Here is a 137,119-nt window from a genome sequence, read left to right as displayed (position 1 = left end):
CCAAAGAACAAGTTATCGATCAAAATAATCATGCCGATAATTTTATCTTAAACCCACTCATTTGAATAAGATATCAACGGTGGATGGTTGCTGGAACCGGTGGATTCAACTTGCAAGATGACTCTTCCGGTTTTCCCCGAAAAATAAAACAGCCAATGAAAATGTTTCTCTAGTCTAACAAGGCACCATAAGATTTGTCATACAGACTAAATATTATTCAATCATTTAGTGTCGCTTATTTATTGTGTTTTTGCCCCTTTTATGTGTTATAGTACTGCAAATAACTATATCATCTTCTTCACCTTGATAAGTAACATGACCAAAGAAACAATGAGGATGTAAAATATGCTATATATCGTCATCTGAAGCTAAAAAAAGTGAAAAGAGATTAACTAGTGGGTAGTTACAGGAAAGTGGGTCACATTATGGGTAGTTGGCTAAGAGAAAAGGAAGCGCGAACTAAGAACAAGATTTTAGTGGGGGTAGCTGACATCTTTATTCAATATAGCGCTACCGAAATGATATCGTATTTAATCATACTCCTAATATATCTTTAATGCAGACAATTTTCAGGGACCTATTTGTTGCAGTTCTGGAGTTTGCTACAAAGGGAAGATCAAAAGGAAGACTTTTTGAAGGCTTGCCAAGCTTTGTAGTTGGTGGCCATAGAAATGTTCGCCAAGAATGGGTGAGAGCTTAATTATAGAATATGTGGATAATACTTATATCTACTTTATGTATTTTTTACTTTACCTTCCGCTCATTTCAATCATTGTCGATGTAAAGAATAAAGGGTCCCCTGTCAGGAGGGCCTGTGCCGGTAGACACCAGGTGACAGTTGATATTTTTAAAACAATGGCTCCCCTGCGCGACTAGGCGGGGCTCGGGCGACCAGTCCCCTAGTCGCAGATAGAAACCCCGCGATCAGCCCTTGCTGATTGCGGGGCAAGTACTCATCTAACTAGTCTAATCGTATTTAATACCATCTACTCATGTGTTTTTCTTCCCCAGGCACCTTTTCGGCGGGCGAAGTCGTGGGCCGGTGCAGAGACGGTGTGACAAGTCCCGTATCATTTAATGTTATGGGATGGCCTGACAGGCAAACGTGAATGCCTGGTAGGCGAGTGTGACAAGCGTGACGACGTTGATCGAAGATTGCTAACAATCCCATCAAAGCGATCAAACATCACATCCAAAGACTCTCCGGGATCTTGCACAAACATTTGGTATTCTTGGTTGTATGTGCTTTGACGTCTGGCCTTAATCTGATTAGTACCTTCATGAAAGACACTCAGAGTATTCCAGATCTTTCGGACAATACAGAGGTGCTGGACCCTATCAAACTCATTCTGACTTAGGCTAGTGAACAAAATATTTTTGGCCTTGTAGTTGACCTCATATTGCTCGATTTGAACCCGAGTCGTGCAAGCATCAGGGATCTCGTAGTTAGAATCAACAACCTTCCATATTGCACTTCCTTAGCTTAGAAGATAAGCCTTCATGCGCACCTTTCAGTAAAAAAATCACGGCCATCAAACAGCGGAATCTTCCCATTTCTCTTCATTTCGCCTATGGAAGGTCAACAAGTGATCAAACCGGCTGTGATACCTATTGTAGGATCTAGAGTGATGACTAGAGGGGTGGTGAATAGGCGCCTCAACAAATTTCTTATGAAATTGATGGCCTTCTCCTATTCGATCACCCAACGCACCTACAAGAAAATCACAACATAACGCAACACAAATACGCAGCGGAAAAACTATACCTACCCAGAAAGTTCGGAGACTCCGGAGAAAGATCAAAAACCAAACTTGAAGATTCAACAAAAAGTGGGTCTTATGGTTGAAATTGAATACTAGGTTCCACAGCAAACCAATTCATGACTCATCCCCACACAAAGGTTGAATTTTAAGAAAAGATCACTCAAGGATCAAGAAATGAACATCGGGTGAAGAAGATCCTCAAGATGATGGTATAAAGATAAGGAAATTCAAGATCCTATCACATATGCATGTGTATGTGAATTTTATGCCTTTAGCATCAAGAAGAACAACCTTCCAAGGTGTTAAAATTTTAGCTCAAAAAGAAAAACAAAAATCAACACCGAAGAGGAAAAACTTACACACAAGGCAAGAGAACCAAGAGAGGAAAACTAGAAGGAGGGGAATTAAGCATATGTAACAAAATAAACTTCATTACTCAAAGAGATCAGCCATATTTTAAATGGAATACAAAGATTTTCCTCTCAGAACTCTCATCTATTATATAGGCTAAGCACTCATCCTCCTATCTTCTAAAACCTTATCACAATGCTCTCATATGGGTGGCATAAGGGGTTTAAATGGTTGGTTTATCCTCTCCCATAGCTCTACCTATTTTGGAAACTTGACCCCAAGTATTCTAGTTTTTCCTAAAATACCCCTATCTTGTAGTACACTTCTATCTACCACTAAGGGCATTTTGGTCCATCTTTTTCTCCATTCATCGGACGGTCTTGGCGCCTTCACGACTTGGCTTCTCTTCGACGCAAGATTTATGATGATGCCACGTACTCCTCCAGTCCTTTCATGGTTTTGAGGCCAAATCGTGAAACTCTAGCATGCTTCTTAAAGTGTGACTAGCCGCCACTTGTTTCCACCTGAAGCAAGTGCTCTGATGATGAAGCGTGTCCTCTGTCTTGTGATCTTGACCGCCAGTAAGTCTCTCCTGCTCCTAATACCTTGGGCCGCCTTGTCACTTGCACCGGCATCCTCTTCATTTGACTTTGTCAATACGTCGTCTTCATCCTCTATTTCATGTTTTGCTTGACCTTCGTATGTATAGCTAGGATCACTCTTGACTCTGCCCGACCCTCATTTATCGTCTGGCACCAAGCACCCGCTTAGACTCGATCACCCGTCGTCGATCGCCAAGTTGCATCTGTCACTTGCACACCTTGAAACAAGAAAACACATTTCTCTACATTCCAAAGTATCTCCAGGTTAGCACAAAATCAAAAACTTCAACTCAGAGCACATCCTACAGAAAACGTGAACACCAGATATTCCGGTCTATTCTGCTCCTAAACACCGGACCATCCAATGAGTGTAACACTATCTGTTCTAGGAAAATTTTGCTCTCTGTAAGAAAAGGTCTGGTAAAATTTTTCGGTGATCTCATATCCATACCGGCTAATCCACCGAACCACCCTTCTACAACCTCTCTGCAACAAAAGGTCTGACGCATTCTCCGGTGTTCACAAACTCAATACCGGACTATCCGGCGTACATAATTAAACTTGACGCAAAAAATCTTCTCTCTGTAGTACTCTGACGCTCTCTAAGTTCATCACCGGACCATCCGGTGTTTGCTTCCATTTCTACTTCAGCACTGAAAATACTCCGGTGCTTACTTCACCGTAACACCGAACTATCCGGTGTGGTAAAAAACCCACACACCGAATGTTCCGTGAGGTATAATTTTCTGAACTCTGAAATAGTTTACTCCAATTCAAACTTTAGTTAGTCATAAACAAGATCACATATAAATAAGTTCATGCCAACTAAAATAATTTCAAATCTAATATTATCAATGACTCATCGTATAAAAATCAAAACATATTTTAATTTGGATTCTCCAAAAAAAAAGGGGTAGTAGATGGTAGAAGTAGCCAGTAGGATAAAAAGGAGATCGAGGAAGGCACTACACTACAGCAGGTAGGGATGGATTTGCAATTTAAAGTCTAAGACAAGGCTTGATTGATTTAGATTTAGGTCACACCCACTGGTTGTTAGCTAGGAGATGAGATGGAGGGCATCCATCCATCCCTAACCACAACACCCACTCCCAACCTCATTGTGTGCACAGCAAGCCCGTTGCACCATCCTTCTTCCCAACCTTTGAGTTGAAGAGATGTTATCAAGTTAACCACCGTTAGCGAGACTACTTAATTAGCATGATCTCTGTCGTCCTGGTTCATTGGATACACCGTCCTGGTTCACGTGTGCTAGGGTCATAAAATACTCCTATATGGTTGCTACGACATGTGATCACAAGGTTTTAAAAGTGCTATCTCGTATCCTAACCGCAAGGTAAACCATCAGAGGTTTTCTTTGAGTACTATCGTATTGTTATTTTGATGTGTTGTATTATGCAGTGTTGTATTATCCTCGGCTCGACAATTCCTTGTTCTAATAGTTTAGTCGAGAAAATATAAATATATATATACATATAAAAGACACTATTGCGAAATATCTTGACTTTCGTGTTGGAGCAGTCCCATGAACTCTAGGAGGATGATTTATCTTGTGGAATATTCTACGCCCTTTACTGACATATGCAAAATTTACCCAAAAAATTCTGTGTTCACTGCAGCTGCCAGAAACAAACTAAATCTGCTGCTGGGGTGTCGCCATTGCTAATTGCTCCAATTCAAGCCCTTCAATTAATATTGCATCAATATTATGCACCCAGGCAGCTGAGACAGCTCTGCAATTTGGTGCAGAAAGAAATAAGGTTTGGTTGGTGGACCCGTGCCATCGCGTAAGTTCGTGGACCACATGAACCACCCAACCCAACGTAGAAGAGAATGGTTGTGCCGGTGCCCCACCACTAATCGTTTTTGGGTTCTCTCATTGGGGCGTTGATGTCACACGTGATAAATCCTCTTGCATCCATGTCTCTGTCCTCAAATGATTTCATGATCCTGCATATCTCGCCCATCACCTAGTTGGCATCAAAACAAAAAAAAAAAAAGCCAAATGCATGCACCAGCTAGCTAGTGAGTCTTCACACAGCTCTGCAAATTTGCAATGCAAGTATGCAATGGTGCAAGATAAAACAATAGGTAGGTTTTCATCTCAGTTTCCAAACAAAGCCTGAATTTTTACTGCAGAATTTCCTGTGCTATTTTAGTTGCCAGCACAAGACATATACTACTTAGATGCATAGGCTTTGTCGTAAAGAAACAACTCGGCAAGTAGCCGAAGCCTCCTGTCCTGCGGTGGTTACACCAGCAAATAACTCCAAGCTGCAAACAGTAGGAACGGGGTTAGTTAAAGCCAGTATAATCCTGCTCAGCTCAACAACAACTAATTAATAGGAGGAGGAAAAGCAATTTCTTTTGGAGGCACACATTATTCTATATTTGGTGCTGTTGTTAGTGGATGGTGCTTCTTTTTTATTTAGGCACAAGGAAGGAGCAAACGAGAGGAGAGAGAGTGACTAGCTGCAGGGGAGAAAGAGAGGGGAGCTCTCTAGCTCTCTGCCTGCTCTCTTTCTCCTTTTTCTTTCTGGAATTGTTATTTTAATCTTGGGTCTGATTTTGTCCCCATACTGGGAGGATTGATTATATTTCTCTCCCCTTCCCTCTCCTCCCCTCTCACCTTAGCCTCAAGAAGATTGGCTTTGTTGTGGAGGCAATCCCTGCCTGCCGGCCTTGTTGCCTGCTCTGCTCCCCATGAGAGGAGCACACCCTCAGGTCTTCCTTCCCATTTTTTTATTGCCTTGCCTTGTACCGTCTGCTCCTTCTTGCTGCAGGCTGCGGCAGCAAAGAATTGCTTGTTTGTTCCCTGCATGTATCTCTTGTTCTTTGCTTCGGTTCGCTGATGAATTTTTCTCTGAATTGTGGTGCTCATGTCGTCGTTCTTCGATTACTGGGCTGCTCTTGCTTTCTTGGACTACTAGAGTAGGGTGCTGCTGTTTGTTACCTCTGAATCTGGAGAATTTGAGCTCCTTCCGTTGTTTGTGGATTTTAGTTGGATACGGATGATGAGCTGGTCTTGTGCTAGTGTTGGATTTTCTTGTAGAAACGAAAGCTCAGGAGAAAAGATGGTCCTTTTTTACCCTGAGGTGACATGCGTTCACCAAAGTTCCTCCCTTTCTACTGCTGTACCGACTGCTGATGCTTGCGAACCTCTTTTATTCGATTCAGAACTCATGGCTGCCTCCTTTGAATTCTTCGTTTCTTACCTCCTCTTTTCGAACTGGCAATAAACTCATTTTTGGAATTTTGGCTTATAATTTGAGCTTGTTTATGAGGGGAGGGCGCTTTGGAATTGGATTTCTGACTGAATTCTCGAAGTATTTCCTTTCCTCCTTTGATGTTTGCATGGAAGCCAAGCTCTTAAAGCTCTGTTCCCTTTCGAATAGGATTTCTAACTGAATTCTGGAAGGTTTTTCTTTCCTCCTTTGGTTTGCATGAAGCCAAGCTCTTGAAGCTCTGTTGCTTTTACTCCTACCCTTTGGAACTACACACGAACTGTGGTACTTCTTGTGTTCGAGCTATTGCACTAGAAGAGCTTTGTGCTGGAAATCTTACGTCTTTTCATCAGAATTAAATTCTTCTTTTATTCTGCTGCAGCTTGTAGCTGCAAAGTTTCTGCCTTGGAGTTTTCTCCTGGTTTCACCTCTTTTATGTCGTAAAAATTAGTCTCTAGAACGATTTGTTTCGGTTGACTAGTAGGCTAAGCAGTTCTATCTCTTCTTGCAGATTGATAAAAAAAAAGCTTTGTTCGTATCGGTGACACACAGTGAAGCATCTTGAGAAGTCTCATTCTATTGATTGAACAAGGTACTACTGAAAAACGATCAGTACTCTCTTTTTTGAACGAAAACGATTAGTAATATCTCAAGAGTCATTTGTCCAAACTCCAACAAATTATTCGTGCAATTCCCCTTTTCGTAATACTGTAGTTTTCATGGAGACAGGGTTAAGTCCAACCACGTTTCAAAAAGATATTGGTGCAGTTATCTGATTTTGGTTTATTGTATGTGCGATTGTTTATCTTGGTACAACAAATGGAATTCACAAGCATATATTCTTGTGTATCATGCTAACGAAGGAGGTGCACAAAGCCGGATACTTTCTTGATCCAATCTGAAAGTGGAAGGACCACCTGTGCCCCCCAGCCTGCAATCGGCTTGTCACATTTTCAGTTCATATTATCCCACTTCTCGAGCAAACTTAGCAGAATATTTTATCTCTATCGGGCAGGGCTAAACCAAGCCAAAATTTAGCATGAGCTTCAATTCTAGCAACCTCTGGGTGCTTCTGCTATCCCTGCAGAAAAAAGTTAATTTATTATACCTTTTGCTTGCAAAGTGTCTGTTGGAGTCGTTTCACTAAACTGCTTTACAAACACTTGCAGTTCTACTTCATGACATTAGTGTGCCATTTGATATTGCAAAAAAGAAAAACCTTATCAATCTTAAATTTTATTGAAGCTTCTTATCTGACCCACGTCACTACACTCAATTGCAGGCAAGCTGTAAGTGAAAGGTTTTGGTCTTCTGCTGAAACTTGATTCATCGGGTCGATATCCAAGCTGGTTCTGCATACACATATCTCTTGATCAGTAAGTGGCCAAAACTGTATGATGGAGACTTATTACTTGAGCCCGGGTAGTCAAAGAGACTCGCAGAACATGTACATGAGAGACCCGGGCAATGCATCCTATCCTATGCCATCGGCTCTAGGGAACTTGCTTTATCTGAACAATCCTACGTCTGGACCATACACGGAGTTCAGTGGCATTCTGCAGTCTCAACAGAATTGTCCTGACCCTGGCCATCCTTCAGTGATGTCCCAAGACTCATCTGCAAGGGAGTCCAACATGCTTGGTTCCCACCAGGGGCTACGGTCTTTTGGTCCTGTCAAAGATATGAAAAACGAGATGTTGATGCATATGATGGATGGATCACAAAGTAGCACTGCTGATCTCATCCACGATAATGCCCACAATGGTGCTCAGCTTGAATTTGGTGTTCTGAACAACCACAGCTCATCAAACATTCCCTCAGTGCAAGGCCAAGGTTTATCTCTGAGCCTCAACACAGAAATTCTGACACCTTCTTTACCATACTGGTCTGTCAAACCAGATATGTTGTCGCCGCACTCTTACCATGACAGTCTCCGATTTGATGACATCCGAATGAAGAGTATGCAGTCTGAGGCCTCACGTGCAATCCGGAACTCAAGGTATCTGAAAGCAGCACAGGAACTGCTCGATGAGGTTGTGAATGTTTGGAAGAATATTAAGAGGAAAGCTCAGAAAGAACAAGGCGAAGCCGGAAAGATAGATGGCAAAGAGACCGAGGGAGGGCTGAAAAGTGAGGGTGTGTCCTCTAATCCGCAGGAATCTTCTGCCAATGCAGCACCTGAGCTTTCTACTGCTGAGAAGCAAGAGCTTCAGAACAAGATGGCAAAACTGATGACAATGTTGGATGAGGTGGGTGACTCTGTTCGTCTACTATCATGTAGTTTTCTTCTGAAATAAAACTCCAACACCAAGGCATTTTTACTAGGCAATTATTGTATCAGAAGTTATGTGTCTAAATATTAGGTCATTTATAACAAACATAGTGTGTCTTGTGTTAGTAAATTGATTCATAGCTTTAAATTTTGGACAGAACTTTTATGTTTTTTCAGTTAACCATTTAACATTGAGGAAATATATTTCAGGTGGACCGGAAATACAAGCACTATTACCACCAAATGCAAACCGTGGTTTCATCTTTTGATGTAGTATCTGGGCCTGGAGCTGCCAAACCTTACACTGCAGTTGCTCTTCAGACAATCTCACGACACTTCCGGTGCCTGAAGGATGCTATCAATGACCAGCTCAATGTCATCAGGAAGAAGCTTGGTGAGGAGGAAAATTCATCTGGAAAGGAGGGCAAATTAACTCGTCTCCGGTACATCGATCAACAGCTAAGGCAGCAGCGAGCTTTCCAACAGTACGGCGGCATGATTCCACAAAATGCTTGGAGGCCACAGAGGGGACTACCTGAAAACTCTGTTACGATTCTTCGTGCTTGGCTCTTTGAACATTTCCTTCACCCGTAAGTTAGTTCCTCGATTGCACTTTGTTCAGTAATCCTTTTGTTCTTTTTTCTTTGTGAGGATATAATCCTTTTTTCTTGTTCCTCATCATTCTTCACGACATTTCTGCAGGTACCCAAAAGATTCTGAAAAATTGATGCTAGCAAGGCAAACAGGCTTGACAAGGAGTCAGGTAGTGTTTATTGTTCAAATTCATATGTATGTATTATCTGATATGATTATGCAGATTGGTGTGCATCAAACGTGTGTGCAAATGCCACACACACACAAATACATACATATATATATATATATTCTCTTCTCTGAAGTTACTATCTTGAAACTGCTGCTACTTCTATGATTTTATTGATGCACTGGCACGGCCCAGACACCTCTTCCTTTTTTTACTAGCTTTCTGCCCCATATAAGCTATTTGTGTTTATTCAAGAGTTCTATCTTTTGACTACTTTATGCCTCTCCAGATTTCAAATTGGTTCATCAATGCCCGTGTCCGCCTTTGGAAACCGATGATTGAGGACATGTACAAAGAAGAGATTGGTGATATAGAGCAAGACTCCAACTCTTCTTCCGACAATGCGCCAAGAAGCAAGGGCAAAGTGGCATCTTCTGAAGACAAAGAGGACCTGAAAAGTTCTACACCTCGAGTATGTGAAACCAGCCAGCTGAACGAGTCGAGGGCCAGCATTGGGACTATGAACGTTGGTGGAGCACCTGTTGGGTTCCAGAATGAGGCCAACCCTGATGACAGTTTCATGAACCTGATGCTTAAGGACCAACGATCAAACGAAGCAGATGGTGGCCTCCTCCATAATGCCGTCGAGCATCACCAAGATGAGAATGCCCGGTTCATGGCCTACCACTTGGCAGAACTTGGTAGATACAGAAATGGCAACGTATCGCTGACGCTGGGCTTGCAGCGCTCCAGCAGCAGCCTCTCAGTTCCTAATGCCCAGCAGAGCTTCTCCGGTGTCAGAGACGATGACATCTACAATGCTACCGCTCCTCTTGGTGTCAGCATTGCATCTTCAGATTACGAATCGATGAATCAGATGGATCAACGTCAACGGTTTGAGCAATCACCTCTTCTGCATGATTTTGTGGCCTGAATGCTCATTCATCATAGCCATGGGCGAAAAAGGATTTGCAACACCTACTGGGTGAATAACATACCTAAAAGAGCATTGGGTTGTAGCCTGTAGTTTTCAATTTGACACAGATTGGAGATATAGCAGGAAATGTAATATAGTCTAGGTGGTGGGGGTGATAGGGTAAAGGATCTTGTAAAGATAAACACATTATACTATACGTGTAAAAGCTTGTGATTTGTAAACTAATTGTTACTTAGGGTCCTAATACACATTGGTATATGATGGGAATTTCCTGGTGTTCCTTTTACTGGTGATTCCCTTCCATTGATCAACACTATTGCACCAAGGAAAATGAAGGGCGGCTATATCCATTCAGAAAACATGGGGAAAAAACAAGCATATCGACACCTGTTTCTTACTCATCGAATGGGAAATTGGGAGTTAGCCATGCAGCATAGCATTTCAAGTTTCAAAACATTTCTGCGAATTTTATCACTTCAGCTAACCGCTACATCATGCACTGGCATGCTTCCATACACAGGCAGGATGTGAGAATGTTGTAGCTGCTGCTACTCGAACATAATGTCAAGATAGTACTACCTATGCTGCTTTAAATTCTCGCTAGCCTCCGTGAATTGCACACCACAAAAAAAAGGTTCCATAGTTTGAAATCTAGCAACCTAAGGTGTAAACCATAGAGGCAACCCACTGATGAGCGTTTGTGTCCATCCATCCATCTATGAGAAACCAAAAGGAGCTTCCAGTTTTGCGTCAGCTTCTTGCAGGCAGTAACTACTTCAGTTCCATCGCCTCCCTACAAGAACAAGTTGATTAGAACATGGAACAAAGGGAGTGGCTAAACTCAACCGAGTATTGAAACACAGTGGAGCATCAGCTACTACTTACCCTTAACAATATTAACCGACCTAGCACACTCGTATCATTGGAGAAAAATAAGAGGAAAAGATGGATCTCCTACCAAAATAATTTCTCCATCTCTTCACTTTCAGGGTCCAACTCCAAACCACGATAGAGCGTATCATAAGCACTTCCATATTCCTAAGGAAGACAAGTACATCGTCAACTTAAGTAACAGATATAAGGAACAGCGAATTTGTCACACTGTACTCTTCTGCTGTACCTTCAGAAGCATCAGAGCTGCTCCTTTGCGGTAGTAGGCCTTTGCCCTCTTCGGGCGCAGCTGTTTGCATTCCACCGCATCATCCAAAGCCTTTTCTCCATCACCCAGGCGAAGCCAGCAAAGACTCCTGTTTGAGAACAATGTAGCGTGCAGTGAACCAAACAGTGTCAAATTTTCTGTCATTGCCACATTTCAGAAGTTCCTCTCTGTGTTTTTTCTTTCTCTGTTTCTTTTTGGCGTTTGTTGGGTGTGCGTTGTAGTATCTCTGTTTTCAACTCTCTTAATACAATGACTAGTTTGATTGGCATCTCGTCACGTTTGTTTTTATTTTACTATATAGAACACGATAAAATAAGACTAAAAAATTAAGTTTACATATTTTATACATTTTAATATTTATTTATGAAATTATTAATGTTAAACATATTAAATTAATTATAGAGAAAACAATAGTACTTTTATGCATTGATATAGTTTTAGTATGTAGGTGAAAGTAATACTAACTAAAAAATTTGTTTCATATTTTTTTGAGTTTTAGATATTTTTCTTTGCATTTTAGATTTTTTTTCATCCGATTTATTAATGTAACTAATATTTATTTCAATATTTTTCTAGAATTTCTCAAAAAAGAAAATTACATATATATATGTATATGTATATCTATACATATATATATACACGTATATACACATATATATACACATGCCCACTGCTACAGTAACAGGGCCTGAGAGGGCGCCGATTCCACCACCGTTAGGATATAATATTGATATTGATATTATTAAGTTATATGCCTACTCATTTGCATTTTCATGTTTTCCATATATTCTACACTTCAAATCAACTCATCCATCTTTCTTCCCTTCCCCATCTCTTATTTTTTTCCCCATTCATATGTTCTATGGCCCCGTCAGTGCAGAGCTCGTGTTTGCCCATTCCTATGCTCCACGGCCGCACCACTGCAGAGCTCACGCCCTCTCGCCTACGCTCTGCGCCTGGCCTGGAGCCGCTGTCCGAAGCCATGAATCAACAATAGGGAGGGAAGGCAGGCGAGGCGCGCACAGAAGCTGGGGAGCAAGGCTTCGGAGGAGGCGCTGGCGGCGATGCAGATTGCTAGCTGACCCGTGCCCCAGGCGGCGCGTCGCCGGGAGAGGCGATGGGTGGCCCACGGCTGTCGAGGACCGAGGCGGCGCCCGCGTCTATTCCATTGCGAGGAAGGAAAGAAAAGTACACATGTAGAAGCTTCGATGGGGCGCGGCGGAGCTCACCGTGGCCGGGAGGTCGACGTCGGGGCTCCTGATGGTTGGTGCTGGGAGCGACGAAGGCAACTTCCATCGCTGACGTCTATTCGATTGCTGGGCTTCAGCGCGGGATGGTCTCGTTGGGGAACCGCGTCGAGCAAGCAGCGAAGGAGCTCCCACCGCCAACGCCTATTCGATTGCTGAGCTTCGGTGCGGGATGGACTCGTTGGGGAACCATGTCGAGCAAGCAGCGAAGAAGGAGCTTGCGGGCACTCTAAGGAAGCGAACAGAAGTTGGGAGCATGGAGATTTTTCCGCTGGTGCCTGGCGTTGGTTAACGGGCTCGCTCGATCTTTCTGGACACTGGCTGGACCGAGCGTTTGCTAGCGGTAGCACTGGCATCGGGCCCTCCTAGCAGCGGGTGGAGCTGGCAGCACAGGAACCAAACACGCTGAGAGCTCGCCGTTTCTTCCACGCTTAGTATATGTGAAGCTGGCAACACAGGAACTAAACACGCTGAGAGCTTGCCGTTTCTTCCACGCTTAGTATATAATATTGATATGTAGTTCTCCTACTTGTTTGAGAAAAAAATTTATTCCTTAGATAGAATGGCCGAAAATCAGAATTGTGGATAAAAGACTAGCAACTTACACGGATAACCACAATTATAAAGGAGGGATATGATCCATGGATGCGCCTCCAAATAAAGATGTTGTCTAAGAACGTACCTGTGTGTAGAGCACTGATGCATTTAGATAATCCTGCTTCTTAAATGCATCACGAGCTTGTGTTTTCAGGTCAGACTTTCTCTTTTTAACAAAATCATCATCCTAAACAACTCATAATAAATTGAGTCAGACATGGATCCAAGGATCCGATGCATGTAGCAAAGAGACAGCAATCTAGTAAGCGGTTAAGGTGAAGCGAAAGGATATGAGAAACAATTTTAATCAGTGCATCGCTTAAGAACCCCAGTTCTTACTTTGCTAGTCCAGACAGGCAAAATATGCAGTGTTTAAGAATGTTGCCTCTAAAGCATGTTCCGTAAGAAGACAAATTGGTCTACATGTTTCATGATCTGTCACGTCCGGTTTTTCAAAAGAACAACCAAATGTATTTCATATATATGTTTGGATCTATTTTATCATACATACGATGATATCATCAGTGATAAATAATTCTATATCGAACAAAATAACTTTATTACAATAAATACCAGAGTTTTTAAATAGCAGCAGAAGAACAAGAGGAAACTCCAACGAAGACTTCAAGGCACACTACAAGCAATCGACTAGGGGCAACGCGACCTAGGACGTTCTACTTTTATTGTAGTCTTCAGCTTCCTTGATCTTTGTGTAGCCTTTTTCAACTGAGCAGCATTTATTATTAGAAATAGCAAGTGTGAGTACATATCGTACTCCGCATGTGTAGAAAAGTATGAAATGAGGACTTAAGTCAAGAAAAGATTAGACACTGATTTACTGCACTAAGCAATCTTAACCTATAACTCCCAGAATCAGGCATCCTATTTACTAAGTGTGAAGACACAATTTAAACAAGAGGAACGGCTCATCGAATTTCATCCGACTACCAAACTCACCAGATATTCCATATCCGGCTACCATAGAGATTACCTAGTTACCCGACCATCCATACCAGAACCCTAATCCCAACTAATCAAGAAGAAGTCCAAGCCGCTCTTGACCATGAGCACGGCTGATCCATCAGTTTTATACTCTGCAGAGTTTGCGCACTTTACCCACGAGTCGTGATTCCCGTTTTGCTTCACACTTCCGGGGTGTAGAGCCAGTATCTCACTACAAGGCCTTTACAAAGCGGCTTCAAATCCATATGCACCCACTAAGGTTTCACCGTTAACAGGGATTTCATCCACTGCAGAGGTCTCCTCTTGTGCCACTCAACCATCCACTGGTGCATACAGAATAAGAAAAACATCTAATTAATTGGCTAGGTTGTACCCATATAAACCTCGTGGTTGCGCTGTTCAACTAGGTTACAGGCTTCAAGAACCGGTCCTTAGGACCTCACACAGGAACATACACATTCACATCGTGCGGCACAACACATGCGTCTTCATGCACCATCCACATACCAACCATCCTGTTATGATCCATATTCCATGTTGCTACAAAAGATTACCATACCTGATGCATGTTGCATAATCGTTAGTCAAGTTTAACTTCTAACCCAACCAGGACAACGACCAGCATATCTACCATTTTCTTTTCATGACTCATCAACAACGACAAAGATAATCAGACAAAAGTTAGTAAACCATACTCATAGATTTCCAATTTAGACAAGCATGCAATGAAGGATAAACAACTAACATAAATTCCTAAAAATAGGTGTAAGATGTTCAAGGACACTTGCCTTCTCCGAAGTGCTGCTCAGTGTTGTCAAAATCTTGATCTTGAATATTCTCGAACAGCTCCGGGACAGGATCGTCTACACGTGGAGAGAACAAAACACTAAGAGCAAGCACAAAATGAAGCTAACACAACAAACAAACACGAAGGTGGGCTTGATTACGATTTTTGGAAGATTTTGAGCGCAAGAATCGCCCAAATCGGAGTTATGACGCAAAAGCTACTGTTAAACAAATTTTTAAATAGCTGAAAACGATGAAAACTATTTTCTGGAATTAAACCTAATTTTTAGAAGGCTTAAAATATTTATTTAAATTATTCTAGAATTAAAAACTAATTTTATTTACAATAAAACACATTAAAAGCATTTATTTTACTAAAGAAAACATATTTAAAGAATTAATCTAGATTTTCTAAAACTATTTTCTAGCTAAAAACATTTATTCTTAATATTAAAACTATTTTTTTGAATTAAAACCGAATTAAAACCTATTAAAACATTTATTTACAACATAAACTATTTTCTGGAATTTTTCTATTAAAAGAAAATATATTTTCGGATTAAATTTATTTCATGAATTATTTTCTAAAGGAAATTCTGAGTTATTGCGTAAGCGCTAACGTCACTGCCGACCGGGTTGTTGACTCGGCTCTGATCGGCCGATTGGACTGCCATGTCGGATAAAATCGCCCACGTGGCGCACTGACTTGGCGGCTGACATGGCTCACATAATCCCAATCATCAAAGGGGACATATGGCGCGATCTAATTGGCCCGCGAAAGGGTACGACTGGATCTAATAGTGGTCGTCTACGCGAGATCAGACGGTTGAAGTCGGGCCTACCTCTTCTCCGGCGTGAGGGCGACGACGGCGAGCTCGAGCTGCGGCGGAGGACGGTTGAAGGTGACGGGAACGGCACGACGCAGCTCGAACATCGACGGTGAGCGGCGGAAAAGCATCGGGGATCGACGATGAACTCGTTTGATGGGTTGCAGCGCGTCAGGGAAGCTCGAGGAAGCTCGGCAACGGCGCTCAGGCTCGGCGAAGTTTCGATGGTCGTAGGAGCTCGACTGCAGCGATGAAACTCGATGAAGATCGGTCGGGGACGTCGACGTGCGGACGGCGAACGCGGGCGAAGGCTCAGGCAGCGTTGGGGAAGGCTGGAGTAGCTCAACGACGGTGATGGGGTGCGGCGGAGCTTCGGCGGCGGTGCAAGCGCTCTCGGGTGGAGGAAACTCGACAGGATGTGAGGCTTTGGGCGCGGTATGGTGAGAGGAGGCCCGGTGAGGGGCTTGATTTGGATTATTTAGACGCAGGTGGTGGTTGCCGGATTCGCGGATGCGGTTGAGGGCGCCGGCGATCTCGGGCGGCCATTGCGACGCTACGCCGAGCGCGAGAGCAGTTGCGGGACGGGCGTCACATGATCTGACTCAAGGAATCACCATTTGAACAAACAAGTTAGTCTTAGGCCGTATTTGTTTGAGCTTTTCTGAAAAGTTGTGCTTTTGGCTTGCCTGAAAAGCTATTTTGGAAATAGGCTGTTGGCTTCTACAATAAATTTTTGGCTTCTCAGCACATAGCTTATCAGAAAAGCACATCACAGCGAGCTTCTCAGCTTTAGTTCATTTTCCTCAGAAGCAGGCTTCTGATTTCTCCAAAAACCACTTCTCCAGAACCTCATTTATTCTGGCTTCTACCAGTAGCAAAAACAGAACCAAAAACAGCAAACAAACACGGCCTTAGGCCAACTCCAGCAAAGTCAGTATCCAGTGCTACAGTACTCCGCAAAGTACTGTAGCACTAGAAACTGCACTCCAGCAGATACCTCATCCAGTGCTACAGTGCCAAACTGTAGCAGTACTGTAGCACACTGTTCACAGAGGCTGCCATACGGCCTAGAAAGAGAAAAGGAGGAGTAGAAGATAGAAAATAGGGTAGCTGTTGAAGATGAAAAAATAAGGGATGCTGTAATAGTGATAGAAGATGCTGTAATAGTGTTTTTAGGATAAAAATTTAAGGTAACTGCTGAAGATGACCTTAGAAAGAAAGTTTAGAGTAGACAGCAATGCAGATGCATCATGCATGCAAAGACATGCTATGATAGGTCAGGGAAGAGAACAGCACGGATTCGTTATTTCTTACATTCTTACACTACGTTGTCACCAACATTGCACAGGGAGTGAGTACTGAATGCGAAACAGAACTGTTGAAGATGCACAGTATTGTTACATCGACATACCTCTAGTTGCATAACTTCCATTTATACATGACTAATTATTCCATAAACGCTCCAATCTGCCACTTGGAATGGCAGAAGTGACAGGAAATAGAACCTCAACGTCTTCCCATGTACCATACTCAGCAGCCAGCTCTATTGGCAGTCTGCCAAACTGTTGAGCAAACAAAGCAGTATTGAAAATTAAAAGAGAAGAAAACAAATTGGGGCTTCACCCATTAAATACTACCAAGTTTAGAAGAACTATGCTCTTCATAGCAACTAAACTTCGAATATCATCAAATTAATTGTCTAATGAAGTACTAGTCCACAATGCATACAGCACTTCTAAGTTCATCCAACATACAACCAATGCAAAATTTTATTAACTATCATCAGAACAAAACTAACTATCATCAGAGCAAAACTAACTATCGTCAGAACAAGCCAAGGAGGTCTATTGTGTCACAGCTAGCTAAATATACCTGGCATACTAAAAAAAAGACATGTGGCGGGACAGTGATAAGATTATGCAGAAAAAGGTAAACTCAGCAGTTAGACCACAACCTATTATTTTCTTTTAACATATAGACCTGTACCACCATGTTAGAAATTTTCAGATGCTACGTGGCATCATGTTTGTGTATTACATCATACAAGCACTGTATATGTGTGATTAGATAGTGCTGTCGAATCCATGAAGTCAAGCAGCTCGGTAGAGTGGTTCAACAAAAAGCGAAGTCTCACTTTGTCAGGAACATTTGTATTTGCACCAGCTTCCAGCAAGCACTTGATAGCTTCAGCTAAGCCTTTCTCTTCAGCTCTTCCCAAAGGATTTTCAGATCCAAAACCATTCACATCAGCTCCAGCCTACCAAATGTAATTAAAGAAGACAAAACAATCATATGCATTCTCGGAATAAACTGATGATTAACACAGACATGGTGAATGAAACCGGTAACAAAGCTGAAACAGGTCCACCGGGGATGGAGCCCCCTTCCCGGGCCACCGCTCATCCCGAGCTCGGCGTCCACCCAACTCCAGTCGCCGGTTTCCTCTAGCCCCGCGCCTACGAACTTTGCCCTCGCTCAGGTGAACTCCTCCCCACTCTCTCCCTTCGCCCAGCCTTTCCGCCCCAATGCCTCCGTTGTGGGCCGCTCAAAGGAGCAGCGATGGTTGCTTGACACCCCCCTCTCCACCTCCTCGGCCGAGTTGTTGCCGTTGTCTTCTGTCGTGCCGGTTTGCGGTGCCGCGAGGCTGACTTCAGCACAGAAAGGGAAGGGCATCCTCCCGAGTGATGTCTCGTGTCCCCCACTGCACCAGGTTCCTCCGTCGAGCTTCATGGCTGCAGCCAGGAGGGCCCCACCACCTTCGGTTGCCCGCTCTGGTCGCTCTCTGCCTCGGCTGACGACAGATCAATCCACACTCCCCCAAGAAGATGATGGTGGCTAGACCTTGGTTTCAGGTCGTCATTGTCCTCGGGTGCCTAAGCCTAGACCCCAGCTTTTTGTTGGTCGTCCTCGGGCACCGAGGCTGTTGCCGGCGACCCTCGACAGTCATTGCCTCAACTGCCTTTTGTGGAATCACCAAAGAGTGGACTGCCGTCTGCCTCCAAGATGTTTCTGCTGCAGGGGGTTTCGACATCACGAAAAAACTGCAAGCGGTCGCGGTCATCTCCCTCGAGCTCGGAGCTGTCAGGCCAATGCCGCCAAATTTTCCGCATCAACTTTACTTCCTCCACTCCGGTGGGCTCTGCAGCTGGTTCTGACACACCGCCTCTCTCCGTCGGGTCTACCAGAGAACACCCGCGGGAGGGCTCCACCCCAACTGGCTCCGCGGCCTTCGGACCCACCTCGACAAACACCACCCGGGCACTCATTAACTTTCCACCAACCTCTACCCAGGTGGTTGTTGTCCCCACTCCAATGCTGGAGCATTGTGTCGTTCCCTAGTTCAGCGCCTTCATCGCAGAGGAGCGCAATCTTCGTTGGGCACTCCTAGGTCTTTTCTATTTTTACCAAATAGCCCCTACCTTTTAAAAAAAAAACTCCTGTAACTTCAAACATTTATAACTTTTTCACACGAGCTCTATTTTAGGCGATTCTTGTGCTCACGCGATCATAGTAACGAGTATTTTCCGTTAGTAAGCTGTTTATAGTGTTTTGCTGCTGTTTGGTATGCTGTTCTTAGTATTTTCTTTGTATTATTTGTTAGTAGTTCCCGTGATTAGTTGATAGCATTCTAGAACGGTCCGAGGGCCTTCAAGATCAGGATTTCGACCATACTAAGCAGCATCCAGGCAAGTATCCTTGATCAAATTGACCCTATGGTAGGAAAGTATGCCTTTTAATTTTAGTTGCATGATTATCAATATGAATCCTATTGCTATGGTTTACTAGATACTTTCATGATTATCTTTGTCGCCTGTGTTGTAGTTCGGTGTCGAGGGTAGAAATGTTTAGTCGTGCTGTCGAGTCAGGTGGTTTAAATGTTAACATGTTTAATGGTCTACGTAACATGAACTGGTTTGGATAATCTTTGTAGCAACATGGAACATAGGGATTTTGAGAAGGAGATGGTATGATGATGGTGCAGGTATGCACATGTGCGATTATGCATTTTGGGCTGGTGGTATTACCTGTTTGGGATCCTAAGACTGGTTCTTGAAGCATGTAACATGGATGAACAACGCAATCATGAGGCCTATATGGGTACGACCTGGCTAATTAATTAGCCACCTCTCTGATTTTGTAGGTACTAGTGGACGGTTGAGTGGCACAAGAGGGGACCTCTGCAGTGATGAAATCACTGTTAGCGGTCAAATCTTAGTGAGTGCTTACAGGTTGACAGGAGCTTTGTAAAGACCTTGTAGTGATCTCCTGGCAGCACATCATAGGAAGTGTGCAAGTGCTTGATCAGCACGGCAACATGGAAATTGTCATCTGGTAATACGGGTGATGAAATCACAACTCGTGGGTAAAGTATACAAACTCTGCAGAGTATAAAACTAATCAATTAACCATGTCGGAGGGTGAACTCCTGTCGCAGGGATCCTGAGGGATCCCTTTTTTAGAGATTCAGCCGGGGGGGATGATCCTGAATATGTTCGCCGGAGAAATAAATGGGTATGAATGCGATGGCCGGTGGGGTGGAATGATCTAATGCGGAACGGAGTGAATGCGCTGGTGTTTAGACAGGTTCGGGCCGCACGGAGGCGTAACACCCTACTCCTGTATGGATACTATGAATGCCTTGAGAATGTCCCTCAAGGATGTTGCTGGTTACAAGAATGTCTGTCTATCTTAGAGCCTGAGGCTCCTTGTTCTTCGGTCTACGCGTATCTGTTGGCATTGGGTGCTCTCGATCTTCTCTTCTCTACTCAAAGCCTGTTCTGATATTCTTGAGCGCCGGAGAGCTTGTTCTGTCCGTGCTGTTCTTCTTCTTTTTGTCTGTGCTGCCGGCGGCTTTAAATATCCGCCGGCAGCAGCGTTCCAAGGCACCATAAATGGAAAGGGCGTCATCATCACCACTAGGCGAAGTGACCGGGGGTGGAAAATGCGTCCCACGCCCGGTCATCCATCACCATAAATGCACTGGCAACGGACGCCGTGGAGAGGGCCCATCGGGCAGCCGCAGAGCGGCACGATGTGCCCACCCTGTCTTGTTCCCCTGCCACAGCAGCGCGACAGACGGAACGCCTCGGCCCTTACGACGTTATCCCGAGACGGGCCGGATGGCACTGGATGGGACCCGTGCATTCAATGACCCCACGCCCTTCTGCCAAAATGTGGCAGGAACTGACACCGAGCGTGGCGGGAGCAATTGGAGGTGACAGGCCACGCGCGCTCTTTAAATGCGGCCTTGGGCCTTTGACTGGCTGACACCTCATCAATGGGCTCCTCGGGGGCCACTGTCAGGGGGCTCTCTGGGTCGTCGGGGAACCGAGTGCTCGGGGGCCACTATTCACCTCCCCGAGCCCTCTCTCCTGAGAATGCCCTTTCTTATCCTCAGGGAATCGAGTGCTCGGGGGTACTGTTCACCTCCTCGAGCATTCTCTCCCGGGCACGCTTGTACGGATCCTCGGGGGACCGAATGCTCGGGGGCTGCCGCACGCAGCCCCGAGCACTCTCTCCCTGAACTTTCTTCAGTGGGTCCTCGGGATACTTGGGCGCCCAGGAGGCCGCCGCTCGCGGCCCCGGGCACGTTTCTCCCGGTACTTAGCTTTCCTGACCGTCGGGGGACTCAGGTGCTCGGGGGCCACCGTATACCTTCCCGAGCACTTTTTTCCCGGCACTTAAACTTCGTGGATCATCGGGGAACTCAGGTACTCGGGGACCACTGACTGTGGCCCCGAGCATCCTCTCCCGGGACTTAATCTTTTTTATCTTGCGGAGGAGACTCCGCGGGATAGCGCCATGTGGTGGATTGCTGGTCTGGCCTCGGGATTCGGGGACCCCCGGTTCCTGATTCACCGACAAACCATGCTCACGATCAAGAGCGGGCTTAGACTTCTTCATGATTAGTGGAGATCTTGAATGATTGGTTTTGGGTAGTCAGGTGGTGGTATCCCGATGAGTTGGTAGCCGGATATAGAATATCTGGTGAGTCTGGTAATTGGATGGAATCCGATGAACGATTCCTTAAATGTTGGTGTTGTCACACATGGTAAATAAGATTGCTAAGTTCTTCTTGAGTCCTAGGTTAGAATGGCATAGATGCAGTAAACCTGAGTCAAGTCTTTCTTGTCTTAAATCCTCATGTCATTGTTTTACACACTTACGGAGTACGATATATACTCATACTTGCTATTTCCGATAATAAATGATGCTCAATTGAATAAGACTACAAGGAGAACAAGGAAGCTAAATACCGTTGATTGGAGATGGAGCGTTTCAGGTCGCGTTGCCCCTAGTCGATTGCCTGTGGTGTGCCCAAAAGATCTATACGAATCATCTTCTATTCTTCCGTCGTTGTCTTGTAGACTCTGATATTTCTTTCAATAAAGTTGTTTTATTCGATATAGAATTGTATATCACTTATAATATCACCGTATGTATGATGAAAACTGATCTTGGCATATATGTGGAATGCATCTGGTTATTCTTCTGAAAAACCAAGCGAGACAAGTGGTATCAAAGGTATATGTCGGAGGTAGGAATGTGACCTTAGTTAGAAAGGATGTTTTGTAGACTTCTTGATGATCTCGCTAGAGAAGACGAAGATCTAATCACAAGACAAACCCTAAGGCCACCTACGCTTCCTTCTACCCTCTCTAGTCCACCTAAATCTCGAGACGAGATTTCTTTTAGGGTAGGTTTGTGACGCCCGTTTTTCTCCTCCCCTCTGATCTCTCTGTCGTGTGGGCCCCGCCATCATCCCAACCTCTTGCCCCACTCCCGCTCGCCCACTCTGCTCAAAACCACCGCACAACTTAGCCCCCATCTCCTCAACCACCCATCCCTCTACAAAACCCTATCCTGACCCCCAACCATGCTTCTTTGCACCATACCACGCCCAAAGCCCCGATTCACGTCGTGGTTCCCTCACCTAAGAGCTCCTGAGCTGCCACCGAACTCTACCGAGCCTCTCTCGTCGTTGTGCAGCTCGAGCCTTCACCCGTGCCGTTCGAGTTCGCAACATCGTTTTCCGTTCGCATCTCAACATCCTCGACCAGACGTCGTCATCCACCGCACATAGCTCTAGCCGTCACTGAAGCCTCACCGTTGAAGCTCGACACCGTTAGGACACCCCGAGCCGCCCCGACCCCGTCCAAACATCAACAGACTCATGTTCAGCTAAAGCGCTCCCTTGTTCCCAAGGTAGACAATAATGAGAAATGGCGATCATCAGAGTTGTGGGTGTTAGTTACATCGTGTGACCATGCCCACATCGAGGAGTAACAACGAGAAGGGTAGTAATCCGGGAAGGGCACTAAATCCTGAAACAGGAATAGGGCACTAAATGCACACCAGAGAGATGAGTCAGAGCCTGCAATTAGCTGTAACTGGCTAGTGTCAGCCTTACAGTGAAGTAAACGCAAACGAAGCTGTGCTTTTTAGGAGGAAGCAAACAACTAGTCAGTACATACATTGGAAGCAAACAACGGAAATCCCCACTGATGTTCTTCACCCAGAAACATGGGTTTGAGATCCAACTCGCAGCACGAATTGAACAGATTCGGAGCACAACAACTAATAAAGCCCGCCTCAGCGACCAAAAGAAGAAAAAAAAAAGAGTGAAACAAAACTCCACCTTGTATAAACTACCCATCGGCCAAGTAGCACGAAGCTAAAGGGGCAAATCAAATGACCAGCCCCAAGGCAACCATAGGATAGATAACTGGAGGAGGAGGAGGGGGGGGGGAGGGAGGGAGGGGAGACAGAGATAGGAGTACCTCCTAGTCCTAGTGGGTGGAGTCGGCAGGAGGAGGAGGTTAGGATCTGACCTAAGAGCATCTCCTTCTATTCCATCCTTCATCTCCTCCTTCATCCATTTTCTTAAAAAAGAGTCTTCAACAGGCCCTCTATCCGGCACTCTATTTTGCCGGACAGGCCATTCACACGGTCACACATGCAATATGTGGCGTGCATTCTCCCCCGCCATCCTCCCGTAGAGAGACAGAGAGAAGCAGTAGCTTTTGCTTCAAAACTTTATTTCTTCTCTTCTCTTTCAAAAATTCAAAAAGCAATTTTATTGAGCTCCTAAAATCACACCAATTTTTGTACTAATAAAATAAATAACAAAGAACCCATTTTAATTGTTTTCCACTAAAAATCTCTTACAAATTTTAAATAAAAATTCTCAAATTTGAGTATTTTTGTACTTTCCTTGAATTTTTAGGGCATAAATTTAATTCCAAAAATAAAAAAATATGAATATTCATATAAACTAATACAAATTATTGTCAGTTATAGAATACTATTAAAAAATAGAAGAGAGAATATAGAAGATGAAATATAGATGTGAATATGTGATGTTGGAGTGATGAAGTAATATGGAGGAAGAATCTTTATAGATAATAATCTATATGAGGATATGGATGATGTATTATAGATGATATGTTGGAGTTGCTCCGAGGAGCAGAGAATGAGGAGGAAGCAGGCTTTGTGTAGCGCGCTGGGTTGAGTGAGGATGCAGGAAGGATGGCTGTGTGGACAAGGCAGGCAATTAATTAATTAATTAATACTCCTATCCTATCCTAGGTGTAATTAACTACGTATATGTGTATAATTACTTTGTCACTGGGCTTTTGGTCGATGGCAGCCCATGTTCACCTAAAGTAAATGGGCTCTTGGGCCTCTCAAAAATGGGCTTTTGGATTCCCTTGCGAGCCAAACGGGGGCATGTGACGTGTACAGGAGTTGTATGATAGAGATGGATTGTATTACGAGATGTGCGTGGGAGATGTGCAGTGAGTACTGTGGAGATGGCTCGTTGTGGCAGTCGACAGGACGTGGCTCGGGCAGCCCAGCGATCAGAGAAACGGCTCCCTTGCTTGGCCCGACTTGCATGGCCCAAAGTGCACCGAGGATTTGTTGTTATTTTCTCTGTGTTCTTCTTCAGTCACCTGTGATACTGTTCCTAATCCATCTTCTTTAAAAAAAATCTCTGCTACTAGTGTTCAATGCCTTTCTGAAAGCTACCTAGGAACTCTCGGGGATGTATATATAGTTGTTGTTCTGAAAGAAAAAGAAGAAGAAGAAGAGAAGACTGGTAAATACTATACTAATCCTTACTCTTGCAAGACATCTCATCTGGAGAACTTACAACCACTGTGACATGAATCGGTTAGTCAAGGACACTCTACAGACATCATGTTCCATGCATGTCAAAAGATATATAAATTATTCCATATGCTTGCTCTTGTTTGATCTAACACGTTCCCTCGTTTTATTCTGCAACCTAATATTCCAATGAGCTTCTCCAGGGTCTTTTCTGGTGCTGTTCCTTTCTCATCAAAAGCGAAGGTTGGTAGAACAGCACGATGGACCCTCGATCTCTCATGAAACGCTACCTGGGGCGTTGGATCTCTTCTGCCATAACCAAGACTAACTCTTTGCTGTCAATTCAGTAATAATCACTGACAAGCTAGTATACTATTAGTTACCCTAATATTAATCAGAGTTGCAGAGAATGAAGCAAACCAGATTGTATTCTATTCTAGAAAAGGGACGCCAATAAAGAAAGGAACTTGTTAAGGAAAAAGAGAGTATATATCATATCCCATTGGTTTCACAGCTGTTTCAGACTTTCAGTGAAGCTGCAGTAACCTTTATCCAAAAGGACTCTAGAACAACGAGGTGATCACCGGGAAAATTCTTGCATCCAGAAGGCTACTGCTCCTCTTTTTCCTTCATGCAAATCCAACAGTGACTTGGCAGTTGGCTAAAACGTACACAAACGAAAGAAAAAGAAGACCAAAGGACAAATGTTGGTCAAAGAACATTTGTTTTTGGGAAAAAGATATAAGATATTCAAAGAGCATTGCACGCATGCTTTGACAAATTCTGTTGTCCGGTGTGGCGTCTAGAACAGAGGAATTGTTTTGGTTTTGTAGGCAGTCACAACTCAGGAAGCTGTTTCAGAAAGGACAGAGCAACTGATGCAGTTAGTGGAGATAACCCAGATTCATTAAACAATAGTAGGAGCAGACTTTAGGGCTTGTAATTTTTTTTGTTTTGTTTCTGAAGATTCAACCGTGGTCTTCTTTAGGCCACCTGAAAATTATATTGCTTTCTTTCGTTCTTCAAAATGAATGGATCTGCTTTCTTTGGCTGTATAGAAAAAACCTCTCCTGTGATTAAGTTGCCAGTGGATGAATCCTGTGTTTATCAGTCGATTACAGAGGTAGCTGGGCAAGGTATTCGACGGGGAGTGTTTCATGTCGACAGACACAAACTTGTCATGACTCCGAAATCGCAACACGGATCTAGATGCGAAAAATGTATGATGGATGCCGATTGCATGCAAACCATGCTTCATGTCCCAAAAACAATGCCTAATAATAGATGAGTAGCACTGACATTTCTGAGACATATTTCTATTTCATTCATGGCCTCATCTACAAAACCATTGGGCGGGGCAAAAAAAATTACTAGTTCTAGAAACTCATCAATCAGAAATAAAAAGTCAAAAACTCAACCCAGAATAATAACATAATTCAGATTCTCTGGATAAAAGAAAAAACAGAATTAATAATAATAAGATGAGATGGCTCAAGAAAGATACCAACCTCCTCTAATGGCGATGGGCGGCTATATATATCCATCACCCTCTTGCCCAAATCCCTTTCCATCCTCCGCACCGTACAACGACAATCACCCCCTCGGCTCCTCTTCGTCGCGATCCGCAGCCCATGGCCGCCGCCTACTGGCTCGCCGAGCACCCGGCCATCGTCGGCTTCCGCTGGAGCCCCACCGACCTGTGGTTCTCCACCTGGGCCTTCCTCCTCGGCTTCCTCGCCTCCTACGTCGCGCTCTGCCTCGCCCTCGACGCCTTTCTCGGCGCCGTCCTGCGCCGACGGAAGGCGCTCCCGCTGGGCCCCGTGCCGCCCGCCCACGCGCTGCTCATGGCGGCCGTGTCGGCGGTCATCTTTGTGGGGACGCTGCTATCCGCCGTCGCCGAGATACGGGATACGCGCTGGTCGTGGCGCGGGCGCAGCCGCACCACGCCGTTCCGGTGGCTGCTCTGCTTCCCGCCCGGGACGCGCTCCTCGGGCCGCGTCTTCTTCTGGTCCTACGCCTACTACCTCTCCCGCTACCTCCACGCAGCGCGGGGCGTCTTCGCGGTGCTACGGCGCCGGCGCGGCGCGGCCGCGAGGGTGTTCGCGCACGCGGCCTCCATCGCCATGGCGTTCCTCTGGCTCGAGTTCTCGCAGTCGTTCCAGGTGCTCGCCATCCTCGCCTCCACGCTGGCGCACGCCGTCGCCTGCGGCTTCCGCTTCTGGGTCGGCGCGGGGCTCCCCGCCGCGCGCGCAGCCCGCGGCGCCCCCGTCGCGCTCGCCTGCCAGCTCGCGCTGCTCGGGTGCAACCTCGCGTGCCACGTCGGCGTCGTGTGGATGCACTTCGGCGTCGTCGCCGGCGGGTGCAGCGGCATCGGCGCGTGGGTGTTCAACACGCCTCTCAACGCCGCCCTGCTCTGGGTGTTCCTGCATTGCTACGGCAAGCGCGGCGTCTGCGACGATGACGGCGGCGCCACCGCCGCCCGCGCGCGGCACGACAGCACCGACAAGGAGCTATGACGACCGACGAGCGCCTGTGAGGTGATGACTTATGACCACCCCAAGAAAACAAAATCCTGTGATATTTTTGTACATAAGCCTGGCGATGGAATCGAATGAGGAGGAGATAAAACAATAAAGGGATTGGCAATCCTCTTTGCAAGAGAGAGAGAGAGAGAGAGATCAATTCCCTGTTTAGTTTTTTACTAGTCTGTTCTTGTGTTCATGGGATCACTCGAGTAGGTACAAAAAAAAAACCATTTTTTTCAACCAAACTGCTCCTGTGTCATGATCTGAGTTTATATTTCGTCTAACTGGCGCTGTCTGATTGATAAAAACGTTAGCTTTAGTTATGGATACCTTGCGTTGTGTAGCATCTCAGATTTTTAGCTGAAGCTGAAATGGTACTGACAGTTTCTTCCCTGAAACGCCAAAAAGGGTACTGATAATACAGGACGGTGTCTCAAGCATTTAGATGTGATCGGTTCCAAACTTGATTATTAGTCTACTAGTTGCACGTTTTTGACATGAACAACAGACTAGGACTGTCTACTCACATATTTCTGATCACCCACGAGCCTGCAAAAGCTAGGACTTTGCCATGACACGTACACGGCATGCATCTAAATGGATGTGCAGTTTTAGAGCCTTTCTTCTTCCTAAGAAAATTAAGGTGCACATATATAGAAGAAACAAACAAGCTGGCCCTGTTGTCAAGCATGAAAGAAACAAAAATCCAAGACACAGGTAAACAATGGGACGATACCAGAGCAGGAGTAGAACAGTAGAGTGCAGTGTAGAGAAACATAAGCTGAACGGATCTACTTATAGCTGTACAGGGATCAGTCCCTCGTCCGTGAGATCGCCGGTGGATAGCCGGAGAAGACGCGGAGGGGCTGGATCCAGCTGGAGTGGGGAGATCTTTGGAAATTACAGCTGGGTACTGTAGCAAGAGAGAAGGATCAAAAGTACCACTCCTGCATAGGTTAAACCTAAGTGCTGGTACGTGTCTTCCTTGGTTTTCTGTTTATAGCGAAAATGATCTTATTAAATTATAATTGTGATTTTAGTGATTAATAATAATATAGTTATTAGAACTAACATATTTGTTAAGAATATATGTTAGTAGGTTTTATAGAAGCAATACATCAAGAAGTCACCGTAGTCAGGATAAATTTTGATTGAATTAGAAAAATCTCAGGAGAATTGAGCTTACCGGATAGTCCGGTGTAGAAGAGTTTGCACTAACCGAAGCATTGTGCATAGAAGTTGATAGTCTTACCAGATAGTTCGATGCTTTATTTGTTGAACTCATCGGAGTATTTCTGATAAAAGGGAAGAAGGTTGAGGATCTCACCGGATAGTCTAGTGATTTGCATTGGGTAATACCGGAGTATTTCTTGCAGAGAAGAATACAAGTGCAAAAGACTGAAAATCAACCCACCGGAAGGTCCGGTGCTTGGTTTGTGCACACCGGAGTATGGCACCGGAGCATTTCTTACAAATACGACTGCAAGTGCTGAAGAATGAAAATCAACTCATCGGATAGTCCGGTGATCACAGAGATGAATGCACCAGAGCATTTTACACAGAGAAGAAGTGGCGCGATCTGGCTCAAGATAACTCACCGGAAGGTCCGGTGATGGATTTGAAAGCACATCAGAATGTCTAGTGTTCACAGCGACTTTGATTGGAATTTCAACGACTAGTTTCTGAGTTTGTACTCACCAGATAATCTGGTGTTAGTACTACTGTTTTCACCGGATTATCTGGTGTTAACAGCTTTTTGGAGCTATTGGGAAACAGCTAGTTAACGATTTTGAGGCTATAAATACTCTTTCACTTAGTCATTTGAATGTGTGGCATGCTACTGTAGTTTAAAGGAATCTCATACACACTTGAGAAAAAGACATCCAAGCCACTAAATTGCTTAAAGTGATTATCCAAGACGATTAAGTATAAAATTAGAGAGTATTTAGTGCTTATAGACCTAGAGTGAGTTGTAGCTGGGTGCTGCAACTTGAAGAATGGATCAAGAAATGATCTTAGCTTGTACCGAGAGGTATGCCAACATATTGGAGTCTTGGTTACTCGCCAACATCTTGAGCCTTAGTAGCTCAAGCTTGTTGACCCTCCAACTTAGTATAGAGCGACGGCAAAACACATATACGGGGATGCGGAGACTCTTACCTTGGTGGCTCAAGCTCCAAAGTGATCATAGTGGTAAGAGATCGGAAGAGAGGTTTATGGTGAGGTCTTGCCTTACTGGCTTAGTGGCTCATCCGGTTTGAGATCTTATCTTTATGACTTGGTGGTTCAATAGCCGTAACCGAGTAACGACCGAGAGTATATCTTTTGTGTAGCTCCAATATGGATTAGGAGAAGCATTCATACTATCTATATCACGGGATAAAAATCCTTTATTTCGAGTTTGTCTCTCTACCTTATTTACGTTTTCGTATTTACATACTTGTAATTTATCTTGCTAGAGTATGTTACAATCCTCTTAAGCGATAGAGTAGACACATTAGATAAATCTAGAGTATATTTAGATAAAAATTAAGATAAATTTATCTTGTAAAATTTTTAGAACCAAATAGTTTGTAAATATCCTAATTTAGCTCCTTTAAGAACATCACCGTTCCTCACCCTGGTTAAGCCAAAGCATTCTAGCTTTCCACATACACAAACAACTTTGGCACTCATTAGTCGTCACATGCATCGGCCGTAACAAACTTACTCCAAGTCACAGAGGAGTATTTACCGCTCCCTTGTCCTGTGTTGTGGATGCTCCTGCAACTGCAAGAGAGGAGGTGAGTAGGTCTCTGCCGGGTGCTGGGCATTATGGGCCATGACTCAGGCAAGCAGAGCAACATGTGAAGCTCAACAGACGGGAGCGGAGCAGAGTGGCTGTTGGAGACACGAGAGCAAGTAGGGTCTCTCTCTGTTGGATGAGCACTGCTGCTTGATCGATGTGTGCCTCCATTTCCAGTTCCAGCACCTGTTACTCGGCTTGATCGCCCTCTGAGCACTGTCTCTAAGCACACTGGGGGGCAGGCATTGGTATACTCTATGCAAGTTGAAGAATACGACGATCATGGAGCTGCAGCAAGAAACATGGCGGAGTGGGCATCTAACTAGCTCTCTTCCTGCGTGCCTGGATCTGCATGCATTGCTCTGCTCTGAGCGCGTCTACGTGTCTAGCTCTCCTCCTGGGAGTTTTGCAGGCTGCTGTATGCGTTTCATTTATGCTGAGGAAAGGGACAATGTTGAAACGCTAGATGGGAACGGGATCACGGACAGACTATTATGTTCCGCCTCAGCGTGTGCAGGCGTCTAGCTGAACCTGGTAAACTGGTCCAATATTGTTTTACAGAAAATGTAGTTTTCACTTTAGGAGCCTGCGCACCGATGCTAATGAGTTTTCAAAAATTCTCCAAAACACCTGGCCGAATTTGTTGCACTTTAGGCTCAGATTCAACAGGTTCACCTGAACCCAGACGTCCCTGGCTCCATTGTCTGGCATTGGACGGTGCATGCAGGGCTGTACTGGAGAATATGGAGGCCTGTGCAAAACTAAAACTCCCTACTGGAAATCAAGGTCATGTCAAGGTCATGTCATTGATATAGAAACTTCTATGGGTGGCTAGCTAAGTGGACCCTGTTTTTATAGTCTAACTGATCATTGATTCACGGCTTGATGGATGTGTGTCTCCATTTCCAGTTCCAGCACCTGTTACTCGGCTTGATCGCCCTCTGAGCACTGTCTCTCAGAAGCACACTGGAGGGCAGGCATTGGTATACTCTATACAAGTTGAAGAATACGACGATCATGGAGCTGCAGCAAGAAACATGGCGGAGTGGCATTGGTATAAGTAGCTCTCTTCCTGCGTGCCTGGATCTGCATGCATTGCTCTGCTCTGAGCGCGTCTACGTGTCTAGCTCTCCTCCTGGGAGTTCTGCAGGCTGCTGTATGCGTCTCATTTATGCTGAGGAAAGGGGCAATGTTGAAACGCAAGATGGGAACGGGATCACGGACAGACTATTATGTTCCGCCTCAGCGTGTGAAGGCGTCTAGCTGAACCTGGTAAACTGGTCCAATATTGTTTTACAGAAAATGCAGTTTTCACTTTAGGAGCCTGCGCACCGATACTAATGAGTTTTCAAAAATTCTCCAAAACACCTGGCCGAATTTGTTGCACTTTAGGCTCAGATTCAACAGGTTCACCTGAACCCAGACGTCCCTGGCTCCATTGTCTGGCATTGGACGGTGCATGCAAGGCTGTACAGGAGAATATGGAGGCCTGTGCAAAACTAAAACTCCCTACTGGAAATCAAGGTCATGTCATTGATATAAAAACTTGGATGCGTGGCTGGCTAAGTGAACTCTTACTTTTATAGCTTGGTCAACTATTAATTCACGTCTATGGTGAAGATTGGAACTATCACAGGAGATATCCCTGATCCCATCATTTACTACCTTGGGGGCTTACGGCTGCTTCCCGATTAAAACCGGGCATGTGTGGCTGTGTCTGGATATCAACACCTTAGCCTCTTATACATATCTTGTCTTAAACACCTTATTCTCTGAAGTACTGAGGAACCTCAACTGGTGTGGCATCCGAACCGCTTGAAATCTAAGGGGGTACGCATGGGGAACCTAAAAGTCTCTCGAGCCCAGCGGAAATTAATGTTTCTCTCTTTCTTTTTTAGGACGCTTAACCTCCCAAGTGACATGAAGTTCAGAGCCAAAATCTAAAAGCTAAACGGCGTCGATGACCACTCTTTAGGTGGACTATGTTCCTATGACACCTAAGTGGTGCGATCAGACTTGACCATGGTAATGAGTAAACTTTGGGGGTAGTGTTGGAGTATAAAGTAAGAGGGCATTCTAGCTAATGGGCCCCATGGGAGATGTGACGACTGCTGGGGAATATTTCCTGAACCCTGGCTCAACAAGCGATCAGCCCTTAGCTCACACAACCAACGCGAGGCTTGCACGACCAGCCTCCTTGTGATATAATATGGTTCCGCAACCACGTCTATACCTAACCATTTAATTGTATTTATTGATATCTACTCAAGTGTTTTTCTTCCCGAAGCACCTCCTCCAGCGAACAAAGTCGTGGCCGGCGTAGATGGGCAGTGCCCCGTCCCATAGCATTAATTGCTACAGAGTGGGGTGTTGCGGACCATCTTGCGTCACACGATGGATGAGACATGATTTGCAAAACGACCAGATAAGTGGATGGTTTTATAGGTAGACTTGTGAACCGCAGGGACAGGACGGCATGACAGACGATCTTGCAGCGCACGGCGATGGGACAGGCCAGGCGACCGAAGGAAGCAGGTACGACAGCGTGCCATGGATGGAATAGACGTGCAAGGCTCTCAAGGCAAGTTGTGTTCACCAGGTTTTCCATGATGATAATCCAAGAGTAGAATATCTAGCTAGATATGAATATGCTAAACATGGCTCACTTGTAAGTTCTCTTTTTCTCTAGTATATAAAGAGATGAGGACTCGGTTTATAGGGGGGAGGGGTAAGAGCCGGAAAAACTCATCTGTAATCAGTTCACAAACTATAATAATAAAATACATAAGACGTATGGTTGTTATCCTTCAGGAGACCTAAACTTTGATACCCCTTCATGTTCTCTAGTCCATCACAAGCACACGAACGCCATAAGTGTTGTTCACGCATTCACCGACCGGTACACCTTGGAATCATTATCAAGAATTAACCATCGACAACTGCTTTTGCTGAAAGCTGTTTATGACTTATGCCAAAAATTATTGGCTTTTACAAGAATTTTTACAATAAGTCAGTCAGTTTGTTTCAACTTATAGCTTCTAAGAAGCAGAAACTAGCAATAAGCTATGCTAAATATGACCTATATATTCATGTATAATCTATTTTGTGTAACATACCAAATAGAAGATGAGAATTAAGGTGGTAAGAGAGCGGGCTGCCCGCCAGCGTGAAGGATGGAGAGAGGAAGATGCGAAAAAACGACTCGCCAAATTTCCAAGGAACAGAGTGGGAACAGCTGAGTTAATGGTCTACAGTCCTAACTATCAATTACATAGATTAACTCAGTACTAATCAGGATTTACGGCAAGAAAACTGGGGGCCTGTGCAGCTGCCCAGCCTGAAGCGTGCTGATCGACGGCCCTAGCTGCATGGAGAGTACCCTGCCAAATCCGTCTACCTTGCACAATTTCGTGGCTCCTTAACACCCTTTAATGTAAACGTCGTTTGGAAGGCAAAAATGAAGAACAAGTGCAAATTCTTTACACGGATGACAATCCAAAACAAAAAAAAAAAACTCACTACCGACTCTTTTCTTCTCTTCTCCTATAATAAATGGCAGAGTTCCTGCTTTTATGGTTAAAAAAACTCACTACCGACAAGCTTGCGCTCTGACAACTATTCCAAAACGAACCAGAAACAGCCCTTCGCCTTTGTCTCACACAAGTTGTAACTTCCAATGTGTTGGCCATGAATCAATTAGCTATGCCATCATATTTAAGCCCATCAAATTTCTCCATCAAGGATTGGTGGCATCAAACTTCCAAGAGCACAGTAAAGACAAAAGACGAGAAGTGAATGACATCATCATATACACAATGTGAAATATTCAAAAGTAGCGCAAACCGAGTGTAGGTCCAAGGAATATCCATGTCGGACAATGAGGTGGCTAATTGAACAGTTGAGGATTTCTCTCAAAGGCGTAGAGCTTTATTTTTTAGCTCCGTAGTGTCTCCCTCCCCGTCGTTTGGGCTTTATTTATCCTTTCCTCCCTGTTGTACTACTAGGTTTCTTGCCTTGAGGGGCGGTAGTTTCTTCTTTCTCGAATCTCTCTTATTAATGAATGGGCAGAGTTCCTACATGTTTCGAAAAAAAATAATCTAGATGAAGAATACGATGCGACATTTAGGAAATTTAGGAGAATGGATGTGCACGCTCTTAGGGTGAGAATTTGGCTCTCATTGTTTTACTCTCTACCGTAAAAGCTTTAGTTAATTATCTCTCCTATTTAAAAAGTACATAATGAGTCTTATACCCACCTTAATCCCACATCCATCCCTGAATCACTCGCTCCCGACGTGTGGACCGTCTTCTCTGTGCGTGCATCCAACTATTTCTCCCCTCGCTCTTCCCACCCGATCCACAGCCTTTTTTGCGTGTACTCCTCCCTCCTCGTCGACCTCCTCGCGCTCTGCTCCTTCAGATCCCCTCGCCGCTCCAGCGCGCACCTTTGGGAGCCTATCGACGTACTCTGCCCGCTTGCCACCGACCTCTTCACGTTGCGCGCCTCCAGATCCCCCCTCGCCGCTGCGCGCTCACCTCTCGCCCCTCATCTCCTCCCTTCGCTCCGCTCTTGCCTCCACAACCACGGCCTCTGCACTCATCACCGTCGGTGACGGCCACATCTTCTCCAACAGCCTTCACATCGGGCGGGGGGTGGGGGATCTCCCGTGTGCGCCAGTCGCTATTTCTTGCCTCTTCGTGCGTTGGCTGCTTTGCACCATGATGCCAAGAACGACGCATGGGGCAATGGATGGAGGACCTCCTGGTCCGCGTCAAGAACGGCACGGTGGCTGAGCTCGGCCACATGGTGCAGGAGGTGGTCGACCTGGCCGAGGAGGGCGGGCTCGGGGAGGAGGACGACGAGGATAGGCTCTTGGTGTCGACGCTGCTCGCGTGGCTCACCGGCACGGGGATGCCAAGGCCAGGGTCCGTGTCATGGGCTGCGTTGGCCGTGGGCTCGTGGGCCGCGTTGGCCGCCAGAGCAAGGTGAGCTAGCGTTTGATGGGCTCTTTGTTGCCTATGCTTGCGCACTCTTTGTGTTCGATGGTATGCTCGCGCGAAATCAGTTTGGTATTATTTCGGATGGTAAAGCTCTGGCTACATTTGAAGGATTACCCTTTGCCAAGCTGCATTTTGTGTCACTTTGGATTTTATAATGGCATGCCATGTTGCAGCTCATAGGACGTTTATACCCAACCATTCAATGTATACTGCAGTTTGTGTTATCTATACCTACCTAGATCGTATTTGTTTCATTGTAATGATGTCGAGTATCAAAAGAACGTAAAAAAGTATTCACGAAAAAGTTATGATTAATTAAACTTATTAATTGATTATCGAAGTTAACATCATCTCGATGATCTTTATTGTGACACTTAAATATATTCTTTTTTTTCTCTTATCCTAATGTGATCAGATTTGCTCTATGGCTCTACAGGAGAGGTTGGCAAGCACTGAGGTACTTTCAAGCATTGTTGGTTCATTGTCGAGAGATATCGATGAGAGAAGGGAAGCAATTGCAGTGCTATTGGATTTGTCAGACATACCACAAGTTCGGTAGAGTATTGGCGGGATCAAAGGATGTATTGTATTGTTAGTCACATTGAGGAATACACATGAATCAGGCACCAATGATGATGCCGAGAAGTTGCTGCACATTTTATCATCCAACTCACAAAATGTTCTGCTGATGATAGAGGCTGGTTATTTTCGACCATTGATATGTTACCTGAAAGAAGGTATTATAATCTAGCGTATTATATTTTGACCTGACATTTTTTAGCATATGCGAATATAAGTTATGGTGGTATTCTTCATGTCTTGAAGGTTTTCTACGAACAAACATCTTATAGTAGGCGTTACATTATGATTTTTTTATCAAAGAAAGTGTGAAGTTCAGTCTGCATGTGCGATCTAAATTACTTTTCTATATTACTGAAAATGATGTATCAATCAACTTTGTGTTGTCAAATTGACTTTTATTTTATTACAATATATGTGTTTTGACCTGTCAGTTATTTTATTTCGTAATTTTTTTTTCCATTATAACGTATGAACATGTAACTAGTATATTTATCCAGGGTAAAAGCTTGGGAGGAAACTGCAAAATGGAAATCCCATCTTCCAAGTACAATGAAGTACGTATATGCTTACATGTTCATCGGCACTGTGATTGGTGCTCGGGGAAGAAAAGACTTTTCTTAACTAACAAGGAAGAAATGTACTAGTCCTATCATTGATTTCAGTTCAAACATACCTGTCGTTGATGGTGTCCATGTCGGCAGCGCGGGGGGGGGGGGGGGGGGGCTACCCCGACCGGTCAAGGGAGTGGGGCTCCTCCGGTGACTGACGCCCGTCCGCCGCTCGCAACGCCGGCGATGTGGACCCACCCACCCATGCGGCTCTGAGGCGGCGCCAGCCAGCCTGGACCGGACCAGACCAGACGCGCAAATGAAGTCATCATTTGGTGCGTCACTGCCATTGCATCGCGGTCCAAATGAAGACATCGGTTGGTGGAATTTTTTTAGCCTATTTTAAATTAATATTTTAATAATAGCACGTGAAAATTTAAAATTGTAGAGTAACTCTTTATCACACCAAAGATACTAACGTGACTCTTATTTTGATCACGCTAATCTTTTTGACGTGACTAAGGAGCCACGCTGGTGGCCGTCCCAAACCATACCACGCGTCGCCGATGTGGTAGGCCCGAATCGTGGTATAGGGATTGGTGCGACCGGCTGTCACGTCAACGCTTTTGGTGTGACTCAATTACATATAGAAGGCCGTCCCAACCTTTCTCCTTCGTACCTCTTCTTCCTCCTCCAACCGCGTGCGACAGAGGTGATGCTTCCCTCTCTAGCGCCGATGAATCCCCCATATCTCCACCAATCAAGCCCGATTTGAAGGTAATTTCGCGGGAACGTATCCTAGGAAGGTAGCTCATCCATTCCCTAAGATGGGGGGGGGGCTTACATTTGTAGTTCAAGGGTAGTTAAGGTTTACGATAATGTTGATGTTGTTCTATGAAATTTCTACATTTTGAGTTAGATCGGATGTCATATATCGTGCTATGTATGTATAGTTACGTATGTGTATCGTGAGGAATTTATTGCATGCAGTTATTTGAGTGTAGGAAATTGAATATATCTCAAGGATGTTGCTGATTACAAGAATATTTGTCTAACTAAGAGCTTGATGCTCCTTGTTCTTCGGCTGGAACTACGCTCTCGTCCTGTGCTTTGGGTTTTTGCTGTCCTTTTTGTTATCTTCTTGGGTTGTTTTTCGGTTGTTTTGTGGGATGTCTCTCTCTTTCTCTTCTGTGCTGCCGGCTCTTTTATGCACTCGCCGGCTGTGGCATACCCCGAACGGAAAGGAGGGGGGCACAAGTTCCAAGACGCCGCGACTGGGAAAGGCGTCATCATATCTTCTGGGTGAATTGACCGGGGGGTGGAAAACGCAGCGCACGCCCGGTCACCTGTCACCATAAACGCCCTGGCAACGGGCGCCGTCGAGAGGGCCCTCCGGGCAGCCGCAGAGCAACCCGGCGTGCCCGCCCTGTCTTGTTCCTCTGCCACAGCAGGGTGGCGAACGGAGCGCCTTGATCCTGGCGATGTTATCCCGAGACACACTGGATGATACGGGACGAGACCCGTGCAATTAATGGCCCCACGCCCGTATATGTGGATGTGCTCGAGGTGCTGGGCTAAAACGGATATTTTATTGACCAAGAATGCATTTTGTGGTAATGGCTTAATGTGTACGGAGGAGAAAGGAGATAGTGAGAAAGAGTTGATTAAGAAGGGGATGATATTTGATAGTCTTGATGCAGTGAACTTCTAGTTCAGAGACTACTCAGCGCGGCACCATAGGCTATACGACATGGTTCATTCTTATGCGAAGGAGAGGTATACTATAAAATATCAGAGAGGTTGTGGATGGAGTGTATGAGTCCGTCTTATTCCAAGCAACGGCCGATGATGTAAGGTCACAAATGTGAAACAATCTCACACTTGTGGGTCAGTAAAGCCCGAACAAGTGCACTCCCGGTGCACAGCGAGGTACCTTGGTTGACGCATCGCCCCCATTGTTTGGGCAGACCCGGATATGATTGTGGCCTTTGTAATTGAGTCTATAGATGGGTTTACCAATTACCGCGTGTTGTATGGCAAGGCATGGATGGTGAAGTAACATGTCATGGCATTACTATAGGGAGATTGGAAGGAGGCATACGCGAGGGTCCCTAGGATCTTACATGCAATTTCACATTTCAACTCCAGGACTAAGTGGTTCATTTTATCTAATGGTATGATAGGCAGCGATAGTGGTGTCATGAAGCCCTTCATGCAACGTATGTTATGGTGCTTTCCTCAATGCGTGGAGGTCTTCAAGCATTGTAGGCCCGTGATTAGCGTTGACGTTACTTTCTTGACGGGAAAGTACAAGGGTGCACTAGTGATTGATGTTGGCATCGATGCGAAGGATTGGTTGGTCCCCCTAGCATTTGCGCTGACAGAAGAAGAGAGAAACAGTAGTTGGTCTTGGTTCTTGTACCTAGTTCGCCGTCACGTAATTGGATCGAAGCGCCAAGTCTATATGATATCAGAACGGCACCAGGATCTCCTTAATGCAGCTAGAGAGCAAATGGAGAGTTGCACTTCTCTTGTGCACCGGTGGTGCAAGCGTCATTTTGCTGTGAACATTTGGAGAAGACAGAAGAGCATGGTTATGATTAAGCAAATAATCATCTTGATGATTAATTAGAATATTATTTGGATGATTTCTCATAAAATATATAATAATAGTACCACTATCCATAAAAAAACTTACATCTAATAATTACAGCTATCCTTAAAAACATTGGTCTAATAATATTGAATCCTAGATCTGATGCCTAACCTATATCCACAACTAGATCTGATAGCTAATCTAACTAATTTGTAAAACAAAATACTAAGATTATTATATTTACCTCTAACACTGAAGGATTCTAGCAGTGTTTCGCTGCTCTACTCTCCTTTCCATTCCCTCCCCTTCCTTCTCTCCTCTCTCTCTCCCTCTCTCTGCGTGCAATGGTGGGAAAGCAACAAATAAGCATAGTGATGTGTGGGGAGGCTGGACGTAACCTTCTATAGGGAAATCTGTCACCCGTTGAAAGGGCGATATGCTACTTGTCGCCTTTCCAGCAGGCGATAGTGGGTGGCATCTGACATAGATGTCATTGTGGCCTTGTCGGCTATTGAAAAGCCGCTGACACCTCCTATCACCTGACAAGAGTATAGTTTTGTAAATTTTTAAAACGGATACATATATTTGTTATTTTTTATTTAAAAACATAAAAAATCATGCTTACCCCACCCAACCTAAAGATGTAATGTTGGGCCTCTACCAACCTATCCCATTATAATAGCCCCCTCTCCTGCATGGGGAAGTCACCACTGAGCACACCTGAATTTCAGGCTTAGGCGCTCAACTCACCCTCTCTCTCTCTCTCTCTCTCTCTCTCTCTCTCTCTCTCTCTCTCAACTGACGGAAATCAGGATTTTGGCGGACGGGCTTCAGCCGAATGACAGAATTCAGAAACTGAACCTCAGCTGGGACTTTGTGTTTCTTTTTTTTTTGGTGCCTCTGATGTTGCGACTTTTCCATTGATTTGACAGCTATTTAAAGAGGATTACAAGCTAACTACCAGGCCTTGATGGCCAAACAAAATGCAGCACGAAGGATGATCGTGTGCCATCCAACACGGCTATTAGCTCGTATCATGCCGCCACTGACTAACTGAACTACCTGAACATGTGCTAAACTGAAGTGACAACCTAACTGGCGCACCCTCTAGCTAACAGAACGGGCCCAACTTCTGAACACCCAGGAATTTTTTTTAAGGAACTAATACTATCGGTATAGTCCAGAGATCCCTCAAGAAAATAATTGTAAAAAAAATATAATATAGAGAAAAATCTTTCTCTTCTTTATTTATCTGTGTTCTATAATGAGTGGTTTTGCCTTGTATATATATAGTACTAAAAACCTTTAAGAGATAAAATTAAATATTTTAAAAAATCAAGACGGATCCACATTCGGTTGTAAAACTTCAGGTTTTCTAACACTCATCAAAACTCCCCCAAAAAAACTTATCGCAAAGTGCATATATCTTATCAAAACTCTCTAAAAACCCAGTAAAAAAAGATAAGAGAAAGAGTACATAGCTCACGATATGATCACATAAATTGCCTCATTAAAAACTTTATCATGAGAAACTTCAGAAAAACTCATCTAAGGGAAAAAGAGTACAATCCAACCAAAATGCTTCATAAAATCTTCATAATTAACTTATGGAACTTATCTTCTTGACTAAGATTTAATTCCTTGTATCGGTATTATATGAAAATTCTCTCTCTAAAATATACAACTCTCTAAGCCTCATTGTCCAATGCCACGAACACATCTTTTAAAACTAGATGCAGGAAGAGACTTAGTGAATAATTCTATAAGAATTTCACATGATTTAGTATGCATTACCTTTATTTCATTCATTTTATGCAATTCATGAGTATAAAAGAACTTAGAGTTGATATGCTTCGTTAAGTTGCTTTTCACATATCCCGATTGTACTTACGCAATATATGCAACATTATCTTCATAGATAATAGTTGGGGTATTAGTAGTGTTCAAAACACATAACTTCTGGATATGATTGATCACTCTTCTAAGCCATGTGCATTCTCGTGCGACTTTATATAAAGCTATTATTTTCGAGTGGTTCGTCAAAGTAGATACAAGACTTTGTTTTGATGATTTTTAGGATATTACAGTTCCACCGTATAGAAAAATATAGCCAGTCTATGATTTCGCTGTATGCAGGTCTAACAGATGCCCAGCATGTGCGTATCCAACCAGACTTAGCTCCTGATTCTTTCTACAAAACAGACTCAGATCTTTGCTACTTTGCAAGTAACGTAGAATATACTACACGCCCTTCTAATACCTTTTAGTGAGCTCTGCATTGTATCATACAAGTATGTTTACTGCAAATGCTATGCCTGACCTAGTACTATTAGCTAAATATATCAATGCACCTATTGCACTTAAGTATGTGAATTATGGTCCTAACACTTCTTCTCCCTATTCTCTAGGTCTATAGGGATTTTGATATGCTTGCAATGACCTTCCAACCATATGGGTTTTAGCATAAAATGATTTTTCAAAACTAAATTGCTCTAACACATTTTGAGTGTAGTTTGACTGATATAAAAAAATCCATCTGCCACATGCTGCAGCTGCAGGCCACATGCCACGTATTCTACAATAAGAGATTATGCCTTATATATATATAGGCAAAAACTAAAAAATAAAATCGAATCTTTTAGACCACATCCAATTGCTAATACAGTATTTTTCAACAGACTCCTTGCACATGCTGAAGCGGACGGGGTCTGCTGACTGTGGCGAGCAATGACTGCCACAAGCGCTGCGCCAAGGCCAAGGAGGACCCCGCCCGCTTCCGCATGTCGCAGCCGTACGTCCTCGCCGATCGACGTTGGCGCTCACCGCGGCGAGGAGAGACGACGTACATGCGTGGGATCCATGTCAGTCCATGAATACAAGGGAGCTTTGCGGGCTACCTATGGTGCTAATTGCATGCATAATCACAGGAGCCCGTGCAGCGCTGACTGAGCCACATTCTTTGGCTTTCTGGGATCAAATTAAAACTCTCATCTCCTAGCTACGACAAGATCAACATAGTTTTACACGACCATTATCGTCATAACAGTGTTAAATGCTTTTCCTTTAATCTCATTGCACCAAAAAATGTTGTTCCTGTGGGTGTAAGTACTATCGAGCCCGAAAAGGACGCGATCCATTCCATCCTCTGCAGCTATCGGCCACCGGAGGTGCAGAGCAGAGGTGATCGATCGATCCATCAGCCGTATCCGAGCATCTTTGGCGCGAGGCTGAGCAGCGGCTGCAACGTGCTGGGCGCCAACTTCCTGGCGAACAGGAAGCACACCTCCGCCGGCTGGCCGTTGTAGAGGCACGGCCGCCGCTCCGTCGTCGTCAGCCTCCTCAGGAACGCCTCGTCCACGTCCGCGCGGCCGAACGTGGCCGGGTGCGCGCCGCCGCGGGACCAGTCCACCCACGTGGCCACGTCACGCTCCTGTTCGCGATCCGCCCCGGGGCCACCACGGAGAGCACCGTCGGCAGGTAGTGCTCGTCTGGGTAGCACGGCGGGCGGCAGTGCTCCCGGAACCTCGGGTAGTACCAGCCGTCGGCGACGACGTCTACGGCGAGGGCACGGTCGAGCTCGAACCACTGCGCGCCCTTGCGCGACTGATTGGGCAGCACCTCCGGGGCCAGGCCAAGGCGGTAGCGGCCGCGGCTTTGAAATGGTCGTCGTTTTCAACCGCTTTCTTTTTCCTTGATAGGGAAGCCTTGGCTTTGAAATGGTCGTCGTTCTCAACCGCTTTCTTTTTCCTCTATGCCGCATAATTTTTCAGAACTTTTCATGATATTTTTATAGCATTTTGAATTTAGAAGGATGACATAAGCTTAGATTTGTAATTTTTCAGAATTTTTCCGATTGGATATGGACAGTGTTGGTGTGTGCGTGCGCGCTCAACCCAACCCAAGCTACCTGACGGCCTTCATCGCCTTTCTTTGACTGCAAAATGGAGCTAGCCGCGTCGTGTGTTGGGCTAGTCCACACCACTGGAGCCGCGTTTCCTTCATTCTTCTTTCTGACTCACTGCAGACTGCTTCACTACTTCTCCATTCGTTCATGACCTCCTTGGTTCCAAATGCGTCGTTACATTTTACCACCTTTTTCTTTATTCTCTCTCTTTTGAGCAGACGAAAGTAGTACCAGAGAACATGGGAAGGGGGAGGCGAAAGAGGCACTATGGGTGCGTTTGGTCGCCCCTGGCAGGCCGTATTTAGCGCGCCAAGCTCACTCGAGATATAGGTTGTGTTCATGCAATGCCATTTAATTTGTTTTGTTGTTTGTATATGTGTAGTCTTGATGAGAAGATATAGTATTTGGTTGCCTACATAAATACATGTTGCATGATGTTAATGCGGGAAAACAAGTGTTAACATATGGTTTATTTTGCGTACCTATACTCTAATACCTCTTAGTTTATCTTAGGAATAAGTCAATTTCCGTCCCCTTAACTCGTGTGTTTGTCTAATTTCTATCCAAACTTCAAAACCGTCTAATTTTTACCCAAATGTCAAAGCCGGATAAATTTACACCCCAAGCCCGTTAGAAGTGGTATTCAATGACATAACGGTGGTTTTTGCTCCAAGTTAGTAGCATTTTATGCCAACTGGACCATGATGTGGCGCATTGTTGCCAATTTAGGCTTGGGCTTTGGATATCACTAACAACCATCGTGTCATGATAATTATTCTCCATATTCTCATCAGTTGCACTTTAAGGGATCTTTTTATAGGGGGATTTTCTTCTTTTTGGTGTGAAAAAATATTTTTATAAGTTATTAATTTTTAATTGTTGTTCAGTTGAAAGTTTAGACTAATCTCTTTTTGCACGGTGTACTTCTTTGCCTATTCTTATCGCCACATCGTGGTCCAGTCGGCAGAAAATGCCAACTTACAACAAAACCTGTCACCACATCATCCGAATACCACTTCTAACAGGCTCAGGGTGTAAATTGAACCGGTTTTGATAGTTGGGGTACAAACTAGATGGTTTTGGAGTTAGGGGTAGAAATTAGACAAATGCAAGAGTAGGGTTGGGGGGTAAAATCAGACTCATTCCTTTATCATATTAACATTTAATACACCTCGAAATACACCGGTACCACTTAATACACAATAACCATCAATTAATGACATCGCTAGCTAGACGCCAACACACATGGAGCCTATATCTGCAAAAACAAACATTTCTGTGTTCCCATTAAGCCTGTTCAGGACAGCGGAGGCAACCAGTTGAAGGCATATTATCCTGAGCTACTTACTACCACACGAAGTATCTAAAACTGGCTGAGTTGACATGAATAGGATCAGTGGTTGCTCCGACGTCTCATTCGCAGGCATCGATTCATGGAAATGTTTACCAACCATGTGTGAGGGAGCTGCATGCATGCGATCTGTTAAATAAACATGTGGAACATGCATGGTGCCAATATAGAACGTTCGTGGCGGGCGGATCAGTGAGAGCAACTACTTACTACCACTACGTACAAGAAATTGCAATGCCATGTGTAGCATGTGTGGGAAAGCGAACGTGATAAGAATAAGATGAGATTTCAGGAAGAAAAAGAAAGAGAACATAGCATGCATGCGGAGTTGTATAGAAGGCGGAGGCAGAGCATCATCCCTGCTGGCAGGGGTGACGCCACGTTGAGGGTGCCTGGTGCACAGGCACCACCCTCTCATCCAAAAACACCACTAAACATATCTATGATGAACAGTATATGAACAGTAATTTTTGAATAGTAAACGTGCCGGCATCAGGGTAGTTTTGGATCGGGCTTCGCCCCTGCCTGCTGGTTAGGTTAGGCGCCACCATTGACCTCCCGCCTCTTCCTCTTCTCCAGTCCGCACGCACGTATATATAATCTCCACCCCGGCCTCATCCTCAGCTCTGCTGCTCCTCCATCTCCTCTGCTCCTTGCTCTGCTTCTCGCTCGCTAGGTAGCTTAATTAGCTGCTTCTTGGCAGAAAGATCAATCAATAATGGACGTGCACGCCGACATGAGGCGCCCGGCGGCCCACGAGGCGGCGCTCCGGGCCGTGCAGAAGCCGCCCGCCAAGCCATGGCGCGGCACGACTGCCGCGGTGCCACCTCCGCCGCCCAAGGTGTACCGCGTCGAGCCGAGGGAGTTCCGGGACCTCGTGCAGAGGCTCACCGGCGCGCCTCCCGCGGCAAGAGACGCCAGGCAGCAGCAGATGGCGGTGCAGCCGGTGGCCGTGCGCGCCGGGGCCGCCGGCGAGGAGCAGCAGCTCTACGCGCCGTGGTTCTCGTTCCCGCTGGCGGGGCTCGACGCCCACAACGGCAACGGCGGCGGCTTCATGTAGATGTACTCCTCGTAGTCATAGATTAAGGAAAGCATCAAATTAAGCTTTTTTTTATTTCTTCTATTTCCCGTGCGCTAATTTGGGGGGGAGTTGTTTTATGGGAATCATCATGGACACAAATGCAATATGGATGGTGTGCTTTGTTTCTTAATAAAGTTGTCATATACACACATCAGTGTAAAGACGTCGTGTGAGGATCTTGATATCTTTTCTCTACTTTCCAGGCTGCAATGGTAGTCTTAATTTGGGATCTTCACAAATATAGTTGCAAGTCCATGACTGGATCTCCTGCTTGCATAGTTGCATGCATTGGCGTGTGACAGAAGAGAGTGAGCGTGACCTGATATCATGCATGGTTGGTCAGGTCAAACAATGCGAGTACGATGACGCGATGGACATTGTTGATGAATCAACAAAGCTTTAATCTCGGTCCGGTACGCACGCACGCACGCGCATCACGGGGAGGTCGCATCCACACGACGATGATCAAACATGTTGACGGATATGATCGATCAGGCAGGCAGCCGCGTGGTCAGTCAGAGTCAGACTTGCTGACCGCTCCTTCAATGCTTTCTTCTGGAGAAGATGAGATGAGATGTTGCGTTCAGCATTCCAGCCCAGCCCATCTGATACGTTCCGTTCCTACTAGGTTAGGTAAGGTAGCTTAACAATCTTTACTTGGGAACCGGCTCTTAAGCAAAGTCAGATAATGAATAGTACCATGAGTGATTTTGCTCCTGCTATTATCCGTTAGATTGAAAATGGATTTGTCCAAATTTAGTGCTACAGTGTTACTACAGTACTTGTGTACAGTAAAGCCTAAATAGTATTCTTGTGAACAGAACTTGTGCTACAGTATTCGCTTTAAACCGCTGTTCATACTCTCACAAATTCTTGTCCACGATATTGTTCGTCTCTGCCTTTGCTTAGCAACATCAGACGAGCCGGTTCTCTTTATTTATACCAGCAGGCAGGCTAGGAGAGGAGAGTGAGTCCATGCATTCAGAAAGGGAAACCCTTCTAGACATGTTCAACCCTTCTAGCAACATATTAACTAAACTAATCATTAAAAACATCCCTATTTTGCAACGACCCCCTGAGCCCATACGGCCTCGAAACCCTGCAGTCACGCGCTCTAATATGGTCCGTTGAGTACGTGAGCAGGTCTAGTGGAACAACTGTCCAGGAAAGTCAGTCAATGGGCGCTGGCGTCACGTAGTCCTCCTGGCTCTGCTATGTGGCTATGTCCGATGCGCCGCCTAATTGGAAAGGCCTGATCATGTCAGGGTCGAAGATGTACTCATACCCATGCATGATAGAACTATCTCTAATGACCTGCTTCAGGTACTCCACCTGTATATCTTCGAGATCATGAATCTCTGCGTGTGGTTGATCAAGTAAAACATGTTATGAACAATGAAGAATGAGAAATTATTGGTTGTACTACCTAAGGTAGCAGCGCGAGCTGAGGATGGATCAACATATGTGGTAGAAGGCCTGTAGGAGCTGACGTTGTAGTAGTAAGTTTGGCAACGAGTTGGGTCGTGGCCGGGTGGAGCAAGAACACACCCGACCTGAAACCCAAAATTTGAAATCTGACCAAGACCTGAAAAGCAAACTGGGTGCAAAAATACCCCTACCTCGGCCCCGGTCCCGACAGGGACCCGAGACTCTCATTATCCTCAAATAATCAAATTTGGCTACTGAACACACACAACAAACCTTACATGATTCCAAACTAGTAATATGTTGCTACTCAGCTACTGTATATATATATTGTCAGTATATTAAGTAAAGAGGTATCCTGACTAAACAGGTTCTATAGGAGACCTAACAACTAGAGTCGCATACTCCTCAAAATATGATCGATGGCGTACTCCCCAAAATATGATCTTCAGCTGTGAAACATAAAAAAACGGGTGAACTGAGCTTGTGGCTGGTGACTTCAACTTGTAAGCCACCTTGCCCACTTTGGCTTCTACTTCATAAGGACCAAAATAACGAAATGAAAGCTTGCAGTTTGTTCTTGTTGTTCACAAATGCCTACACATAAGGTTGCAGCTTCGAATATACTTTATCGCCCACTTCAAAAGAACTCTCTAACCTGTGTTTATCGGTCTGGTCCTTCATGGGTTGTTGAGCTCTTAGTAGCTGTTGTGGGAAGTACTGTAGCCATTCATCCAGGTCAGGTACAACACAGGTAACAGTACCCTGAATTTCAAAGTGCCTGGGCTCATGCCCATACAAGACTTCAAATGGGTTTTGCTCAGTGCCGAATGATAACTGAGCACTGGTAACAGGTGCTGTTCACCACCAAAGTGCAAGGTTTGGTGGTTGTAGCGGGTGCTGCAGATATTTGGGCGATCTGGAAAATCAGAAATGATGCGTGTTTTCGAAATAGGTTACCTGTAGATCCTTCGGTGGTGGTTCTTTCTATTTGTTCATGGATCGAATATTTGGCTTTAATTCGTTGCAGAGAAAAGGAGGGCGAAGATTGCTAAATGAAAGGGCCAGGAGAACCAAGCAAGTACATGGATGGGCACCAATGTAGAGAGGGTTGTGTCATGGATCAGCTAGTTATGTTTTAGTGTTTCTTTGATGAGTCGGTGATGTTTTGGGTAGGAGTTGTTTAGCTGAATTTGTGTTGCAATCTTATTGATCGCAGTCTGCATGGGGTACACAGATGACACAGGCATACACGGGAAGGTCACACGCACTTGCAAAGCTTCAACCAATACATTAGACAACCATTTACAGTGCTTGCTTACACCGATTTCCGCAGATTTAAGCAAAAGCACACACAAAATGCACACTTATTTAATCACTAGTACTTAGTTATATTGTCTCCCATACATGCATGCTAGAAATATAACATGGAGTATAGCTAGCTCGCCTCGTACATAAATAGAAGAGTCGCTAGCACACGGTCGGGTGCTGGTGATCAGCAGTAGGCGGTGCACTTGTCCTTGCAGTCGACGGTGCACGACCCCCCGCCGCCGCCCGCGCCGTAGCCGTTGCCGGCGCGGCTGTAGGACCAGAAGCACTTCTTGGGGCATGCCACCTTCTTGCCGCAGCAGGGTCCTTTCTCCTGGCACACCACCGTCGGCACCTCCACGCCGCCGTGCGCGTACCCGCCGGCCGGGCCGCCGTACCCCGCCCCCCACCCGCCGCCGTACAAGCCGCCGGGCGGGATGCCCGGGATGAAACCGTAACCACCGTAAGGCGCTGGCTTTCCGGGCGCCGGCCCCGGGAGAAGGTTGGCGCCGTCGAGGTCGCGCGCGGCGAAGGCGAAGGCGACGTCTGCGCAGAGGAGGAAAAGGAGGGACAAGGTGCGGATGCAGTGCTGGTGCGCGGCCATGGCTCTGGGTAGATGTGGTGTGCGCGCGCTAATGCCTTTGGAGTGGCGATCGGCCTCTATATATGCATACGCGCGCGGCGTGAGTGCGATCGCGAGACACGGTGGTTAGGCAGAGCTGCTGTCGTCTGTGAGCACGCAGCACTCACCCACTGTCACCAAAGCTGGAGTAGCATGCTATGGATGTCATGCATCTACGGGTCCAGCCATGCATGCAGGTGATCTTGTCACCAAACTAATCAACGAAGTAGCCATATGATGGACGGATCAGTTGCTAGTACCGGTCGCCTTTCACTCATAATAATGCCTTGGATCAGTCCTCGGTCTCTGTCTGGGATTGAGGACCATAGGCACAAAAGATGGGCGAATTTGGGATGTGAATGCAGCAGAGAGCAAAGCTTGTGCTTTTCACACGGGATGGGGACAAAGTTGTAGGCATCTGATGAGCCTGCTGCTGAAAGAAACGAAGCTTAGTGGTGCGACTGCAACGGAACCACACCCATCTGCATCAGGTGCAGCCAGAGTCCCCTGGCATGCAATTGTAGTGGCTGTGGCGCCCATGCATCATCACCAATGGCATCTCCCTCGATCCATGCATCTTCTTTTTCTTTGGTTCTTTATTCTCCGGGCCGGCCGGTAGGAGACTTATGTGCGTGCCAACTTTTGCCGATTCGATGGAACGCAGTGGTCAGACCAAGCTCCATCGGTGTTCTCACCTGCATTTGCCACTGCAGTGGAGGGTGGAGGAGGCTCTGCGTTTTGGCATTTTGGATGGATGACAATTCAGGCATATGTTGAGTTGCCGACAGGGGTACGTGGCACTGCCATAGAGAATAGAGGGGATGTTTTTTTAATGTCTGATTTTTCCTTCATTACATTAGATGTAGATCGAGCGGTTAGAATGTCATCCTCAATCTCCCGTGCGCTAGACTCGACGCTGATACTTATTTTGTTTCTCGTGCCATCCACCTTCTCCTGTCTTTAACGACATTCTACCACTAGATTCATATATATCATTATCATCGTGCTAATTATTTTATTTTCGCGCTCCTCCAACGTCAATCCTACCCACCGCCCACCTGCCACCCACGACATCGGCGTCACCACCGTCGCCTTGCCGCACCGTCACGCACCGCTGGTCCGGCCGCCGCCAGCATCCTTCTAAATCTAGCATCCGGAACCATCCATCAGGCGCCTAAAACGTGAGAAGTTTGCAGAATATATTACAGATTACAGACCAGGCAGAGGCTAAAAAAAACGAATCAGACATGTCTTTTCTCCACACATTGCTGAGTGGCACTGCCGATCGCATTGCATGTGGAGCTGCAATTTCCTTTTCTCCCCACATTGCATGCTGAGTGCCTCTACCGTCTTGGATTTAGGCCCCGTTTGGTTGCAAGAAACGTTTCAGATTCTCTGGTGATTCTCTAGAATCCCTGCCAAACGCACCAAAACGTGAAATGTTTCACCTTGAATCACCTGAAATGTTTCTCATTTTTAACACTATGAGGAGAATCACCCAAAATGGTGTTTCACCTGTTTTGAGAATCACTCAGGCCATTTTTCTTCAAGAATCCGAATCCAGAATCCCTGCCAAACGTTTTCAGAAAATTGAGGGTGATTCACCAGAGAAACGTTTCCAGGGAGAATATGAAACCGAAACATTTCTAGGAGAATCTGGAGCCCTGCCAAACGAGCTCTTAGTCCTGCCCCGAGAAATGCAAGACCACGTGCACCCGTGACGACAGTGGTCACTGCAAACTTGGCCGCACAAAAAGTGTGGTGATACGATCGATGACTAGCTGAGCCGGTGAACAAGATTCGACCGTTAGATTGTTGTATGTTTAGTTGTTTGCAGGTGCACAATCTAGCTGAGAAGGGGTTATATTTGGTTGTTGGTATAAGTATATGTTATATAAAATTAAAATAAAAAAATAAGTATTAAATGATGTTTATTTTATATAAATACACTCTATCATACTTAATTTATCATATTAAATTTTAATCCAATTTAAAATGCATTAATATAAGTTAATACTTACTAATTATATACTAATCGTGTCATTAGCGCAGCCTAGCTGAAAAGAAACATAGATAAAATCCGTTTTCTAAAGATCAGACTACAACAATGATTTTGTATGAAATGAGCCTAACCAAACAAGCCATCCAAACAAGTAAACATCATGTTCCTGCACACGATAAATCTGGCCGGCCCCCATCCAGCTACCAAACACGCCATCAGATTGTGGACTTGGGTGGATGGATGTGCAATGGAGTATAGCTAGCAGCACAGAAGATGATTGAAAAAAAATAAAAGCAGGTGAAAAATACTGTTTTCTGGAGAGGAAAAAAAAACATGTATCTGTCTGGGCTCGATCGGCCCAGGCCTAGTTCATTTGAGACTACCTCTATCTGGCTGGGCTCTAGCATTCTTCAGGCCAGGCCTTAGATTTTTGGGCTCTCGTATACATGAGGCCCCATAAAAGGCCGGATTTAAGCTGGAAGGGAGCAGTAAGAATGGCTTTCCAGCTTAATCCAATCTACAGTAAAACTGTACTGGACGTTGCTAATTCACGCGCACGAGCAGTCTAACTCACGCCCCTTCCGACGGCTCCCTCCTTTTCTTTTTCCCTCTAAGTCTTTCTATTTTTAAAAAATTGTTCTATCAACTTTTGAAAAAAAAAGCTTAGGTCAAACTTTTGAGAAAACATTTAGTTCAAACTTTTGAGAAAAAATTTAGTTCAAATTTTTTTTAGAAAAAATTAATGATAGTATCATGCACGTGTATTTATTATGTGCGCGCACAAGACGACGGACATCCCACCATCGCTTGTGCTACTATTTTATCAACTCTTGCGTGTATATAAACTCTATTTTAACTCCATTTTCATACCATAATAATTCAAACTTATTATGTTTCAAATGCACACAATTCAACAACATTTCAAATCCATAATTTTTCAAATTCAAACTTAATTTTCCCAGAAATTGAACCAAATTACGCCATATATCATCCCAAATAGTTCATCATTATACCACATAGTCGTCTAAAAGAGAAAAAAAAAATTATGCCTTGCAGCCATTGCACTAAATAGGTTATGGGCATCCTCCATGGACTAGTCCCCGCCGGTGTTGGGGATGGTGGCAGCCGCCGGCGGGTTGCACGGAGGAGGTGAAGCAGGCTGGGATGCCGAGGGAGTCGCCGCCGCCTTCCACCTGGTGTCGGGCTGCGCAAGGAGATGTGGAGGTCAGCTGGAGGCAACGGTCGGCATTGCAGTAGGGGCGGGGGACTCCAGGAGGTGCTGCTCCATGTTGTCAACAGGCTACAGCTCCTCTGTCGTGGCTGGGAGCACGTGCCGACCTTGGTGGCATCGGGACTGCCCCGACGACGCGGGAGGCACGGGGACGATGACAGGAGGTGGCGGGGGAGCTGTGGGGGTGGAGACGGGCTCCATCCAAGCTAGGGTGGCGGCAGACGGCCAGGCGGCAGGTGGAGAGGTGGAGGTTGGGGCGGAGACGGGTCAAAATATTCACTCGCTAAAATTTTCGGTTTACTGGAGAACGGGGGTCTCCCTTTCTTTTAGGGAAGGGTCTAGTTTTTTGGTGGTCATAAAAAAATAAAGGGATTAGAGGGTTTTAGGTAGTCTAATGGAGAGGAGAAAACCTCAATAATAACAGTTTTTTTTAATTTGAGAGGCTATTGGTAGTATGATAAAAGATGCTCTTAGCGAAGGCAAATACTGTTCTTTGTTCATCCTCTCCACGGGAGGTAGTAGTAACATTCCAAAGGGCAAAGTAGGAAAAGAAAACAAAGATGCAACGGCTTTAACCGTAGTTGGCGCCAAAAAAGAATCTAAGCAATGCGCGCAGTGACGTGGCGTCCGCATGATTCGTTTCCCATTTCCTTTTTCAAGCCGCGGCGTTGCGAATTTAAGTGATCCCGACTCCACTCATCACTCAACTCGGCAAGCAAGAGAGAGCCGCGCCCCTAATGCCAACCCTCATCGCCTCCACCTCCTCCTCGCCGCGGTGCGCCCACTTCGCCTGCCGCCGCGGCACGCGCACGCGCCGGCTGCCGGGTCCGGCACTGGCTGATGCCCACCACGGACAAGGCTGCGGGAGGCCGCTGGGCCGCGCGGCCGGGTTCGTGGGCGGCGGCATCGCGGCCGCGTTCTTCGCGTCCCTTGAGCGTTGCTCCTGCGTCGAAGTCCGCACGATGGAAGACGACCTCCTCGACGACGCCGAAGCCGAAGCGGCGACCCTGATGCTCGGCCCCGCCGGTGGAGGAGGCAGTAAGAAGAGCGCGCCCGGTGGGAGGAGGGCGGCCGGGAAGGGCAAGCGCGCTGGATTCGGGTGCTGCGAGAATAGTGCTAGCAGTGTTAGTGTGTAAAGTATTGTACTCCATCGATCCATCGAAGCTGTTGAGAATTCTGACGGAAGGTCGATCCATGTACCAAAGAATTGTTTCGGTCCATCTGTTGGTCAATTAAGAAGATCTCTCGCTGATGTATGCTTGCTTGCTTCCTTGTTGCGATGAAATTACATATCAGTTTGAATGATCTGGCTAGTGTTCCTTTAATTAAGTTTGTATGATCTTTACTTGTCCGCACCTACTAAATTTCAGCACCTCAAAACGTCGAAGATTTTAGTCTCCGTCGCTGCCGCTTCGTACGCCATGGTCGACGAGGTTTAGGGTTTAGGGAGGGGATTCCGGTGTGCTTCCCAGGTTTAGAGGTATGTTCGAGGAAACAGGTCAACCCGGTGGTAGTGGCGGGTAGTGGAGGATAGCTGGTGGGTAGTACCAGCGATTGGGAGGTAAGGATATGGCCCGGCGACAGGCGGTGAGTGTAAATCCAGTGGCAGGAGAGCGCTAGAGATAGAGGAGGCCGCGGGCGGGGGAGGGTGAGTGACAGGAAAAAAAAGAAGAAGATAATATTGAGATTTTGCAGCTGACCCTCTTCGACTGAGAAAATGCCTGATTTCAGACAACTGAAGAACAGCAGTACTCTTACTTGTCAGGGTCAGGATGCTCTGTCGTTCCTCCACTCAAAAGTAGCATGACTTATTGATGTCCACTTGTAGTAGCTAGACGAAGGGACTAGTTACTTGAAGGTGCATGTTGTTGTTGCTGTACACAAGTCCTGTCCTCAGCTTTCAAGTGATCTCAAGAACATTCGCCACGGCGACATTATGTGTTTATTCCATCTTTCGCCTTCTTTCTTTTTCCTTGGTGCACGGTTCGATTCGCAGCGCATTAACAATTAAAGCACATCAGCATATATAAAAATCAATCGATGTGGAGACCTTAATCATCTCTTTGAAATAAGAGAAACTTTACAGTACACCATGATACTAGATGATGGAGAGTATCATTGTTGTGATCCAACCGTTCATTTTAGTAGGTATTATTGTAATTATCTTGATACCTTTAGGGGTAATTACGTCATTGACTGACCGGACTTCGGACCTTCGCCACCCATCATCGACCGACCGACGGAGGGTGGAAACCCTAATAAATGAAATGAACAGAATAAGTGAAAGCTTATCCGAAGAATAAACTAACATTTTGATCTCCCTAATTAAACATATAATTTACAAGTTTATCATAGTTTTTTTTTCCAATCCTACCCTTATGATAACCATGATACTTTTTAATGATACCCATGATACTGATGGGCGATAGAGTATCATTAGGTCAATCTAAACCACTGGATAAGAAAAATAGACGACATACACTCATTTAGGTGTACTGTAAAAATCCTCTGAAATAAAGCCTCCTTTATCTTAAAAAAAACAAAGCACCGTTCTTCCGATCTTCATACAAATTAAAATTTGGTCTTAGCATACAAATTAAAAGGCCGACAACTGCAAGCGGAAATGGTAAGTAAAACGATAAAGGGGAAATGGCGCCGTGAAAACGGAGTGCTCGACTTGGATAGAGTCAGAGCTAGCAACCACAACGGTGAATTTAGGAGATGGACGGAAAGCAAAGTGTTCTGGCACTCAAATTGGCTAAATGGGAAGGCACCAAGGATCTAGCACCCAACCTGTACAAGCTAGCGTGGAGGAAGTTCATGATGATTTATCGGAGAACAAATGGATGTCATCCAAGTAGCGTATGACAATAGCTAGCTGATCAGGTAGCGGAATTCGTAAATCTTTGGGAATTGCTGCAGCATGTACAACTGACTAATCAACCGGATGAATTAATTTGGAGATGGACGTCTAATGGCATTTACACTGCGAAGTCCGCTTACCCGGCGCAATTCGATGGATCTTTCAACATCTTTGATGCAACGGCTATTTGGAGGGCTCATGCTGAAGGAAAACATAAGTTCTTCGGATGGCTTCTCCTCAAGAGCAAAATTCTAACTGACGACAAGCTCCAAGCAACGCACTGGCCATGTAATGCACCTCTTAGGATCGAGTTTTGATTTGTTTAATCTTGTAGCTCTTCTTTGTTTTCAGTTTTGTTTCCTTCTTTGGCCCCAAAGGCTTTCTCTACGTTTCTGCATCTCTCTGAAATGAATGGAGCAGTGCTGCTCATGTGTTAAAAAAAAGGGCACGCAGTTTCACCTAAAGTGCATCACATGGAGAGCTTAGTTCTCAACTATCCTTGATGCTTTTACCCCGTCACTTGCCCATTTCTTCCTCTCAAAAAATAAATAAAATAAAAATCACTTGCCCATTTGCAGTAAGGGCTCCGGCCCCGTGCATGTGTCTTTCGATCTGTAGGTAATTTTCACTGTTTGCTTTTTCTTCCTTTTTCATGATTTGGGTTACCTTTGCACTTTGTGAACAACCAACGGTAACCCGCCTACATGCATGATCCCCCGCCCTGGCCTCGCCTCGCCTTCACACATTTTACTTTAATTTTGCAAGAAAACTTAAGCAGCATCCAATAATAAATCATCTGTAATCACAGTTCTCCATTAGCATGCATCAGAGTCTACTTAAGCTTGCCTATCAGCTTGTTCATGAAGGACTACAATTAATCACATAAAGTACATGCTTAGTTATATATCATCTACTACTACTACTCAATTTTAAAAAAAATGCAAGGAGCTACTTAAAGATGGTAGCGGCACCTAAAGCTGGGGCTGCAACTGTTGCAAGATTGAGATTTTAGATTTCCCAAGATAGATTCCCCAAGAAAGGCTGCTTTAATTTATCCCCCAAATCCTGAGGCACCCCATGTGGACGCCCAGCTCTCTAGATTCCGTCTCTCATCGTGCACCCATGATCCATTGATCCAGTCCAATGCATGCTGCAGATACAGACACGAGGATGCAGGCTTTGCAACTACGCAGAATGCACCCACACATACATGCATGCATGACATCTGTCCGGCAGCGAACGCTTAACTAACATAACTCCCTCCTTTAATCTCTAACCACTGCAGCTAACGGATTAAACTACCACTCTTTCGTCTCTCGTGCCGCCCACTTGCTGAAGCAGAAAGGAGGTGGGCAGCTTTAGTACCCAATAGACAACAGATCTAGCTAGTGTAGTGAACAGTGATGCATGTAGTGTTGCTTTTAGTTTTAGGACTGCGTTTAGTTTAGTAGAGTAGATTGGGGCTTGTTTCCAATGCAGTGCAGGCAAGGCCTTTTCCTTCTGTCTGAAGGCTTTCTTCCGCTTCATGCGTCCAACCAACTTTAGGTACTGTATATTCAGTACGTACGGTGTTATATGAAATTCTGCAAGCAAATGCTCATGTCCGCACAGTTAGCAGTTGCTTTTCAATCTTATCTGATTTTATCAAGCAATTCATGTATACATGAATGTCATATATGTTTGGTGTTGTTTTTTCGAAATGAACCGGCAGAGAGTTGTCCGTTATATTAAAAAGGAGAAGCAAAGTTTACAAAACTAATAGAACAAATGAACAAAAAAGTCGGAAATGCCAGTTGGATAAGGTGGAAAGACTTATTCTCCAGAAATGAGGTGCCCTAAGTGTCGCGCTCCTGTAGATGCCTAAATGTTTGCCTCCTCTCTGATCCTCTGGGCTAAGGTAAGTATAAATTGCTTGATGTTTCTGAAAATCCACCCGTCGCACTCTTTCTAAAGTTCTAGCAGTACAGGATAATAAGGGATTTTAATCCCTTTTTAGGGATGATTGAGCTGGGTAAAAGAGATCTCCACTATTGGGATATGGTGGTTGAGTGCATCCACCATGAAGAATGCAAAGCTGGTTGAGTGATCCGATCTCAGTGACAGTCCAAACCCTTCTAGAGAATCTGCACTCCACGAATAAATGGTAATGACTTTTCGTGATGCGTCTGCAAAGCAGGCAGAGTGGATTGTGAGGCTATCCTCTAAGAGAAAGCATGTCAGTAGTCCAAAGTCTGCTTTGAAGAGCTAGCCAAGCAAAAAAAAAAAAATCATTTTGGAGGGGCTCAGACCTTCCAGATGATTTCCTAAAACTCGGTGTCAAAGGCACCATAAAAATGTGTGTTTTTTTTAAGTGGAAGCAGCCAAATATTCGCCTAAAGATGTGAGCTTCCAGGTTATGTCATCGCAGACGCTTGGATGTAGCTCAACCCGCTGGACTGCAGTCCAAAGTTCCACCATCTTCGCGATAAAAGCGAGTAGTGACTCCCACCGTGGACTCATGCCTGGTATCCAAACATTATTAGTAATGGCCTCCTGAAGAGTACAACTTTTGGCCTTTGATTTCCAGAACACCAAAGGAGCTAAATCCTTTGGGTGTTGTCCTTGAAGCCAAGCCGATCGCCAGAAAGAAATACGCTCACTACTCCCAATAGTGATGGTGGTACATGCTGCAAAGAGGAGCTCATCTGTATCATTACAAGGGATTTCTGACCCCCACCCCCGACAAAGGTTGGGACTTTCATTGTTGCCAAAGCCATCTGACTCGAAGGCTTTTGGCAAAGCTCTCTATGTTAAGAATGCCTAGACTGCCTAGGCCCATCGGTCTGCGGACCTACTTCCAATTGACTTTACATGTGCCACCCGTCATCTCTTCTGTGCCCGCCCAGAGGAAGCGCATTCTAATATTCTCTAGTTCCTTAAGGATTTGCTTTGGAGGATTTTTGACGGAAAGGAAGAAGATCGGTTGAGAGGAGAGAACTGACCTGACAAGGGTCAGTCCCCCACTCGGCGCCATAAGGTTCGCTTTCCATCCAGTGAGAGAGGCATGCGTCTTATCAAGAATTGGCTAGAAATGTACCCGGTTCAATCGTTGTATTGTTAGGGGAAGCTGAAGGTATTTTATGGGTAAGGCAACCATTTTTGTAGGAAGCACAACGAGGATATCACGCAAGGAGAGAGCTTCGCATCTTATTGGTACAATCGAAGACTTGTGAAAAATTGTTTGTAAACACAAAGCTTCACAAAACATCTTAGGATTTCCACCAGAGTCCGAGCATCCTCAAGCTTTGGAGTTATAAACATCGCAACATCATCAGCATAGAGGGAGACATGTGCCATAGGGGTTTAATTTCTAAAGCGTCTTAGTAGCCCTTTGTCGACCACCATATTAATGAGGCGCTAAAGAGGGTCGATGGCTAGAACAAAGAGCAATGGAGATGGTGGATCTCCCTGCCTTAGCCCCTTTCCATTCAGAATGGGCGCATTCGAGATTTCATTGAGGAAGACCCTAGAAGAGGTTGTGCTAAAGAGGCAGGCGATACAATCACACTAGTGAGTTGGGAAACCCATGTGGTGGAGAAGGGTGAGTAAGAATTCCCAACAAACCGAATCAAAAGCTTTCACAATGTCCAGCTTTAAGAGCAAAGTGGGTGTGTATTACGATGGAAACGACATGCCGTATTTCTAACCGCCATAAAGTTCTCGTGGATGCTACAACACTTTTATAAAAGCACTTTGGCATCCGAAGACAAGGGAGTCCATGTGGGGGCTAACCGCAGCGCAAGAATTTTGGAGATTATCTTTGCTACGGAATGGATGAGACTAATCGGGCGATAATCAGAGATTTTTTTAGTCTCTGGCAGAAGGACAATGTTAGTCGAGTTTAGGAGATTGAACCCCGTGGCATGCAGCTGATAGAAGGCTTGTGCCACAACAACAAAGTTTTCTCTAATAATTCCCCAACATTTTTTTGAAGAAGATTTCGATGAAACCGTCTGGCCCCCATACCTTATCAGAGGGCATGGCGAGGATGACTTGATGGATCTCCTCCACGGTAAAAGGGACGGCCAGATGCTACGAGTTGGCAGAGGTCTGGCTAAACCGCTCCCAAATAAGGTCCATAGACCGAGGCATAGGCTGATTCAGCATCGCAACAAAGTGATCTTGCATGATAGTTGCCTTGTCATCATGGCCGGTGACTCACCCTTATGTCGACTGGAGTGTTTGGATGTGCTAACACCTTTATTGTTTGATCTTCTGTAGTTTCTCATCTCTTTCATTTTGAGCAAGGGGAGTGTATAATTGTAAAAACTATGTTCTTCTCTAATAAATGACATAGCTCCTACCCTATTTTCGAAAGAAAAAACATGCATGGCATATTTTTTTCCAACTACGTTGATATTATTGAACGAAAAGTAGTACAAGAAGTTTTTGGTACATGAGTACATCCCAGCATACTGGGGCGAGATTATTACATGGAGGTAGAGCTAGCACGATGTAACAATAGTCGCGCCAAAGCCACATACTCTGGCGAGCGTTCTTGTATCTGTGGCTCCAGAGATCAATATCGCTGACGGTAGCTTTGATGGTATCATCCCCGTGAATTGAAGATGAGGTTGTTCCTTGAAATCCAGACGCGCCAGAGCAGGATGTCCGACGGCAAATGTGGAGGGAAACCAGCATCCCAGGGAGAGTAGTTCAACAGGGAGACGTTGGTATATATAAATACAAAAAAATTATGGTGGTTTCAAAGGAATTTGAGCCATCTATTTTTTTTAATTAGATGGTTTAGATTGGTTAGAATACTAACTATTATTTAGAGGTAGTATGAGTAGTATATGAGAGGAGTATATGTAGAGTATAAGGGTATTTTTAGGAAAAAAGAAATAGCATAGTAGTTATATCATGTAAATTCATAGGTTTAATATTTAGACTGGCCTGAATGCTGATTATTTAGTTGAATGATTATTTAGGGATTAGGTATAAAAAAAAGATTGCAGTGCCCTTTAATAGTATGATAGGCAAATATTAACACTATTATCGTAATTACAGAAATATTCAATCATATGAACGGTCAGATTAAATTTATGCTACCTCCTATCTATAGATAGTATGAATATGTAAAAGAGCTCTATAAATATCTCTGTGTCTTTGAACGGATGGAAATAAGATTACTTACTTGCATTCCATGCCTTGCGACAACGGAACATTCCATTTTTATGAGAGTATATATTTCTCTCTAGTTAGTTCGCTATGGATGGTGACATGATGATATATGCTGTTCTAGTGGCTGAGCACATTCCTAATCAGATATTTATTCTACTGTTGCCTGACCTAGCAGAATATATACTGCGTCTTTAAATATATATGTAACCAAGCTAAAGTGGTCGATCGATCTACACGCTAGCTATGCTGCAATTAGCTTAAAAATCTAGAAAGGTTGCAAGGCATGCAGCTCTCGCTCCATGTTATGCACAAAGTATCTTGCCAGGTTACATGCCTACTGCATAAAACCCGTCTGCCTATAAAATTGACAAGACTATACTACCAAACTAGATAAACTAGATTAATTGTTTGATCTAAAAAACTAGATTAATTGTAAATAATCTTTGATTTCGTGCATGCAAAAATATCCTTCACAATTTTTATATCTACCTTATAATACAACTTTATGAAGAATTTCGAATGTTCTGCGTGATATCTCGCAACATACCCCTGTCTTTTTAAGTCTATCACAGCTCAACCAATCTTATTCATTTGATCAACTACCACCAACATGTTTTTGATGGTATGGATTTTGGAAAACAATAAGTTCTTTGCCTCAGTTAAATAGGGGTTAAAAAAACTACATATCGTTACAAGAATAGATCATTAAAATTGGGCTCATACCTCCACTCTTAAATAACATATAACCCTTGATTGTAAGAGATTGCAATTGAGCACATGATATAACGGCTTAATCTGATTTGTCCATGTCATATAAAGAGAAAAGCAAAATATATATTAGCTAGGGCCTATTCAATCAATAAGATCTCGCGGGCCAAGGCCAAAATAGGAAGGATCAAGCTCAATAGATCTTCCTTAGTGACTAAGGCTTAGAGGCTTCTCAGTTAGGTTCGTCTGGTCACTTCTTCTTCTTCTACTACCTTGGACATGCATGCATCGACCAACCCCCAAGCCACCCATGCCCAAATCTTTCCAAAGTTGTGCTTTATTTTGCCCAACAAATGATGCGCTTGCATGCGTCTCTTCTCCTACAGAGAGTGCCTACTACGATTTTATTTATTCCTGATGTAACTTATCAACTTTTTCTGCAAGGTTTTGTTGGATCCAAAGTGAGCTTTGCGGATAACAACGTAATGTAGAAAAAAGCATAACGATATCGTTAAAAAATAACAACACGATTTCTTTTGGATTTTATTTGCATTGGAAACACGATCTCTGTTCGAAACACGACGGTTTGATCGGATGGCTCAAAACATCTGAAAGCCTCTCTCTTTTTTACAGCTAGCTTATATTTCATGTCCTGACCAGTTTATATTCAGTTTGACAAAAGTTTAACCTCCCAATTCGGCTGATAAACAATCCAGTGATTACATTAAACATGTATATTGATGCCGCAAATTAAAGTTACATGGCAGGACAATCAACCTGCCCATGCAAAACTTTTTTTTTTCTAAAGAAGAAAGTTGCCACGTCAGGTTAGCACTGAGGAGTGGGGCCCACTGACCATTGAATCGCCTATAAATAGGGGCCTTCCTACACTTGTTCCCTCCCTTTTCCCTCTCTTACCACTCGACCCCCTCTAATAAGCTGCTAATTACCATTCTGCCCCTGGGCAATTAGCAGCAGCAGCAGCAGCCATGGCCCTCCCGCTCCTCTCCGACCCCGCCCTCGAGGCCTTCCTCTCCGACATCGGGTTCGGCCTCGTACCCGAACACATGCCGCCGCCGCCCGATACTCCGCTTCAGGACACGACGACGACGCCGCCGGAGGAGGAGACGTCGGCCTCGGCCTCGGCCGCTGCCGACGAGGAGCGGCGGCTCCGGCGCAAGATCTCGAACCGGGAGTCCGCGCGACGCTCCCGCGCGCGCAAGCAGCGGCACCTCGAGGAGCTCCGCGCGCGCGCGGCACGCCTCAGCGCGGGCAACCAGGAGCTCGCCGCGCGCCTTCGTGGCCTCCAGGCGCGCGCCGCGCTCGTCCGGCTCACCAACGCCCGGCTGCGCGCCGAGGCCACCGCCCTGGGCCGCCGCCTCGCGGCCGCGCGGCGCGCCATAGCGCTACGGCAGCTCTACGCCGCCGCCGGCTTTGAGCTGCAGACGCTCGCCTCGTTGATCGTGTAGGCACGTGGGGGCATGCAATGCCATGCATGCACGTGCGGGTCTTTTTTGACCGGGTCAACTGGAACGAACTGAAAGGACTTTAATCATCATAAGCAGCAGGATACTCTTGTAGATATAGTAGCAAGCAAGCAATTCTTGATGAAAAATGAACTGCGAGAAATTGGCACATGTGGAACTATGCACGATTTATATATATGCACAGCGAAACTCTTCTAAGAATGCCTATATATATACTCCATTCATGCGCCTCGTTTCAACCGATTTCTTTGCGATGAGATTTGGCTACTCGCATCGATATTTATGCTAACATGAACGACCTGTTCGTCTCGATCAATTTCTGGTTTGATATGTTGGTGAACTATATGCATGGTTACTAGGCTCTTCTCGCATTTTGCGCGCAGTGCCAAATTCTGTGGGGGGGGGGGGGGTATAAATTTGGTACTTGTCACGCTCAAGTTGAGTTCGCGGTCATCGACGTCGGCCGAGAAATTGCATATATGCTTGAAAAAGAGAGAACGAAAGTGATATGCTATGGTGCATATATTCTGCAATGTCTCGTGCTTTGTTTTAGTTTCCGGGGTCGTTCATGTCATTTTCAAGCTAGGTAGAACGGCGACGCCCATGGCGGCTTTGTTATTTGCTAGTAGCAGCTGGTGGCGCGTCGCCGTCGCCACGTTGAAAAGACGGCGGCACAGGTGATGTGTTTTACGTCTCTTAATTGTAGCTTGCGTTCGCTATTAGCTTGTACTCTCTCCGGTCATAAATACTTGTCATTTTGATTAAAATTCGATCAAACTATTAAAATTTTGATCATCAATATTTTCATAATATTTAATTGAGTAAATTTAAAAAATATACAACTATTTTGACATATATTGTAGAAAACTATAACTTTTTATGCAAATTTTAAAAATCTATAACTATTTTAACATATATTAAAAAAAACTACAACTTTCTCATTATGGACCCACATGTCATCCTATATGTTATGTAATATGAGGATTAACTATGGACTCACCTGTTGACAGAGGATGATAGATAGGTCTACGGTGAGAAAGTTGTAGTTTTTTATAATATGTGTCAAAATAGTTATATTTTTTTCAAATAGACACTAAAAATTGTAGTTTTTGTAACATGTATCAAAATAGTTATATATTTTTGAAATTTACTCTATTTAGTTTGAAAACATAAAAATCGTAGATGTAGATTTATCTTGAAAAATACTTTCATACTATTATATTTTATTAGATATTATAACTATATTCTAATAAAAAAATAATGATCAAAGTTGCACATTGAAGATCATAAAAAATAAAAAAACAATAAGTATTTATGATCAGATGGAGTATGATCTTGACACTGTGTGACACACAGTGAGGCTGACATGGGTGGCCCACATGCAACGTATGATGATGTTGGATTTGGAATGGTACATGCATCTGCTACAATAACCACAAAGTTTTTGTCCCAAATAAGTTAAAGTAGATTAGAGATGAAACCTACTAGATTCAACTAAAAAGATGATGATAAAATAATAATAAATAAATATACTAGTAATAATAAAAAATTAAAAGCAATAACATAAAAGTAGATTGATGCGTAAGTTATATTTCTGGCACATTGATTGTTAATGTGGGGGAATGGTACCGAGTGGACCTTTGTTCGTTGACTTCGACCATAATAATCAAATTCAGAAAACCGAAACAGCAAGGCTACCGTAAAGGTATGTGTAATTGTATTTATGTTTTGCAGAGTTAGACTTGAGAAGACATAGCGAGGCGCAAGGGACGAAGCATGGAGGCAAGGCACGAACGCTGAAGAAGCCCGAAGGGTGTAACGAAGGCTTGAGGCCAAAGGGAGGTGATATGAGGACCTTCGGTGATAGAGTGAAGGCTCATTTAAAAAGAGGCTCACAGGTTAGCTGGAACCTGATGAGAAAATGACCAGAGGGAGATCGTCATTAGCCTCAACAGAGGGTCCAGTGCGGGTCCCCTTAGGACACATGTCAGGATTGGGTTGTTTAGAGCAATGTAAGTAGATAATGACTGCAATAACTCTAAGATATTTTCTAGCGTTAGAAGGAATATTCCCTATAGATAAGAGATAAAAATGTAATGATGACGAGAGTGATTGAGACGTGACTAAAAATATCTCCACCTATCTAATATAATAAAAAAAACAATTATTACACGGACCGTTCCGACATTATTTACTGTGTTACATCACAATCACACCAGCTAACTTCCATGCGCTTCTGGCACATGCATCTACTTTTGGAAATTATACATATTGTAAGACGTCTGCACATTCGCAGTAGATGTTGAGATCTAAGTGCTTCAGCAATAGCCGTAAAAAGTAGTTTCAGGTGCATCTTCAGATGCCATTCTTGTTGTTTTCTTCTTGTGATCAACCTCTTGGATGGTAATGCTGTCGATTATATATTGTGATGATGCATGCATGATATATGAAGTAGATAATTAAGTGGAGATAACACTAAGTAATAATGTAGGAAGTTATTATTCTTGCGCATGTGTCTATACAAACAAAACAGCTTTGCTAAATTTTTTACAGTTTGGGTGACAAGCCCATCTATCAAAGCTAGCCCACTCAGGCCTTCCAGCCCAATCAGTGTTTCTATTTTCACAGGCTGGTCACGCAATGGCAACAGTTGCCGTTGCGCTTCCTTGTTTCGCACAAGCTCATGGTCACACTTACCATCACAAAAGTGCAGTAAATTTATTCTCCACAGAAAAGCACTAGCTTATAGTTACTGCATCGACAATCTTGCACAGTTATTGCTCTGAAGAGCTTACGTAGGAAATGTGCAGATGCATTGTGTGTTGAAACTGAAAGAAAAGAGGGCAAGAAGCAAGATGGCGTCATTCGCTATGCATGGTGGCAACCTCAACCTGGCTGCAGCAGAAAAAGTAGATCGATGTGGATACAATTCACAAGCAAGCTGCTGGTTGCGGTGGTTGCAACACTGCAAGCATGCAATGCTGGTTGGTTTCTTGCTTTCAGTGGGAAGATTGACAGAAAAGATGGAGAGACTAGCTGGAGGGGACAAAAGATCCTGCTGCAGCAAACCAGCTACTAGTACAGCAGGATTGTCCAGCTCGGCAGTCCATTCAAATCTGTAACGAGTTCCATATGCATTCTCACCAAAATTTGAAATTTGTAGCCATGGCTATTTGCTCTTCCTAGTCCTACCACACTATGTATATAGCTAGAAAATCACAAACCCAGAAATACCTCCATTTGTCGTCAGCTACAGTGTAACAACAGCAACCTGTATGGTCAAATGCATACACGAATATCGTAGGAACGGAATGTCAGTCGTCAGACCAGACATTCAGTGTGCAAAAGTTTCAGAGGGAAAATTTGAATCTGTGAACGCCAACATTAAAAAATGTAGCCTACAGATGGATCGAGCCGCGAACAAATAGCAGTAATAACAAGCACCTACATCTGCATGCTGTTCAGTGTTCGTCCTCTTCTTTTCCTAGCTGTGTTGTGTCCTTGAGACCCTGCATGGCTCGTTGTTGTAAGCAGTAAGTTTTCAGCTGGTGGTGGTAGCGGCAGACCGGCAGTAATGCATAACAGAAAGGCGACCGATGGAGGGACATGCAATGCACGGACTCATACACAATTCTGCAACTGCTGCTCCTACACACAGACACAGCAGCTAACAGCTCCTCTCCTCATGCATGCATGTATGGCCTGCCCCGATGATCTGAGCAGGGGAAAAAGAAAAGTTGCCCGGGGCCTACTAAAAGGGAGGAGGTGCCAGCCATGGAGCCCATCTGTTGCAGGCCTTTTGCATCCTTGCTAGCTGCAGTTGCAGTGTGTCCCCTCCCCTCTCTTGCAGTTGCAGAGCAGGCTGGGTTACATAGACAATCAAAGAAGGAGGTGCATGACTAGTAGTGAATAGTAGTCACTCGTGCTGAAGAATTCTGATACGATGTGGGTTTTGAATCTCTCTCTGCCTCTCTGGGGAAAGGAAGGCAGGCAGGGAACCAAGAACAAGCTAGCTAGGGTACTACTACTAACTGATAACCTGAGCAGCTGCATGCTGCTGACCTTGCAGTCTGTGATCGATCGACACTGAATCAGCTGCGGGCATTTTCATTTGTTTCAGCATGGAGCCTTGCGCTTGTCTCTTCCCTACGCTAGCACTGTGGCGTACCCGCCGTTTCTGCATGAGGCCTGGTTAGTGCTTGTTTAATTGCACACAGAAATCACTCTTCCAAGTAGCATCTTGCTCACTGTGGACTGTGGAGCATACAACATCGGCGTCAGATCAAAGTCCAAATCTTTTTTGTTTTTCCTTTTTCTTTCCTACTGCAAATGCAAATGCAAATGCATGCGCCACATGACTCTCCACCACCATCTATCTAGCTTTCCACTATCCACTAACTACCTTACACACACACACAGAGGAGCATTGTTCTGTACCTGTAGTAGCACCAGTCAGCACAGCAGACACCCTTATGCTTTGCTCTGCTTTGCGTGTAGGTGTAGAAGAAGTAAGAGAAGGAGGAGGAGGAGACAGAAGAGACATGTCCACCTTTATATGTGCATCGGTCGCCATCAAAATCGACGGACTGAGAGAGATGATCCAGAGCCTACTCTACTCCATGACTTTGACTACATCAGAGGGAGCATGATCGAGTGCCCTCCTCGACTACACACACTTGCAGCTTTCAACAGCACACGCCCCTGTCTCTCTTTAGCCTCAGCTTCCCCGGATCGAGCAAGAATTAATTCATCAATGGCCAGCAACTGCGACGGCAGGAGGCTCTCCGAGCTGCTCCAGGAGCAGCAGGAGCCCTTCCTACTCCTCCACGGCGAGGCACTGCTGTGCTGTTCGGTGGCCGAGGCCTGCGGGCGGCGGCTGCGTGGGCTGTGCGACCGCGGCTCGGTCAGGCAGCGCCAAGGCGGAAGCCATGGCGGTGCTACGTCTACGTTGGGCAAGGCCGTGAGGAGGAAGCTGCCGCTGCGGTGGCATCTCGCCGGCTGCTTCTCCTGCGGCGTCCGCCAGAGATTCCGCCGCCTGCCGCGCGATGTCTTTACGGAATTCGACGATGACGGCGGCCGCGAGGAGGACCAGGACGGCGGGAGGCAGCTCAGCCCGGTGTCCGTCTTGCAGCTGCACTCCGACGAGGAATCGCCAACGCTTAGCAACTGTAGGCATTGATCCTCCTTGCGCCAAATCTTGTCATTAATTCACTCTCTAATCTGTCCCTGCATTTTTTATTTTTTTCTTGGCGCTGGTCTCCGGTAACTTTCTTAACCCCACTCTGTTTCTTGGTACAGGGGAGGAGGACGAGAAGCCGTCGACCTCAGGGAGCTCGCCGCCATCCGACCACGACTCCCCATGCTTCACCTTCCACAGCAACCGCGGCAAGATTTGCGCAGCTGAGGTAGAAGAAAAGGAGCAGAGAATCGTCTCCGCCTGGGAGAGGATCGCAGCGGACATCTCCCGGATTCCGAGGCTGGTGGAGCTCGACTTGGCCGGGTCAGTGCGGGAGTGGAGGCGGCACGCCGGAGAAGAGGAGGCCAGGCGGGTAGGGGAGAGCGTCGAGGCCATGATCTTCGAGGAGGTCAGATGGGAGGCCATGCGTGACATGCTCTGCTTTGCGTGAATTTTCAGTCGAAGCATGATTTCCCGCTGTAAATTGGGATTGGGCACAACGTCTTGTTGTTGATGATTTCTCACAAGGAAAATGAAAATCATATCGTGGTCTACTTGATGATGGAGAGTTAAATTCGATGATTTTCCACTCAATTCAACATAGTTTCGAAATGTACCAGCAATGCCCTGGGCCCAATTCATCAGTGAAAGTTTTTTTCTTTTTGCGAGTACAAGGATGACGCATTCATCAATGAAATATTAGTGACAAATCCTGAAAGAATCGACACTCATTTTCTTTTTCTTTTTTGCTTGTGATACACTAGTAGTGCGAAAAAGGAAAGGATAACTCAGCTGTAGAATGCTACCGATCCTCCAACTACAGTTCATACTGCTGCTGCAGTGTTCCATTTTACTGTGCAGCATTTCTTGGACGATTCTCTGCATTGAGTCCTCCACTGCAGAGGATCCATCTCCTCGTGGAGTGGAGCAACAGGATCCCGATCCGTAGTTGAACTACCTTTACTATGGAGTCAAAGATGTAACCAAGAAGCTAGTGTGTTAAACTAATGCCACCACCAACCCATCTCCTCATGGAGCAAAAAGGTAGATCACGTGATGGAGTAGGGACTAACCTAGCACAAATGGTAGCATCCTTGGATGTTTTATCTTTCAGGGTGATGCTTGATAACCCTGTCACACACTTTACAATTACAACTGCATGTTTCTTCTCTTCTGATACAGTTGCTGCTCCCCATTTCAGAGGCACAGCTGACTAATATATGTATTTTGTTATTCTTTTATGTAAAAAGGAAGAAAAAAAAGATGCAAATTGTCAGATGCTGTAGCTGACCACTTGAGGTTCGATCTGATCTCGTAATCTTCCAGCTAATTATGGTCCAAACAGATAGCCATTATGCATGAGCATGATTCCACCATCTAAAACTGACCTGGATCGCTCAGTCTTTCAGTACAGTTTAAGATTACTCTGTTTATTTCTGCAAGGAAATGAAGAGGAAGTGGTCCACTTGGATTCATCTGTGAGTATAGATTTGGAGCAGATGATCCATGCTCCGACATGCAAAAGTCTGAAGCGGCAGTTGGAATCAGACAAGGCAATTTTATTGACATTGGGCGATCAATTCAAATGTGCATTTGCGTGAAATTTTACTAGTGCTTGTTCAGTTAATAATTCACCAGAATTCATTTTATACTACTTCAAATACAAACTAAGTATCATCTAAGAGCTTTTTACGGTCCTTAGAGAGAGGGCCCATGTTAGACAGTGTTAATCAGAGAAAGCATCTGTTGCTTCCAAAACATCCGAATCCACTTGCTTGAGATATCCTAGCCAATTATTAGTGAACTGTACCAATTATTAGCCACAGGCATAACACTCTCTCCTCTACACGTGCAAAGACGTGCGTATTAATTCTTCGTTGTTCATCCCTTGTATTTGAAATGAACTAGTCGCGCGTGCATGTTTAGTGATAGGGAAAAAAGATCATTCTCCATATGTCCATGTGGGGAGTGCAGTATAGCTCAAAAACATACTTGATTCTGAAAGTTTCTAGAACTATGGAGTGTCACAAAGCTTAAACTGATGATGAACTAGAATGGTGACCCGTGTAAATTGCGCCGTCTATAGTTGATATAGCTTTGACGTAACTAAAATCATCTCAATAGCCTTGATATAATACATAATGATATATGGCTTTGTTGGTATCCCTTGCCACGATAACTTATCTCACTCCACGATCTCGTACCACACAAAAAAATAACCCATATTTTGATTTCTGAATTTTCCTAATGAATTCAATCAAACGTAGCTCCTTGCCAACTTGTTAGCGTGGTGCGCGCCTGAAACCTGGTTTTCATGTCGTGCCTCTTCATCAGTGTCCCTTGTCGCTACCAGAGGTCACGGCCGTGTAGGTCGTGCCTTGCCTTGTAGCCTACGTCATGCCACGAGATCCGTTGTGTAGTAACAAATTTATTATCTGGTTTATAAATTTCCTTAATGAATCCAGTCAAACAAAGCTAAATTTAATTATGCAACATAAATTACCATTGCTCCATAATTAAAATGTATTCCCCTTATCATGTAAATACGACCAATCTCAAGTAGGAAAGCAATGTTGATTCAGACCTACCATCATGTGCTTCTCGAGCACTGCAACGCCGAAAAAAGATGACATGAACATGAGCTTAAAAAGGTGTCTTCTCACTTTACCCATGATTCAAATATATCACATCACCGTAATATTAAAAACATGACTAAGTAAGTACCTTAAATTCCTCAGCTCAACTGCTCGGCCTGCTATAGTTGCTGCAGCTCTGACGGTCGCGCTCGGCATGCTCAGCTGCTTGCTCCCTTCTATCTCTGGTGCAGCACGACAACACCCAACACCTTTGGTTCGTCCAGGTTCTGCCGCTCAACTGCTGCCCGCTGGCGCACAGATTGCCTTTGTTTAGGCATGCTTGGCACCGAACACCTTCTATCTCTCAAGGAAGCCCCTCATGTCCTAGGACCATCTCAACCTCTTCGTCAACGCCTGTCGATAGCCTTCGTCTGGTTCGTGTGTTGAGGAAGAGCGTTGTAGGGCTTCGCCCGCAGGGGACTTACGTGACTCCCGATCCGGTTCTGTTCTCCTCGATTATTCTTGTGTATAGATATTGATAGAGCGTGTCAACAAATCAATTTGGTAACATAGATGGATTGCAATCGCACTTCCGTATTGAAAGTGTGGTAGTATCTAAGTCGGATTCCAATCTATTTTCCCCCATCTCTTTCACATATCTTCTACGAAATCTAGACTGTTATAATAAGGACCCATGATAATTAATGCCATAGATTATTCTCCTTTTTTAACAATTAACGTGGTAATTTTTAGGCTTTGAGAGCAAAGGAGGTAGCTTCTTTTAACTTTGCTTTACTAATATAATAGATAGAAGGTAACGGTTGTATTTGAGACGCAGGAAAGTGAATTGAACATATTTTTTCTTTTGGTGTTTGTTTATGGAAGGAGCTGAGAGTCTGAATCACAACGAAATAGTTGCTCCTCTTAGCTACTTGTGGCCATGGGTATCAAGCGAAACAGGTACCTGTTAGGTATTGGGTCACCCTGCCACGCAAATTGAGCACACAAGAGGCCCAAGCAACCACTTTAACCCTGGATTGCAAGTTTCAGACGAGAGAGAAGTAATGTAACGCTGGCAATGTATTGCGATGCAAGTATGCAGCCCTGTATTCCCAGGATAACAACATTTCCAAATCTGATGCAACTAATCTTACCTGAAACTTCCCTGTCAGGGAAAGAAAAATAAATAAATAAATCCATACAAGAAACCTTGACCGTCCAATGTATGTACCGTTTTCGAATTATTTTCTCTGACGCGTATAGTTTCTTTCAAGTACGGGGCATCGGTTGGGTTGGGCTGGCTTGCAATCCAAAAACTGCGCCTTATGTGGCATTCTCCCTCTTCATGCCATTCAACTGATCAGAGAAAAAGGAATTTTATTGTTGAGAAACAACATGCTTATTATTCATTTGGAACTAATGCCTTGTCAGTTCCATCTCATGAGCTACTTTCCGTGCCATAGTAAGTAGCAGCGGTAACACCAAAATCCTCTGAATTCTCACAGCTACTTGTAACAGGTTGGGACTTGGGAGACGAATAACGAATTGGAACAGAGTCTAGTTCAGAGTTGCGGACAGCAGGGGACACTTTCGGAGAACTCAATGATCAGTTCCGAGTTCTGAAGGTCTGCCTGAAAGTACAGCAACATCTGAATCTGTTGGACATATGTAACTCTGCTTATACTTCGCAATCTTGGACAGAAACCATAACTTACATGGATCTTTTCATCACAGTGATACATGCACAAACCTGCAGTTCTTCAACAGCTGCGTCACTTCTGACTGACTGAATCACCTTTGAAGAGGCTTCTTCTGTTAGTAATCAGCATTGCAGGAGCACTGAATAAACAAACAATTTGGAGAACCAACATGTGCTCGGGAAATAATCAGAATACAACAGACAACGATCAATGGTTACAGTCTCAGCCAATCTCTGCCTTTATCAAGTTGGCACTCACAGTCATAGCACACAGATGCATTTCCTGTCAGAAGCTAAGGCAATCCATCTACCTAAATGAAAAGGAGGTGAGGGATCGACATCGTGGACAGAGAAACATGCAACTCACACATAATCTGAACCTAAAAAGAAGATGAGATTGCAAATCGATCTCTTTTCACAAACGATGCTTCCTTCACCAAACATAAAACACACATTTTTTTCGTTCGTATGTCTTCACTCTCTAATTGATTCTAGTAACCAAACTTAGAGCAACGAAACAGCACTAGCAACAAACATACAAGAGATGAAAAGAGAAGATGGAGTGGTCGATTAATCATCTCTAGGATCCACCTCCGGCCGTTTAGCCACCTTCACCATGCTCTGCTCCACAGCTCCACCGGAGCCCTTGCAGGAGAGCCCGAGCCCGACCCACGTGAACCGCCTCCGGCCCTTGGGCTCCGGCCGGGAGCCGGCACCGCCGTCCGTCCCGCCTCTCCTGCCACTGCTCTTAGTGCAAGCCAGGTACGCGGCGAGGAACGGGTCATCCTCCGGCCGGACGGCGCGGGCCCTCGAGAAGCTCCTCGCCCCCTGCATCGGCATGGTCCTTGGCCGGCCCGGCGGCGGTGGCACGGAGAGCCAGCGCGCCGGGGCCTTCGCCTTCCTCGGGCTCTCTGGCAGCGTGTCAGGGGCTTCCACGGGCGTCGTGATTGGCTCCCCTGAGAAGACCACGGTGGCCGGCATCAGCGTGGCTTCCTCCTGGCCCATGGCAAGGTACTTGTTGCTCCCTTGCACACACGCAAAGACACCGACTGACTAATCAACCTGTCCTTCCTTCCGATATGGATTGGCTTCGCTTTCTTGCTGTGTTACTTGGCGTGACAAGAGGAAGAGGAAGAGGCTGTTGGTTTCCAAGTTGGGGAGAACCTGCCTCGAGATGAGGTTAGCAGTCACTACTAGCATTGGAATTTAGTGGTCATGGATGCATGCCAAACGTATGAGCAAATAGCATCTATGCTTGGCAGTTACGGTTTAGGAGTCAATTAGGACATGGAAGACCAATGGATGGGTGGGTGTGTGTGTGTTTCTTCGTTCTCCCCTAGGTGCTGCATGTTATATAGAGTGAACAGTGATGGAAGGCGAATGGAAATAATGGAAACTGCGTTGGCCTTCACCTGAATTGTTTTCTACTCATGTACGTACGATCGAGTGTATAAATTAAGCGTAGGAGACTAGAAGAAATACAAGAGTAGGGCAAGGAATTAATAATGGTTGGGATTAAGTGCAGAGGATTACATGTTCGTTAGGGTAGATGGGGTTGGCTAGCTTCAAGCCTTCAACACATCTCTCTCTTTCTTTTCTAATTAGTATTGATTTGATTCTTCTTCATCTTTTGAGCTCTGCCTTGGATTGGCTGATTGCAACAAAAGACGTGTGCCAACTGCAGCTAAGTACAACGTACTCTGGCGGCAGCACTTGATAGATTAGCATACCTGGAAAACAGTATGTACAATAGGTCAGTAGCATAAACATGTGATCGTGCACACTTCAATCCATGGAAAAATAATTTCCAAAGTAATATTATACTGTAACCATGCTGCTGGCTTTATTGTATTTGGATTGGATAGGTGCAAATGGCAGGTTATAGTCCCAAAAGCCCTCTTGTGACCCTGCTACGTAACAATACAAGAGTCAAAGCACGAACCATGACTTCTATGCATGCAAATAGATAAAACCAATTTTGAGTGTGAAATGTGGAGGAGGCGCGATTATTGGGCATCCACAAGGCGAAGTCATATTTCTTTCGTGCAACTTCATAAACATACGAAAGAAAGCATCTACAATCCCAATTCATTACCGACTGTTACAGTCACGAGCGTGGCTTGTAGTATTATCCAAACATTTTATAAACCTTTTGAACAAGAATACATACACTTGTGACGAAAGAATTTTAAGCGTTGAATAATTTCTCACGTTTTGTGGATTGGGTTGCTAGTTTTTTCTGCATAAACAGCTTAGTTTTTTTTTTCTGGACGACCACATATACAGTAGTACAAAATATTCATACAGCCAGTAACTATCAAGGAGTTGGGAAATCCTTCTCATGTATGTGAGAGGACATGAGAAATGCCAAAACCAGCAATGTTGATCGCCACTGGCATCCAAGAGGATCATCACCAGACAGACACAAAGATACGAAACAGCTACTGTTTACAAACTGTATAGCTTTGTCTTCAATTCTTTAACCATTTTGGAGTATTAATCATGTAAAAAACAATGTTAGTTGGGAGGGATTTTGCCACCATAAATCTTAATTTCAATAATTTGATCATGATGTGAATGGTTCTAATTCATGGGTATTAGTCCTAAATTAGTCACGCATGACTATTCCAACGATGTGATTAGATGGCCTGCTGTTCCACAAATTCTAGTCTGTGAGGATGGTTGGAATGTTGACTGGCCTTGTTCAACAAAACAGGCAACGCAAATGATGAAACTTCCGTGCCAGTTTCTGATTCGCACAGGTTTGTACAAGCTTATCAGAAAATGACTGGAATGATGAAACTTCTGCTCTCTTTTCTGTACCTTCATCTGATAACAATCTGTTGTGTGGAGAAGATTGCTGTTGAGAATACAGGCTACCTGTAACGAATAAAATTTGAGCAACCTACGGAGGAAAGCAATATAGTCACAAAGGCTAAAGAAAGGAATTTGTTCAAAACTAGCACTTTCATATAGTAGGCGGGCATTCCTTTAGATTGCAACAAGCATACCAGCCAGTCAAGTCAACTACATTCCTGACCAAATTTTCGAAAAATATAATGTGTGCACATCAGGGCAGCTATGGTATAGCAGCATTCAGATCCTGGTGTCATAACCATTAACCAGCAGACGATATAACAATATTTCTCTCATGGATTCAAACCATACAAATACCATAGCAAAATTTGCCAGATCTCCTTGAGGCTCCAAAACCGTGCTCAGCTCCTACAGCAAGTCACAAGAAAGATGTAGACCTAATCATTTTTCTTTGATGATTTCTTGTGAGGCTTTTTCTGGGGCTTAAGCTTATTAGATTTCGAAGACATGTCTTTGTCTTTCCTTCTTTGCTTTTCCTTCTTCACCTTGTACATTGTAATTGCCTGGTTACAAAATTATTGGCAGCAGCTGTTAGCTCACTCAATCAAACAACAGGGAGGAACTACAGAATTTAATGTAAGACACTGAATCCTGGAGCTTGCCTTGCCGACATCAATCTGCTCCTCAGAGCTTTTGGCAAGTAGAGAGTTTAGGATTTTGTCATTTTGCTGTTTCTCCAAGTTGCCCATTCCTTTCCCTTCAACAACAGGGAGGAACTGCAGAAACAGCACAATTTAGTTAGTGCACAATATCAGTCTACAAAGGCAGGGACTCAAAGAAAGCAAAGGTGTTCAGATATAAAAACCTTTCTATGTTTGCCAGGGTGCTTTGGAGGTTTCTCGCCAGGCAACTTTTCGTCAAACTTCCCACCACTTGCTGTTGCTGATGAAGCCATGCCAGCAACATCCTCAAGATCCTCTTTTCGAGATTTTTTTGGAAGATCAGCTTTAGTTCCTGTGATGGGCAAAGCTGTTGCAGCAAGTTGTATATGACTGCAGATAAAAAGAAATTGGGGAGCTGTTAGATGAAAAGCTTGACCTTATAATATACTGTTCTGAATAGTTCTACAAGGCTCCTTTTTAATGCAAAAAGTAATTCAAAACAGATTGTTACTAGGAAGGATAACCACCTTGGTAGAGCACCAACTTTTGCAGCTCTCTTTAAGTTCTCTAGTCTGTTCTTTTCTTGCTTTTCAACTCGCTTCTTCTTATCATCCCTTCTTTGAGCAAAAGGATCAACACCAGGCTCTGCAACAAACAAATCATCGATCACGTTCTCGAAGAAACAAACGAATCATCATTTATAAGGGAATCAGGTTGACAAACCATGTTTAGGACACATGCATTTCTGAATGAGTATCATTGATAACGAGGATTTGTCAGATCTAGACAGTTTTAAACTACAAAAGTAATTACTTATATAGGACAAATGAAGGTAAGCATTGAATATTTAAAATGCTGGACTAAGTCAGGGTACATAAGCTAGCTTCAAAAGAAAAATTCAGCGTAAACAAGCAGAAGCAAGTTGCAAGTAGGTTGTTAAACAATTACTATGTAGCATATGATGCTGCAATAGGCTACTAGATGAGGGGAAAGGCAATAGTCTTGCTGCAGGGCACAGGTTTGTTGGCAAAAGTTCAAGACGACAAATTACTAACCATCTGTTGCTTTGGCTTCAATGATTGGAATGTCTTTGTCATCGTTAACACGGTCGTAGCCATAAGTCCGCTTCCAGGATTGAGTTTGCTCATCCCATTCACGCTTGTTCTTCTTGCGCTTTGTAATCCCTGAAAGTAGCATCCATATATTCATCCAACCAGAAGAGAGAAATGGACTTCCAACAAAAACTCATTTAAAAACACATCAACAGTAGAAGCAATAATAAATGATCACCTTTCATCTTTGCAAACTGCTCCCATTTTGTAGGAGGATTTGGCTTTGGTAGCTGTTGACAAGAAAAATAAATTAACGTAGTGAAACACCTCAACTATGCATTCACTATGTAGCATATGATACATCAACATAAGAACCATTCGTTCAGCTTGGTTTCTACTCCCATTGACCATACAAACTCGAACAAAAATAATGCACCTTAGCTACTAGCTAGAGTTGCATGTCAAATTTGAGTTTCACTCTACTCGCATGTTTGACAAAACACCCGATGTTAAGCACGAAACTGAATGTCAGTATGAGCATATGCATCCTCGAATCCCAGTCCAATCTAATCTCATAGGCACAGCAAGTTAGGACGTTTCACTTTCTTTCGCACGCGCAAAGCTAAAAATACTAGTACAGTTTTATACGATTGTATGGCAGATCAACAGCAAAGGATCTCTTCTCACATGCTTCTCGCGGGGGAGGCGTGTGGTGGGCGGCGGGAGGCGGACGATGGGGCCGTCGCGGTCCTCGTTGGGCGGCAGCGCGAAGAGGGCGTCAGCCACCGCCTGCGCCAGCTCCGTCGCCTTCCGCAGGCACTCCTCCCTCAGCTCCTCCCTGTGTCCCTCCACAAGCCCGGTTTTTTTTTTTTTTAGTTTTGGTCAGGAAACAACTCAGAGCAAGAAGGCGCCGGAAATTACTGAGACAGGGGCGCACCTGGAGGAGGGGGTAGCGGCGAGGTGGTGCGACGGGTCGTATGCCATGAGATTGCCGAGGTCGAGCTCGCAGCTGGCGGCGTCTCCGTCCGTCATGGCTGCGCCGGTGCGTGGTGGCGGCGGCGAGGGACTAGGGCTTACTCGCTACACGCTCGCTCTCGCCGACTCAAGTCGTTCTGGGCTCCCTGGATTAGGGTATTTCAGGATGTTGGGCCTTTAACGGGCTGGATCGGGCTTTTGGGCTTCCGCCTGGAAATCCGAGCTAGTGCGGACCACAACAACATTTTACCTTTACCTTTAGCATTTACCTTTAAAGCTCCTCAAGGTAGAGGATTCCGGAGCTTTTTTATTTTTATATTTTTTTAACATAAAAATTTATTTAAATGTATTCTGAATAAAAAGATTTGCAAAAACAGGCGCTACCGCCCTCTTATGGGGCAATTAGGCCCTTACCGCCCTCTCATAGGACAGGGCGGATAGGCCTTACAGCCCTACCGCGGTGAACAGTACTCCAAATTTCAATTTCTCTCATATCTTATCTGTCTAAAATAGTGATATTTTGTTGCTTAAAAAATCCTAAAACTTTTTGTACGTGTTCCATAATCCATGTGCAAACTATTTTAATTGAATTTACACAAAAATCATGTGTATAAATTAAACTAAAATTCTTCAAAAAGGCTACTTTTATAACTTCTAATAATTGTTAGTGCCTCAAATAAATTTCTAAAAATCTGGTAAAATTTATTAATATTCTTCTTATGTGATGTGATAATTTCTACCACTTATTTTTTTTAAATAGCTTTTTAGACAAACTAAAAGCACGATTTTTTAAAAACAAAAATAAAAATCCAAACAACCAGACCTTTAGATCAGATCAAATTGGTAAGCCCAAAGACATGCCAACGTTGGGTTCAACATTGTATCCTTGTATCTGGCTGTCATGCTGCACAAGATAACAGTTGCATCATCACTTGGACAAATAGTTATGATCCAGAAGGTTCCAGCCTAGGTGAACGAGTACGACTGCGGTAATTTGACGCCCGCGGTGCTTCTCAGCAATGACCAGAAGGATTTGGCAATAGTGCAGTTCACGAGCGCATGGAAGGAGGTTTCATCAGTTGCCTCACAAACGTCACAAATGCCCGTTTGTCTCAATATGTCGCCTAAATAAATTAGCCCTGTGTGGCGTGTAATCAAGCAACACACGCCACCAAATATACTCTTATCTTTGGAGATATCTTTATTTTCCATAAAGTTTTCCACAAGGTATGCTCTTCTTTCTCGTAGCCATAAAATCATCCTGCAGGAAGTACTTCCCCTTCAACACACGCGTACATAAGGACTCATGTTTTGTAACCAGTCTCCATCCATGCTTCCCAAGAATGGTGACATAAAAACTTTTTGATATCCCCAAAACCGATTCCTCCACGGGTTTTTACGCTTATTTTTTAATCTGTTGCAGAAAATATATGTAAAAAGTTCTCGTATTTTCTTTCTTTTTAATTGAAAACTGTGGGGGAGGTTCCCACAATGATTTAATATTTTTATAAAACAGGAGCAAAGCCCTCAATAAGTCTTACAAGAACCAAGAAAAAAGTTCTTGTATTCTGTTTGAGAAATCAGATTATGTTTTCATAAATTTTGTTAGGGTAAAATTCATCGGTGGTCCATAAATTTGCGCTGAGTTTTCATCTACATCCACAAACTCTCAAAATACACAGTCAAACACTTAAACCTGTTCTAGTGTGTCATCCAAGTCCAAAATCCCTTTGACCGCTTCAAGCGTCGACATGGCGTGCCGGGTGGAGCTGACGTGGACTGGCCCCACAATGCCATGGCTGGCCTTGCTGGCGTGCATAGGAGCACGCGGCAATGCATCTCACTGCGCGGCAAACGGCGACAAGGTTCGGCTGGCCGAGGACACCATAAGAACCAACACACGACAAAAAACCCATATAAGCAAAGCTCGGTCAGCGGCGAGTGCAGGGAGACGGTGGACCTCGACAAGGGGGGAGACTGCGCCGGCATCGCGCCAAGGTGGATCCAACACGTGCGAGAGAGAAAGGAGGATTCGGGGAAGCTCATCACCACATGTCTTATTCGCCAGGAGGAGCTCGGATGCGGCGGCTCGACGGCGGGGTGGCAGGGATACACACCGGTGCCGAGGAAGAAAGGGGCAGCACACTTGATTTGGTCAGAGGCGACAGGATCTGCGTGGGAGTTGGTTCGGGAAGCTCAATTGTTCTTCTCCGTGCTCCTCAAGGGTCGGCTGTGGGGGGAGGGGGATCGAGCTCGGTGGTGTGGGATTTGGTGGTGGCGCAATAGCTCGTCGACCTCATAGGCGCCACTGAGCTCTGACCTCGTAGCGTGGCAGCTACCCTCCTTAGGACACTGCGGTGATGAGTCGTACACACTCCACCCCGTGGCAACTCCGGCTCCGCCGCTGCCACCACTTGCTCGAGCGAGCGCTGCCACTGAGCAACACCAACTCCCCGCCGTGCCACGCCCGACCGTCCTTCATTGCCATTGCCACCTATGAGGTGAGAGGAGCCATGCCAGAAGCTTGTCCACCACCTCCTTGAGCCGAAGCCCAACCAAAGCTCCCACGCGCGGTCCTCCTTCCCCTTTCTCGCCGGTCGCCACCGCGTGCTCGTCGATCTCTACGACAAACTCTGGGCCACAAGCCGCCTCTGCCCGACCTGACCCCACGGTGAGCTTCGCCGCGGTCCAATGAAGCTCGTCACCCCCTTCCCTTCCCCGCTCTCTCTCTGCAGCATGCTACCGCCGCCCACCATAGTCGTCATCGGCCATGCTTGCTGCCGTGAATGCTACCGCGGACGCCTCAAATGCAACCGCCACAATGCGCTGAAGCTTGTGGTACCTCGCTGCCGTGCATGGTCGCTGCCGCTGAAGTACTGGCGAGTCTTCGCAAGAAAGGAAAAGAAATGGAAAAACCCTACCGGCGAGAGCATCTCAGAAGGATTGCAGGACGAGCAGAATGTGTTGCAGAGCATATACACATTTCTATGCCGATGTTTATCGCTTTACTGTGCTTCTGAATTAATTTCCGATGTCTGAGGCAATGCAAGTCAAGAAATTGTGCTAGTCCAAAACAGCACCGTCCATTTGGCTACTTGCTCCTTTGGTTACTGAACAGTGAACACTGATCCGACCGAGCAACAGTGGCAGAATCAAAACCATATCTGCCAACCTGTGAGCATAACCAATTTTGGATCAGATCATCAGCTCAACACTGTCGATCATTGCATAAGCATCTTCAAGAGACAGCAGGTTCTCGATCGCCGGCGCGGATGATCGCAGAAGCAAAGGAAAAGAAAAACACCGGCCGGCGCTCCCACGAAGAAGCTGACAGGTACATCCGGATCCCAAACGCAAGCACGACATTTACATCTACACCCAGACAGACCCAGGTGATGAACACTGCTACGTATGCTTGTCCCATCCAAGCAAACGGAGCCAAGAGTACTCGATCGCATATCCTCCTTGCATATTCCTGGCGACGGACACCCCAAACACAACGTGCATTGTTGGGCAATTCTCGTGCGTATATATATCGATCGACGCTTAATCGCAACACACACTGCCCTAAGAGCGCGCTCGCGGCATAATTTGCATGTATGCAATTGCAGTCCATGGCGAACGACACTAGTAAAGTCGTTGTCGGCGATGGCGCGAGCGCCGAGGACGGCGAGGGCAAGCCGGTGGTGCTCATCACCGGCTGCGCCAAGGGCGGCATCGGCTATGAGTACTGCCAGGCCTTCTCCGCCCTTGGCTGCCGCGTCGTCGCCACCGACATCCCCGACCGCGTACCCGACCTCGAGGGCGATGCTTTTGAAACGCTCCCGCTCGACGTCACCTCCGAGGAGAGCGTCGCGGACGCCGTGGCCCGCGTGATGGCCGAGCACGGGCGCATCGACGTGCTGGTCAACAACGCCGGGATGGGGTGCACGGGCCCGCTGGCCGAGCTGCGCGCCGAGGCCGTGCGGCGCGCCATGGACGTGAACTTCCTGGGCCAGGTTCGGATGGTGCGAGCCGTGGCGCCGCACATGGCGGCGCGGCGCTCCGGGCGCGTGGTGAACGTGGGCAGCGTGGTGGGGAACGTGGCCACGCCCTGGGCGGCGCCGTACTGCGCGTCGAAGGCGGCGGTGCACGCGGCGACGGACGCGCTGCGCGTTGAGCTGCGGCCGTTCGGCGTGCACGTGGTGAAGGTGGTGCCGGGGGCGGTGAGGTCGGGGCTCGGGCGCGCAAACACGGCGCACCTGGCAGGGCAGGAGTGGCGGCTGTACCGGGACTTCACGGCGGCGATCGAGGAGCGGGCGCGGGCGTCGCAATCAGGGAGGGCGACGGACGCGAGCGCGTTCGCGAGGCACGTGGCGCGGCGGGTGCTGAGCGCGCGGCCGCCGCGGGAGATCGTGTACGGGAACATGACGCTGCTGTTCGCCGCGCTGGCCGCGTCGCCCATCTGGGTGCGCGACGCCTTCTTCACCAAGCGATTCGGACTCGACAAGAAGATAGATACGCCAGCGGGAGTGGGACCAAAAAAATAGTTCAAATATATACTGAGCAAACAAGGGAGTTAATTTGCACGAGATGAAATGCTCCGGAATTTCTTTTACTGTTTATTTCCAATGCACAATGAAACTATGAACGATGTACTCCTCTATGGAGAAGCCCTGACCCTGAGAGATAAGTACTCTAAATGTGGCGATCGACCATGCAGTGCAAAGCTGAAGCTGAAGCGTTTGAGAGCGATTTGCAGGAAAGAATAATTCAGCAGCAGAAGGTGTTTCAAAATATGGGAGCAGATCGATGGCGACGTTGAACGGCTCCATAGTTTTACACCGTCTGAATGTCAGCTCGCGCGCTGCCTTTTTTTTCTTTTCCCGCCGTGCCGACATGCGATAGATGCCGTGGCCATGAGACGTCGTCTATCATACTTAGTAGGGATTGGGCATTGCCGAAATCTATGAATTTATTTACGAATGATCGATCCGTATGTCTGTATGTATCTCCGAATTTCTAGTAGTACCTGGATGGCTATTGCACGTGTGACGTGTCCACTGGTTTTGATTTCTCGATCCCCGTTGAATGCAAACGTCACGAGCGAAGGAATCGATAATTCATACTACTAAAATGGTCACTGTCAAGGTCGGCTTGGTCGGTGTGACACGCATTGCCCCTGATGTCCATGGATGATTAGGTACATCTGCCCAGGGAAGGCAAAGAAGCCTTCAACTGCTACTTTATTTCATCATCACTCGTTTAATTCCCTTAATTCCTTTGCCAGCAGGATAGTACAGTAAGTTGGCAAATGATGTCTATCACGAAAATCGTCTCCTGTTGTGCTACATTTATAGTAAAGTATTATGCGGGAATTACTTTTATCCACTAATAAAATTGATTATCATTATGATTCTCTTCGTAATATTGCTACAGATAATTAATTCTAAATAATACGGTATCATCCACTCTAGTATTCAGTACTCGTTGTTCTCCTCTTCCTCTGAAATTACAAGTACTCGTCGTTCTCCCCTTTCTTTGAAATTACATGATCACATTATAAATTTCATATATACAAATATCTATTTTATTATACTATATTATTTTACTCCTTCCAATTACTATATTTTAAATCGAAATATGTGTACAGTTCCTAGTTGAGGACGGTGGCTAGATTAGATAGATGTGTGCGGATTGGCAACTTAATTAGCCACACTTGAAACACGCTGTAATCAATTCCATGGGCTTTGCTTTTGCGGGCGGGTCCCACAGGCCAACCAGCGCCCACCACCGCCATCAAATCTCTCTCTACTAGGAAAAACCACTCACGCTCTCCAATCTCCGTGAATCCCTCGCCATTGCTGCACTCCTCTTGAGGTGGGTTGCTTCGCTCGCCTGCTTCCCCTCCCCGGCTCGCGCTCCAGATTGATTGCTCCCTTGCTCTTCTTCTTCTACTACTTCTGATTTCTGATTTCTGGACGCTTAATGATGCAGGGTTTTGCTTGCGGAATCGGGGCGCCCTTCGGCTTTGAGGTAACTGGTTTCTTATGCTTAGTCTTCTCCTTTGGTTTGGGAGATTCACTTGGTTCGCCGAATCTGTGCCCTCCCGTGGATTCGACTGGAGTAGCAGACCTTTCCTTGCGACGCTGGTTGTGCCGTGTTTGTTCGCGGATTGTCTAAGTTCGCAACTTTATTTTTCACTGCACTTCGACGGAGGCAGGCTGCGGTTTCTGTATTTTGAGAAGTCGGGTTTTTTAAGGTTCTATGTTTGGTATTGGGTGGAAGCAATCATTTTTTTTATTGCGTGCGAGTCCACTGTTATTGATGCTCGCACGCAAGCTGATTCCCATTTTTTTCTTGAAAAAAAGAAGCAAGCTTGTTCCAACGATGGATTCGAATTGAATAAATCACTTAAGTAAAATAGCGGTCTTGGTCTCTTGGGTTCATCCAGTGAACGATGTTGACGGTTCTCTCGCATCATCCTTGATACCACAACAAATCATAATACAAACAAGCCTAATTTGGGTACATGATGAGCTTGATGTAACTGGTGAACTTATCCAGTGCAAATCTGCTCCCGATGAGGATCTGTTTCTGTTCCCCAAACAAGAGACTGGCAGTGATTATGTTATGCAGTTTGTTCGATTAATCTAGGTAGCTTTCTAGTGCTTACATGTGTGGACTAAATGTGCCGTAGTAATCACTTCCTGCAGGCACGGAGGGTACCAAGGATGATGTTTGTGCTCGTGTTTAGATGACATAAAGTGTGTTGTGCACGCGACACACTGGATAGGAAGCGATGAAAATCAGGGCACTTCTGACCTCTGCGGGCATCAACATTGGCCTCTGCGTGCTTTTTCTGTCGCTCTACTCTGTTCTGAGAAAGCAACCAGCAAATGTCAGGGTTTACTTTGGGCGGAGGATTGCTGAGGAGCATGATCGGCTCCGAGAGGCTTTTATTTTGGAGAGGTTTGTTCCATCTACTGGCTGGATAGTGAAAGCCCTGCAGTGTACCGAGGAAGAGATCTTGGCTGCTGCTGGGTTGGATGCTGTTGTTTTCAATAGAATTCTAGTATTCAGGTACACAGAACTTTATTTTGACCTCCATATGTTCTTTGTACTGAAATCTGCATACTAGCACATTTTTTTAACCTCAACAACTAAACTGGCAGACTAATACATTTATTGTTTTTCAACAGCATACGCATCTTCTCCCTTGCTGCCCTTCTATGTGTTTTCGGAATTCTTCCACTGAATTATTTTGGACAGGATATACAACATGTTCGAATTCCTTCAGAATCATTGGATAGATTTACAATCGGGAATGTGGCAGTGAGATCAAGATGGTAAGATGAGCAAAGTCTTTTCATTTATTATGAAGTGGTTTCGCCAATGGCTGGAATGTTGTATTTATGTGTTACATGCTGTGTTAATCATTAGTATTTTTGTAGTATTTTCTGCCTTCGGCTCTAATCTGGGTTGATTAATCTACCGTGCATATTCACTTCTTAGAACTTGAGAAATGAGCATAATATAGTAGAACAAAACACGTGTTTCCATGTTCAGTTTATATGGTGGTTTCCTTGTTGCAGGCTCTGGGTCCATTGTGTAGCCCTGTACATAATTTCTGGAGTAGCTTGCATCCTTCTGTACATTGTAAGTTATAGGCCCATATGAATTGCTGGAATGTTCTATTTCCTCATAGTCTGGAACATATTTGATGTTTTTTCTCTCTCTCTCTCTCCCTATTTCAGGAGTACAAGCACATTGCCAGGTTGAGGCTCCTTCATCTTACACGTGCAACACCAAATCCAAGCCATTTTACTATACTTGTTCGTGGAATACCAAAGGCAACTAAACAACCGTGCAGTAATGTTGTTACTGAGTTCTTCACAAAGTATCATGCATCAAGTTACCTATTCCATCAAGTTGTTTACAAGGTTGGGAAAGTTCAGAAGATAATGGTAAGCAATACTTAAATACATTGTTCATACTAAAATTACCGAATATTTCTCCTTCCCTAATGTAGAACATTTAACTATTTTTTGGGGGAAATGCAACAATGCTGGACCTGTAGATTTGATTTTGTCACAGATGAATAATTACTAGGGCAGATAATGTAAATCCCATTCATGGTATTGCTTATTGTCATATTCCTTCTGACGTGTTTTCTTTTGTCCTTTTACATGAATGGGTGAACTAATTTCCAATTCATTGAGTTGACTGTATTTATCTTTGTTATGCATATGTATATTTCACTTTCTGCGTTTGGTGTAACTTTATTCATTAACTCTGATAGACTGGTGCAAAGAAGGCATATAAGAAGTTCAAACATTTCAAGGACAACACGGTCGATCAGGGATGCAGAGCGATTACCTACAGATGTTGTCTTTGTGGAGCCTCTTCTAATTCTTTCAAGTTGTTGACCACTGAATGTGAGCAGAAGAGGGGGAAAGCTGACAACGATTCCAACTTGGACTTACAGGATGAGGTTAAGCTTGTATGCATTTGTTATATATTTTTATAATTTATCAATAACTCAGATTAGATTAGTGACACTATTGTGGAATTATATGCAGGAATGCACAGCTGCTTTTGTATTTTTCAAAACTCGATATGCCGCACTCGTCGCATCAGAAATACTTGAAACATCTAACCCTATGCAATGGGTTACTAATCTAGCTCCAGAACCAGATGATGTGTATTGGTCCAATCTTTGGCTTCCCTATAAGCAGCTTTGGATTCGTCGTATAGCTACACTCCTAGGTTCTATTGTTTTTATGTTCTTATTTCTGATACCGGTGACATTTATACAAGGACTATCACAGCTAGAGCAGCTGCAGCAGAAGCTTCCTTTCCTAAATGGAATATTGAAGAAGTAAGTACCTTGGGAAGCTTACCTCTTGATAGTACAAAGGTCATCATGATATTTACTGACTTATAGGCTGTAGTATCCATCATATCTCATGTAGATTTGAAATAATATGGCCAAATGTGACGACGTTATTGAGCAGGGGAAGTCCCCCACCCTCACATGGTTGCATAAAATATGTATTCTCAACTTAGTTTATTTAAATGCCTAGAGCAACATATTTTGATGTATTTTGTGATCTTGTGTCATTAAGTTGCTATTCAGCATAGCAAAATGGGCTTTTTGTTTGTTTCCATGCCGCACCTATTGACTATTCTTCATGTGCAGAAATTACATAAGCCAGCTAGTGACTGGATATCTTCCCAGTGTCATACTGCAAATTTTTCTGTACACCGTTGCACCAATTATGATGCTATTTTCTACATTGGAGGGACCTACATCTCACAGTGAGAGGAAGAAGAGTGCCTGCTGTAAAGTGCTGTACTTCACAGTTTGGAACGTGTTCTTTGTTAATGTCTTATCTGGTACTGTCATAAGCCAATTGAATATGTTGTCAAGCCCGAAGGACATCCCTGTCCAGCTTGCTAGAGCTATACCTGGGCAGGTAAATCACATCTAAATTCTTTTTTGTCTTCATGTTGTAGAAAGAACAAAATTTATGTACGAAAAGTTTCTTGCATGTAGAAAGATTCGATATTTGTCTAGAACTTTTAACATTTTGCTTCTTTTTTCTGTATATTTAATTTCATTTCAGGCTACCTTCTTCATCACCTATGTCCTGACTTCAGGATGGGCCAGTTTATCTTCTGAAGTTATGCAACTCTTTGGTCTGATATGGAACTTTATAAGGAAATATATTCTGAGAATGAGAGAAGATACAGAATTCGTTCCCTCATTTCCCTATCACACAGAAGTACCAAAAGTTATGTTGTTTGGACTATTGGGATTCACATGCTCAGTACTGGCACCTCTGATCTTACCTTTTCTGTTGGTGTACTTTTTCCTTGGTTATGTGGTATACCGCAATCAGGTGAGAAGCTGGAGATTGTATTCTGCTTGGAGCCCATTTACGTAAATTTATCCATGAATATGAATGTTTTCATCTTTTGTGTTGAGATTATAGGTGAACATGTTGTCTATCTTGCAGCTTATACTGTTTTATGCTGTTAAAATTCGAAAAATGAAGTGCATATGCTTATCAATAAATATTTGGTAAAATAATGTTTATTATATTATTAAGATTCAACACTATTCCTTCCACATGCTAATGTTCTTCTATTTGTGTTCTTTTCAGTTGCTCAATGTTTACCGCACAAGGTATGACACAGGTGGTTTGTATTGGCCAATTGCACACAACACAGTCATATTCTCTCTTGTGCTCACCCAGATCATCTGCCTCGGTGTATTTGGCCTTAAAGAATCACCAGTAGCTGCGGGCTTTACCATACCTCTTATCATCCTTACTTTTCTATTCAATCAGTACTGCAGAAACCGGCTTCTCCCATTATTCAGGACTTTTCCAGCACAGGTAATAGTTCCTTAATATCCTGCAGAGATATACCTAGGTGTCTTGGAAAATAATCGACGTCTTGAGTTTATCATGATGGTGAGTTGCTCTTTGGAGATACTGAATTACTGATTGCTGCATTCTGATTATACAGGATTTAATTGACATGGACAGGGAGGATGAACGGTCAGGAAGAATATATGAAATTCACCACTTACTTCATTCTGCTTATTGCCAGTTCCCTGACACTGAAGATGTACCATTGGAAAAAATTCAGACTGACGGTAGGGATGAGGAGCAAGGTTCTAGCTCGGGTGAGTCGAATGACAAAGGAACCTGTGAGAATCCCAGAAGGGATCTATCTCACCCAACATTGAAGGGACTCCCTGTTAGCCGTCTGCAGCATGCTGTGAGATCGATTACTTTCCTTATCAGATTACAGAAAAGAGGTTTATCAGAACAGAAAAGTGGATAATTAATTAACCGCTAACCTCTTCACCTGTCCGCTCATGTAAATATACAGCGACATACATAATACAACATTCACTGAGAAAAATGGGTTTGTGTAGAAATCTGAGAGAGCATCGTCACAGAGTGCTGAGGTGCAATTTTGGTGTTTTTATTTGTTTGATGTATGAGTTAGTGGCTCTGCAATTTTGGTGAATATTTGTTTTTGTCTCGGTGGTGTTTCCTTCCTCTTTGTTTAGTTGAAATTGCAGTCTTTTCACTGTTTCTCCCTTGAAATGGAATAATCATCCTGTTGCTGCCAGTGCATAGGACAAGGGCCTGTGCCATTCTGGGGAATTTGCCAAGACACTTTTTGCTGTCTCCCTCAAAGCATGCTTTTAAGAGATTGAATTTGTAGCACAATATTTGCAAAATGGATTTATGCATGCTGTATGGTTGGTGTTTTTGTTGCTATGGCCTTCTCTTCCACATGCTGCCGTCCGATTTTTCTTGGGCAGCTAGCTCCCCCTGTACTCGAACTGAGGTGCTGTGCGTCTGAACTCTGAAGAACACCAGCACGTTCCGAATGGGTAGCTCTACTGTTGTAGCCATGAAAATCTACTCCGGTTTGTTGACTTCCAAACTTGACAGAGCGGCCGGACAAATCGCTGATGTCAGTGATGACATATTTCCTCTGTGACATGTGTTTCACTTCCTGAAGTTCCAAGGGGCTACCAAAGTCACTGATGGCAACCCTTCATGATCTTGCAAGTTCTGACATATGTCTCTGACATTATTTATAATCATGAGCAAATTGCAGGCTTGTAAGTTAAGCTAGTGAAGCGGACACGAGACTCTCTTCTTGCGAACCTGATGAGTGTGACTTGGGGGGGGAGGCTACTGAACGCAAAGTTTGATGGATTCGAAGGACATTGAACACCTAGATATATACTGTATGGGGGCTAATCTTTTCCACACTTTCTATTGCTCGGACGATTGAAATCGATGAGCATTTGGGGGCTCGGTGCTTCCCGGGCTCGAAGGGATGTCTAGGGCTGGCGGTGGTGGCGGCAGGGACGCCGCGGGCCACGGAGGTCCTCCGGAGTTGGGTGGCGTCGGGGTGGGAGAGGCACGGCGATTGCCCGGCGGGGCGGCAAGCAGCGATCCGGCGCTAGGGACACTGTCGAACACGAGAGGAGGGCGGCGGAGCAATCAAGCTTCTGCAGTGCGTCGGCCGGGAGGAAGCCAGAGGAAGAAGACGAAGGTTGGAAGAAGAAGGTACGACGCCCATCAGATCTTGATCGTACGGTGGAAAACTGTCGACCGAAGCTAATGCCATCTTCATGTGATTGAAATATAGCATCACCCGATCTTTTCATGATCGAAGCAACAGTGAATCGTCATGTACTTCTTTCTTGTCACTCATCGCAAATGTAGAGCCGGAACAACCACGGAACAGAATGAGTGATTAGTTAAGCTAGTAGCTTGCTGGATAATGCACAGGACATATGAACAAAACCAAGTGGAGACCAAAGTAGCATATATGTGTACATCCCATTTTCTTCATCCCATTTTCTTTATCTTTCTTTTTGAATGGATGATCCATGCACGCACGGTTATTTATTCACATCACCAGTATGGGAGCCCAAAATGCAGCCATTGCTCAATTTCGCCTAGTTGACAATGATGCCAACCCAGGGCCTCCGTGTCCGCGGTGCTCTGGGACAGATGAGAGTGCTCGCCACCGCTCGTGCCGATGGACCGGAAGATCTCGTCAAGCTCTGTCGCCGGCGCCGTTTCGTACGAGTAGCTCGTGGCAGCAGACTCGCCGGTAGAGAAAGCACCATGGTTCACGACGGCTTTCGTGCTGGCGATCACCACGCCTTTGCCGCCTCCGCAGTGCATATCATCGCCACCGACGTACCCGGCAGCACTGTCTGGCTGGCCGCCGGTCCAAGGCGGCAGAGGTGGCACTAGCGGCGCCGCATCAACATTTACACCATTTGCAGCTTGACCGTGGTATTGACGGCCGTGCGGTTGCTTGCCGCCGAAGAGCTTCTTCTTGAGGCGCGTGTTCCAGTAGTTCTTGACGCCGTTGTCGGTCCTCCCCGGCAGGTGCGCGGCGATGAGGGACCACCTGCTGCCGACGGCGGCGTAGAGCGCGCAGATGACGTGGTCCTCCTCCGGGGAGAAGCCGCCGTGACTGAGGCCCGGGCGGAGGTAGTTGAGCCACCGCAGGCGGCAGCTCTTGCCACACCGCCGCAGGCCGGCCTTCCGCGGCAGCTTCATCCAGCTTCCGCCGGCGCCACCGTGCTGCTCGATGTAGGACTGGAGCCGCGCGTCCTCCTCCGCCGACCACGGCCCGCGCTTCACCGTCGCCTTGTCGCAGCACGGCGATCGCCCCATTGCCGCGCGCTCGCGTGCAGGTAGCTCTAGCTAGCAAACTGAAAGGGAGCTGCGAGGGTGGCGATGGATATATAGGCTAGACAGTGGATACGCACGTTCGTACGTACGTCGTGCTCTTCAGTCTTCTTGAGGTTGGACGTACAGCGGCATCGCTTCATGTATATATGCCGACTAATCATGCATGCAGCTTCGTAGCTGACTGATCATACTGTACTGAATAAATAAGGCTAATGCTATTCTTCGGTGGCTGAAATTATCGTTTGCTTCAGTCGACAACTCTTAACCGTCGGATGTAAAATTGACGGTCTATCTAATTTTTCTGTTCATTTTTAACTTCATGCTAGAGCGATATCTCTAAGCTCTTCCTTCTCTTCCCCCCTCCAACCTCCTTCGATCATCTCCAGAGACATTCCACCGTCACCATCCCTCTCTCGCTAATATTTTATTTTCATGCTCCCTTATCGCTCACTACCGACCCGACCGTCGTCCCTATCACTCTCTAAATTCAGCGTTTAATCCAACCACACTTAAAAATTTCTTTCTTAATCCGACTATTATTTATTCACACTCTAGTGAAATATTAGAAACATGGATAAATAATGCTAAGTAAAACCCGGGGCACACAGATTTGAGTCGTAGGTTCCTCGTCGATCGAAGGCACTGCTTAGGTGTTACTAGTCAACTGGCCGGCTAGAATTCGAACATATCCAATCTTCCCTGATTGATTCCGTGGCCATCATCAACTGTGCTGTGCGTGCCTTGAGCTGAAGAAAAATGAGCAGATGCCATAATCTGTTGCTGCGATTGACCCCGTGCAGACTGATTTGTTGTTTTGACTAAAATGATTAAGCACTGAAACATCATTTCACGGTGACTTTTCGATGCATGCACACGCTACTATAGTAGTATATATCTCTATCAGTTTATACGGAAGTACTCAAGTGTTAAGAAAAAGGACCAGCATGTCTCTTTACAAAAGTACTACTTGGGGAAGACCGGGGGAGTGAGAAACTTGGAGAAGATTCCAGACGTCTCATTTCCGGCATTGGACTCTGCAGGCCATGAACAGAAAATCAACTGTATCAGGGGATTCTGTTTCATGGACTCAGCAGGGCCATGAACAGGAAATCAACTGTACCAGGGATACTGTTTTCACATGTGTGTTAGAGCTCTTTAATCTCGTGATTCTACATTGAAAGTGATTTTATGGTGAAAATAAATTTTATGATGAAAGTGATTCTGTTTGTGAAATTGTTTGGTATGTTAGTATTAAAAGTAATTTCTAAGAGAAGATTATGTTGAAATTGAGAGGAATCAGTCGGAAATCGGTGAAAGCTAGATTTTTCAGCTCTCACATCGCTATACAAAATATGAGAGTGATTCTCTCTGATTCTGGTATAGAATTGATTCACTGGCAGGATGTTTGGCAACACTCGTGTCGATTCTAGCATGTAATAAGCTCCTAAGCACTACCAAACGGTCCCTAAATACATGTTTCCCTCGATCTCGATCAAAAAATAATTCTAGATCAGATTAAAACTGAAACCGGCTATGGTTTACACATTAGGGGCATGTTGGCTTGTGCCCCCATCAACCCTATCAAACTTTGGTCATAAGCAAAATAGGGCATGACTAAAAATTTAATAACGTAGTGGTGTTTGAATTGTAATCATACTAATATTAAAAAAGTTCCTTAATTGTGTTTTACATGTAGGCCTCACATGACAATAACTTTTTTAGCGTCTAAATATATTTAATATAGATGCCTAACCAAACAACTGCTAAATGCATTGGAATTATTAATTTTTTGGTAGGGCTAGCACTGGCTCAAAACCAAACATGCCTGGTCAATCGATTAGCTAGCCGCCATAACGAAAAATAGAAAACCGGCTATAGTTTTGACTGCAAGCAAGCAGCAATCCAGCTGGGGACTGAAATTTGATTTGACGCGAACCTGACTGACGTGATCATGCAGTAGTCTAACTAGTATAAGCAAATCACATCAGATGGACGAATTCTGCACCTTGAGGTTAGATTCGATCGAGCGACCATTAACAGTGTTACGGCCATCAGCTTTCAAAGTTTTCTTGCGTTAGGCGAGTGAAGAAGCTTGCATTTCAAGGAATGACAATTATAGATAAAGAAGAAGAAGAACCGAAGAAGAGATTATGCACTACTATAGTTATAAGGTCATCTGTAGCAATTTCGGTTTTCAGTATTACAGTACCTCATAAAACACTATAGCACTCGAATTTGCTCTCCAGCAGATACGGTATCCAGCGCTACAGTGTTGAGGAGAGAGAATCGAGTACTCCAAATTTGCTAAAATATTGTAGCAACTGCAATACTGTTTATAGAGGTTGACTGTGGATCCGGAGGGAGGAGAAAAGTAATAGAAGGTAGAAAATATGGTAGCTGCTGGAGATAGAAAAAATAAAGAGTACTGTAATAATGTAAGAGGATGTTGTAATAGTGTTATAGGAGATAAATTAGTAGAGTATCTGCTAAAGATGATCTAAACGTTGCAACCCGAGTGGTAGAGCCTCCTATCTAGGAGGCCACCCACACCCGAGACTCAACCTGAGTGCTCACCGTGGGTATGACCAGCTAGCATTTGTTATCTCTAAAGCTGACCAACTGGCGTGACTAATAAGTCGGCACATGATCTAGGTATAGTATGGTTAGCGGGGTTGTGTCTAGGTCGATAACTCGTCACGGCCTGCCCAGCTATGCCTCACCCCGCCCCGCCGCCTTGCTCCGTCGCTCGGCTGACCCGCCGCCACGCCGTTGCTCCTTCACGTCGCCACCACGCCTGCCGCCTGGTACGGCATGACATGCCGCATCCGTGACGAGTGAAGAAGCTTTTTTTTTCAAGGAATGACAATTATAGATAAAGAAGAAGAATCGAAGAAGAGATTATGCACTACACTAGTTGTAAGCGTTGCAATCCGAGTGGTAGAGCCTCCTATCTAAGGAGGCCACCCACACCCGGGACTCAACCTGAGTGCTCACAGTGATTGTGGCTGCTAGCATTTGTTATTCCTAAAGCTAGCCAACTAGCCGTGCCTAATAAGTCAGCACATGACCTAGGCATAACATATCTAGCGGAATTGTATTTGGATCGACAACTCATCATGGCCCGCTCGGCTATGCCCCACCCTATTTGGCTGCCTAGCCCTACCGTCTTGCTCCATTACTTGGTTGACCCACACCTGCACCGTTGCCCCTCCATGCCGCCCGCATCCGTGCCTGAGCTGGCCCAGCTCGACATGATCTCTCACGGCCTGTGTCTAGGCATGTCCGTACTGAACCGGTCCGTCAGAACTAGTTGACCAGATCTGGTTACCTCTACCTAAAAAAAGAAAGCCTGCGGAACTTCTCCATGTGGTCGAGAAAAAAAACCTGCAAACGGGCAACAGGCTTCTCCACTACAAACAACATGAATGGGTCATATTGTTGTGCAAATGGGGCCCATACAATAGGAGCTAAGTACATATATGTGCCTCATATTTCTTTATGTGGGCCGACCAACACATTTGGGCCCAGAACAAGAAGAACTCTACTTTGTTCCAGCGCGGCGAGAGATTCCATCCGTTGACTTCGCTCACACCTGACGTCAAAAATAGCAAGGTCACCTCGCTGCCACCAATCCATGCATGCGCGCCAAGAATAGCACCCATCGCTCGCTACAAGAACACATCGACCGATGCTAATGCGTAGCGATCGACGAGTGCTCGACAAGATGTGCCGCCACGCCATGGTGAGGATCCACGCCGCCGTGCTCTGCCTCCTGCTGCTCTTCTCCGGCCGCCCCGCCGCGGCGAGCAAAACCTTCGGCAGCGACTCCACCGCGCCCAAGGACGAGTCGTTGACACCGACGCCAGAGTCGCCGTCGGAGTCTGCCCCGGCGATCGGGCAATCCGAGACCCCGGCGGCGTCGGGTGAGGGTTCCTCTTCAACCGACCTAGCGAACGGCACACCGTCCTCGGCTGAGTCTCCAGATGAACCGACGGATGGGCTGAACGAGAAGGCCATCAACGACATTGTGAAAGAGCACAACGTGTTCCGCGCCAAGGAGCACGTACCACCGCTCCAGTAATAACTTTTTAAATTTGAATCCATGCATGCATGTATCCATCGAGGCAACGATATGATGATGGATCGATCTGGAGATGGATCATATATAATATATTGATGAACTGATGGATCAACCAACCATGCAACTATGGAGGTGGAACGCGACGCTGGCCAAGTTCTCGCAGCAGTACGCGGAGCAGCTGAAGGGAGAGTGCAAGATGGTGCACTCGACGTCGCCGTACGGGGAGAACCTCATGCTCGGCACGGGCGCCGTCACGTGGAAGACCACGGTGGACATGTGGAGCGCAGAGAAAGAGAGCTACCACTACGGCTCCAACACCTGCGACCCCGGCAAGATGTGCGGCCACTACACCGCCGTCGTCTGGAAGGGCACCACCGCCGTCGGATGCGGCCGCGTCAAGTGCAACAACGGCGACACCATGATCGTCTGCAGCTACTGGCCGCCAGGGAACTACGACGGCGTCAGGCCCTTCTAAATTCTACCTAATTCATCCGATCCAATTGAAGTATTTTGATTTGAGTACCAATTGCAATATTATTTTTTTCAATTGTAAGGGGATTTTTGAGTATTTATCTAAAGGAAGGAACAAACGAGGATAAGAGAAAATTGCTTCTAATTTGTTTTGTCCAAGTGAGATATATGACATAATATTCTTCCTTTTTCATATGAAAGGGCTTTTTTTTAATTCTATTTATCTCTTCCACTCCATTTAGATCTAAGAAAGAACCTAATACAATGAAATTCCACTAGTATAAAAAAGAGAAATAGATACAAACACAAGGTCTCAAACCTTGTTATAGAATTTTTGCTTCAAAGAAAAGAATATCATATAGAGTCAGCGAATGAAGCGGATTCATTAACAACTCAATATACAGATCCAAAATGAAAAAAAGAAAGCATTGCCTTCTTTCCTATATCTTGTATTTATCGTACTTTTACCATGGGGAGTCTCTTTCTCTTTTAACAAATGTCTGGAACTTTGGATTAAGAATTGGTGGAATACCAGACAATCCGAAACTCTCTTAACAGATATTCAAGAGAAAAGGATTCTAGAAGGATTCAATAGAATTAGAAGAACTTTTTCTCTTGGACGAAATGATAAAAGAGAAACCGAAAACATATGTACAAAAGCCTCCTATAGGAAAACACAAGGAAATAATACAATTGGCCAAAATAGATAATGAGGATCATCTCCATATCATTTTGCATTTCTCGACAAATATAATCTGTTTGTCTATTCTAAGTGGTTCTTTTTTTTCTAGGTAAAGAGAAACTTGTCATTTTGAATTCTTGGGTTCAGAAATTCTTCTATAACTAAATGACTCAATAAAAGCTTTTTTTTATTCTTTTAGTTACTGATTTTTTTTGTTGGATTTCACTCCACCCGTGGTTGGGAACTACTAATTCATTGGGTCTACAACGATCTTGGATGGGCTCCTAAAGAGCTAATTTTCACTATTTTTGTTTATAGTTTTCCTATGATTCTAAACACGTGTTTGAAATTTTAGGTCTTTTTTTATTTAACTTTAAATATGAATATATGTGAGCATGCCAGTATACACATAGTATACGAGAGAAACAGGAGACAAATGTAATAGAAACATTGAGCTTTATTCATTCATTATTGAACTCATAAAGTACAAGTTTCATCGATTACAATTTGCTCCACACACATACGCACACGCTATCTGATTAGAGCTTTCGGCGACTGCTTCGTCCTGGTTCCTGTGGCCTTGTGAAGCCTCTGGTTAATTACGTCCGTCTCCCCAGCAACCTCCAATTAAGCTGCACTGGCGATCGTCGTATTCATGTCGTCTTTGAGTCTGCAAAGCTGTAGTCACAAGCAACGTAAACAAAGCAAAGTTATCACTTTAGGAATAAAGCAGGGAAGACGGGATAGCAGTTTAGCATGAGCTTTATGGACTGTTTATGTATCCCGGATCATCATCGGCTAAAGAGCCTCAGAATAGTGTGTAATTGAGGCGAGCTAGGAGCACGACACGACCCATAGCTACAACCGGTGCGGCAACACAGCCGCGACCAGAAGCCCAACGCTGTGCTTAGCTCACTAAACCCCCTTGGGCCTCGGACTCATCCTCATCGGCTGTCTCCGAAGGCAACAAGGCAACGAGCCACAAAGGCTATAAGCCACAAAGGCATGGTAATGGTAACAGAGCCATAAAGGCGGGCAACAGGACCACCATCTAACTTCCAATGACAAAGCTACCAAGCTGCTCATTAACAGGCAGCAGAGCCCAAAGGGTAGTTTCTCTGTTATAAAAAACATCAACACTGAGCAAAGATACCATAGGTCAACCTATCAATAGACAATAGAGGGCACATATCACATGCCCATCTGAGACAAAATAGCCGCATGAACAGGCAGTACGATGGTCAACAAGGTGACCATTAACAATAACTAGCCTCATAACAATCAAATAGGCGAAAGGAGCAACTCTATCAGGTCGCCACCACATCACAGAAGCCATAAGTAACAAGAACAGAGAGCCACCATCAATACTAGAGAGGCAACAACAAGGTCATCAGACCATCGAGCATCAACACAATGATATCATGGGCAATCCACATCAATCAAAGCCACATAAACGTATCATTGTCTAATAATAGAATATGAGAAATAGTGCTCAAAACATTAGAGATAATCTGATAATAGAAGGGCATAAGCCCTAGGGGAGCAGCAGGAACAACCAGCCACAAGCCAATGCTATCATAAGGACTTTGGTAGCAAGCTCAACAGTAAAGGGGCAGCTAATTATGCAGGATATCACCGATGGCCTCAACGATAGAACTATAGCAGCCATTAACATAGCAGACTTGCCCATCAGACAATCACAAGACCACATACCACTTTGACCAATAGCACAGGGCAGCCAAATAAGCAATAGCACAACAGTGTTGGAGCAGGAAGGGTGGCAACTACTGGATAAGTAACAGGGCCCCTCAACCATCAACAAGAGAGGCATGCATCCCGACTATGCCGTAATCAACAAAAGCTAACAGCAGAAGGACAAGCAATCCACTCACACAGCAGTTGAAAGAAGAAGCTCATCTGCACACTAGCAGCATCCAAGCCACCAAACCAAGTCTACCAGTAAAAAGACAATGTCAGGCCAAGCATCATAGGTGACCAAACCATCAGTAGGCACTACGTCGGCCAGACAAACATGATGCATGACGGGGACAACCCCCAAGGGCACCAGCATAGCGATATGCCCACACCAGCACGGCGTCAAGGCGCCAAACACATTCCCAGCGGCAGGACACTAAACATGCACACGCGACAACACCGGCCGAGCTCCAACACAGAGCCGACAGCCACAGCAGCAGAAGCGTACGCTTCAACGGCGCGTAGCACAAAGACAGAGAAGAACACGACGACCAAACTCGAGCCCAAGCACAATGGCGCACAACACAAGGACAGAAACACGACGACCGAGCTCAACGTTAAGCACAGCGGCACACGCAGACAAAGAGCAAGGGCGGCCGGCCAACACCCCACCGGAACAACAACAGCACTCCATATGCCGAACATCACATACGACGACACGATGGCGGCGTACCTCGACCGGAACATGACACGGCATAGTACGCTCGTACAGAGGCGGCAGCACGCATGCTAACTCACAAATATGCCCAGATGGAAGAAACAACGACAAGTGCACATGTTAAATCAGATGACCGCAACACGCACGTCGGCGGCACAACCCACCCAGCCGTTCGGCGGCACGGCTCACCCGACCGGCGGTGGGGCGTCCAGCAAGAGACACACACATCCGCACAAGCATGAACTCGGTGGCCAACATATCTCACAGCCACGACGCAAGCGCCGGCCAGAGCACCTGTATGATCACGATGCAAGCGCCAGCCGGAATAAACCAACTTGCCAAACTGAAAGCAAATCAAACACGTCTCGACAGTCGTGGCACACAGGGCCGGTCGGAGCTCAACACAAATCAAAAGAGCCGATGACCACCATAACCAAGCTCATCTCGACGGTCACGGCAACAAGGCCAGCTAGAGTTCACCTATACGGTCATGGTAATGAGGCCGGGCGGAGTACCTGTATTCACACGGCCACGGCATAAGCGTCGGCCGGAGCACCTATACGGTCACGGTAATGAGGCCGGTCGAAGTACCTGTATTCACACGGCCACGTCGCAAGCGTCGGCCACCTGTATGGTCACGATGCAAGCGCCGGTCGGAACACAATCCTGTAGCAAATAAGAGGAAGAGGAGGAGGTGGGTCACAGTAGGCACCCACCAGCGAGGGATGCGGTGGCCATACGCTCCGGCGACGGTGACGGCAGAGGTGGTGATTTGTGGCAATGGTGAGGCTTTTTTTTATGTGGCTTCTCTTTCTCGATCTCTCCTTTCTCCTCTCTACCCTCTGCCCCTCTCACGGGCACCCCCTCCCTGCCACTTATAGCTGATGGCTAGGGTTCCCTCGCGGAGAAATCGGATCCGTTGGATTTGGGGAAGGGATAGAGACAGGGAGGAGATAAGCACAGCCCAGCGGCTCGGCTTGAGGCGAGTTGTAGACGGGGGAGAGGCGGCTCGGTGTGACCTCAGCCACCAGCGGTGCAACAACATGGGCTCGGCCCCAGTTGATGGCGGCGCAGTGGCACGAGACAGACGAGGGAGAGGTGCGGTGTGAGCAAGAGAGGCAAGGGAGTAAGCGGTGGGCACAGGAAGTGACCGAATCTGGTGGAGACGAGGGCGGTGCGGCGCGGCCGATCCTGGACTCAAGGGCAAGGCGGCGCTGAGTGAGTGAAACGGAAGCACGAGCGTGTGGAAGGAAGAGGAACTGAAGCGTCATAGGACTGGTCGGGCGCAGGGGAGGATAAGGAGAGGGGTCCTCGGTTGGCCCAGCCTAGCCGAGGGGAAGGAGGCGCGGTCGGGCTGGATCGGCCCGGCCGGGAAAAAGGAGAGGCAACTGAGGCCCTCCTTTCTTTTTTTCTTTTTTTCCCTCTTTTCCTTTTTTTCTTTTTACATATGTGTACGTATACGGGATCACGCCAATATACAACAAAATACTGTCGTACGCAGTCACTTTAATTTGCAAGTGTCAGTTGGCGCAGACGCGTGCATATATTGCACTACTTGTCGAGCCGTAATCTCTCTCTCTCTCCCTGGCTCCCTTCTTCTTCTTCCCGTCCCTTCACCCGTCTCCATTTTATCGTCATCGATCTGTCTCCCTTCTTCTTCCTCTCGATCCCCACCTCACCGGCTGGCCAGCTCCCCCGTTGCTTGCCTTCTTGATCGGATCCATCGATGGGTCATCATCTCGTCCTCCTCACGCTGGCTCTCCTTCAGATCACTACCACGCACGCCACAGGCCGTGCTCAAGCTGCTGCCATCACCCAGGTACGTACGTACTGGTAATAGCTGAGCTCAGTTAGTAGTAGCATCAGTAGCGTTGCAATTTGCAACCATGTCAAAAAGAAAGAAAAAAAAGTAGTACACTGCAAGATGCATGTACTAATCAGTTAGTACATTGATCGAAGTTCGTTTGCTGATGAGTATAAACTGTGGTTGTTGCTCCGATCGATCGATCATCTTCTTGCGGCAGGAGACCATGGGTGTGGGGAGCATGATGAGGAGCATGGTCGGGTCGAGGCCGCCGAGCTGCGAGGGGAGATGCTTGTGGTGCGGGGGCCGCCGCTGCGAGGCCGTGCAGGTGCCCATCACCCCGCAGGAGCTGCAGATGAAGAAGAGAGGCCAAGGCCATGGCCACGGGAGAGGTGGCCCAAGATCAAGAGGTGCTGGAGGAGGGTCGCATTCACTGAAGCCTTCCTCGTACGACGACCACTCCAACTACAAGCCGCTCAGCTGGAGATGCAAGTGCGGCAGCGTGCTCCTCAACCCTTGATGGTGGCCGTGCATGGTCGAAATGTTTCTTGTGGATATATAAGTAGCGTAGGCGAACTAGCTAGGATCCCATGACACGTTTTGACGTGGATGCAGTGATGATGATCTTTTGTTAAACCCCTTTTGTACTACTAATGACGTGTTTGTGGGTCTAATGAGACTGCTAATTAAGCTAATGTTTTGCCCTGCTGATGATGTGCCTAATGTTGAAGTTGATATATGAGTCAGATCCTGTTTTTGCATTTTTATTTGACCATCTTCGTTTTGTTATTTTTCTACTCCAGAGTGACTACAACTTTTCTCAGTATATATTTTATGCAACCAGTTTGCTCAATGTATACAACATTCATTGTACATATTCCTTGCAACACTACAAGTACTATTACTTAGAAGAAATAGATTGCCTTTAGGCTAGCATTAGTATCTGGATCATAGAGAGATTAATGTAGATAGAAATATACTTTTGTCTAAAGGATAGTGATCTGCTAAGGCTAGTCCCAACTGCTTTCTTTTGGGGATTAAAATGATTTTCGTTTCCTTCAGCGCTCTAATGATTTTTCTTCATGGTTTTATTCACGACGGAATTCTCTCTACTTTTTTCTTTACGATTTTTCTCGAAAGTAAACTGTTAGAGATAAGAGAAAATAAAAAGAATAAGGATGGAGAAGGGAATCAAGAAGAAAACAAAAAGAAGAGAATATGATTGAAGATAGTCTAAGGATATGTTTGCAGTGAAATTAAGTAATACGGCTTTAGTTTGGTGTCAGTGTAGGGAGGCAAAGATTCGGATTTGATCTTTCTGCCGCTGTGACACATGCACGCAGTCAGATTGAAAAGCAAGACTCGTATGTATGCCATCCCATCTCCATCTCCAGGAACGTCATGTCTAATCCAATGAAAGCTTCCTTTTAACTGCAGTACGAAGCAGTGCTACCTCGATCGCTCTCTCTCTCTTTCACTGCTCTCTCTCTCTCTCTGTCTGCAACCAAAATGCAGTACGACAAAAGCTCACACTGCAAGCAAAGCAAAATGATGGAGCTGCGTAGCTAGGGAATTGCACAATGTTGCATTGCATCAGGAGAGAGAAGCGGGGGAGAGAGCTCGGCCTGCACAACCACGGCTATAGCTGCTGCTCTGAAAGGCTGCTGAAAGCTGCGACCCTGCAGCGACTGGTGTGGAAGTCATAACCACATATGGATACCCTGAGTGCAGCTCGACGATGCCTGTAAACGGGAAGGAAGTACTACAGTACAATACAGTAGTAAAGTTTATCTGCTTCAATTTCAAGACTAGATGGAGCTTGGCTATGTTCTGCGCGCACTGGGTTTTGCACTGCTCGATGTGCCAGCCTTTGTTAAGTCTACGTGTGCTTCAGTCACATAAAGCAAGTTCACTGAACGGATCTACACAGTGGTACCGACAAACAAATAATCCTGCATTAAAACAATTCTGTCCTGGCAAAAACAGCAAGCAATGATCGATGCAAGATCACAGGCAGGCAGACGCGGCCATGTCATTCTCTACGCTGCACGGCACTCAACACCTGTTGAAATGTGCTTGCCTGCCATCGTAATGTCCCTCACCCACTGACTGCAGGCTGTAGAGGTTAGAGACGACAGACAAAGAGATGCCAAGCAGATGGATCACCCGGTAGAGAGGCGGGGCAGGCATCGCTTCGCTTCCATCCAAACGTGCTCTCAGACATCAGAGTTGGCATATCTACTAGGGTACTGTACTTCTCCGACTAGCTAGCAACACAGTATCCCGGTTAGACCGTCAAATCGGTTTCATGTGGCCTGGGCCTTGTCCTGTCTTATCCCATCAACGAAGACAAATGGAGTAGGCTGGTCAGGTCAGACAGCCTCGCTCAAGTCAGATCAGGTGCCTGCACTGCATGCATCTCGATGCAGTGCATGGTTGCTTGTTTTGACGTGGGTAAACTCACCAGCTAGCGATAAGTTGAGCAAACGAGAGCATCTTTACTTGTATAGGAAATAGGAGTATCTGCAAAGCCTGACCTGAAAACACTAGGGCGGCATATGATATGAGCAGTGAGTCCTCCGACCTTTCAACAGAGAGAGAGAGAGAGAGAGAGAGAGAGAGAGAGAGAGAGAGGAGCCCGAGCTGGGCTTTATGGGCGTTTACACGCTCACTGGTTTCTAAACCAACAATCACGAGGAGCCCGATCGAGGTGGTTTCCTCACCCAACCACCCCATCTCTCACGCACAAGCATCGGCAAGATCGACAACTTGTGCTGCTGATCGCGTCTTTTGGTACGCTAAATCTCTCTGTTTTGCCTCTCGTCCTGTTTATTGCCTTGTTGACCTGTAGATTTTTGTTCCACCATGTTTGGGCCGGGTGGATGCGGCGCTGGTCTCGCGTGTAAATCTTTGCTTCATCCTTTTTTTACCTTTCCTTTCTGCTAGTCATCGTTTGGTGAACTGGGTAGTGGGAGTGATCCTGCAAACCCCTCCCCCCTGTTTACAAGTTGAGGAAAAGTTTACATGGGTTCACGCTACGGTAGTTCACGTGTTGACTGCGTGCGCTCACATGCGAAAAAGTTTTGTGCTAATCCACGCGTGCGCATAACAAGGACAGCTCGCGGACCTCCTCTGACCGTTCAAAACTTACCTTTGTTTTTCCCTCCGTAACTTTTTTTTAGAAATTTTTCTTAAAAAACTTTTCTGTCTCAAAAGTTACTAAGAAAGAATTTATCGAGTAAAGTTTTGAGTAAAAAGTTACCAATTTTTTTTTAGAAAAAGTTTAAAATGTTAAATGGGCAGTGCGCGGTACGCGAGTTAGTCGCTCACGGATTTTCGCTTTATGGGCCGTTCTGGGAGAGGCCCATAACCCACGAGGGCGGGCCCATTCTAAGAAAACAAAAGGGGGCCAGGCCTCATTGGACCCACTTGTCATCCTCCTCCTCTGAACCGCCTCGCCTCGTCCCCTCCGCTGCTTGGCTACTCCTCCGCTGCGCGCGGCTCACCGGTGGCGGCGGGCATGGCGGAGAAGCGGGGCGGGAGGAAGGGCGTGCCGGCGCTGGGGTGGTGGCTGATGCTGGTCGGCTCCCTCCGCCTCGCCTCCGTCTGGTTCGGATTCTTCGACATCTGGGCGCTCCGCGTCGCCGTCTTCTCCCAGGCAGAGAGTGCGTGCCCCGACATCCTCCCTCCCCCGCTTCCCAGCGCTTGCTTGTTCCTCTCTGTGCCTCGTGGGTCGTCCCTCAGTATTGATCCGTCTGGGATCTGTGGGTGGATCTGGTCGGGTCGGGTCGAGGTGGGGTAGCGCGGTGCTAGCTTCATCTGTGGCGTGCCTTATCCATGAGGATTTAGAGGACCATACAGTGCCCTCTTGCTTGAGTGGCAGATTTGTCAGTTCGAGCTAGATTCGTTTTCTAAGTTGTTAAGTCTATTAGTGATTCGGAGATATCAGTGCAGCATCAGAGGTGAGAGGATGTCCTCTGCGTTGTTCGGTTCATGGTATTCGTGGCCTGGATGCCGAATAAAATCAATCGCCATGTTGTGCTCCGATGCATTGTTACTTGGGGGATGGAAAGAGCTTGCAGATTAGATATTGACGCGTGGATAATTTCTTGCTCGAATTCGGCCCGTCGAATAATTAAGCTCGTGGTCTTTGTGGATCTGTGGCTGAAACTTCGAAGTGTTGCAGAATTTTTATTAGATTGACAAGGTGAGGAAGTCAGTCAAGCAATGGGGCAGGCGTTCGAGTTTCCAAATTTACGGGGTGATATGAGCTTAAGGTTGTTGGTTCTAATTATAGCACGTTCGCTACATGTTGTATTTTTAATCTAGGTAGTATTAGTCAAGGTTAAAGAATGATGTTTTTTCGGTCAGGGAGACTAATCCGAGGGGAGTCTTTCTTTAGTAAGGAAGGATCCCAAATCTGCAATTGGGATAGGTGAGTGTAGTCCAAATGTCCAATGAGGGGACTCAGTGAGATAGTGATGCAGCTAATTCTGGGTTGAAGGATAGGTTGGAAGCCACATAACCACTATATCTGAATTTCTGAATGGATGAGGGTCAGATGATTTGTTTCGACGTAGTCTTCATATTCTCGTAGGCCAGTCTTATCCTTTCTGTCCTTTCCTAATACAAAAAAGAAGAATTTTCTCTCTGAAGGATGTCCTGCTAGTTCATGACTATTTACTGGATTCAGTTAGTTGTTATCACTGTGAAAGTCGGCAACAGTCCTTTACCATTTTGTATTTCTATAGCATTGGGAATCCTTAACCTGGCCTCGTCAATGAAGGAGTGCACATACGATTATCAGTTGATCGCTAGCAGACTTGATCTTAGTAGTTCTTAGTCACTACTAAGTGATTAAAGCAGTGTGAAGTGTTTTTTGCTGTCAGCTCACAAAATCATAACAGCTTCATAATGAATTTACAATCTCCCTAAGACCGCCCTCACACTGTGCCTGTTTCTGTGCTACATTTGTTACAAAGACTTAATCAGAGATAATCATTTATCGATACTATGATTAGCATTGTTCTGTTACATGCAGTGACTGATGTACATGGCCGTACTTTTGGTGTCTGGACACTTCTGACCTGCACGCTGTGCTTCCTGTGCGCGCTCAACCTGGAAAATAAGCCTCTGTATCTAGCCACCTTCTTATCATTCATCTATGCCCTCGGTCATTTCCTCACCGAATACTTGATATATCACACCATGGCTGCAGCAAATCTGAGCACAGTTGGCTTCTTTGCAGGTACTAAACTCTCTTTCTGAGTGCCTGATTCCCCCCCCCCCCCCCCATTTTTTTGCATTTGAAACAATGTAATGTGATACATATTAGTTCAATTTGTCAAGATTTGCCAATGGCGTTCAGAGCTCATTGGGCTTGCATGTGAAACTTGAAAATTCTAGAATAGGTTGTAATTCAATTTGAAATGGTCGAGGATGACTATTAACGCTGCATTTCTGTCTTGATTGTGTCTAACTTCTCTGATCAATTCTCTCGGTTTACATAGGGACATCAATTGTATGGATGCTTCTTCAGTGGAATTCTCATGGGAATCCCCGTGGTTCCCATGCTGTTAAGCAGTCATGAGTGATGCTTACTCGTTGGTGCGATGCACCCTGGGAGAGGATGCTTGAAGAAACCTTCCAAGAGGCCCGTCACGGCTCAGTGTCATTTTGTAATCAATTCTTTGGTCCTGTTGTTTATTTTGGATGAAACATTTTCCCCACAGATTTAGCCATGAAATTGTGAACGTTGTAAACGGCGACAGAATCAACGGCGACAGAATGACATACAGGAGCTGTAACATCATGTTTGGTCAAATTCAGGCACAACTGGGAAACAGACAGCTACTCAGATAGCCACCTGTTCCTTGCTCAGATGCCAATCAGGTGATGTACACAAGAGATATCAGTGTGTCATGCATTATTATTCTTGTATGTGTAGACCGCAGGGCCAATTTGTATGATCATATATATTCTTTGTTATTTATCCTATTGCTGCTGCACACGGACGTTTCTTCCTGAAATATTCAGTACAGTAGCAAGCAACTCAACAGCTTTGGTGGAGCCCTCCATTCCTCCATGCTAGAGTTCTTCCTGTGGTAAATGCTTTTGATGTGTTGATTCAAACATGAAGATTCATTCTGGATTGAGCTCTTTTTGTTTCCCCCTCTTGATGAGTAATCCATTGGACAATCGTTGCTGAAGAAACTCTTGTTTAGCTGCTCCGCGCATGAGGATTAGATTACACTTTCCAGTTGGGAAATAAACCTGGAGGATATTCGGTTTTGGGACATGGAAGCTTCTCGGGCTACTTAAACTTAAGTACCAGAAGAATACTCTAGCTTAGCACGATGTCTCTTTCGTGATACAGTAAGTGACATGCTTGCTTTGCTTTGCTTCTATCTGGAAGCGTCACTGCTCGTCTCGTTTGATCCACCTCCACCTGCACCGGGAACGAAAGATGGCCGCTCCGATGGCCCGCTTCCTCGCCAACGCGGCGGCCAAGAGGTCCGGCGGCCCGGCGCTGCGCCGTCGTTTCGCCTCGTCCGCCCGCCACGACGACGCACGTAAGTAGGCCGTGACCTGCAGCTAGCTCTGTAACGACGAGGTGAGCTTTTGGTTTTGTTGCGCAGAGGAGGCGGCCAAGTGGGAGCGGATCACCTTCTTTGGGATCGCCACCTGCACCGTGCTCGCCATCTACCACCTCTCCAGGGGCCACCAACACTTCCCCGACCCACCGGTAACGACCACCAAAGCGAAAATTCCACGCGCACACACTCTTTATCTCAACCATTTATTTATATTAAGATTCATACTAAAGAATTAGTGAAAAAATATGAGATAGATAGGAGAATTAACAGATGGATAGTCAGATAGACGATCCTGTCAGGAGTACTACTGCTACACCATCATGGATTGATGCTAATCGGTAGAGACGCTTTGAACTTCCTGATGAAAAAGCCCAGCTTCCTGTTATAATTTTGTGAGAAATCATGATGGACAACAAAAAGATGGTTGTGATGAAACAAAATGACATGTGTCGACATGATTATTACGACTTGCTCTTTGTACATGTCTGACCATTAGTTTCTTTTTTCGACTGTTTTCACTTTGCAGCCTTACCCTTACCTGCACATCAGGAACAAGGAGTTCCCCTGGGGTAAGCAAGCTTCACTTATTACGTCCATTCTGTAGTTTGTTGTTAATGTTCCTTTCTGAGTGCACTCCAAACATGAGAAACTCTCAATCTGAAATCATCAAAACCATGGTTCTAAACTTCTAAAGGGTTCCCTTCTCCCAGCCCTTATTCATCAATTTTTCACACTTATTGTTCAGAAAGGAACCGAATCTTATTGAACACTTCATGACTACAAGCACTCAAACCAGTCTGCTCAAAGAATCAACTATAGCTTGCGCCGAATTGCATAACCTTGGTTATCGGTAACATCCTCTGGTGTGTTTGTTCCAGGCCCTGATGGCCTCTTTGAGAGGAAGAAGAACTCCGACCACCACTAGTACCGCACTGCTGCCCTATGTATGTATGTATGTCGTGCTGTGTCAGTGTGCTTTATCTATGTACAGCTCACGTTGATGTATGTAACGGTTGCTACAAACTTCTTGTATCCTGTTGGTGTGGAGCGTTTGCATCAAAACGATGTTTGTGCATAGGTTTCGCTTTGAGCTTTGGACCATTTTGCCGATGAAGCCTATCATCTGTTATGAAAGAATGTGTCTTCAACCTGCTAGCTCTGCCTGTTCTGCATCTGCACGCACAGCTTCCCGAGCTCATTTTCTCTTTTTCATTTCTCCTTCTAGAGATGGTGTTACGCCCTGAAACTTTGAGGGATCATTCTCAGCTCTGTTCCTCGTCTCCATGAATTTTCACTTGCCTTTTACGCGCCTTTGCCACCTGGAAAAGGCGATTTGGTATTTTCCTGGGTGGTCGTCATTTCATTTGCCGACCACCCCTGGCAGCGGTTTCTCGTTTTCCTTTCTCACTCTAAAGATCGAATAAGAGTCTGAAATCTTGCCCGATGATGCGTTAGGGGGTGGTCGTAATGGTGTGCGCACCAGCAATGCGAAGCACGACGCCGGTGGCGAACCGGGAGGTTGTGTTGGCGAGGACCTGCCACCCAGGTCGTGGTCGGAGTCGGACCGCCGGAGTTTGAAAAGCCGAACAGGGTGGTCGGTATTTGGTTCACCGACCAGGGCGTCCACGAAGCGCAGCCTCGACAGGGCCAACCTCGTGGCGCTTCCGACGCGGCGGCGCGCACAAACCACGTCTGCCGTAGTCACTGCTGCGACCGCCTCCCGCCCAATGCCGACGGTACCATCAACCCAGCCTTCGCCAAGAAGCTAGCTGCATGCAGGCCAAGTCCGACCAGGGCTTCATCCATCAAACAACCGGCCACCATGGCCGCGCGCTTCGCGCTCAACCAGAAGGGCTGCCTTCTTCTTCGACCGGTTCTCCGGCCAGCAGGTCCATGGTCAAGATGAGCCTGCAGATGGATGCGCCTATCATTTGATTCTCATATCAATGCATTGCGTATTTGCACCTTTGACACAGGCGCAGAAAAACCAAGCTAAAATTCATAGAGAGGAGGAATGGAGCTAAAAATCATACAGAAAAATTTCAGAGTGTGATACGATCTCTAGAGGGAGGAATGAAAAGGATAAATGGAACTTTGAGAACTTGTGCGCGCAGAATTAATGGAGATGCAGAACAAGCAGAGGCAGAGGCTGAGCTTGCAGCGTTGATTTAGGCCAGCCCGTCCTTATCTCTAGAGCCCGTTTTATAGAAACAATGACGGGAGAATAGGAAGGGAGGCAACCCAAAAGGCAAGAGCCGTATGCGTGACAAGCACACATATGTCTAGTCTAACATTTCCCTGCGGTTGCAACGGTAGAAGGATGAACGTTGAGATTGAACTGAATCTGTAAAGACAGACGTAGACAGATTCTTGGTGAAGATATAGATGTACTGAGATGTCGTCGTGACTTATAGAATGTGCACCTTCCCGAGTGCAACGCGCTCCTGAACAAAGTGCAAGTCAATCTCCACATGCTTAATACGCTGATGTTGCACCGTGTCGATGGAGAGATAGATGGAGCTAGTCGCAGTAGACCATAATGGCGCGTCGAAGGGAGCTATGGAGCTTGATCAATAGCTGTTGGAGCCAACAAGCCTCTACGACACCATGAGCAACGACGCAGAGGCTTTGAAGACCAAGAGATAAGATTGGGAGACCGTGTGTTGATGCTTTGAAGACCAAGAGATAAGATTGTCGTCAAGGAAAACATCATAGCCTAAGGTGGGCTTACGTGTATCGGGACAACTGGCTCAGTCAACGTCGGAGTACACAACAAGGTCACCGAGATTGGTGCAGCGAAGAAAGAGGCCATGATCCAAAGTCCCCCAAAGGTAGCACAAAATCCTTTTGGTGAGTGCAGGATGTGGCTCGTGAGGATCATGCATGAAGAGGTAGACTTACTGGACGGCATAGGCAATATCCGGACGTGTGAAGGTCAGGTATTGTAAGGCCCCAACAATACTACGGTAGTGTGTCAGATCAGCGACTAGCGTACCATCAGCGGAGAGCTTGGAGTGGGTGTCGATTTGGGTGTTGCAAGGCTTACACATGGTCATCCCAACACGCTCCAATCAAACAAGCACTCAACCAAAACTACACATTGTCAATCACTCATCACAAAAGCATAAATCAATGCACATCTCAACTTGGTTTCTTACGGTTTTATAGAAACAATGACCGGAAGAATAAGAAGGGAGGCAACCCAAAAGGCAAGCGCCGTATGCGTGACATGCACTCACACGTCTAGTCTAACAAAAGGCAAATGGCAATCAACTCTTTTCTAGGGTGGTTGTGGTTTCTTTTACCAACCACCCCAGGTTGAAACTTGTATTTTTCATACCTCATTCCAAAGATTGAATTCGAGTATTCCATGAATTTCAGCTAGATTTTTGCGTAGCTGAGGCAACGGCAAATGGGGATTATCCGGTGTTGTCGAGGTCATTATCTTATTTACTGACCACCCCAGTTTCCCTATTCGATCTCTCCCTCTACAAATCATCTCAAACTCTAAATTTTGCACAGTGAATTACAGAACCATCCCTCACCTCCATGATTTTTTTTTGGGATTTTTGCCCGAGGACCGGGACAAGGCTCATGGGGATCAGGGAGTGGTGGGCACCGTGATGCGAGAGGTTGACTAATTTCCCAACGCCTTGGACAACAAGTGCCATCATAATCCACCTGGACACCAAGCGCTCTCAACTAGACCATCATCTTTGACAATGGTTAAGAAGAGCCTGTAGATGGACATGCGAAACCTTGCACGATAGTGTGTTACCCCATCTCCCATCTGCATAAACTTTTGCAAGATTTGCAGGCATCCATGGCACTGACAAATTGGGATTAATCGGTACCATGGGAGTGGTTATTATTTCATTTACTTACCACCCTTAGTAGCTTTTTCTCTTTTTAGTTTCTCCCTCTAGAGTAGTGCTGGGACTTGGGCCATGCCGTGCCGGTACGATCCGATCTCAACGTGTCTCGTGTCACGTCGTGTCGTGCTCACTAGACATGATCGGCCCATCATACCGTACCGTGTCGGCATGAGTCAACTCTATGAAGGCCCAAATATGGTCCTCGGCACATCGTGCTGTCGTTGTGTCGGTCGTGCCCTGCTACATATCGCCTGATAATATTTACATATTTATCTCTTACCATCTCACACTTATGTCTCTCATGCTCGCACATGCTCCATATCACCTGACAATGCTTACATATTTATCTTTTACCATCTCATACTCGTGTCTCTCATACTCACACATCTCTCTTGATGTCTCACGTTTTGTATCAAAGAGATTAGAGATAAGCACGGGAAAATGGTCATATAGATTGTGTCATATCATGCCGGCATGTGCACGACCCAAGCCATCATGCAGTGCTGGCACGCCCACCGTGCCAATGTTCTAGGCACAACACGACCTTTGTGTCGTGCCGGTCCGACCCAAAATATTTCGTGCCGTGCCGTGCTTTAGACCATGTCAAAACTCGTGCCGTGAGCGACCTAGAAATAGCATGGTCCAAGTCCCAGCTACGACCAAGAAACTGCAAGCCTACTAAGACCCCACCAACACTGTGACGTGGGTGCTCGACCAATCGCCCAAGTCCAAACGCCTTGGACAACAAGGACTATCATAATCCACCTGGACACCAAACGCTCTCAACCAGGACGCCTTCTTTGACCATGGTTAAGAAGAGCCTGTAGATGGATGTGCGAAACCTTGCCTGATAGTGCGTTGCTCCATCCCCCATCTGAATGAATTTCTGCAAGATTTGCATGCGTCCATGGCACCGACAAATTGGGATTAACCGATATCATGAAAGTGGTCGTTATTTCATTTACCGACCACCCATAGTAGCTTTTCCTCTTTTTAGTTTCTCCCTCTAGAGTAGTGCTGGGACTTGAGCTATGCCGTGCCGGCACGACTCGGCCCTATCGTGTCTCGTGCCATGTTCACTAGGCATGATCGACTCATCGTGCTATATCGTGTCGACACGAGTCAACTCTAGGAAGGCCTAAATATGGTCCTCGACACGTCGTGCCGTCGTCGTACCCTGCTCTATGTCGCCTGACAATGTTGGTATATTTATCTCTTAACATCTCACACTTATGTCTCCTATGCTCGCACATGCTCTATATCACCTGATAATGCTTACATATTTATCTCTTATTATCTCACATTTATATCTCTCATACTCACTCATCTCTCTTAATATCTCACGTTTTGTATAAGAGAGATTAGAGATAAGCACAAGAAAATTACCATGCAGATTGTGTCACGCCGTGCTAGCACGTGCACGGCCCAAACCATTATGCCGTGCCGACATACCTATCATGCTAAGGTTCTAAGCACAGTACGACTCTCGTATTCGTGTCCTGTCAAACCAGCCCAAAATTTCGTGCACTGCTGAATCCCTCGTGTCCATGATTTTTCGTGGGATTTTTGCTCACCCCTGCGGCCGGAAAACATGGAGTTTACCGACACACTACTCTCTGGAAATAACATATAATTCAGAACATTCGCAGCAAGCAGCTTTCGTAGCTCAGTTGGTTAGAGCACCCGTTTAGTAAGCGGGAGGTCTTGAGTTCGACTCTCAACGAAAGCAACCAGTTGTTCCCTTTTTCGTATTTTCTTTTGCTGCCTTGGACCTTCCCCTCCCCGTCGTCAAAATCCACAGCCACCAGCCACTGCTCTGCTCACCCTACCCCATGGCCGACGCCGACGATGATTGCCGCTCCCTCCGCTTCTCCGACGATTCCCTCTTTCTCGGCTTCGATTGCTCCACCCAGTAAGCTACTAGCTCACTTTCTTGTTCTTGCTCTTGCTCTCGAGCTGACACGCCTCTTCGCTCGCTCGTTGACTCCTGACCCCACTGCTTCCTTCGCTTCACTTCACTGCTCGGCTGACGCTGCTGAACGTACGACCACCACCCAGGTCGCTCAAGGCCACGGTGCTAGACGCGGGCCTCGCCGTCGTCGCCGCGGACTCGGTCCACTTCGACTCCGAGCTGCCGCACTACGGCACCGAGGGCGGCATTCGCCGGGACCCCGCCGAGCGCGGCCGCATCGTCTCGCCGCCGCAGATGTGGGCCGAGGCCCTGGACCTGCTCCTCGACAGGCTCAGCCCGCGCGTGGACCTCCGCCGCGTCGCCGCCGTCTCCGGCAGCGCGCAGCAGCACGGCAGCGTGTACTGGGGCAAGGGTGCCGGCGCTGCGCTGGCCACCCTGGACCCTGCCAAGAATCTGGCGCCGCAGCTCGCGGGCGCGTTCGCGGCGCCGGAGTCTCCGGTGTGGATGGACAGCAGCACGACGGCACAGTGCCGGGAAGTGGAGGCGGCGATGGGTGGCCCGCTGCGGCTGGCCGCGCTCACGGGGTGCCGTGCGCACGAGCGGTGCACGGGCCCGCAGATACGGAGGATGCACCAGACGAGGCCGCGCGTGTACGACGCCACCGAGAGGATCTCACTCGTGAGCTCGTTCATGGCGTCGCTGCTCATCGGTGCGTACGCCTGCATCGACGAGACCGACGGCGCCGGGATGAACCTCATGGACATCGCCACGCGCCAGCTTCGCGAGGACGCTCTTGAGGTTGCCTGCTTATTGAAATGTTTAGGAGTTAGACTTCAGACTTGTGTTTCGCATTGCAGATTGCAATAGCAACAGCACCTACATTTTGAACTCAAAAATAAAAGGGACGCATTTCAACTTGACAACCTTGATTCAGATTTTTACATTTCAATTGTGTAGGCTACAGCTCCAAATTTAGAAGAAAAGATTGGGAAACTAGCACCAGCCCATGCTGTCGTGGGAAAGATAGCTCCTTATTTTGTTCAGAGGTTACATACGAGGGATTTGTTTATCTGAATCCAGTAGACTAAATTATTTAAGCAAACTGTGGTAACTTTTTAGCCATTACTTACATGTGAGATAGATTGATAGACTTGTGTCCTTTATGTTCTAGCAGATTTCAGTTTGCAAGCAGCTGTGTAGTTATTCAGTGGTCAGGGGACAACCCCAATAGCCTTGCAGGTACTCAAGTTCTCCCATTTTTCTGCAAATGAATCTCTTAGTATAATCTGATATATTTTTAGCAACAGAAAATAATGATTTAATTTGAGGTACATGCCAAGACTCGAGACTACTTGCATACCGCAGACTTAAAACAGGCTTTTCAATTCCGTATATGTGACTATGCAGGCCTAACTTTGAACAATCCGGGTGATCTAGCAATCAGTCTTGGGACAAGTGATACAGTAATCATCTAACACCTTGTTTTACAAAATCTGTTATTTCCCACAAGAGCATTGCTACCAAAACGGAAACACGTAACAGAGTGCACATTGACCTGGTTCTGAAGTTGGCAAAACATGCAAACCAACCCTTACTTCTATTACAGTGGATCAGTTAGTTAAAGGATCTTGAAAGGAAAAAGTGCTCATTAGTCATTGCACAAAGTTGTTTCATTCTATCAAGTATTAGCCTGGTGCTGATTATGGTGCCTCTATGGTCCTTCAGGTTTTTGGGGTCACTAATTCGCCTGAACCAACCCTGGAGGGGAACATCTTTCCTAATCCAGTCGATCCCAAGACTTACATGGTTTTGCTTTGCTATAAAAATGGATCTCTAACACGAGAAGGTACCGTTTGCAATGATTTTTTGTTGCGCTACTTCACATTACTAATGCAGACATTTTGTTCAGATATTCGCAATCGTTATGCTGAGAGATCATGGGATGTGTTCAACAGGTTGCTTGAGGAAACAGCCCCCTTGAATGGTATGCCGATATAATATTGCTTCATTGTTACATTTACTCAAAATGGCTAGCCTAACTTTATTTTGTCGTAACTAAATTTTAGTTTATTGCCCTAAAAAAAATAGATGTGCCTATGTCTACACAATAAACATTGGAGAGTATGATGCAAAGTCGAGATAACTGCTTCGCCAGGAATCACAGCATAACAAGTTAGTGCTCTATTACGATCATGCTTTGGTCCCGACAAGGCTACGGCAGTTACTATAAAAAGTTTGCCTTTACTTAAACTTCATAATAGATGCCTGCATTGACCACACAAAAGTACCTTTTCTTTAGATTCCTGATCTTATGTTTTTTTCTTCTTTTGCAGGAGGGAAGTTGGGATTTTACTACAAGGAACATGAGATTCTCCCTCCACTTCCTGGTTAGTTTTGACCTCATTTTTTATTCATTTAGAAATCCAGTCTTCATCTCATTGCTCATTTAAGACGTTCACTTATTCACATAGTTGGATTTCACCGTTACATTATCAAGAACTTCACTGGTGGATCTTTAGATGCGATGGTGGAACATGAAGTTGATGAGTTTGATCCTGCTTCAGAGGTTTGAGGACTTTCACCTGTATTCAAAATGATTTAACATGACAAACTTTCTTTAGTCTGTTTAATTAACAGCTGTCATTTAGGTGCGCGCGATAATAGAAGGGCAGTTCCTGTCCATGAGGGGTCATGCTGAGAGATGTGGCCTTCCAGTACCTCCAAAGCGGATCATAGCAACTGGTGGTGCATCATCAAACCCGCTAATTCTCGAGACAATGACATCCATTTTTGGCTGTCCAGTTTACACTTCCCAAAGATCAGGTATGTACAGAACATATGCACCACTTACATAATAATCTGCTTGTCCCAGTATCCATCTGGCATGGTCCGAAAACAATAAGCTGAATGTCTATAATGCAGTACCATAAATAATCCATCTAGCTATGTACATGATTATTAGTTCTGACTATATATCGTTCACTCGATGCAGACTCTGCATCTTTGGGTGCTGCTCTACGAGCAGCCCATGGGTGGCTATGTAACCGGCAAGGCGAGTTCGTGCCATTCTCATGTGTGTACTCAGGCAGATTGGATACAACATCACTTAGCATAAAGCTGGGTGTTCCTTTTGGGGACTGCAAGGGAGACACTGAGCTTCTGAACAACTACACATTGTTGGTGAAGAAGAGGTTGGAGATTGAGCAGAGGCTCATCGAAAGATTTGGTCGACCAGAATGAAGTAGTTACTGGTAAAATCTGTCTGCTGATGATATATGCTTTTGGTCCCAAATTTGAGTCTAGAAGTCATAGCAGTCTTGACGACATGAAGTCAAGAACAGACTATCTTAAGCACATCTGCAGCTGAAAATAGTAATATATTTGGAAAATTTGGAAAGAAAGAAATAGAAGAACCTTCCAAGGAATGCAGCCTAATCAGGTTTCTCTTTTGACAAGGGAGGACGTCATTGCTAAAATTGGTGCGGCAGCAGTTATAGTATAGATACCCTCTTTTTTGCAGTTATCTGCAGCTAAAAATAGTAATATAGAAATTGAATCAGAAGTACGGTACCTGTAAAAATTAGACATCGACATCATTAGCCTATTGGTGTCAGATTCATATTTAGTTGAGTATTTTTATTCATTTTCAAGTTTTGTACCTGATCTAGCCCTTTTTCATTATTTTTGTCAATTTTTGTACTGTACTAAACTCTATGCCAGCTGAGCACTATACTTGACACAGTTCTTGATGGCGCATATCTCCTTTTGGTCATAGGATGTGTAGGCTGACTTTGTGTCGAATATCCTATTAATATATTCCATCTATTTTCACAAATCAGCACCACTTACATATTCAACACTCAAAAGCCAGAATGCTGAGATGACACTATGACATGATCAATACAGGATTCGTTCATCGATCGGAAAAAAATCAAATGCCATGCATGTTATGCTGATGAATGGCATCCCACTCAATACTAGAGGCTACAGCAAGGATGGCCACCAATTTTGCAAGATCTAGTAGTGAGCTACTGCTGCTACTACCACCCATTCGTGCACTGCTCCCATTTGTAAATTAGTTGTTTCCTATTGCCACCACACCTGACTCTCTTATGCAAGGGCACTTTCTACGGCTGATGAAAAGAAAGGCTCAAGAACCCCTAGATACCTATGTCACAGTTTGCCTGCAAATAACAACATCATATTCTTATTTCCTTTGCAAAATTGCTATTGCTCCAAGTGCTGAATTTTTGGTTTGACATTTTTTTTGATTTGGTCTGGGATGGATGTACCCTTTAAAGGGAAAAACATTTAGGTGTGAAGCACTATCAAAATAGTCCATGGCGGTCTGAACTTAAGTTTCAGAAGAGAGGGTCTGAAACTGAAGTGTGACAATGCTGTCTCTCCAAAACATTATAATGGATCAAGTAAACTCGGGTATGTTGACTTGCACATCTTACACAAAAAATGTCCTATCTGGATCGTGCTTTTTTAAATGCAACTTATTTACCCCGGGAATGCGCACGAGCGCCGCGTATGTATCTCTGCATTAAGACTCTGGTTTTTTTCAGTGCAATTGAATGTATCAAAGAAAGGGAATGGAGTAGGGTTTCATGGAGAATTGAATCCTGCAAAATGCTTGAAAAGGAAGCCCTAAATCCTATACCTTTTGAAAAAACCTAAACCCTAAGTGACTATAATTATTTTGACACAGCTGTGATTAGCTGATAGAAGAAAAGGATTAAAACCACTTCTTTTTTGCTTTGCACTTTAATGCTTTACCTGATTTTCCTTGTAATGGCAGTCTACTATAAAGCGCTTCTTTGTGATGAAAAGCATAATGGAGGATTTTGTTTGCATAAGTTCGTAAAAACGAAAAAAAAAAAGAAATCTCACGTGTCACGCACATTAAGGATAGTGAAGTAGACCATATGATAAGCTTGGTCTCATCAAGGTGGTAAAGGATTAAAGATGTTTTTGGGTTAACTTTTGAGGTTTAAATGTCATCAGGTCCTAGAAATATGTCAGCACTGACTCTGACACATGGGCATAATATTTTAACACGGTAACTTGTCCAGGTTTAGTAAAACAACAATGCAGTGTTTGTATAGAGTAAGGATCACCTGAACTCTATCGATGGTAGATTGGAGAAAAAGGACACTCGATGTAGCCATGTTTGAATCTCACGGAGGATAATAGCCCTACATTATGTGTGATGTTTTAAGCTTTGTATTAGCTCAAAAAAAGTATTACAATGTGAGATGACTAGATTTAAAACCTAAGCTATTTGGTGAGTTCTTCGAGCTTGTCGAGTTCTTTCTCTAAGCTTGAAAGCTTAGACTTGACTTGATTAACTTGAACTGGCTTGTCTTGGTCGTACCTACTATCTTGGTTTAATAACAAACTCTTTCCTGCTCCCTCGACCTTAATTCACTCCCATCCTGCCAAGCCTCAGCTACCAACTTTCTTATTCGTCTAAGTAAGGTGTATTGGCTTTCTGCTTGACCATCAGGATTCTTCAATCCTTCTATCTGGCCTCTGTACCCGTAGTGGAGTGCCTTTCTACTTTTAATATGAAAAGGAATATAGTCGCGGAGGAGTAGAGTCGTGTCCTATTCGAAGTCCTGAGCATACTCGACTTACAATGGTGGCTTCTAAAAACCCATTGTATGAAAATTGGACATGTGTACAACGGAGATTCCATTGTTTGAATATACCATATTTCTAATAATATTCTAAATTAGTAATTATTTATTCCTGGACATAACTTGGATGCCACCGTGGCACTGATCGAGTAGTGGCGAGCTCGTACGCTAATCATTTCCTTCTATCAAAACAGAACCCAACTAACTTTTCAAGTGGGAATGTACACTGCACTTGCAGCCAAAATCTTCTTTCACGAGTTATTTTCCTTTAACCAAAAGAAAAGAAAAAAAGGATCAAATAAATTAAGTGAAAACACCTACACAGCTGCAAAAACTCTCATCATGTAGCTAGCTGCCCTAATCCTTGCCATCACTCTCACCAAAACAAAAGCATGCACAAGCAAAAGTCGAAGCGAAAAGGATGAAAAAGAAGAGTCCATGGATCCAAAGAGAAAGGAACATTTCAAAGTTGAATGCACCAATATATTTGTTTCCATCCATGTATGATACATTTTTCTTGGTCCACTCAGAGCATCAGATTCTGCTTAAACACCAAGCAGTATGTGTGTGAGTGACGATACACTTCAGGAGAACGACCCAGTAAAGCTATCTACCTAGCTACACTATATATACATATGTATATATATCTCGTAGTGCAAGAGCGAACAATCTTTACAACTTGCATGCTTGTATCATTATGTAATTAAGCCTCTCAATTAGTATATAATAATAATAATCGAGTACTTGATACTAATGTTCTTGCCTAATCAACTGGACCTCACCTCTTCATTTGATTGTCACTTGCATGGTTCGTTGCACCAGTGAGCAGTGACAAGTAGCTAGTCGTAATTAATGCTTCCTATGGACTAGCTAGTTTGGGCTCGCCGGAGGAGTCCTTGTTGTCGTTGGGCGTCCGGCCGGCGGCGGGCCCGGCCTCGGCGAGCATCTGGACGACGTCGGCCATGGTGGGGCGGAGGCCTGGGATGCTGCAGGTGCAGCGCACGGCGACGCGCAGCGCCTGCACCATCTCCTCCTTGTAGGGGCTCCACGCCAGGCGCTTGTCGAGCGCATCCGCCTCGGCGCCGGCGGACACTTTGCCGGAGATCCAGTGCACGATGTCGCGCGTGTCGCCGAATTCCGGCTCGATGGGCTTCCTCCCCGTGGTCAGCTCTATCAGCACCACGCCGAAGCTGTACACGTCGCACTTGGTCGTCGCCTTGGACGAGTAGGCGTACTCTGCTCATGGCGCATGCACGTTAGTTAATTAAAATTCAGGTCAAAAAAATATTTAATTCAACAGGATGCATTGCATTCCATTGCATGCACAATTATTTATCTATCAGGGTTAGAAATTGAAGTACCTGGCGCGAGGTAGCCGTAGGTGCCGGCGATGGTGGTGGTCGATGCGTCGCGGTCGGCGGCGCCGCGTGCCTGGAGCACCTTGGCGATACCGAAATCAGCCACTTTGGGCTCGAAGTCAGCGTCGAGGAGGATGTTGGAGGACTTGATGTCGCGGTGGACGATGGGTAACATGAGGTCGTGGTGGAGGTAGGCGAGGCCCTGCGCGACGCCGAGCGCGACGCGGTGGCGCGTCGGCCAGTCCAGCAGCAGGAAGCACCCGTGGAGCGCCTCCCACAGGTTGCCGTTGGGCATGTACTCGTACACCAGCAGGTTGCTGTCGACGCCGGAGTAGCAGCAGTAGAGCTTCACGATGTTCTTATGCCGGATGCTGCCCAGCGTCTCCACCTCCGTGCGCAGCTCGCGATCACCCAGCCAGCCGCCGGTCACGGCCGTATCGTGCTGCTGGTGCTTCTTGGACCGCCGCGTCGACACCCACAGCTTCTTCACCGCCACCAGCTCGCCGCTGCTCAGTTCGATCTTGTACACTGTCCCGGATCCCCCATGGCCCACGATGTTCTTGTCTATCAGCGCCTCGAGGATCTCGTGCTGGTCGAAGCTCAGCTTGTGGAAATTCGTCACGTCGTACGACGAGCTCGACGCCGGCGACGTCGGCGCCCCGTCCTGTTCCGCGTCCTGCCGCGCCCGCAGCACCCACCGCCGCGCTAGCACCAGCGTCGCCACCACGCACGCCAGCGCGCACACCCCAACTACCCACACGTCCCCGGCCAGCCCCCGTCGCAGACTCGGCCGCGGGCACAGCGGCAGCGTCGGGTCCGTCAGGTTCAGCCGGAACGCCACGCACAGCCCCGGGTTCCCCGCCACGCTCTCCAGCAGCCCCTCCTTGATGAGCGGCAGCGGCACGGGACCCGACAGGTTGTTGTTGGAGAAGTCCAGCGAATTGGGCAGCAGCGTGCAAAGCGACTCTGGGATGGCGCCGGACAGCGCGTTGTACGACAGGTTCAGCACGTTCAGGCTCCTCAGGTCGGCGAGCGACTCCGGGATGGAGCCGTTCAGCTGGTTGCCCTGCAGTGACAGCTGGTTCAGCCGCTCCAGCCGCCCCACGGTCGCCGGGATCGGCCCGCCGATGAAGTTGTTGCTTAGGTCGATCTTCACGAATCCCGAGGCGCCGGCGATCTCCGGCGGGATCTCACCGGACATCCGGTTGTTGGCCGCGAACAGCGAGGTCAGGTTCTGGGCGCTCGCCACCGCCGCGGGCACCGACCCGGTCAGGTGGTTGTAGGAGAGGTCGACGATGGAGGCGTGCGGGAGGCTGAAGATGCCCACCGGGACGTCGCCCTCCAGGTGGTTGTTGCTCACGCGGAAGCGGAGGAGAGGCGTGCATTTGGCGTAGGCCTCCGGAATGGCGCCGGAGAGGAGGTTGCTCAGCACGAGGATGTACTGGAGCTGGCCGTTGGCGCAGGCGTACGGCGGCAGGGGTCCGGTGAGCTGGTTCTCCGACACCTCGATCACGTTCAGCGGCGAGTACCGGCCGAGGTCGGCGGGAAGCTCGCCTGTGAGCTGGTTGCGGTACACCGAGAGGATGCGGAGCTGCGTCGAGTTGCCGAGCACAGCCGGAAAGGGGCCGGTGAGGTGGTTGGTGTACATCTGGAGCACTTGCAGGTTGGGCAGCGCGCACAGGGCCTCCGGGATGCCGCCCGTGAGCCGGTTCTCGGACAGGTCGATGTCAGTGAGCTGCGAGAGGTTGCCGATCTCCGCGGGGATGCCGCTTTCCAGCTCGTTGTAGTAGAGCTCGAGGAGCTGCAGATTGGTGAGGCGCGCGAGTGACAGCGGGATGCGCCCGGTGAGGTAGTTGCCGCTGAGCTCGAGGTCGGTGAGCGACGTCATGTTGCCGAGCCACGCCGGGATGCTGCCGCGCATGGACGTGGTGGAGAGGATGAGCACGCGGATGCGCCGCAGCGCCATCAGCGACTCCGGAGGCCGCCAGATGTCGAAGCCGGGGTTCTCGTTGAAGTTGACGACCTCGAGGGTGGTGACGTTGGCGATGGACGTCGGGAACGTGCCGGAGAAGAGGTTGTTGGACATGTCGAGCACCCGAAGCGCCCGCATCGGGGACAGGTCCGGCACGGCGCCCGACACACCGGAGAAGCTCACGTTGAGCACCTCGAGGAAGGTGCAGTTGAGCAGGCCGAGCGGGAAGCCGCCGCGGATGTCGTTGTACCCCATCCGGAGCTCCCGGAGCGCCGGAAGAGCCGCGCAGACGCCCGGGGGGAGCCTGCCCACCAGCTGCCACGACGTGACGTCGATGCCGGTGACGTTACCGCCTTTGTCGCAAACGACGCCCTGGAACCTGCAGTAGTCCGGCGCCCGCGACGTGAAGTCCCACCTCGACATCCCCGGCCCGGCGAACTCATCCTTCATCTTAGAAAGGTACATACTCTGCGTGTCCAATGCCGCCACCGCCGCCGTGCCACCGCCATCGCCCGCCGCGGAAAAGACGACGACAAAACACCACAGCAAGGCTGGAATTGAACAAAGAGTGGGAACCATACCACTGGGTAAGGATGTGTGATCTTGAGCTTGTACGTGCCTGTGCTTTGCGCTGCTGTTCTTGAAAGAGAGAAAGAAAGAAATGGTGTTGTTTTAATGAGCGCAATGGTGAGGAGGCGCTATCAGAAACGGAGGGAGTATATATATGCAGGGGGAATTTGTGGAGGGAATTGGAATTGGTGGTGATAGAAAGGAGAAGGAGCACCAGAGAGAGAGGGGGGGATGCATGGCTTTTGCCTTTTGCTCCTGGGGATATATGCCTAATTGCCATTCATTGCCACGATAACTATAGAATAACTACCATATCAGATATCTTATGATTTTTTATAAATCTCATAGTATATCTCTATCTCTAGGAGAAGGATCTATGGATGAAAAAGAAACTATACATAGATACCTAGAACATCTTGTAAATAGAAAAATTTATCTCTAAATATAGAAATAAAGACTCAAGAGTATGTACGCTTCCTATATATATGGAGCATAGGCCCTCTGCGGAGAAGAGTTCGATAGGGAGTCGAATAAATCGCACAAACCTTTCTACAAGTCAGAAGATATCTGAAGCCAAGCAAGTAAGTCGTCGACTAGATTTAGATTTATCTAAACTAGCCACGTACTCTTTATAATAGACTCAAATCAATACAAGATAAATATGACGTAAGTTTAATATCCTCAAAGAGATCCGAATCTATATAAAAATCCTTATGTGTTCTTCTATGATTCATCTACTCAAAGTATCACATCTCTTTTAACAAATTTGTTAGATCAACGGTTCACAAACGCTCGACAAATCGCAATCACAACCAAACTGACTGATAGCTGCAGTGCAGTCCAGTGTGCAACATTCTCCAGCCTCTTCTGTGCAGTGTTGTGCTGGTCAAACAATTGCGGCAGCAACTGGTCAGGTCTGGCCCAGTCAAGCCCAGCTTGTCCAGTGGCTGTTCAGGGTTAGCACTTAGCAACAGGTAGGGCCTTACCCGGGCCGGGCTACTCTTCGGCACACAATTAACATTGGCCCCGATCGACCCAGCCCGGCCGACTACTGAACCCAAACGTGTTTCACAATTTCATGGTGTGCATGCCGTATGCATTCTATCATGCAGAGGCGGGAACAAGTTTCTATTTTCTAAGAAAGAAAAAGCTGCCAAGCGATCAGTAAACCATCTCAGGCAATCAGTTTCTGTTCAGAGTTGACACAAACCAGTGGTCAGTGATAACCAACAACACATCATGCTACGAGTAGCATTATTGCTGAAATGGAGGGCACTGTTAGGCTGGACAGGGCTTCACTCACAGACCAGCACTTCTACGCTGCTGCAAACATGCTTCAAGAACAGTGACGGCATATAGACAGACAGTGCAGCTCAACTTGCAGCAGTGGCACATATGAGATGCTTACTGGCTCTGAGAGCACAGTTGCTGCAGCTAATCTTGCAATCTCCATGGGGAGCAAGAACAAAGCCTCTCAAGTGGTGCCAATCCGAATAATTGCTCACACTTTAGGAGGATAAGCAGCAAGCTGACAAATGTAAAGCCTCTTCCTCTCCTAAAAAAATACAATTTCTTATAGCTCCCACATGCTGTGAGTTGCTAGAGAGCATAGAATGCACCAGAAAGTAGCAGCAATTGAAATAAGCAAGTGCTTGATCTGTGCTGCTACTTCAGTAGTGGCCTGAATGATGTGTGCTTTGATAGTAGTTTATTGGCAATGTGTGCATATGCCAATCTGCATCTTTTCCTGTTCAACCTGTACTTAGTAGTTTATTAACTGAATAAGTACTTTAGTTTGTTGTACTGTATATATTCGCCGAATGGAATAATAAAGCCCAAAAGCACGCATGTTGATAATTGATATGCAAGCTTTCGGGGGATTTTTTTACTGATGGATTTGCCTGAAGAGTCAGTCAACACTCTCAACCTGGAATACTTAAGAAAAATTTCAATTGAATTTAGGCATTTCACCATTAGTGACAGAACATTTCCAGACGTTGGCACATATTCTGCACTGTTATTAAAATGTCAAGAGAAGATTTACCTCAAAAATAAAATAAAAGGCATGAGAATAGAACAAACAAACGTAAGAATGCACACGTGTGCTCCAATGTTTTCTTCTTTTCAACCGTTTGGATAGCACCGAATAAGATTTCCATCCTCATTATACTGAGGCGGGGGGGGGGGGGGGGATGTTGTTCTAGAAAGAATAACACGAATGAAAAAGAAGAATATATATTTTTTTCTGAATTCGCCAAAAAAAAAGTGAGTTGTGATTAGATAAAACTCACCGTGGTGGTGAGGTGGAAATGGAAAGGAGACCTTGACATGTAGAAAATTTCTCTTGTTTGCATACGCACACACTCATGTGTTTCTTGCTTCTCCTGATTGGTCAACAGTATTATGTCCAGAAGCACATCAGGCCGGCCACTCGCTGTAAAAGAAATACTCCAGTGCAGAACGATTCGCCATGTATAGAAAGAGTAGTGCTAATTGATCTCAATTAGCTCAGTTATTTTAACTGTGTATCTAAACTAGAAAAGTACTAGTTTGACAGGTCCAAAAGAACTCGGCCATCGAATCCCTAGATCAAACAGTACACGTTGCTTCTATGTTATATCCCATTAAATACTAAATACAATTTATATGGTAACTCCGAATCAATCACCAATTACTTCGCTCCTCTTTTCTTTCCTAAATTGCAAACCCAATTAACTAATCCGTGAATCCCGCATTTGGAAAGTCGTCCATCTTAAAAAATGAAATCCCCTCCGTCCATCTCAAAATCAGAAAAAAGAAAATCACCGCAGACGCCAACCAAACAGTACAGCTACACCAAACTATCCTAAGATAGTTTTGGTCCTCCAGACGGTCTCCAGCGCGGTCGACAGCTTCATCAATCTCTCTGGCGGCGGTCTTGGGAGGTTTGTGATGGTAGTTGCTTTGTTGAATATGCGTTTGGGATGGATTTCTCGCTTCCCCTTGTTTTGTCTGTAGTTCCAAGTCGCCGGTTCTTGCTCCGGTGGCGTCGGACAAGCCTGCTGGGCCTCCAACTCCGATGAGCCTATGGTTGGTGGTACCAGTTTGAAGTCTTCCCGACGGAGCTCCGCGTCATGGCTGCCGATGTTCATTTAGTGGTCCACATGCGTCCGGATGGAGGTTTCTGGGCATTGGTTTTTGCGGCTTAACAAGGTGTGGGCCTTGACGCTGACTCCGGTCTGGGGAATGGAAGGTTCATCATCAACCTGCATTGCTGATTTCGGCTTGTCGACGCTGGTAGCGGCGCAAGGAGAGGCAAAGGAAGAAGGTTCAGAAAGATCCTTGGAGTCCTTGTCTATTTTTTTTCGAGATACTGACTGGTTGTGTTTGTAACTGGGGGATGTTCTTTCCTTGATATACGAATGAAATCCCTTCCCCTTCGCAAAAAGAAAAAAAAACAAGAATACCCTCCGAACTCCATTTCTTCGAGAGCGACAGTTGGATTCCCCTACTTGGTGTGCGCATCCTCCTCTGCAACCTTAGCGAGATATATACTAAATACTATCTCGGTAGCAAATAGTTATGGTTCATAGCATAAAGATATACACACCCTCAATTGTTCATTGAATATGAGTTCAGAATGATCAGTATGTGTCTAGTTTACCTAACTCAGCTCGTACCTTAATTATTGTGCTAATTTTGACTAATAGGTCACCATGATTATATCTACCAGCTAGTCATCTAATCACGAACTAGACGAATGACAAAGAGCACGCATAATAGTCAGGTCCGAAACGGAATACATGATTGCAGATCTTCTATATAAAAGCTATTGATATTTCACAAAACATAAGATAAAATCACCATTGTAGCATATTTTGATGCCAGTAGTTCCTGCTCTAAACCCTAATCTAATTAGAACATCGTAATCTAATTAGATCATCTAAACTAGCCTAAACTAGTCTAGATAACTAAAGCTAAAGTTAAAAGCATTTCACCGAGATTGACTCTGGACTTGAGATCTTCCATGACGAAAACATCGAGGGGGTCTTCTTTATATAGTGCTGGGAGTTGGTCATCGCAACATGGCGGCTCCCTCTGGTTGCCACGCAGCATAAGAAGAGGGTGTCATACGGCACTAGGACTCTCCTATCATGTTGGCCACGACCAACTCGTAGGTCAATTGTCCTCCTTCTAGAAGATGTTTAGGGGCTTCCATATGGCCCCAATGCAGGTAGATGTCTTGAGATAGACTTACAAAGATAAGTTCAAATCTTCAATAATTTGGTTTTCATATTTGATACTTTTAGAATATTCTCAGTGATGTCAAGGGCAAATTCTGAAAGGCTTATGCAAGGCGAAGATGCCTCAGCCTTGGATGGGCCGAGGTGAGCCTCCACATGGTAGTGATACATGGCACCTTAGGCTATGACGTTGTAACAACCCAAATTCTTAAAACCAAGAAAAGTTAGAAACTTAGCTGAAGGAAATAAAGGAATTTGTAAAATTAAATAATCCAAGTGCATATATGTGTATATATTTGATTGCTTGATTTTGTGAGCTAGTATAATATATATATATATGTAGTATATATGCTGTGTGTGTTTAATATGCATGTGTATATACAAGAGAGAAATAGAAAAATCTTTTAGATTAAAAAGGCCGAAGCCCATCTCTCTCTTTCTATCTTTCCTTCTCTACTCTCTGTTTTGGCTCGATCCAACCAAGCCCAGCATGACCAAATCAGCCTAGCTGAGCCCATCGTCATCTTCCCTCCCCTCTCTTCTATGCTCGGCACAGCAGCAGCCGGCCATCACCGTGAGGACGCCGTCGTGTCTGAGCCGGAGTTCGACTGCCCAGCTAACCGACGAATTCGCTATAGCTTCTAGAAGCTAGAGCCTGGGCCAATTAGGCCAAGGCCCGAGCCAAGTCCGAGATGAACTCGTGAGGGAGTCCGTCGGCCATACGAAATCCCAACCGAATCCACAGGATGGAGCTAGAGATAAGCTAGTCAACAAAAGGAGGAAGAATCCCAGAGTTATACATGAGCTTTTGCCCAAAAGATAGAAGCCCAAGCTTGTTTGAATCGCCAGAACTGAATTTGGATCGCCACCGCCACCCTTTTCAAAACCGAATGGGTAGATATCAAATCTGAACCGTTTGTTTGTTTAGCTTTGAAGCCATCTCCACAAAAGAATCAACTAAGAAGGAAAAGGTATACATTTGATTTTACCAAGAGTGGTTAGATTTTTGATATTTTATTGCAAGAGAAACATATTAGATTACTTGATCATCATGTTATGCCATCTCATGAAAAGTTGAAAGGGTGCTCATATTGCAATGACATAATTTGTTTACTCATGGTACAAATGGTTGAAATGTGTTTCATCGGCAAATACAATTGGCTATTAATGAAGGTCGATTGAAATTTGCAGCCTGTCCAAGGACAAGGGGCATGAGATAGACAAAAAGTCGTGTCCTTTGAATATGATCAATTTTGAGGATAAAAGAATGTTGATTTGGGCAGAGCAAGCCGATACAACTAAGGGGAAGAAAGTAGTGACAACTAGTGAGTTTGTTAATGAGAAAAGTAAAAAAAAACTAGCAAGGTGTCGCGTAATAAGAAGAAGACATGCACAATAGTTTAGGTTCCTAAATGAAGTGAGAAAGCTAAGTTAGTTGTTCAAGCATCAGTTGCTACAACTACATCAAATGCATAGCAGAAGGTGACATTCAAAGAGCTTTTGGTTAAATATATAGGTGGCAAGGCTAGTCAAAAAGTTGATAATCGGTCAAATAATATTAAGCGATCAAGGTTACCTCCAAAATGTGAGCTTGAAGATCGTGGTCAACGAGGGGAAGACTTTTATGCAGCAGCGCCATATCCTCTTCTCGGGCCGCCAATGCCAATATCGTGGGGGCCTACTTATGTTGATTTTTTTCCCTTAATCATTTTGGGGCTGGTATGATCCGTGGATGCCTCCTTCAACACATTTTGGATCATCTTACCCAACGTATGCAACTCCAAAAAAGCTAGTATTTAAAAAACAATCAGATGATAAGAATGACCGTTTTGATCAAGGGAATCAGCCCAGAGATCAAAGGAAGAGAAAATTGATCAAATAAGTTTATTGTGTTAAAAGAGATGGTAACAAGGATAAAAAATTAGATTTGCCTTCAAGAGATGAGAAGCTAACCATTGTACCCAAGGAGCTGATAAATGTGAATTCACTTGAAGGAGCTATGCCGGTGACTAATAAACATGCACATGCTTCAGGTGATCAAGACAAACACACATCTGGTTCACGCTTCAGCATTAGTATGCAACAAGGAAAGACAATACGTAGAAGAGAAATTATTGATGCCACGCTTAGCTAAAAGAAAAGGTTCATCAGCTCAACAGTAAATGCTGCAGCCGAATGAGTGTGTTCCAGTCTAGGTTCAAAGCAAGAAGAAGGTGTGAGTCCCTAGAGGTAGCACATAAGTTCAAACTAAGGATAGTGTTCAAGCATCTATTGCTAGAACTACACATGAGGCAAAGTAGAAGGTGAAGGGATCCAGGAAATGGCCACAAAATCATAGGTTTGCACATGATCATCAAAACCCTTGGCAGCCACATCATCTATATTCATTACCTGCTCTACCAATACCCTCATCATGGAAACTATCCCTAGATACTTGATAGATATGTGAACTAAAACACAACTGACGCGTTGTTAATCATCGCCTTCACAGAGGCAAGAGGAGAGATAATATATTGTTCATGCTCGTTTTATTGTGCAATTATTTTTTGGTAAGCAAACTTAAAAAAAAAACAGGAGGGGCATGTGTTGATGATAAGATTTAGTTTTTATAGTGGTCATTGTAGTGGAATGAGATCAGTACTTGCAACCAATGAATAGTACCTCTGACCAGTAGTCAATATCTCCAACCAGTGATCAGTACCTGCGACCATGAACAATACCTCATACTATGAATAGTACTTCGACCAGTGAACAGTACCCCCGACCAGTCACCAGACGAAACAAGCATATGTTCGGATCAAGAATATAGTTGAATCAAAGAAGGTCGAACTATAATAAAGGACACTCGGGTAGATATATGAGAATTTATGTGATTGAATAGGAAATATATATTAGTTATAAAAAATTTAGGACCAGAAAGCATAGCAGGATCATATCTGTAAGTTTTATTCAGTTTGTATTAGACGTCGTGATCTTATACGGCTAAGACCTGATGTCCTTTAAATATGACATGGTCATGCCTTTTCCTAGGTGCTGATTATTGGATTAGTTATCTTTTACTGGTTTGTTCGTAAATCGGTTGTTCGATGTCGCAAAAATATAATAGTTATCTCCGTTACTATACACCTTATGCGCAGTGCTGTGGAGTACACATGAAGCGCTCGTGTGTGGGCGTAAGGATTTTTTTTTTCCCAACACATTCATTTCGATGTTTTTTTTTTCCACTTACTGATCAAAGATAGCGTGAAGATTTCAGGACATTATCCAATGGAAGAGTTAGGTATGGTATGGTAATCTCTTTTTCTTTCGCAGCGAAAAATAGGAGGATCGGTTAAAAGATTTGAAATCTTTAGTAAAAGGAGAAAATGCAAGGTGAAAACACTGTCATATAGCATTAGCTTGTAGTGCACGGAGAATGAATGCTCCTTTTGAAGGGCAAGCCACAATGTTGCACGAACATTTTGATTCACAAGTCGGTCAATGTTGCACATATAACAAACTTGAAGCACTCCTTTGGGGGAAAGAATGATGCTGGAGTAGTGCCTACCTTGTGTTTGCACCGATATAATTACTGGAGCATCTACGACGGTTTTTGATTAAGGAATATGTGATGGTGAACAATCCGATCCTAACTTGGAATATATCTCACTTGTTTGATTTTTTAGATAATGCAAACATGTTCCAGCCTCTAGATTTCGCGATGCATCTTCGTGTGCGCAGTAGTGATACGATGCGTGTTTGGCCTAATAATTCAGGATGCTTAGCTTAACCTCTGCTTGAGTTCGTCTTCCTGGTCTTAATTGGTTCTTCCCCTGGGCGTTAAGGCCCAACTAATTACAAACCGGCCTAACAAAGCCTACACTAATCTTGAGTAACAGATTGTCTCAGCCCAGTTATGGACCAATTGATTTTAAATAGCTCACTTTATGGCCCACATTTACGGCCCAGTAGAGGCCCACTATTATCTCGTTATGTGCCCATAAGAGGCCCAAAAGAATCACAATGAGCCCAGTTTAGATTCAAACTTAGAGTTTGATTTCCCCCTAACTCGAATACCATAAATCATACACTCCTCAACTCTTGGAACCGTGTACTTCGCCCTCCTGCAACATTCTAAAGTGGTTTTACACACGTGACTCACAGTGGGCCCCACATGTCAGAATCCACTAGATTCTTCGGAGTTAGGACCCACGTGTCATTTTCTCTTTTCTCTTCTCTCTCCACCATGTGAGCCTGTCCGACGGCATGTTCCTCTTCGTTGAGAGCGCATGGCCACCTCGCCAAAGCCGCCATGGGTGAGGAAGTCCATGGTGTGCAAAGCCACTTGTAAGACCACTTGTTGCGCGGATGTTGGAGCTGCCTGCAAATCCACTGCCACCTCTATCTGTTCACTGGCAGATTTGCTGACATCACCACCCGTAGACTATCGCAACCTTGCCAGAGACCTTCGCGGACTTGCTCTAGCCAGGCTCGCGGAGGTGGCAGTGGTTGGTGAGTGTCCTTCTCCACCGCATCGACGCGCGGGGGTGGGGGCAAGGATTAAAATGTCATTGGATTTTTACGAATTTTGGAAATTTCAGAGGGAAATAAAATATCTAACTCTGAAATTTTTTTACTGACATATGGAACCCACAGAGCAGAGAACGAAAAATGATCAAAATTTAGCGAATTTTGATCTTTTCGCCCGTGAACAGAAAAAACTGTAAAATGACATTGAAATCCCTGGGTGGGGGTGAGGTGGACCAAAACCATGGTGCTAGGGGGGGTGCTAAAATTCCTGGTATTGGAAGATGAAGGGGGCAAAATAGTTGGTATTGTAGTTCGGAGGTGAAAATCAGACTGGCAAACGAATTCATGGACTGAATTGTTACGGACAGAGTAAAGGCAATTCTCTAAACGGTTCTTTCGGCCCTTTTATGGCCCAACAACATCTTCCGGGCGCACTTAATGCCCACAAGAAAATGTCTTATTCCCTAAGAAAATACCTTCTTCTCTTGCAAAGCTCAAATAACTCCAGAATGCTCATCTTTATATCCCAAAAACATGCTCAAGAGTGCAGAGTATGATGTCGAGTTCCTTCGGTATCATGCCGAGTTCTCGCTTGTGCGCAGAAGTAACTTTTTTTGCGGCTACTACAAGCATACTGTAATTAGCTTCTCTGCACTTTAACACCTGAAGACACTGTCGCATACAACACTCTGGTAAATCCTGTTCTGAAATGTCCACTGACCATACTGTCAGTTTGGAACAACTCAGAGAAAGCCTGCAGTTGTCATCACCTTATCTTTGGGGGGCAAGAGCTCATAAATTCACATCTAGAAGACAGACAATCCCCGGGTCTTAAGGCGGTACAGTACCAGTAGTATTTAAGCATGCCGGAGAAGTCTCTGCCTTGTACTGAAATGTGGACTGATCTCTGCAGCGAATCCCGGACAGGTGAAAGCTCTGCGTGGCCGGCCGCGATAAGGACGCCTCCGTTATTCTTACGTAGCCTCGCCTGAAACCAATTCCGAACTGAATTGTTCAGTGATTTGGAGCATGTGCATCCAGGTGGCTCGCCTTGGCTTGCCTCATCTCAACTTCTGAAGAATCTTGAGCCCATTTTTCTGCAGAAATTGAGTCAGAGTCCAAGGGAATTAGAGAATGTTTGGTGTGGCATAGAAAGAGCCAAATATCACTGCATTCCATTGACCTGTCTCTGAATGATTACAAAACTGCCTATTATCTTACTGTTACAGCTGCATATTGCTTGGGTAATTATTTTGGCAGTAATCTCAGTGCTAGTGTTCTACACATGCTACTGCTTTGGCCTGAAATGGATTCTGAGCTCTGACCAATCCTATCTACATACAGTAGATACAAGCTTCGGCACCCGTCCGATCTATCAGCGAAGAGCCAAGATCAAGCAGGGGGTTGCAGGGAAGTTTCTTGCGTGTTCGATCTCGACCTTTCGTCCTCCGACCGGACGGTCGCTATGGATCGGAGTTGTTCAATCTTTGCGCCGTTGCCGGACACGGCCTGGCCTAGGGGATCACCTTGACCTCCACGACCTTCCCCGGCGCGGCCATGCTGTAGTCCCGCCCGCCGGCCGCGTCCTCCAGCATCTGCACGACGGTGCGCATGGAGGGGCGCATCGACGGCGTCCTGCTGGTGCACAGAACGGCCACGCGCAGCACCCGGACGGCCTCCTCCTTGGCCCAGTCCTCGCTGATCCGGGCGTCCAGGAGGGACATCACCTTGTCCCGGCTGTCCAGCCGCCGCGACACCCAGTCCACGAGGTCCTTGCTCTCGCCGCCCTCCGCCTGGATCGGCGCCCGCCCCGTCACCAGCTCCAGCAGCACCACGCCGAAGCTGTACACGTCACTCTTCTCCGTCACCTTCCATGTGTACGCGTACTCTGCAGCACATAGTCCAAGCACGAACAACATTAGTTTAGTTCAGTAGTAGTTAACATGCGCATGCTTCTGACAAAGAGAAATCCACTTAAGTTGTAGGACTATAGTAATCAAGGACAAATTAACAAGAACCGTACCTGGCGCCATGTAGCCGAGCGTGCCGGCGACGACGCCGACGGACGAGTCCAGCGTGGCGGAGTTGAGGATCTTGGCGAGGCCGAAGTCGGCGATGCGGGGCTTGAACGATTCGTCCAGGAGGATGTTGCTGGACTTGACGTCGCGGTGCAGGATGGGCCGGTCACAACCGTGGTGGAGGTACTCGAGGCCCTTCGCCGCGCCGACGGCAATGTCGTGACGCTCGGGCCACCCGAGGCCGCCCAGCTTGCGGCCCTCGGGGCCATGGAGCCGCTCGTAGAGGCTGCCGTTGGGGAGGTGCTCGTACACCAGCAGGCTCGCGGCGCCATCCTCGCTGGTGATGCTGCAGAGGAGCTTAACCACGTTCACGTGGCGGATGGAGCTCAGCGTGCCCACCTCCGAGTCGAACTCGCGGCACCGCACCGACGCCGTGCGCCGCGCCGCGGACGCCGACCGCAGCATGGCGGCCGAGGGTGCCGTGCTCGCGGCCGCCGCGCGCGCCCGGGTGATGTGCTTTACAGCGACGACGGCGCCGTTCCCGAGCTTGACGCGGTACACGTTCCCGGACCCGCCGCTGCCGATCAGGTTCCCGTTGCGGACGCCGTCGATGATCTCGCGCTCGTCGAACGCCAGGGTCCTGAACGACTTGAGGTCCCAAGACCCCTTCTTGGCGAACAGCTTCCCCGCGGAACCTACGGCGCCGGCCGCCTCGGCATCCGCAAGGCGCCGCTTCTTGATGTATATGGCCACGCCAAGCACTGCGAGCAAGACCGCCGTGACGGCGAGGATGCATGTGACGATCATGCGTGCGGCGTTCGCCGAGCTGCCTCCGGAGTTTGGCGTGCAGAGGCGGAGGAAGTCCGCGCCGTTGGTGGCGCACAGCCCTGGGTTCCCGACGAAGCTCTCGTCGTAGGCCGAGATGGCGAGCGCCTCCGGCACGGGACCTGTGAGCCGGTTGTCAGACATGTTCAAGTAGCTCAGCTTCAGAGCGGCGAGGCTCGCCGGCACAGCGCCGGAGAGGTCGTTCCCGGAGATGTCCAGAGAATTCAGCCGCGACAGGTTGCCCAGCTCCGCCGGGATCGCGCCGGTGAGCTTGTTCTCGGAGAAATCGACCGTGCTAAGTGCCGAGCACGAGCCGAGGCTCCCCGGGATGGCTCCGCTGATCCCATTCGCCGTAATGTTAAGTCTGCCGAGATGGGCCAGCCTCCCGATGCTGTCCGGTATCTCCCCGGACAGCTCGTTCGACGATACGTCGATGATCTCGAGACTTGACGCGTTGCCGATCGATGGCGGTATCACGCCGGTGAATCTGTTCCCGGCCAAGAGGAGATTGGTGAGCGCCTTGGCGTTGCCGATGCCGTCGCCGATGCCGCCGGTGAACTGGTTCCCCTCAAGGTCAATGACGTTGACGTTGGGGAGCGCCCACAACCCCTCGGGCACATCGCCGGAGAGCGCGTTCTTGCTGACCCGGAACCTCTGCAGCGTCTTGCAGCTCGCGTAGGTCGCCGGTATCCCGCCGGAGAAGTTGTTCTCGAGCATGAGCAGCTTGAGCATGGTGCCTTGCTTGCACATGTCCGGCGGGATTGGCCCAGACAGCGCGTTCGTCGACACGTCGATGAAGTTGAACTGCGCCCAGCTCCCGAGGCTCTGCGGCAGCTCGCCGGTGAGGTTGTTGCTGTACAGGGATAGGTTCACGAGCTCCTTGAACTCGCCGAACTCCGAGGGCACCTCACCAGTGAAGCCGTTGTAGAACAGCTGCAGCGACACGAGCTGCGTGAGGTTCCGGAGCTCGGCGAGGCTGCCGGTGAGCTTGTTCTGGGATGCGTCGAGGTACTGCAGCTTGGTGAGCTTGCCGAACCCCCAGGGGATCTCGCCGCGGAGGGAGTTGTTGTACAGCTCGAGCTGTTGGAGGTTGGTGAGCCGTGCGATCTCCTTGGGCATCTCGCCGGTGAGGTTGTTGTCGGAGAGCTCGAGGTCGACGAGGTTGACCAGGTTGCCGATGCCCCGCGGGATGACGCCGCCGATGTTGGCCGCTGACATGTACAGTACGGTGAGGTTGGTGATCCCAGTGACCTCGTCCGGGAACGCGTCGGTCGGCGCGAAGAACGGGTTGTCGCCGAGCGCGAGCACGGCAAGGTCCGGCATGGCCGCCAGCGCAGCCCACGGGAACGCCCCGGCGAAGCTGTTAGACGAGACGTTGAGCCTGCGGAGCCTCGTGAGCGGCGATAGGTCCGGCACGGTGCCGGTGAAGCCGTTGAACGCGAGCGTGAGGTCCTGGAGCACCGCGCACGCGACCACCCCGTCGATGCCGCCTGCAAGCGCGTTCTCCGGCAGGGAAAGCGTGGCGAGGGCGGGCAGCGCAGCGCAGAGGTCATCGAACGGGACCGACGCGGAGGCGACGCCCTGGGCGTGGACGGAGACGGCGGTGACGCGGCCGCGGGGATCGCACGTGACGCCGGTGAAGTTGCAGGGGGAGGCGGCAGTGGCGTCCCACGTGACGAAGTAGCCCGCGGCCGCGGGCGGGACGGTGAGGGCGCGCTTGAAGGCGAGGAGCACTCCCACCTCGGACGCTGCCGCGGCGCCCGTGACGGCGAGGAGGAGGAGGATGAGGAGGAGGGAGAGGGGGAGAGCGGGCGGCATGGCGCCGGGCGTGGAGGTGGAGGGAATGAAGGACGTTGGGTTGGTTCCTTGGAGTCGGTGCTTGGAGGTTGACTGGCTTTAAGGTAAGGGGCCTGAAAATGATGAATGTTTTGGATTAGGAGTAAGCATTAAGGGTTGGATTAAATGGAGGTTGCTAATTAGTGGAGAGGAAAAGGGCACCAATAATTAGTTAATAATGTACTTGCAAAGCATCTATATTTTTATACTCTAATAAAATAGACGAGTTAGGATAGATTTAAATGAACTTTACCGTTTACACACTACAATAGAAATAGTTATTTGTGTCGCCCCATCAGTGTCAGTTAGGATATAATCAGCACCGATGAAATATTAGTGCCGGTTCATAACTTCCCGCGCTCGATCATTGATTGAGCCAGGTTGATCCGGCACCGATATTGAGTATCGGTGCCGGCTCTTAGATCAAACTGATACTGATATTTCAGTGTTGGTTGGTAACCATGAGCTAACACTGATACTGAGTACCAGTGCCGGTTCGTATTACAACCCAGCACTAATAAGTCTATTCAGTCAGTATCGGCTCTTGGATCAAAGCGGCACTGAAATTTCAGTGCCGAATGGTAACCATGAGCTACACTGATACTGAGTATTAGCGCCGGTTCGTATTACAGGCAGGCACTAATAAGTCTACAGTCAAAAAGGCGCCTTCTTCTCCCCCTAAAGCGTCATCCCCAACTTTGGTGCCCTTTTCCGCCACCACAATATCCATGCCGGTTTTAGGAAAAAACCAACACTGATAGTCTAACTATTAGTGTCGGCTGGGTGTTCAAAACTGGCACCGATAGTCCAACTATCAGTGCCAGCTGGGTTATACAACCGACATTGATTCTAGTATCATTGTCAATTGTAGACCACAGTCGGCATTGATACTCTATTCCTATAAAAGCAGGATTCAGCCGCATCCTCTCCATTCTTCCCTTGTGCGCCTGTCGGTTCCCGCTATCTCACCAACGTTATCGTCCCAGGAGCCGACGTCGTCTCCCTAGAGCCGTCATCATCCCCGGAGCTTGCACGTCATCCTCTTCTCAGAGCCGACACTGCCTCCCCGCCGTCGCTGTCCCCGGAACTCGCACGTCGTTCTTATCCCCATCGTCGTCCTCATCCCGGAGCCGACGCTGCCTCCTCACCGTCGCCGTCCCCAGAGCCCACATGCCATCCTTATCCTCGTCGTCATCCTCATCCCGAAGCCGATGTCGCCTCCCCGCCGTCACCATCCCCAGAGCCCGCACACCGTCCTCATCCCTGGAGCATCGCCAGCCCCGCCATCCCCGCCACTTCGAAGCCCCATCCTCATCCCCGTCGCCCGTGCCATCATCGAGGTCATGCAACTCTGCCATCGATTCGGTAAAAAAAATGTGGTTAGTTTGTTGTGTAATCAGATAGTAATTTGGTGGTTGAAGGAACTGATGATCTTTACATAGCATTAGTTCAATTGTGCTCTTGGTTTGTTGAAGAATGAAAGTGAGCATTTTAGTTCATCTGATTAAATATTAGCCAACTGATGATCTTTTCCTTTTATTTATTGTCTAACGCTCACTCTCCATTGTCTTTGATGCGTGTATCTACAGCCTTACAGACTCGAAGATGACCTGATGATGATCAGCAACAGCTTTATGGACTTTATGGACTATCATGAGCTTTATGAACTGTTTATATATCCCGGGTCATCATTGGCCATGTAGGCCTCATAATCTGTAGTCCCTCGTCATCGGCCTCAGCAGGTACTACAAGGAAATAGAGGGAGAGAGAGAGTCTAGCTACATAGCAGTTCACCAGCTACAACCTCATAGGAGCTCGGTGAACTGCAGTGTTTCGAAAATCCTATCTGCGACCTCTAACCTTAACATATCCCACAGGCAACCCCTCTTAGGCCTCCACAAAGTCATCGACCAAATCTGAATGACAATGAACATTGCCACAAAGGCAATAGCCACACAGACAAAAATGCCACAAAGGCAAAGGGTAATCACCAGCATGTCAGCCAGCAATAGAGAGCCACCAAGGCAAAAGGTAAAAGGCCACCAGGGCAAAAGGACATCAAGGCATTAGGGCCATACATACGTTAGGTAAATAAATGAGCAATAGAAGGGCTTATAGCAACAGAGCCACATCCAGCCAACAACACCATGTATATCAAGCTGCCATATAACAAAGAGGCATGCCAATAGGTATCCCGTCATCATGATAACAGAACAGCTAAGTACTGAGTATCTAAAGGCCTTAAAGCAGCAATACCATCTCTCTTAGCGACATATTGCTATCATCAACCCTAATATGCATCAAGCCTTTATATTACCCCATCAGCACAAGAGGAAGA

General features: G+C 46.0%; 20 protein-coding genes, 1 non-coding gene and 1 pseudogene across 27 annotated transcripts; 14 read left to right on the top strand and 8 right to left on the bottom strand.

Annotated features, from left to right (window-relative positions):
- The first annotated feature begins 5,150 nt into the window (after window positions 1–5,150).
- LOC133906567 (BEL1-like homeodomain protein 7) lies at window positions 5,151–10,216 on the top strand. Its single transcript, XM_062348510.1, has 6 exons — window positions 5,151–5,458; window positions 6,470–6,550; window positions 7,241–8,207; window positions 8,441–8,820; window positions 8,933–8,993; window positions 9,283–10,216. The coding sequence occupies exons 3-6, from the start codon at window positions 7,353–7,355 to the stop codon at window positions 9,925–9,927; spliced, it is 1,941 nt and encodes a 646-aa protein (XP_062204494.1). The 5' UTR covers window positions 5,151–5,458; window positions 6,470–6,550; window positions 7,241–7,352; the 3' UTR covers window positions 9,928–10,216.
- A 48-nt stretch (window positions 10,217–10,264) lies between these two features.
- LOC133906568 (hsp70-Hsp90 organizing protein 2-like) lies at window positions 10,265–12,777 on the bottom strand. 3 transcript variants are annotated; one of them, XR_009907813.1, is made up of 4 exons: window positions 12,319–12,774; window positions 11,051–11,177; window positions 10,816–10,968; window positions 10,265–10,723 (listed from the first exon to the last, which is right to left on the bottom strand). XR_009907813.1 is itself a non-coding variant. In XM_062348512.1 (4 exons), exons 1-4 carry the CDS (start codon window positions 12,383–12,385, stop codon window positions 10,702–10,704), a joined length of 333 nt encoding a protein of 110 aa, XP_062204496.1. In that variant the 5' UTR covers window positions 12,386–12,777; the 3' UTR covers window positions 10,265–10,701. The 3 variants fall into 3 exon arrangements, 2 of the variants coding, with proteins under 2 accessions (XP_062204496.1, XP_062204495.1); XM_062348512.1 differs by having other exon boundaries at window positions 10,889–10,968; window positions 12,282–12,777; XM_062348511.1 differs by having other exon boundaries at window positions 10,889–10,968; window positions 12,319–12,773.
- Window positions 12,778–26,101: 13,324 nt separating this feature from the next.
- On the top strand, window positions 26,102–27,292 carry LOC133905756 (elongation of fatty acids protein 3-like). Its single transcript, XM_062347518.1, has one exon. It carries the CDS (start codon window positions 26,252–26,254, stop codon window positions 27,134–27,136), a length of 885 nt encoding a protein of 294 aa, XP_062203502.1. The 5' UTR covers window positions 26,102–26,251; the 3' UTR covers window positions 27,137–27,292.
- Window positions 27,293–41,282: 13,990 nt separating this feature from the next.
- Window positions 41,283–42,578, bottom strand: LOC133906083 (glycosyltransferase BC10-like; annotated as a pseudogene).
- A 1,701-nt stretch (window positions 42,579–44,279) lies between these two features.
- On the top strand, window positions 44,280–45,154 carry LOC133905769 (VQ motif-containing protein 29-like). Its single transcript, XM_062347531.1, has one exon. It carries the CDS (start codon window positions 44,631–44,633, stop codon window positions 44,970–44,972), a length of 342 nt encoding a protein of 113 aa, XP_062203515.1. The 5' UTR covers window positions 44,280–44,630; the 3' UTR covers window positions 44,973–45,154.
- A 2,456-nt stretch (window positions 45,155–47,610) lies between these two features.
- On the bottom strand, window positions 47,611–48,576 carry LOC133906276 (glycine-rich RNA-binding protein blt801-like). Its single transcript, XM_062348137.1, has one exon. The coding sequence runs from the start codon at window positions 48,328–48,330 to the stop codon at window positions 47,914–47,916; it is 417 nt and encodes a 138-aa protein (XP_062204121.1). The 5' UTR covers window positions 48,331–48,576; the 3' UTR covers window positions 47,611–47,913.
- A 3,725-nt stretch (window positions 48,577–52,301) lies between these two features.
- On the top strand, window positions 52,302–52,886 carry LOC133906507 (uncharacterized). The gene has a single exon (XM_062348429.1). The coding sequence runs from the start codon at window positions 52,319–52,321 to the stop codon at window positions 52,715–52,717; it is 399 nt and encodes a 132-aa protein (XP_062204413.1). The 5' UTR covers window positions 52,302–52,318; the 3' UTR covers window positions 52,718–52,886.
- Window positions 52,887–61,229: 8,343 nt separating this feature from the next.
- On the top strand, window positions 61,230–61,975 carry LOC133906671 (ocs element-binding factor 1-like). The gene has a single exon (XM_062348638.1). It carries the CDS (start codon window positions 61,305–61,307, stop codon window positions 61,782–61,784), a length of 480 nt encoding a protein of 159 aa, XP_062204622.1. The 5' UTR covers window positions 61,230–61,304; the 3' UTR covers window positions 61,785–61,975.
- Window positions 61,976–66,555: 4,580 nt separating this feature from the next.
- LOC133906082 (uncharacterized) lies at window positions 66,556–67,695 on the top strand. Its single transcript, XM_062347861.1, has 2 exons — window positions 66,556–66,970; window positions 67,101–67,695. The coding sequence occupies exons 1-2, from the start codon at window positions 66,556–66,558 to the stop codon at window positions 67,427–67,429; spliced, it is 744 nt and encodes a 247-aa protein (XP_062203845.1). The 3' UTR covers window positions 67,430–67,695.
- A 3,751-nt stretch (window positions 67,696–71,446) lies between these two features.
- Window positions 71,447–72,579, bottom strand: LOC133905713 (uncharacterized). Its single transcript, XM_062347473.1, has one exon. It carries the CDS (start codon window positions 72,256–72,258, stop codon window positions 71,824–71,826), a length of 435 nt encoding a protein of 144 aa, XP_062203457.1. The 5' UTR covers window positions 72,259–72,579; the 3' UTR covers window positions 71,447–71,823.
- Window positions 72,580–74,201: 1,622 nt separating this feature from the next.
- LOC133906642 (ribosome biogenesis regulatory protein homolog) lies at window positions 74,202–76,906 on the bottom strand. The gene is made up of 8 exons (XM_062348594.1): window positions 76,722–76,906; window positions 76,472–76,622; window positions 76,023–76,074; window positions 75,788–75,916; window positions 75,260–75,377; window positions 74,936–75,122; window positions 74,733–74,846; window positions 74,202–74,633 (listed from the first exon to the last, which is right to left on the bottom strand). The coding sequence occupies exons 1-8, from the start codon at window positions 76,814–76,816 to the stop codon at window positions 74,508–74,510; spliced, it is 972 nt and encodes a 323-aa protein (XP_062204578.1). The 5' UTR covers window positions 76,817–76,906; the 3' UTR covers window positions 74,202–74,507.
- Window positions 76,907–80,329: 3,423 nt separating this feature from the next.
- LOC133906440 (short-chain dehydrogenase ptmH-like) lies at window positions 80,330–81,738 on the top strand. The gene has a single exon (XM_062348349.1). The coding sequence runs from the start codon at window positions 80,359–80,361 to the stop codon at window positions 81,286–81,288; it is 930 nt and encodes a 309-aa protein (XP_062204333.1). The 5' UTR covers window positions 80,330–80,358; the 3' UTR covers window positions 81,289–81,738.
- A 728-nt stretch (window positions 81,739–82,466) lies between these two features.
- On the top strand, window positions 82,467–87,934 carry LOC133906590 (CSC1-like protein RXW8). Of its 3 annotated transcripts, none has more exons than XM_062348533.1 (12): window positions 82,467–82,618; window positions 82,736–82,774; window positions 83,455–83,821; window positions 83,941–84,087; window positions 84,334–84,397; window positions 84,496–84,705; window positions 85,041–85,232; window positions 85,321–85,619; window positions 85,941–86,217; window positions 86,368–86,643; window positions 86,908–87,141; window positions 87,295–87,429. In XM_062348533.1, the coding sequence occupies exons 3-12, from the start codon at window positions 83,541–83,543 to the stop codon at window positions 87,301–87,303; spliced, it is 1,989 nt and encodes a 662-aa protein (XP_062204517.1). In that variant the 5' UTR covers window positions 82,467–82,618; window positions 82,736–82,774; window positions 83,455–83,540; the 3' UTR covers window positions 87,304–87,429. The 3 variants fall into 3 exon arrangements, with proteins under 3 accessions (XP_062204517.1, XP_062204514.1, XP_062204515.1); XM_062348530.1 differs by having other exon boundaries at window positions 82,468–82,618; window positions 87,275–87,934; XM_062348531.1 differs by having other exon boundaries at window positions 82,468–82,618; window positions 83,439–83,821; window positions 87,275–87,934.
- Window positions 87,935–89,137: 1,203 nt separating this feature from the next.
- Window positions 89,138–90,111, bottom strand: LOC133906591 (transcription repressor MYB6-like). Its single transcript, XM_062348534.1, has one exon. It carries the CDS (start codon window positions 89,971–89,973, stop codon window positions 89,197–89,199), a length of 777 nt encoding a protein of 258 aa, XP_062204518.1. The 5' UTR covers window positions 89,974–90,111; the 3' UTR covers window positions 89,138–89,196.
- Window positions 90,112–93,471: 3,360 nt separating this feature from the next.
- On the top strand, window positions 93,472–94,547 carry LOC133906589 (pathogenesis-related protein PR-1 type-like). Its single transcript, XM_062348529.1, has 2 exons — window positions 93,472–94,068; window positions 94,205–94,547. The coding sequence occupies exons 1-2, from the start codon at window positions 93,680–93,682 to the stop codon at window positions 94,545–94,547; spliced, it is 732 nt and encodes a 243-aa protein (XP_062204513.1). The 5' UTR covers window positions 93,472–93,679.
- A 4,670-nt stretch (window positions 94,548–99,217) lies between these two features.
- On the top strand, window positions 99,218–99,962 carry LOC133906588 (EPIDERMAL PATTERNING FACTOR-like protein 2). Its single transcript, XM_062348528.1, has 2 exons — window positions 99,218–99,457; window positions 99,663–99,962. Exons 1-2 carry the CDS (start codon window positions 99,365–99,367, stop codon window positions 99,960–99,962), a joined length of 393 nt encoding a protein of 130 aa, XP_062204512.1. The 5' UTR covers window positions 99,218–99,364.
- A 2,906-nt stretch (window positions 99,963–102,868) lies between these two features.
- LOC133906585 (ergosterol biosynthetic protein 28) lies at window positions 102,869–105,471 on the top strand. Its single transcript, XM_062348526.1, has 3 exons — window positions 102,869–103,107; window positions 104,484–104,690; window positions 104,953–105,471. The coding sequence occupies exons 1-3, from the start codon at window positions 102,963–102,965 to the stop codon at window positions 105,030–105,032; spliced, it is 432 nt and encodes a 143-aa protein (XP_062204510.1). The 5' UTR covers window positions 102,869–102,962; the 3' UTR covers window positions 105,033–105,471.
- A 313-nt stretch (window positions 105,472–105,784) lies between these two features.
- LOC133906586 (cytochrome c oxidase subunit 6a, mitochondrial-like) lies at window positions 105,785–107,115 on the top strand. The gene is made up of 4 exons (XM_062348527.1): window positions 105,785–106,014; window positions 106,081–106,187; window positions 106,565–106,607; window positions 106,917–107,115. The coding sequence occupies exons 1-4, from the start codon at window positions 105,909–105,911 to the stop codon at window positions 106,961–106,963; spliced, it is 303 nt and encodes a 100-aa protein (XP_062204511.1). The 5' UTR covers window positions 105,785–105,908; the 3' UTR covers window positions 106,964–107,115.
- A 4,453-nt stretch (window positions 107,116–111,568) lies between these two features.
- On the top strand, window positions 111,569–111,642 carry TRNAT-AGU (transfer RNA threonine (anticodon AGU)). The gene has a single exon. It is a non-coding gene; the product is annotated as a tRNA-Thr (tRNA).
- Window positions 111,635–116,174, top strand: LOC133906526 (xylulose kinase 2-like). Of its 3 annotated transcripts, XM_062348452.1 has the most exons (12): window positions 111,635–111,825; window positions 111,972–112,623; window positions 112,783–112,871; window positions 113,000–113,064; window positions 113,233–113,288; window positions 113,551–113,671; window positions 113,735–113,809; window positions 114,159–114,212; window positions 114,297–114,391; window positions 114,474–114,648; window positions 114,818–115,076; window positions 115,732–116,174. In XM_062348452.1, exons 1-11 carry the CDS (start codon window positions 111,746–111,748, stop codon window positions 115,063–115,065), a joined length of 1,710 nt encoding a protein of 569 aa, XP_062204436.1. In that variant the 5' UTR covers window positions 111,635–111,745; the 3' UTR covers window positions 115,066–115,076; window positions 115,732–116,174. The 3 variants fall into 3 exon arrangements, with proteins under 3 accessions (XP_062204436.1, XP_062204435.1, XP_062204437.1); XM_062348451.1 differs by lacking the exon at window positions 115,732–116,174 and having other exon boundaries at window positions 114,818–115,597; XM_062348453.1 differs by lacking the exons at window positions 114,818–115,076; window positions 115,732–116,174 and having other exon boundaries at window positions 114,490–114,642.
- Window positions 116,175–117,941: 1,767 nt separating this feature from the next.
- Window positions 117,942–121,503, bottom strand: LOC133906599 (receptor protein-tyrosine kinase CEPR1-like). The gene is made up of 2 exons (XM_062348546.1): window positions 118,832–121,503; window positions 117,942–118,706 (listed from the first exon to the last, which is right to left on the bottom strand). The coding sequence occupies exons 1-2, from the start codon at window positions 121,377–121,379 to the stop codon at window positions 118,330–118,332; spliced, it is 2,925 nt and encodes a 974-aa protein (XP_062204530.1). The 5' UTR covers window positions 121,380–121,503; the 3' UTR covers window positions 117,942–118,329.
- Window positions 121,504–131,257: 9,754 nt separating this feature from the next.
- LOC133906190 (receptor-like protein kinase 7) lies at window positions 131,258–134,885 on the bottom strand. The gene is made up of 2 exons (XM_062348003.1): window positions 132,126–134,885; window positions 131,258–131,990 (listed from the first exon to the last, which is right to left on the bottom strand). The coding sequence occupies exons 1-2, from the start codon at window positions 134,761–134,763 to the stop codon at window positions 131,617–131,619; spliced, it is 3,012 nt and encodes a 1,003-aa protein (XP_062203987.1). The 5' UTR covers window positions 134,764–134,885; the 3' UTR covers window positions 131,258–131,616.
- Window positions 134,886–137,119: the final 2,234 nt, after the last annotated feature.

The sequence above is a fragment of the Phragmites australis genome, chromosome 23, assembly GCF_958298935.1.
Source record: "Phragmites australis chromosome 23, lpPhrAust1.1, whole genome shotgun sequence".
In the NCBI taxonomy this organism is placed as follows: domain Eukaryota; kingdom Viridiplantae; phylum Streptophyta; class Magnoliopsida; order Poales; family Poaceae; genus Phragmites; species Phragmites australis.
Note: the sequence above shows the minus strand (reverse complement) of the source record. Positions and strands in the feature narration are given on the sequence as shown.

Coding starts and splice junctions, on each gene's coding strand:
- LOC133906585 (XM_062348526.1), top strand. CDS start 102,963: ATGGCGGAGAAGCGGGGCGGGAGGAAGGGCGTGCCGGCGCTGGGGTGG. Junction 103,108..104,483: donor CGTCTTCTCCCAGGCAGAGA/GTGCGTGCCCCG, acceptor TGTTACATGCAG/TGACTGATGTACATGGCCGT. Junction 104,691..104,952: donor CACAGTTGGCTTCTTTGCAG/GTACTAAACTCT, acceptor CGGTTTACATAG/GGACATCAATTGTATGGATG.
- LOC133906586 (XM_062348527.1), top strand. CDS start 105,909: ATGGCCGCTCCGATGGCCCGCTTCCTCGCCAACGCGGCGGCCAAGAGG. Junction 106,015..106,080: donor CGCCCGCCACGACGACGCAC/GTAAGTAGGCCG, acceptor TTTGTTGCGCAG/AGGAGGCGGCCAAGTGGGAG. Junction 106,188..106,564: donor AACACTTCCCCGACCCACCG/GTAACGACCACC, acceptor TTCACTTTGCAG/CCTTACCCTTACCTGCACAT.
- LOC133906590 (XM_062348530.1), top strand. CDS start 83,541: ATGAAAATCAGGGCACTTCTGACCTCTGCGGGCATCAACATTGGCCTC. Junction 84,398..84,495: donor CTTGCATCCTTCTGTACATT/GTAAGTTATAGG, acceptor TCCCTATTTCAG/GAGTACAAGCACATTGCCAG. Junction 87,142..87,274: donor TCAGGACTTTTCCAGCACAG/GTAATAGTTCCT, acceptor CTGATTATACAG/GATTTAATTGACATGGACAG.
- LOC133906642 (XM_062348594.1), bottom strand. CDS start 76,816: ATGACGGACGGAGACGCCGCCAGCTGCGAGCTCGACCTCGGCAATCTC. Junction 76,623..76,721: donor GCCGCTACCCCCTCCTCCAG/GTGCGCCCCTGT, acceptor GGAGGGACACAG/GGAGGAGCTGAGGGAGGAGT. Junction 74,847..74,935: donor ACCCTGGCAAACATAGAAAG/GTTTTTATATCT, acceptor CTGTTTCTGCAG/TTCCTCCCTGTTGTTGAAGG.
- LOC133906588 (XM_062348528.1), top strand. CDS start 99,365: ATGGGTCATCATCTCGTCCTCCTCACGCTGGCTCTCCTTCAGATCACT. Junction 99,458..99,662: donor AAGCTGCTGCCATCACCCAG/GTACGTACGTAC, acceptor TTCTTGCGGCAG/GAGACCATGGGTGTGGGGAG.
- LOC133906507 (XM_062348429.1), top strand. CDS start 52,319: ATGCCAACCCTCATCGCCTCCACCTCCTCCTCGCCGCGGTGCGCCCAC.
- LOC133906082 (XM_062347861.1), top strand. CDS start 66,556: ATGGCCAGCAACTGCGACGGCAGGAGGCTCTCCGAGCTGCTCCAGGAG. Junction 66,971..67,100: donor ATCGCCAACGCTTAGCAACT/GTAGGCATTGAT, acceptor TTCTTGGTACAG/GGGAGGAGGACGAGAAGCCG.
- LOC133906589 (XM_062348529.1), top strand. CDS start 93,680: ATGCTAATGCGTAGCGATCGACGAGTGCTCGACAAGATGTGCCGCCAC. Junction 94,069..94,204: donor GAGCACGTACCACCGCTCCA/GTAATAACTTTT, acceptor GCAACTATGGAG/GTGGAACGCGACGCTGGCCA.
- LOC133906599 (XM_062348546.1), bottom strand. CDS start 121,379: ATGGTTCCCACTCTTTGTTCAATTCCAGCCTTGCTGTGGTGTTTTGTC. Junction 118,707..118,831: donor CTACGGCTACCTCGCGCCAG/GTACTTCAATTT, acceptor CGCCATGAGCAG/AGTACGCCTACTCGTCCAAG.
- LOC133905713 (XM_062347473.1), bottom strand. CDS start 72,258: ATGGGCCAGGAGGAAGCCACGCTGATGCCGGCCACCGTGGTCTTCTCA.
- LOC133906276 (XM_062348137.1), bottom strand. CDS start 48,330: ATGGCCGCGCACCAGCACTGCATCCGCACCTTGTCCCTCCTTTTCCTC.
- LOC133906440 (XM_062348349.1), top strand. CDS start 80,359: ATGCAATTGCAGTCCATGGCGAACGACACTAGTAAAGTCGTTGTCGGC.
- LOC133906568 (XM_062348511.1), bottom strand. CDS start 12,692: ATGCCAGTGCTACCGCTAGCAAACGCTCGGTCCAGCCAGTGTCCAGAA. Junction 10,969..11,050: donor CAGCTCTGATGCTTCTGAAG/GTACAGCAGAAG, acceptor TGTCTTCCTTAG/GAATATGGAAGTGCTTATGA. Junction 10,724..10,888: donor GAGATGGAGAAATTATTTTG/GTAGGAGATCCA, acceptor TTGTTCTTGTAG/GGAGGCGATGGAACTGAAGT.
- LOC133905756 (XM_062347518.1), top strand. CDS start 26,252: ATGGCCGCCGCCTACTGGCTCGCCGAGCACCCGGCCATCGTCGGCTTC.
- LOC133906591 (XM_062348534.1), bottom strand. CDS start 89,973: ATGGGGCGATCGCCGTGCTGCGACAAGGCGACGGTGAAGCGCGGGCCG.
- LOC133905769 (XM_062347531.1), top strand. CDS start 44,631: ATGGACGTGCACGCCGACATGAGGCGCCCGGCGGCCCACGAGGCGGCG.
- LOC133906526 (XM_062348452.1), top strand. CDS start 111,746: ATGGCCGACGCCGACGATGATTGCCGCTCCCTCCGCTTCTCCGACGAT. Junction 112,624..112,782: donor TTCGCGAGGACGCTCTTGAG/GTTGCCTGCTTA, acceptor TCAATTGTGTAG/GCTACAGCTCCAAATTTAGA. Junction 113,289..113,550: donor GTCTTGGGACAAGTGATACA/GTAATCATCTAA, acceptor ATGGTCCTTCAG/GTTTTTGGGGTCACTAATTC.
- LOC133906190 (XM_062348003.1), bottom strand. CDS start 134,763: ATGCCGCCCGCTCTCCCCCTCTCCCTCCTCCTCATCCTCCTCCTCCTC. Junction 131,991..132,125: donor GCTCGGCTACATGGCGCCAG/GTACGGTTCTTG, acceptor TATGTGCTGCAG/AGTACGCGTACACATGGAAG.
- LOC133906567 (XM_062348510.1), top strand. CDS start 7,353: ATGATGGAGACTTATTACTTGAGCCCGGGTAGTCAAAGAGACTCGCAG. Junction 8,208..8,440: donor TGATGACAATGTTGGATGAG/GTGGGTGACTCT, acceptor AATATATTTCAG/GTGGACCGGAAATACAAGCA. Junction 8,821..8,932: donor TTTGAACATTTCCTTCACCC/GTAAGTTAGTTC, acceptor ACATTTCTGCAG/GTACCCAAAAGATTCTGAAA.
- LOC133906671 (XM_062348638.1), top strand. CDS start 61,305: ATGGCCCTCCCGCTCCTCTCCGACCCCGCCCTCGAGGCCTTCCTCTCC.